The sequence below is a fragment of the Melospiza georgiana genome, chromosome 7 (assembly GCF_028018845.1).
Source record: "Melospiza georgiana isolate bMelGeo1 chromosome 7, bMelGeo1.pri, whole genome shotgun sequence".
In the NCBI taxonomy this organism is placed as follows: Eukaryota; Metazoa; Chordata; class Aves; order Passeriformes; family Passerellidae; genus Melospiza; species Melospiza georgiana.
The window spans coordinates 17,451,230-17,573,125 of record NC_080436.1 but is presented as its reverse complement, the minus strand read 5'-3'; the positions used below and the strand labels follow the sequence as shown (position 1 = coordinate 17,573,125).

Genomic DNA, 121,896 nt, shown 5'->3' with positions numbered 1-121,896 from the left:
AAGTGCCTCACGTAGAGAAAAGTCTTGTGATGAAATTGAAACATGTCAACACCGTAGCACACTGCATGACTCAAATGGAAATCAGGTGGTAAAAACATCGTTTAAAGCTGCAAATACACTATTTTTATTTACTTATATTTATTGTGGCAAAACAGAGGCCTCGTCAGAAATCAGGCTCACTCTGTGTAAGAAACACATTTTCTTGGCTCCAAAGGAGAGGGAGAGCTTGATAGCTTATATTGCATATTCTATAGACAGTTATGTGGACCCTATTGGCTTCTATAATATTTTGAAAATGCATTCACAATAATATTCTATTTCCATGCTAGTAATGTCAGTGGGAGTCCTGGTAGTATGCTATTTAGGCACACTGAGAAAATAATAGGATTTACAATAGCTGGCAATTTGTTTTCTACTGCCACAATGTCTGCTTTTGTTACAGTCTTTGTAGCTCTTAGAAATTTCTTTCTGGCTATTCTGTTCATCTTTCCCACAGAAACATTTCTTCAGTGTGAATTGCTTCAGTATGAATTGCAGTGGTTTTGCTGCCATGAGTTTTTATTACTAGAACTAATACAAATAGTGCAAATGTTTTTTCCAGAAATAGTCATTCACATTTTTAATGTTTGTGGGGCTGATGGATGGTCTCACCAGCAGTACTAGCCTGCAATTTCAGAAGACAGAGAATATTGCCAAATCCTGGTAGAATGCTTGCTGGTTGTTCTTTTGTCCTTAATCACTTCCAATTATTGGAGGGAGCTGTACCTCCAGGTCTTTATTTACCCATTGCCAGGCCATTTTGAGGATTTTTTCATATGTGATAAATTAAGAAGGGAGGTAAAGGAAAAATAGTATTTGTCTATTATATTTTATATAATGAACTGTAGTCCTAAATTTCTTTTTGAAAGTCCTTTCCAATCCCATAGCAAACTGACTGTTGCTCTGGTCACCTGCCACACGAGGATAAGAGTAATTAATTTTTTAATTGCTTACCATTTTCTTCAGGTTAATCAGTCAGAGCTGTCTTTCTACATAAATGGCCAGCAGAACTGAATCCAACACTAGGACCCACAGACCTAGCTAGTCTCAAACCCAGACCTACCCAACTCCATCTACTGACCAAAGATGCTTGCAGCCAGTGCCTGAATCCTAAAGGAGTGTTTCATTCTGTGGCCTCATCCCCTGACTCAGCAGCCAATTTTTCCTGCTGAGCAGGGATGAGTCCAGAAGAACCTCAGTAAGTGAGTGTGAGGCTGGACTCAGGGCCAGCCTAGTCAGATGGCATTTGGGACACTCCTAGCTGAGCCAGCACCATGGGACACAGACTTTGGTCCCGAGGCTCCAGACAGGGACCCAGTGGCACAGTCTCACAAGTGCCCACTGTGCACTGGGGAAAATGCATTTAAATATTCTGTCTTTCCATACTCAAGAAGATAGAAACTCATTTAGTAAAAGATGATTATTAGAAGTTAATTTGCTGTATTTTTTTCTGCCAAATTACCAATTAATGTAGCTGGAAAGAAGTATTTTACAGATGTATAATCAAGCCCTGAAAGGAGAGCCTCAATTGAAGCCTCTAACTATTAATGTATTAAATTATCATGATGTATCTTCAGCTGATTATATCAAGCACTCTTCTAGAATTTGAGGAAGTAGTAATAAATTAAATGATAAATTACTATTGATTATTTTTTAACTTATTATCCTCTAGATTTTGATATGAATATTGCCAGCTGATGCTGAGATATAGTGAACATAGGCAATGGTTTCAAACAGATACTTCTGCATAATAATTGTGTATTAGGGCTGCATTTTTATCTATGCTCCATTGCTAGGTCATGATGATTTATGGCAATCCTTTTCAGGCATGAATGTATGCACATGTACACAATAGCAAGTTCTCTTCAGACAGAGGAAGAGAGCTAACTACAAGGTTTTAGTTTAATTTTGTTTATCCAAAACTGCTATCAACACTAGGTTTTATTTAATGCATAAAATTACTAAGATAGCTAACAGGTTCTATGATACCTAAAAAGTCATATTTGTATTACTACAGTAATTCTAATAAATATACAACTTATTAATTTTTAGCATAAAAAATGCAATCATTTTACAGTACATAAGGGTGTTTTATTGGTCATTACAAAACTCCATTTCCTTTCAGATAGCTCCCTGAAGTTTTGTCTCTCAATTACAGAAATATTTCTGAATGCATTTTTAGAGTCACAGGTCAAACTATCTGAAAAAGACCATTTTAAAACTGACTTTTGAAAGTGGCCAGCTACATGATTCTGTTTTCCTTAGCAAATTCAGCCTGGAAATGTAATCACAAATCTAGGTTTTATAGCTTGGTGGAAAAATACCTTTGCATCCTACTTGTCCTAGGCTGTCCATATAATCAGCTTTTAATAGGGAGGGAAAAGCAGATGCAGAAGATTATTGTGTCTTGAGAACGTCCATATAAAACAGAGATGAAATAATAAAGAAAAATACACTTTTCATATGTATGTCTAGATTAATATTTCTATCTTAAATTTTAGTAAATATTCAGAAACTGCATATACAAAGACTAGACAAAAAGGTGAAAGTAAATGCACTGTAGTGTTTGTTGCTTAAGTCAATAATAAAGGCCTGTTTTTAGCTATAACCATGAGAATTTCACAGAGAAAAGGTCATGTAGAAGTATTAAAATTTCACAAAAGTAAGGCAAAAATGGCATTGAATAATATTAGTAACCTTTGGATTTTAAAAAAGAAACATCTGAAATATTACTTAATTTTACATAGAAAGCAGCATAATAAAAAAAATCTTCATTGAAAAATGAAGGCACCAGAATACAACTCTGGAAAAACGTTATTGAATTATTAAATTATCCAGGAATGGTTAACTTGTAGAAAGCTCCTAAAGTAAATCGGGAGAGTAAGCATCAAAAACCACCAGCAGTCCTTCCTTGGTCTCCCTGTCAGCCCTTGCTTACAAAGATACATCACCTTAATAACCTCTGTCATCATCAGTAAACCTTAACCAGCACCTATAATGATTATTTTGAATTTTAGGTGGGAAGCCATGAATATAAAATCAAGTATTGTAGATAATATGCACTGCTTTTTTCTTGCAATGTGTGATTATCACCTTCAGAAGCCATGTGAAAATGTTCTGGCCAGAAAGAGAAAAAGTAAAGCTAAATGACAATTCCTTTAAAAAAGGTTTGAGAAAAGCAGAGGAGTGATTCTAGGGAAAAATTAAAAGTATGGCAATTTTTAAGAAGTCTGATGAGTCAGAAGAACATTCCTGAAAAGGTGTCCTATTCTACAGAAGAGATTTAAATATCTTCTGGTTAATGTGTAAAATCTTGCAAGGCAAAATTGAAGATATTCATCTTATTCAGTTCTTATTAACTTTTAAAATAATAAGTGGATTCAATGACTATCATCAACACTATAATCTGATGCCCTGTTTTCAGTACAGAAAGTGAAAAATTTATTTCCCTTTACCAAAGAGCTTTATGAATTAGGGTAAATCAGTGAATCATGACATCAACAGTTCTTGTCATTTCCCTACTTTTTCTTGTTTGCTATACTGTCTTACACCTTTCACTAAGTATGAAAGAGCGGAAGAAATGAAAATCTTGAAAAAGTAGCCTTTTAAAAATATTATAATCTAATGTCCACGTCAATAAAAATCAAGATTGCAATAGTTCCTGTGAATAAACACCTTGTGGATTATGGAGTTAACTCTTTCTAAGGGATTGGGACAGGCTGTTTTCCTGGTCCCAGTGACCTTATTTCCTTCCTGAAGGAAATTACCTCAAAGCAGTGGTAGACATTCCAAAGGTTTTTGCAAAGAGCATGAAAAATGTATCAACTGCTCATGCAGTGATTCAACGGGGCTAATGTCTTCAGAATTATTAGCTTGTTTCCAGCACTGGCATTAAAAAATATTGCACAAATTTTTACAGAGCTTTAAAGGCATATTTAGGTAGTTTTCTATTAATAAGACATTATTACAACATTGCTATAGCAACCTGAAAGTTATAGTTGAAAGAAATTTTTTAAGCCTTTCTACCCAGGTACTTCTAATTTTCAAAGCTTTTTGAAAATCCTTTAAATTGCTCACTGGTTTCATTTAAATACTTCAAGTCTGTTGTTAATAGCAAACATTTTAGAAAAGTTTTTTTGAGAGGATTGTCTTGCTTGAAAAATCAGAGTGTATGAATATCACACCTTGCATTAAGATGTATATTCAGAAGATGAGGGAATATTCAATGAAATGAGTATAAAGGCAGATATTGAAATGATAAATAAGGCTGTAACTTTATACAAAAAGTAAGTCAGTAAATTAAAACTGTTAAATTCTTAACACCTGCAATACTGTCCTAAGCAGAGAGGTTAACATAGGACAGAGGGCAGTATTAAATGACTAAGGAGGCAGCATACACAGCAATATAAAACACTATGTAAGCACAGGGTTATTTTGGGAAACAATTTCTCCACTTGTGTGTACAAACCCTTATGCTGACATAGGGCCAGATTTACTGTGGCAGAAATGCAGCAGAGATGACAAGAAAGCCCACAAGCCTGTCAATGGGAAGTTTTCCCTTCAACAAGTAGTTTTCACTCAAAAGTAACAACAGTTTTCACCTACAGACCTGTATGCAGGGCCAAGAGCTCAGCTTTGTGGCACACCTTGGCTACCAGGTGAAACTGCTGTGCCTTGTCTGAAGGCACACCTGTGTGGAGATTTCTTCTCCTCCTCATGAAAGAATCCACAGGCAAGGTGGAATAATCTAGAAAACTCATTATTTTTGTTATCTGCAAGTGTTACCTTGAGGACAAATTGGTCATTCTGACAACTGACATTATCCTTTCTGGCTAAAAGAGAAAAATTTTCTTGTGGATGTAAAAGAGAAAAAGAATCCACAGGCAAGGTGGAATAATCTAGAAAACTCATTATTTTTGTTATCTGCAAGTGTTACCTTGAGGACAAATTGGTCATTCTGACAGCTGACATTATCCTTTCTGGCTAAAAGAGAAAAATTTAATTTTCTTGTGGATGTAAAATGCTTTAATTTTTCCAGTCTTTGAGCCAATGTTGAATTGTGCTCTTCTGGCCACAGTGAGACAATCATGGAGTGTATCTCCCTACTCCAGAGCAGAACTAACCTATTTCTAGTAGATGTTTTTCTCTAGCACCTTCTCAGAAACACTCCATGACATCACAATCTCACTGACAACCCGCTTTATTGTTGCATTGCACTTAGGAAGGTGTAGTAATCTTAGGGCTAGGAAGGTTTTCCTGATGTCAAACATAAATCTCTCTTCCTGTAATTATGCTGAATTTATCTCTTGAAGATAAACTACTGTGTTCAGCAGGAGATGATGTGTGGATGATGATGTGGTGACTTGTGAAAAGACATCATCACTCCTCAATGTGCTACTCTTACAAGACAGGTGGCTTATATTTTCACTAGAGATCATTCAGTTGAAAAGACATATTCATCATAAGGGAATAGTCCAGATTTCAAAGAAATATAATTTGCTACTGCTGATTTTTTTTTCAGTTATACACAGGATATATTATACAGTATTGTATACAGTACAATACAAATAAACAACCTTACAGAGGATTTTGTAGGGAATGTTTTCTGTTTGTACAGAATAAAAATTAGGTCTTGAAGGAAAAAATGCAAATTTTTCTTTACACATTTAAAAACTTTTTTTCATAGGTACTGAACAGCCTACAGAAAAAGTCCCTTATAAGTAGACACATACTAATAGATAATAAAGACTGAGTGTTCTCAAACATCTGAAATTTTTTCAGGGTGTAAGTTCCTTGATTCCTTCAGAATACACCTAGAAAAAAATACTCCATTATAACATTTGTTGACAAAAAACGATGATTTCCTATTTTAGGTAAATAAAAATTTTACATTTCCTAAGGTTAAAGGTTTCTAAACACAGCTGTTTCTGGCATATTCAGGGAAGAAATACATATGGAAGAGGCACCAACTAACATATTCTGTTTCTTTCTGCTGAGTAGTTTATCAAAACATCTGACTTCTTTTCTTCAGGAAAAGATGACCACATTTAATTAGTTAAATGCTTTCTGCACAGCTTGTACTTGCTGGATTTTACACCTCTGGATATTGATTTATACCTCTGGCAAACAATGAATGAGAAATGTAGAGAAGAATATACAGGCTAGCACTGTTCATCTGTGGACTGGAAAAGACTTCAAACTTTAGGGACAGAAGGGGACTCAAGTAAGCTTTTACACCAGAAACAGTGAGTTCAATTTGCACATCAGTCCCCAAAGAAAACAGTAACATAGGTTTGGCTGGGATAGAGAGGATGTGATCAAAGACATCAATATGTGATGGATATAGACTGCAGCAATGACAATCTCATTTTTAACAAGGGTACTGAAGCTGCTGTTGTTGAAGGTTTAAATTCAGCCATTGTCTCAGCAGCCCAAAGGGATGATAGCAGCATGCAACACTGTGAATATAGTTAAGAAAAATAAAGGAGCTATTAAATCTCAGAATCACAGCTACATTTCTGCATTGAGGCAATTTGGCAATTTAGGGACACCAAAAGCTGACAAAGCAGGAGAGGCAACTGACACACACTGACACAGAGAACCATTGGCAGTACAACTGCTCTTGGCAGGGAATGTGTATCCAGATCCAGACCTGCTGCAGTGTAATTGCAACTCCATGGAAATCAAACATTTAAACTGTGCAAACTGGGTCTGAATTCTATCTTTCAGGTTTTATACCAATTTTAAATGAGCCTCCTCTTTTTTTTCCCCCAGGACAACAGCATTTGGTCTACGTGCTTCCAACAGCATGGAAAGATGACAATAACAGCAACTTTGGGATTTTTCATGGTTCTGTGCTGCTCAAGGAAGTGCTGAATTCATAGAATCACAGAAATTTTTTTGTGTTGGAAGAGACCTTAAAGTTCATGTATGTCCAAAGCCATTTAGGAGGTCCATTAGACCAGGCAGCTCAGGGCCCCCTCCAACCTAGCCTTGAACACTTTCCAGAATGGGGCATCCACAGCTTCTTTGGGAAAGATGTTCTAGTGCCTCACCACCCTCATAGTGAAAAATTTCTTCCTTACAGCTAACCAAAATCTCCCCTCCATCAGGCTGAAGCCATCACCCCATCTTCTGTCCCTTTATGCCTCGGAACAAAGTGCCACCCTAGCTTTCTTGTAGGCTCCTTTAGGAACTGGAAGGTGCTCTAGGGCCTCCTTGGAGCCTTCTCTTCTCCAGGGTCAACAAGCCCAACTCCCTCAGTCTTTAAGGGCAGGACCTCCAGCCCCCAGATCATCAACTAGTGACTCAACTGGTATCATTGCATTTTTTTTCTAGCTAAAATAAATATTCCTAGGGATTCAGCTTTCACAGCTCCATAAAACAGGAATATGTTGTGGGTTAATTTTCCACATGGAGTATTTCACACAGCTTTTTACCTAGAGAAAGAATCTTCAAGGGAAAGTCAAACTAATGACTGAAGATGTTGGCTGACAAGGGCAGGTTTGTAAAAACAAACTGGTTTTAATTGAAAAGATTTATATTAACCATTTAGTTAACACTGACTCAAAATACAATACATGGGTGCCCCCTCTTACAATCTAGTCATGCCTTTTTCTGTGCAATCCTGTCCATGAAATTCTATGGTGTTCAAGAATTTTAGTAGAATCAGAGGCCAGAGAGCAATTAAAATTAATAACTAGTCACTTTCTGTGAAGAAGGTTATATAGAAATATGCTTGCTGTCAGAAGTGTTAATTTATTACTTACATGACACCTAGGGTATGCTGAAGCATGGAAACTGCACTGGAGTTAAAACATGTTTTTTCTTCCTTTTCTTCATTCCAACGAAGATATATGATGTTGCTACTGAAAACCTATTCAGATCAGGTCTGAAATACATTTTATATATTCTGAGGAAAAAAATAACTAAATAAGAAAAGTCATTTATTTACCAAATCCATGCAGCCATGGTATAACTTAAACCAAGGCAAAATTTTATGAAATAAGAAGTGTGACATTCCACACAGGTGTAAATGCATAATTACACAAGAACATAGAGTGTACAACAGACTGCAGAGGATGCAAAAAATGTCACCATTTTTACTCAGATTAACATTTAACTGTCACTAAATCCACCTAAGTACAATTTCAATTTTTTCTATATCTTTGGTTTTAGTTTAGAGTATGTGTATCTATGAAAATATCTCACATGTACTTACTGTTCCTATAAACATGAAACAAAATAGGGAGACTTACACAGGTGCATCAAGAGTCCTGAAGGAATGTTTGTGAAAAATTATCTTTATGAAACCGCAGCTTTTTATTTTTAACACGTTTTCTGGTGGTTTCCAGCACATATTCCTGGCCAGGAGTGATTCCCTGCCATGTTGGTAGGACCTGGGCTCATTCACTGTAAGAGAAGTCCATTCTACTGCAGACCACAGTGATTTCTCATCATTATGCACTGCACAGCTACTTTACTGCACTTCATGTCTTTTCAAATGATTTAGGTATTTTCTACTTTGATTTCAACTGGTATATTACTTATTTTTGCTCATTATTTCTTACAACATGTTTCACACTTGTAAGTTCTATATTCCTGGGAAACACCTTTATGAAGGACTTCATAGTACCAAGTTAAGACTGAAATATTCCAATAATATGTTAAGGAATCTTGAACTTGCTACTGTCAAAAAGCAGTGCAACTGAAAGCATGTGTTTTCTTTCATCTTCCTAAAATATAGGTAACATATAGAAATGTTAAAAAACTATGGGAACCATTTTTATAACTATAACCATTGCTTAATGTTCCACTGCAATATGGTGATCAAGAAACCCCAAAGATGATGCCTTATCCAAAATAATTTTTATCTAAACAAAACAGTAGATAAGGAAATAATTCCTCAGCAATTCTCTGAGTCCATTAATTCTTCTTTCTATTAGAGTTGCACATTATGGCAGACTGGTTTTGATACTCAATAATATTAACGATATACCATAAGCTCATTTTTCATTGGACACCAAAGAACAGGAGAAAAAAAATTTCAAGGCTGCACCTGTGAAAAACCCCAAATGAAAAATTTTATGAAGAGTCCACAGAGGAGAGAAACACATACTAAGACTATAATCTCTGTAATACCTAATACATTGAGTCCCTCAGTTCTCTGCAGGGATTTTCTACTATCTAGTAAAAGTAAGATCAAACTGCATTCTTTCTTTTCAGATTAACACAAAATAAATTCTTTTTTTTTCTGTGTGGTCATCTTCTTTGATAAAACTTAAAGATGCTTTAAATCCTTTATTCCTCTTCCAAATTTTGCCAAAGGCTTAAAATACATTTGTACAGTATAATCACAGACATTTTGTTTCCTCAAGAACCCAGTCCTCAGAGCAGATGACAGAAGAGCTAACAAGGAGCAGTTGGTTTATTATGTTGAGAGGTGACAAGGCTGGACAAGCAGGCACTTAAATGGAAAGAGCGGGAATGAAAGGTCAAATGAGGCAGTGAGGTGGGTGGCCAACCTGACACATGAGCACTTAAGAATATGAAAGCAGGCAAACACAAAGAGAAAGTAAGAAAGATGAAAAAAATCAGAGAATAGAAAAAGAAATAAATATATAATGGAGGAGAATATGAAGATTAAAAATTAGCTTTTTGGGGAGTAAAGATTGACACTACTTAACAACTAGATCCTCTGGAAGATACAATCTCAAATTATCTGCAAAAACGTTCATTTATCTTCACACAAATTATGTGAGGAAAAAGAGGAGGGCATCTCAGAGGAGATGTTATCCACTCAGACCTTCCACTTCTCTGAGGAAACAGCATCTGCTCAGCACTTCCAAAGCAAAGAAGTGAAAACTAGATTTATATAACAGCTGCACATGTAGACTGCCAGGAAGTCAAAGTAGTTCATTGCTTCTTCAAGATGTGAGTCTAAAAATTCACAGCTCCTGTGATCCACTGGGAGCTTGTTGGGGGCTGTAACAGTTTGAAGAACTCTCCTGTGGAGAATAGCAATTGTGGGAGCACAGAGGAATGATGCAAGCAATGGAACCTACAAAAGGAAAAAATCTATCTATTTCACGTGGCACAAGAGACGGCAGTTTTCAGAGGCTCTGGATGTCATTGATATTCTCCAAGATGGAGCAGAGAGGGTAAAAAGAAATAATGTTGCACACTGAAACTGCAAGAATGAGAAGCTGTTCAGAATAGGTATTTGAACAATGCTGGAAAATAATCTTCAATTAAAGAAGCCTCATGCTCCAGAATTCCCTTGGGAAAGACATCATGGTGAGAGAAGTTATGGAGCTCTGTGAAAGCTGATGAGTAACTATTATTCAGTAAATATAAATAGTCACTGGCACTATAACTAGTTTGGAAATGTTATAAAAATGTGAATAATTGTAAAGATTACAATTAACCTGCTCTGACAATGAAAAGGTCTTGGTTTTATTTAGTAATTTATTGTGAGTTTAATGCTAATTTAAAAGCTAAAAATGCAACTGAATTATTTTAATCCATTCCTGACATTGGTTTGATGAGGGCCAGAACATCTCATCAGCTCTTGCAGTCTCCTTGCTATTTAAGAACATTGTGGTGGGTAGTGCTGAACACGATGTAAAAGCAATGCTCTCCATAACTGCCCATACCCATCGTGCTCTTCACAGCCACGTCACTGGAGCAAGTCCCACCCTGCACAACTGTGGAAAGGCAGACATCAAGAGAGGAGCACAAGGGCTGCAGCTCTATTTGCATCACCTACCCCTACAGAGCTGAGATCTCTCAGTTTCTCTACTGCACTTTTCCAGAAAAAATGGCATAGTTTGACCTTCCCTATAACAGCAACTATTGAACAGTTCTCTCTTTTGGTGACAGGATAAGTACGTGATCCAGAGGGAAGAGCTAAGGTAGCATCTCATTTTCAACTCTTGAAAAGAAATGAACTCCTTCTTCAAAAGAAAATGTAAATTTTATTTCCAGAAAATAGTCCCACAGGGAGCTTGGGCAGTCAAGTCTGAGGCTTGGTTGTGCTTCAGGGAAATGGGGAGGGAGGGTATTAGTAGCACACCCCTGACTTAAAATTAGATGCATTTCACAACAACGCTTTCTTCTCCTAATTTTAAAACTGATTATTTTCCAACAAACTTTGAATTTTTAAATTCTGTACCTGTTTCTAAAATTACTTTGGCTAGATTACATAGCCATGCAAAAGACAGCCCAGAAGACACAGGTTTTCCTGTATTTCCAACTGGTGGTCTCAATAAGCCTTAACAATATGCACTGATTAATGGTTCCAAGCACCCTGAAACATAAATAAGAACTATTCTTGTTTTACAGATGAGGGAACTCAGACACAAAACAGCTCTGGGACTCTGGGGTCAGAGTGCAGCAATGCTATCTATCTCATCTGTCAATCTCTGCTGCCCTTGCCACAGTATATGATCTTCTCTCACAAATTAATAACCAATATTACAACAGGCCACAATTCTAAATTTGCTCTTTCCTTTCCCCAGACAGGGTTTACCTGACTTATTTCCTCTTCTCACTCTCCATTCTGACCTTTTCTGCTTTCCTCTTTTCTTCATTGATGCTTTAAGCTGAGTACATTGTGGGGCTAGCAGAGCTAAAAGAATGTTATCCTCTAGGGTAAAGGCTTTGAATGTTGTGATCATTCCTCTCTGTTTCTGCAAGGGCCTCAGAAGTCTCGATGTCTCCTGCTGTCATGAGACTTACCCTTGAGTTTAGGAGAAACACTGTTCTCAATGTAAAGTAGATGGCAGGAGAGAACATTGAAAATAAGCTGTTCCAGGAAGTGACTAGAAAACAAAGCTTCTAAACTGAATAATGATATTCTGAAACTGACCCAAATTCTGTGGAGGGCCAGACTACAGAGGGAAGCAAACCACTTAGATTCCAGGCAGCAGGGTAACTATTAGTGAGCAGGTACACCCAAAGACAGAACAGAAACCTCCCCTTTCTAAAGCTTGGCAGAAAAGAGCTATTTATTTTTTAGTTGGAAGCTCTGTTGTATGAGGAAATGTTTATAACTTGAGCACACTTCTGAACAAAATACAAATTTGCTTCTTCAGATATGATCCTGGGAATCTCTCAGCTCTTTTGCCAGGTGCTGAAGCATTCTGTAACAAAGGTGGACAGGCATCACCCCAAATCAGAAGTAGGCATTTTTTACATTTCCATGGAGTGCCTTTTCCCAGAAATCTCTCAATTTCTTTGAAATATATTAAGTCCTGTGACTGCTGCATGGTTACTGCCAACCAAAGAAGTTGACCTATTCTGCTAAGAATGCTCAGGTCTCCCTACAGTACAGTCCTTCCACTGTCACTGCAAGTGCTCCAACTCATTTCTTATTTTTGTTTCTTTACAGGGGGCAGAATCAGAGATTATCACTTGCCAGCCCGGGGCGACAGGCACAAAAGCACTTCCTATTCTGCTGGATATTGCTTGTATGAACCGTGCCTTTCAATGGTTCAGGATGACCCCAGGAATAGCACAGTAACTGCTAAGAAAGAATGCAAAGAAAAGAAGTTGTGTTGCACTTTTAAAACTCTTTATCCATTTACATGTTTACTTGCTGTGTAGAATTCTGTGAAAGACAAATTTGTGAAAGTAAAGGCTTGGGACAAGAAGCCAATGAAAAATAAAACATAATTTAAAAGAGTTTTGTTTGTTTCAGAATTTCTTTATTGAAGGAGATATCAAACAAGTGTTTCAGCCAGGGCTATATTAGCACCACAATACTTCAACGTGAAGATTGAGAAAGGTAAGCAAATAGAAAAACATCTATTTTTTCCAGAGACTTAAAATGCACATTGCAAAATTATTAAATGGATATGCTGACACTTCTGATTAGCTGAATCATTTTGGTTCTATATCTTCCTCATCCTTGATTTTATACTGATACAATAAAGTACCACACCAATGTACCAGATAAATATATATTGAATATTAGGAGATATCATAGGTAAAGCATTGAGCGGAGTTACTGGCTGTTCTCAAAACAATCTGGCCATCTATTTATATGTTGGCATTTAAACACTTAACTTTAACCTGTGTTCCAGTTCAATAGTAAATTACATTAATTTGATTGACCAAGATGTTCTCTCTTAAAAATTCCACCAGTAGGATTAATACAGTTGACTAGGAAGAACATTACTATTGAAAATCATGATCAGCCTGACAGCAAAGGCCAGAAGTTCATTCTCACACATGGCTGAAAGAGAGACAAAAATAAGCAGACCTCAGGAACAATGATCTCCATTTAGCTAATTAATTAAACAACGTAAGGTAACTTAGGAATAAGAACACCCCGAGAGATTTTTGGTGGCTTTCAAGATCATGGATACAGTACAAAGTAAAGTCATCTTTTGATGTTAGATGAGTGGAAGCAGCTTCATTGGCATATTTTTTCCTGCTGTTTTGAAGTTAGCACCATGTTCTTATTTGTTCTGTCATAGCACAGTCCTCTCTATTTTTATTTAACCCAAAAGCACTCATAAAACTACAGTATGTTAATATTCATGTTAAATATGAGTGAAAACATAACAAATGGTAGTAAAAGATAACTGTTAGAAATTCCAGTACAAATAGGCAATACTACAGGTAGTCTGATCCAAGCAGAGCTGGCATGAATTAAGCTTGCATTTCCTACACTTTCTCACCAGTGTTGCACAGAACACAGGGGCATCATTTCAGCTCACCTCCAGTTGGAGACATTAAATTTAGGCTTTAACTGACACTTTCATTGGGCTAATTATATTTTAAACTTCCACCTCAAGTTCCTGCCCCACTGTGCCATCTTCATGAATAGTGTATTCTGTGATACACAAGTGCAGACATACAAGTCTCCTACCTGAAGAGATGGAGTAGGTTAATTTACATATTTAAACATTGTAAGTAAAGCACAAACTGCAGTGCCACACTGCATTGTGAATGAGGACTCCAGAAGCAGGTGGGATTACTGCACTGGAAAACACACAGCAGTCAGTCTGCTAACAGACATGTGAATAAAGGTAGGGAAATGACACAATGGCTATTTAAGACCAAAAGAATTTGAGAAATACCTTCATTCAGCAGTGCAGCTATGCCCCACAGGGGCACAGAAAACATCCTTGGTGTCTCATTCTCTGCTGGGAGTGCAGGAGAAACAGCAAAGTGGCTGGCCAGGAAGGACACTCAGCCACCAGCTGGCACCCAGCCAGATGAGCAGTAGTGAAGGACTCCAGAGAGTGCCTGGTTCAGCTCTCACTCAGAAAGAGGGTGCTGCTCCAAATTCTAAAACAAATTCTCATCACAAAAAGGAACAATAGCTCGAAGAAGAGTTTGTTGTTGAAACCATGGGACAAGACTAAAATCAGACTGGTCTCACACCTGCTAATCATAACTTCTTTCCTGTGCAAAGATTTCTGGCTGGTGATACTAAATGAGCTACTTGAAGACAGTCACATCTTGACATCACACAGACGGGGTGATAAAAATGACTAACATTAAAGCAGCTCAATTCTAAGTTTTCACCACTTCACCACTCAAATACTTCAGAGAAACATTTCAACATACTGAATGACAAAGAGAAGGCCTCCACTTGCCCTGAGGATCCAATCCTCTCTTGCTCTTGAGTTTTGTTAGTATATTTCCAGAGCCTGACTTTCCATCTTAGATGGTTTAGCTGCAATTATTGGACACCTCACCACTCAGGCTCCCTGCCTGTATGCCACTGCTCCAGCACAGGAGGTAGCAGACCAAATACGTGGGAACACTTCAACTGAGGCTGCCCTCCCCTCTCAGCACCACCGTGGGTGGAGATCCATTCTCCTGCTGCCACTGGCAACACGGGACACAAGTCCTCACTATAGGAACAAGTCCCACTGACCAGGGCACAAAAGAAACTGCTGGGAGTGCAGCGCCTGCTGCTATTGCAGAGACTGCCCAGCATGCTCAAGTCAGGGCTGTGGAAGACCAGCCCTGCCCAGTTATTTGCAGGGGTGATTTATCATGATAGGGCCCTGATTTGACTTTCCTGTCCCTTTGTGGGAGATTGGGGCTCCTGTACTTCTGAAACACACGAAGGGAGTGCACAAATGCAGATAGTTTTTTTGTTCCTAGTCAAAAAGCAAGATGCCACAAAGCTACTCCACAGGAGTCTTTGGTAATCCTGATCTCCATAAGCTAAAAAAGGTATTGCTTTTCTTTATTGCAAAACAGCATCAGTCAAGCCAGTCTTTACACAGTGCAGACAGGATAATGGGAAATATGTAGAGGCCTTACCCTATAATTAGGGTGCTTTCAGAAGTGTCCCTGGCTTTCCAAGCAGACAAATGTAAAGCACTGTGACTCATCAGTAGAAGGTGTGATGGCTCTCAGGAAATTTGTAAGATCTTCTTTAAATGCTGACAGGTCCCTTCCTCAATGGGATGTTAGAATTTGAAGAGCCTGATGGGGACTGAAGTGCCACAATGCTGATAAGCCAGATAAAGCTGTTTGTGCAATTGTCACCAGCCCTAAAGGCTATGAAGGAAATCTTTTACTCAGCTAACCCCAGGGAAATAAATAGGTTAGTCAGGCTGAGACAGTAACGAGCTGTCCAGGATCCTTTCTCTTAATAACACACTCAGGATGGGCCAATTTAGTCACATACTTTTTAATTATTACTTTTCTATAAAAACATCCATCAGCTTATGAATAATGTCTGCCTCATGTGTACATTTCTTTCTGACCTCAACTTGGTCAGGTGAATTTGACTTTATAATTATCTTGCCTTCCCTTGGCTGGCATCAACGAGGATATCAGCTCAATTACTACCAGCCTATTCACTTTCTGCTTTCACTCAAACTTTGGTCTTCTGGAGCCAGAGCTTTTATGGAGCCAAAGGCTTCCATCCTAAGCAGTCTGTAGATAGCACTAAGACATATGCTTGTGTGTAGACTTACACATAATTCAATTTGAGATAGTTTAGGAGGGGAATGTCTCTATTTGTAACAGGCAAATGCAATTTTCACTAGGCCTTCAACATTATTCACTATTACAGCTTTCAAAGCAGATTATCACACGCCAAGAATGACAACACAATTTTACTACACCCTGTGAGCAGAAAAGGGGCAGATTTCATACTGAAAGTTTTCCAGAAGTGCTGGTCTGCCAGGGTTGTATCTGTAGAGATACAACATGCTCTCCCTAGCTTATGATTTACACACTGTACTGATGAATATACACCACAAAATAATTTTATGAAATTTATAATGTTACTTATAGACCTATTGGTCTCACACTTTGGTACAGGTAAAGTCTGTATTTACATTTTACTCTACTGTAGTCAAGACACTGCACTAAAAATGAAATGCATTAAAGCAACTGTAACTACACATATCTATAGATCAAGGAGAAATTTAAAATTTAAATTTCAAGGGAAAAAGTCCTCTTGCTTACAGATGGAATAATGCTTATTTATTGAGGGAAATATCCTTATGAAAGTCAAATTACTTTTGTCCAGTAGCCAAGAACAATTCCAATTTAATTTTTCTTGTTTTTCCTAAAGCTTTCCAAGTAAAATGAAAACTACAGCAATTAAAAGTTGTGAATACAAGCTGCTTTCCACAAAATATAAAGTATGGATTTTTTAAAGCACTGATACTCATTTGACACACACAGCACCGAATTCATATGAATGACTACAGGAACTCCAAAGGGGCCACTGTGTCTTTTCCCTGCATCAATAATCCACACACAAGGAAAGAATTTACAAAACAGAACACAAGAACTGCATGTGAAGACTGTAATACAAACATATCCACATAACTTTGTGCTTTGAAAACACCCATTTATCTGTCATGTTTTTGAGCACCTAGTGATAATTTGTCCATTAAAATCCAGCAGCCAACTGACCGTTTAGTCTTCCAGTGTGTAAAATGCAACTGTTGAATACAATGTATGCTGAACAGAGGGACTTATGGTCTACTTCTTATTATGGTGAATATTAATTAATATACGTAGTGCTTTAGTTCATGCTACGTATTTTTCCATGGATTTAGATACAGCAGTATTCAAAGTTAGAAAGAATCCTAGCTAAACAGCTAACTCTTGTGTTAAACATGTCATCAAAATTCTCCTCCTGATTCCCTTCAAGCATGCAAGGATTCAGAGAAAGAAAGATATCCTGAAAAGTCCTGTAAGAATCCCAAGTTCCAGGCCTCAGGACAGGCTGCATTACAGCAGTCCCAAGATTACTGCTGAGCTACAGCAGCCACCAAAAAGTCATTCTTCAAACAATAACAACTGAAGCACAGCAGTGCTCTGGCTCTTGCCTTCATCTCTTCCACCCAGCCCTTTCCCATCCTTCCCCCACCATATTCCCATGCCAAACTTTGTAAGGTCACAACATAAAACCAACAGATAGGCAAAACAGCAGCTGACAAAGGCACCAGGAGGTGGCTTTCTAACATCTGTTATCATCTTATTGCAAGGGTTCCATACTGTTGTCTGCTTATCACAAAAGTTCCATACCTTCTTGGTGTTTCTCATGGGCATCTCCTCAGAGCACTGGCTCTTTCTTCTTCACAAAGCAGCCACCGGACTCCAGCTCCCTTCTCACCCAGCCACCCCACTCTTTTATAGCACTCTGCTTCTCATTGGCTACAGCTGTGGCCTGTTAAAGTCAGGCCTGTTCCTAATCTTTGATAATTGGCCCAGCTGCAACTCCTTAGGGGTAAGATTACTTTCTACACTATCTTCTTATATTCTATCCCCCTATACCTGTCCACTGCCACATTGACTTTATTTCTCAAAAAACTTTCCTCAGCTGTTCTGGAAATTCTTGAGAACACAAATGAAGTAGGGGGCTTTAGTTCTTTAGGGGTTTACTTTTCCTTCATAAACCCCAAAGAATCCACAGCATCACAATGTAAGAATAATCAAAATTATGGTGAAGGCAAACAGGATGAGCTGCAGTTACTGTACTCCTGTTCTCCCTTCTGTAAGTCACTATACCCCTTTTTTGGCCCAAGATCTTTGCATCATCTGCTTTCCTACAACGCCCTGTTAAAACTGCTAATTATCTTGGGACAAGACACACTAAATATTTGAGAAAGAGCTACCTTACAAAGAGCACTAGTTGCTACTGTGACATTACCCACAAACAAAAACACAACTAAAATTTTACCCTGTCCATTTAAAAAAAAAAAAATTATTCATTTCCTGGTTCTGCAGCTTGTCCCCATTTATCTGTGGTGCTGTAGCAGGGGTCCAACAGGGGCTTTAACACAACCTGGAATGGAAATACACTTAGGACAGAAAGATGCATTTCCAGGTGTCAGGAAACTATGACTTTGTAATAAAAAAAATAAAGTACACAACTGTAAACATTAAGTAGAATTTTCAGTTGAGCTGCTCTTAATCATGAAAAATGTATGCTCGCCTTTTTACCACCTGTCTGCCCTTAAAATGATTTGGGCCAGGAGATCAAAATGCTTTTCACCTGGTTTTGGTCCTATCATTTGCCATCTAAGAACGTCACGTCAGATGGAGGAGACTCAACTCTAAATTCCTAAACCTAGAAAAATATGTTCAGGTGTCTGTGCAGTCCAAGGCAGCTGTTCAACCTCTGTGTGCTAACAGAAATTTCCTATCTGTGCTCTGACAGAACAGGGAGGGAGACAGACCCAAAAAGACACTGGGCTTCTGAAATAAACACCTACTTCTGAAACAAACATCTAACCATCTACAATCGTTTGCAAACAGGGCTTCTTAAAAACATAAGCCAAAGAACACAAAAGCAACAAAACAGAAACAACAAAGGCAACTGATTGGGAAAAAAAAGTATACCTGAGCCCGAGTGCCCAGGACTTCTTAGCAAAGCTCTGCAATGCCAGCTGCACTTCCACAATTTGAGCACACAATAAACTGACAGAGAAAACACATTCATTATTCTGTACATCAGTTAAAATTGCACTGAAGTCAGATTACGAGGGATATGAAAAGTCACAGAGATGTAGATTTGTAACAATGGCCACTAAAATTGGCATTTTTCCCTCTCCTTCAAACTGTACCTTTCAGTGCAGCCTTCTTTCTGTGGATGACAGCACAGAAAGAAAGAACTCTTTCTTTCTGTGAATAACAAACATACCCAAGGAACATAGAACCTCATAAGAACAAAGTGTCATCCTCTGAGGCCTGATGTCAAATGAATGAATATTCAATCAAATAAATATATGTCCACACATTGCTGTAGTAAATTCATGTTAATATTGTAAAAAATGCTGGGAAAAAATTAAAATCTAGAATAGTTTTTCTGTTAGTCTCCATTAAATGGGCTTTCTTAATTTTCACTTTGTATCCTGAAAGCCACAAAAGCCAAACATGTAGTAGCTGATGTGGTGTACAACTCTTGGCCAGTCTACTTTCATTCTGTAGATGTACTTTCTTCTACTACTTTTTTTGGGATGACTGCAAATTTTCACTTGAAATAATTTAAAAAACTTAATCCTGACTTTTAAAGTTCCAGCAAGCTTTATCTTGAGCATCATCAACAGCATGGGAGGAGGGGAAAGGGAAAAGGCTCTCAGTGCTGACTGATAGATTTTTGATATTGCTGTGCTTCCCTTTTACTAATTATGCCCAGATTGCTCATCATGCCAGATACTGTTTATGCTAGGAATTTTCTACAGCATACCTCAGGGGCAAATTGCCTGTAGTGGTGAGCTGGGAATTCTCTATAGCCTACTTTAACAAACAAACCTCCAGTATTCCTCCATGTCATATCATTCAACTTTCCTGCCAAATCTTCAGCATACTTTTCAACTGAGTTAACTTTAACTAACTCCAGTGAAGGATATTCCTTGACATTCCAATTGTTTATTCCCTCTAGAGCATGGTATATGCTCTCTGAGCCCTTGATCTTGCACAAGCTAAGAAAACACAGTAGTTTTAAGTCATTAGGCTGTTGATGATGAAAGCTATCCAGGCAAAAGCCCTTGTGCTGGACAGCAACTGTTAGTCTTGAGATTTCATGTAAATTTCACAAACATTTAGAGTAATTGTTAATTTCTTCTCTGCAGAAGCCAGTTATCCACCACGTCAACCTCGTCTACTTTTCACGGATAGATAAGATTTTTTATAAAGAAATGGTTTTTCAATGCCAGCGTGATCAAGCTCTAAGACTGGAGTATTTACATTCTCTAAATTGGTGGATTGCTTTGGGCAGTGTGAGAAGCTGTTCCAGAGCACACAACCACCGTGCATTTGGAACGGGCCAGAAAACAAACTACATCTCCACATCACACCACCTTTCTGTGACACCGCAATTGCTATCAATTGTCCCCTTTCCTCTTTAAAACATTTGTTATTTGGTGCGCTGGCTGCTCGCAGAACAGCTAACTCTGGTTTTGATGCCGAATACTTCTATTCGGAGTGGTGAGGCTGCAGGGTGGCTGGTGTTTATCCAGTTCCCATGTGTGACAGAGTGCCAAGGGCAGGCGTTTGTGGCGGCGGGGTAAGAAACACCACGGTCCCGCACCTGCGTGTCCGTGCCCCGACACGAGGCCCGAGCCGAGCCGAGCCGTGTGAGGTGTGAGCCCGGCGAGGCCGAGGGTTCTGCAGACCGCACGTCCCCCCGGCATCGCCGTTGCTGGGCACCGGCCCGGGGATTCCCGCGGCGGCCCGGAGGCTGGAGCCCCTCGGGAGCGGCCATCGAGGGGCGATCCCATCCCCCGTTCCCGGGCCGCCGCTTTGTCCTTGCCCGGCCCGGAGCACACGCGCCCCCGGCCGCGGCGGGAGCGCGCCTGCGCGCACCCCAGCGGCCGGCAGGCGGGAGCGAGCGCCCCCTCTCCCCTCCCCCGCTCGCCGGGAGCTCCGCCGGCGGCCGCGGGCAGGCGGGGGAGCCCGGGCGGGGCGGGGAGAGCCCGGGGGCGGCCGGGCCCCCTCCCCGCCTCCGCTCCGCGGCGCGCTCCCGCCGCCCCCCCCGCCCCGGCCCCCCGGCCCGCCGCGGGAGCCCGCGCCGCAGAGCGGGGCCCGCCAGCGCCACCCGCCGGCCGCGGGGCCGCACCGCGCCTCCCCCCGTCCCCCCCTGCTCCGGCTCTCAATGTTCCACACTGCCCGGCCACAGAGCCGCCGCCGCCGCCGTAGAGCCCCCCGGCCGCCTCCGTCCCCTCCTCGGGCGCCGCGGGCCCGGCCCGGCCCCCCGCCATCCCGTCCCTCCGACCCAGCAGCGGGACAGGACGCCGGCGAAGGTAAGGGAGCGGCGGGCGAGGCGGCCGCCGCGGCGGCTGGGCGAGCGCGGTGGGGGGAGGCGGGGAGGAGGCGGGGGGGCTGGTAGAGGAGCTTTGTTCTTGTTTTCGGCGCTCGCTGCCTGGCGGCGGCCGGGAACGCGGGGCCGGCCCGAGTTCACGCCTCACTTGGTGCACACGCACGGTGCGGAGCGGGGCCGGGCGAGCCGCCGCCGCCGCCCGCCGAGCCGAGGCGAGCCGAGGCGGGCTGGCGCTCCCCACAAAGCGCGGCCGGGCGGCCGCCTGGATCCAGCCCTGCCGCAGCTCCCGCCGCTCCTCCTCGGGCCCCCCCGGCCGCCGGGGCAGCCCCCTCCTTCTTCCCCCCCCCCCCCCCCCCCTCCCGCCTTTCACGATCGGCGGAAAAATGTCGGTCTGCCTGGCGGAGCTGCGCGGGGAGCGGCGGCGGGGAGAGCTGTGCAGAAGGTGCAGTTTGAATTATGCTTCTTCCCCCTCCGGCAGCTCTGTGGTGGCCAAATGCAGTTCTCGCTGCTGGCCATGTAAATAACCGGGGCTGCTGCTACCCCAGTGGCTTTAAATGCGTCGCGGGGCTTTTCCCCTTACTAAAAAAAGCCCTACCACCAATAAAAAACCAAACCTCGTTCCCCCCGTGCCAGCCCTTTAAATGCTTAGAGCAAGTGTACATTTCCATCTGAAATCAACCCAAGTGTTACTGGCAGTGTATTTTCTCGGAGAGAGGGGAAGAGGGGGGATCTGGCGTTTGGACCCAATAAAATGCTCTGCTCCAGTGTAAATATTTACAGGTTATTAGTGACTTTTTAAAAAACATTTTCAGTGAGGTTTGTTATTTACAGTGTGTCATAAGTTATTAATGTTCATTGCCTAAGTACCCTGCTAAATCTGTCTCGTGCCTTAGAACAAAGTCGACAATTGGCATATTGTTTAAAGTATGAAAAAAATGTGAGTGGGTTTAAAAATTGGAAATATCTGTATTTTCAGAAATGTAAATATTGCTTTGTAGCTGTCAAACTCCAGTCCTCGGGCATGAGACAAGGAAGTATATTTTGATTAATTTCTCACTGAAACTGACTTGTCACCGATTCAAAGTTTTCTGGAACTTGGGGAACGCCAAGAGAGAGTCCTGCCTTGTATGAACTCTCCCTCTTTTCTTCCCCAAAAAAGTTCTGCATGATGTCCAGTGGTAGGCAGAGGTCAGTGGAGCTTGGGGAATGACAAGAGAGAGTCCTTCCTTGTGTATTAACTCTGCCTCTTTTCTTTCCCCAAAAAGTTCCCCACGATGTCCAGTGATAGACAGAGGTCAGACGATGAAAGTCCAAGTACCAGCAGTGGTAGTTCAGATGCTGATCAGAGGGATCCGCCTGCACCTGAACCTGAAGAGCAAGAAGAACGAAAACCCTCTGCCACCCAGCAGAAGAAGAACACCAAACTATCCAGCAAAACTACTGCTAAGCTATCTACTAGTGCAAAAAGGTAAAGGAAGGAGTGAAACATCTGCAGTATTTTTGCACGGTATTTGGAGTCACAGTACTTGTGCTGCACTTGTCAGGGCAGAGGCGTTCTTCTTGTAAAGCTATGTGGAAGGGAGTGAACTATCAGCTTGGGTAGTTGACAGGAGCCTGCTAAGCAGTGTTTTAATTAATCCAAGTCTTGGTGGGGTAACAGTTACACAGAATGGTCCTATGTCTTTTGAAGAGTTGGTACAGAACCTGGTAACTTACAGGCTGACTGGGAGGGGGGCACCTTGGTACCTTTTGTATTGGCAAAAATGTGTGAGAGAGCTTTGGTGCTTTTTTCCTGAGTTAGGTTTCCATGCCTGATTGGTATAGGGTGGAGTCCTCCTGGAATATTTTATTATGGTTGGTAGACTGATGACAGGCAATGCTGTCTAATTAAAGAAGTCATAAAACCCCAGTGGCTTCTCTGGGTCTTATGAGGGCTTTTCATGATGATGCACAGGAGAGCCTTACACACCTTGAAGGAATGGGTTCATTCTGCCATTCTCCTGGGAGAAGCTTAGGTGGGTTTTCTCCCTTAGGATCTGTGGATTTAAACTGGGATGTTCTACAGGTAGCCTCTACCTTTAAGTATGAGAATCTTCAGAAACCTTGTTTAGTTGTATTGGTTGCACTTTCATTTGCATGTAAATTTATTGGCAGTCTGGCTCTCAAGACATATACTCTGGTAATTTTCTCAAAGATCAACTTTATGAAATGCTCAAACTTTAAATTCTTTAATTCCAGCTGGTTTTGGAGATGAAACATAACTTTCCAGTCCTTTCCCTGGAGTTGCTTTTCTTTGGAAACGTTTACAAGTATCCTGTAGCAAGAAAAGTTGTAAAATAGCTGTAGTAGCTTCAAATTTTGCTTATTCAGTGTGACTGTTGTAGTTCTGACTTTTACACACACTTTGGTAATTTTGTATTGGACTTAAACTTAGTAAATTCTTATTGAAATATGTTAAAATTGCTGCAGAGAATGGCTGCATGGCTTTGAAGACTTTTGAGCTTGTTAAAGAAACCCTTCTGAAGCAGGACTGGCTAAAGAGGAAAGAGTTTTGCAACTACTATGTAGCACTTGTAATTTGTGGCTGCTTGTCTTTATCTGACAAGCCTAAGATACAGGTTTTTGACACAGAGTTTTCCCATATTGTCTTTTTTTCATTTAACTGTTGCAAGTCTAATTCCATGCATCTCAGATAGTTCAGTAGGCTGAACTTATTGGTATTAATGCAAGGACATCCAGAGCAGTTTCTGTTAGCTCACCTTTTAACATCTGCTATTTGCATGAAATTCACAGTATTGCTCTTATGGGTCCTTTGGTGAAGTCTTGGTCTTTTTAAGAGGAGTTAACCATGTGTATTTTGAAATTGCACGTCTTATGTACTTGGAGAAACTTAAATTGACAGGAAGTTTTCAGTACTCATTTTGCAGATCTTAACTCCTTGGGAATGTTTGTAATAGAGTAAAGTTATGCATAGATTATGTCAAGTTATTGTATCAATTTTTATCACATAAATACAGCTACTGTATAAGGTTGCAGGAGGAAAGGCAGCAGAAGGTATGGAGAGAAGCAAAGTTGATCCAGAGAGATTATTCCAGTAACAGAGACAGCCTGGCAGATCTGCAAATCCACTTTTTAAACACACTGCAAAGTAATAGGTAAAATATTGTGAAAAGAGTGTGTCTGCTGCCAGCACGGTTCATTTGAGCCTCAGTCACAGGTCTGTAGCTCTGGTTTAAAGTCATTGTCAAATCTGCTTGTGCAGGCTCCCCCCCAACCCCCGCCTCATTTGCATATTAGCTTGAAAAGAAAATCTCCCTGGCAAAAAGTGCTCGGATGTGAAAAAGAGTTACTTTCCTGAATAGTTGTGGGAAATTTCTACCCAGCTCAGCTGTAAGCGTTCTGTTTACATGCAGCGTGGAGCAGGAAAAAAGCTGCAAAGTTTCTCAGCTGTGGGATTTGGGTTATGCCTCTGAGAACAAAGAGGAAGCAGCCATGTTAGCATTACTGAAGGCAAAGCCAATCTTGCATTTAACTGCATGGTGGTAGAGGGCAGTGTAATTCCCTGATTTATTCTATAGACTATCTCAAATGCTTTGTGTCTGTTCTCATTTCACCAACAGAATCCAGAAGGAGCTAGCTGAAATAACCCTTGATCCTCCTCCTAACTGCAGGTATGTAATGGCTTCTTAAATTGTGGTCGGTGGTAGGAAATTAATGTGCTCAGGTTAACAGAAGGCAAACTTCGTGTTTATGACGGGTGACTGTTAGAGATTGCATACAGAGGATTGAACAAGCACACACAATGTTTGAAACTGAAGTTTGATATTTTGTTTGCATGTTGGAGGTGTAGTTATTAGTGATTGATGTACACAGTGAGATCTGTTCGGTTTGTTGTTCATAGCTGGTCACTGCCTTTGTGAAACATTAATTATATGAATGTCAAAATATGTTGAAGCTTTCAACTAAATGTCTGCATGTAGTTTGAACTGGGTTTTTGAGTGCTGAGTTTCTAGAGTGATCTTTTCATTCTGAAGTAAAGAACTGTATGTGATTTTTATATGCTTTCTCTTAGTATGTTGTTTAACAGATAAACTGAGCTATTGCCTCTAAATTTATGTATCTGTTGGTCAAAGTTGTAGTCTTTTGATAAAAAGAATATTTCCAAGGAAGTTCCCAACTTGGGAGGCACTTCTGTTTGGTTTTAGAAAATAAAATTTTAAGCATGGAAGGCTGAGTGATTTAGTTTTAAAGTGATGGTTTGGAATTGAAGCACTTGATCTGTAGGAAAGTTAGATAGTAGCACAGTTAGACAATTTCTTTAAATCTTTTTAATGTTTTACTTTTATTTAAAGGATATATAAAAATTCTCATTAGCTGGGAGTATCCCATGTTCAGATTTGCAGTAAAGCTAGCTTTAAATAATGTTGCTTTCATTTGAGACATCTCCGTAAGATTTCTGACTGGAAGGTATCTTAATAACTCGTGTAACAGTGAGCCATGGATGTGTTTGTAAAATTTGCTGGAAATGCTTTCTGATTCTGTGTTGGAATTGTTTGGCTTTTGAATAGTTGGTGGGTGTTTTTGGAATTTGATAAAATATGAGCTGTTCCTCTGTCTCACTAATCCATGAGTGCAGGGGCTAAACCAAAGCAGTGTTTTATTGAATTTGTGGTGAAGGCATCTTGTCCTGAGGACTATGCTGTAGATTGCCTGTGGCCATCTGATGTATTTGCATGTAGGGTGAGTGGCTCTGTTTGTTTAGGGTGTGGGGTTTGTGTTTTTGTTTTGTTGGTGGTTTTTTTTGTTTGTTTGTTTTGTGGGGAGATAGGTTTGGTTTGGTTTTAAATAACTGCTTTAGATAACTTTAAATAAATTACTGGGATCTAGTTCTGTGTTGGTCCTGCACTTTATATTTGGACCATCAAAGGGGCATGGCAGAAGAGAAAGTATTTAAATGAAATAGAATCCCGACGCTTTGCTTACAGTTGCCAAAAAGATAATTGTAGCAGTTTTGGGTACAGCAAGTTACAGCTTTTAGAAAGAGAAGCTTTCTCACTCTGCAGCACTATCTGATACTTGGCTCCCTGGCAGAGTGTGTTCCTCTCCTATTAGCACAAGGAGTATTGCAGAGCATTTTGCTTATGAGCTGGTACAGCCAGATGCCCAGGAATGATGTTGAGAATGATGAAACCCCCCCAATGTGTTTTTTCAAGTTTCTTTGCTACAGAGAGTAGGAAAAAAATGTTATTTTTTTGCCATTGTGGAAGTCAATGCTTCTATTCCCATAGGTATTTTTATGAGGAATTTGGTGGATTTACTCAGTAAAAACTTTATGATGACTGCATTTTTACCTTTTGCAAAAACAAAAACAAAAAAATCTACAAGAAAAACAAGCTTCTGTAACAGGAGATCTGGGTTTTCATGGTAAACAGTTTGAACAGAGTTTCAGTGCCCTAAGTATTTACTGTTCCACTGAAACTGACTTGTTAGAAGGACCTTTTCTGGTACCAAGAAGTAAATGCAGCTGTGTGTTATGTGCAGAAACAGTTGGCACTTTTACTTTCTTATGGGGTGTAGTAGCACAGATTAGGCTACAGACGACACAGCAGGCTGATGAGTCCTCTGCACTGCTCATCATGCAACAAGCAGCAGAATACTACTTACTGCATTTCTTGTGAAAGGAAAAGAATTTGTAAAAAAAAAACAACCCAAACCATTTAAAAGCCTGTATAATTTGGGCATATTCACATGTGCTTTAAAAATAAAAACCAGGTGTCTAAGTTCTCCCAGAACTAGTTTTTCATGCACAGTTGTTTCTCTTCCAGTTCTAGAGCACAATCTTATCATTTGCAGTCCACATATTGCAAACTTCACAAGAATGCAACTGGCAACTAATGCTCTTGGATGCTGATAGTCCTTCTGCTTACTCAGTTACATAAGTAATGAAAAATTAGCAATTTTTAAATTGCAGTAATGGCACATATAAAATGTTAAATGTTACTTTAACAGGATCCAGTACAAATACTAAAGTACAAATATGCTGAGCTCTCACATATCATGTTAAATACTGATATCTGCTGCCACTTCTCACCTGGCAATGCAACTGCCCAGAGTCACCCCATGGGAGTGACCCGAGGCTGATTTATCTACTTTAAAATGACACCACTGGCTGCACTGTGATTCTCATGCAAAAGAGGTGTAGATTTCCCCAGCAGTTGCTTTTCCTGCAGTCACACCTATTGCTGTAACATCTGCTTTATAAAAATGTCAGAGCCCCAAGAAAGCCCCGCTCCTGGGTGTGCTGAGCAGGCCTGGGCTGCACACTGATTTCTATTTTAGGCACTGGAATAGCAGAATGACAGGCACAGTAAAACTGACTAAACTGTAGTTTTTCGCTTGCCTGTCTCAACAAAAAGGATTGATTTCTGATTCTGTTAATTGGACAATGAACTGTTGAAAAAATCATGTTGTCATGTATCATGCTGTCATGTTTGTGAGCAGTGAATATGAGCTGCATCTCGATACCAACTGTAAAACTTAGTATCTTCATGCTGATAGCTTTACTCCTTAACATGGGTAGTACTAAATTCCTGTGATTTTGGTGTGATTTTCAAGAAAGATAAAGCATCAAAAGCTATAAAATTAAGTTCAGTCTTAGGCCACTAAAGATATTGGAGAAAAATTAAGTGCTGCTTTCCACTCATGTTTTCTCCTGTTCAACATAAAAGCCTGAAACATTACTGTCCAACATACACCATAGCACTAGGACACATAGGTGTAAACTGAGGACAGGTATCTGCTTCCATTTTTTCTTGGTTTTGCAATCTTAACTCAAAGCTGTGCTACTTGATGTAGTGTGCTGTATTTAATTTCTTTGTGCTTTTAATAGCATAAAGCAAAGCTAAAAAGACCTTGGCCCTATTGCTCCTAGGCAGCTCAGTTTCAAACCATGGCCAAGCACTTATACACACTTCAAGGTGTGGAAGTGTGCCAAACCCCACTGTTACAGACTCTCAGGTAAATGCTGCAAAGATTTTGCACGTAGTGCATGGTAAATCTGGGCTGCAGAGATGCTCTTAAATAAGTTTGACATATCTGGAATAACTATTTTCAGCTCATAGCATAAAACTGTTTGGATCAGAGGTCACTGCTCTGTAGTTAAGGTTTTGTCTGAGGCTGCTGTTGAGACCTGCAGCTCAGGTGGAGCAGGGCGCTGCTGTCTCCAGCTCTCATTGTATTTCCTGGATTTTAGGGCTGGCACAAGTGGGGCTGTTCCCAGGGGTGCTGTGATTTATAGCAGCTTCCTTTAGCTGTTCCTGGCTGCCCTGCTGATCTACAATAACAAAAATGTGTATTCCCGGTTTTCTTTGCTTGCTCTTCCTCATTTCCATTCCTAAATTAAATATTGTTCTTCTCTGTGGAAAAGTTTTTGAAGTTCTATTTAATAACACTCATGTCAGCTTAGTTTATAGTTTACAGCCCATTTGCAACAAATCCACTTTAATGTAAACTTTGCAGGAAATGAATGCAAACACCAAATTCAGTGTATCCACTCAGAGCTTAATTCATGTGGTTTAAAAAGTGGTGAGTTGAAATAGTGCATCTTTCCCAGGTAAGCGGGAGAATGTAAGTCTTTTATATCCTGTGCTGTAAATTTGCTTTAATCTCTTCTCTTTACTAAAGCGAAAATCAGATATTTGAAAGCAGATGGTTAAAAAGAAAAAGGTAAAGTGGAAAGGCCAGGCATAACACATGCCTTGGACCACTGGTCAGAGAAACAACTTGTTTTCTTTGTAGCTGCTGGGAAATGGGACTTAGTGCTAAGGGAGAGCTGCTTGGATCACCCCAAAAGCTCCCTGCTCTGTCTCATCTTCTAGCCAGTGAGTGCCTGACCTTACCGGTCTGTTGGAAAGATTTTCCTTAATAGGGATTACAATATTGATTCCTATTTATTTTCAGGCCTTGTATGCTAATATATACTAATGAGATTTCTTGAACAGTACTACAAAAGGTGGCAGTTGATGATTTTGCTGTTTGTAGCCTCTCCTAGACTTGCAAATAGGTTGTTGGTTTATGGGTAGTTAGTTTTGAAATTATGTATATTAAAATAACACTCCAAAGTATGTGGACTAAGAATGAATGGAAGGAAGATGTGTAAGGGGTTTGTTTTAATACAAGATTTTTCTGCTTCGTAAGAACTGCATTTGTCCCTTTCATTACTGCCACATCTTGGGCTAATTCCACCCTGCAGAGTGTTGCCAACACCAGGGTCTGGAGTTTGACACAAAGAAGAATGCCTGCAAAACCCTGGCAGGCGAACGCTATTACTGCTTTGGTTATGGACCCATGAATCCAGATGCGTGTAACTGTCGGACTGTGCTTGTTATTCCATCAGTGTGGAGCACTGCAGTGTGTGTTTAAAGCAATATTGTGGAGGTATTCCTCAGACCAGCAATTTAAGCTCTTTCAGTTGAGCTGTCTGAAACAACGAGGAGCAATGAAAAATTGTGCTGGTGGTGCAGACTCGTCCACGTGCAGAGGTAGCGCTGGATTTGAGCTAATGCAGCCTTGTGTTTGTGAGGAAGGTGCTGCAGCTAAGATTGCAGAAGCATTCCTTTTGTTAGCATACTCTGTCTGCAGTAAGGTTATAGGCAAATGTTTACTCTGCAAACAGTTGTGCCTGTTGAAGATGTTACTGCACAGCTGTGGTTTGCTCCAGTTCTGCCACGGAGGTGACTACTTCAGTCAGAAAGTGAAGCAGATTCATGTGATTACTCTGTAATGCTCCCCAGGGAGGGAAAAAAAAAGGAAAAAAATAATCCAAGTTTGCTTAAATGGTTTAAATAGGTGATTCAAATGAACTCTGCTGGGTTTTTCCTCTCTCCTCTCAGAGTAGGCATTGTTCACACAAAGCTTTTTGCCACACACACCAGGATATGAATAAGCCAATCCATTCCTTTGTCTCTCAAATATAGTAAGTTTCCATCTCCCCTTTGTCAAAACCAGGCATTCTGTTGCTTTTATGAAATCAGGAGGAGAAAGAATATATTGCATGCAGTCAAATAGCAGGCCTTTATACAGTAGCACAAGTGTGTGCCCTCTTCACATGTATGTTTTTTTCTTCCACTCAAGCTGTTGACTTTTCAGATCGGTATAAGTCTCCCAGTTTTGTGTTTATTCTGTTGATTTCTTGTTGGGCAAATGTCTTCATAGTACTAAATACTGAATCCCAGTGAAAAAAAAAAGTCAGTTTTTCGGGTTTCCACCTCTGCAGTGAATACCCAGTTGTGAGCACTAAATGGTTCCCTATAGAAGAGCAGTTGATTAAGGTGTGTAAAAGACAGTTATGTTTAAAGTATGTCCCCAAATGCTTGTGCTGAAGCTGAATGGGCAAAATTTTAAAAAATCACCCAGACTCTACTTGATAATGTATCTTGTGACACATTATGCTCTTTATTGTCTCTCCCTGCCCAGCACTGTCACCACTGAGTGCAGTAAATGCATTCTATGTGAAAAGACAGCTGAAATTTGCAGAATGGTTTCGAGAATACAACCCACAAGATTAGTTCTAACACTTCCTTCCCTATACAGAAGTTTACAGTTAAAAAAATACAGTGAAGAGGGTTCATGGCTCCTCTCCAAACATATTTGAAGTGACTCTCAAATGAATATTGAAATTTTACTTGTTAGTATTGCTCATATCTGGTTTATCTAGAATTATTTCTCCTAAGCATTTTCTTCCCTTCTTCTTCTTCCTTCCTTCCTTCCTTTTTTCTAACCAGAAGACTATAGTCCAGGTCAGAGTAGGAAAGAGTAGTGTAATTTAGCACAGCATTCAGAAGTCTGGTGTTTTTGTATTACCGTCCAGTTGGAGAAGAAACCTTTATGTTACAGAGTGGCTTTTACCTTATTTGCTAGTAGTGAGTGAAACTGCTTAAGTAAGAGGGGTGATGCAAATTTAGAAAGGCATTTTAGTAAAATATTTAAGTGTTAAGTAGAGCCAGACTGCACTGATATTTATACTTTCATTTAAAAACTGCACCAGTGAAAGATTGTGTAACTCCTGAACGTTTTGAATTGTGAGAATATTTAAATTACTTTCTTTTCAGTTGAGACTAGCTGACAGATCTACTAACTCAAAATGCCTCAAGTTATGGGAATTTTTTTTCCCTCTGCTAGTATTGACCTCCTGCAAGCTGTAAACCAAGGTTTTTTTATCAGCCCCCACACAGTAAATTTCTCATGCAAGTATTATTCTCAGTGGCATAATTAAGAGAGGGTTATGCAACACAAATCAACATATTTACTCATGGGAGTAAGTTTTCATGCCTGCAGATTTGCAGGTTTGACACTTGTGTGAGCAGTGTCCACAGTACTGTCCTACCTGCTCTGAAACCTGTGTGTTAGTCCAAAGATTGTATAGATACTTGGCTAGTTTATAATAGCACTACTGTCAAAATGAAAAGAAAATAAAATTTATGTTTTTCTACGTACTTTAAAGTTGCAGAAATGGTTCAAACACGTTTTCATTCAGCTACTGGTGTTAAAGAACTGATGCTCATTTTGTCTTATCTGGAAACAGTAGAAAAGCCTGACCAGTTTTTTTAACAATTCTTTAGGTACTAGTGCAAAAATTTGTGAAAATGCCAATTAATGGGTCTTAGAGTTAAGGACAAATCTGCTTTTTGGATTTGTATAACTGTACAAAGGCCCTGCAGGCTCTGTGACAAAACTGACTAAAGTATGCCAAGTATATGTATAGTTCTTTCTTTTTACACTCAAGCTGTGCATTGCTCACCCCTGCCAGCCTGTCATACTTAGTTTGTGATCAATAGTATGTGTGGCAGGGTCCTAGCACTGAATGCTTCCCCCTCTCACTGACTTGTCTCTGTGTATCAGTTTCTCTACTATTATAGACTTGGGAGACCTACTTCAAATTCAATTTAACAAAGTGCAAGTACAAGAGAATCAGCTAAACAGCATCAAACTCTTTATGTAAAATTACCTAATCCCTATAAAACTGATGTGTGGAGGTTTCTTGGAGCTGGTGTAACGTGGGTTTGCATAGATGAGGAACATTTTGAGACAGGTAATACACAGATCATTAAAAAAACATTGAGCATATTTTCTGAGTTCAGGGCTGGGTAGGCAGGAGCAGGAATATCCAGCTGCTGTCTCAGACAGAGGCATGTGTACCATTAAGCTCTCCAGAAGCTCTGCAGTTCCTTTACATTGATGCCTTACTTTGAGCCAGTAACTGCTGGTGATAAATGAGTCCTAGCCTGCTTGCATTAATTTGGATTAATTTTCCCTCTGCAGAGAGTGCACTATACTGTTACCTAGTTCAGAACTGTGGCTGGAGTAGTTGTTAATGTTATAGCACTTACAGTAAAACAGGCTGGCCAGACCTTTTGGGAACTAAGATGCAAATTCAGTTGACAATGATTAAGTTACCATTGTAAGCATCACTTTCAGAAACAAAGGAGGGATAAGATTTTTTTGATGAAACAGCAAAGTGACCCGTAGTTAGCAGTGAGTCACTTTCATGTTGGAAGAATCTGTAGAGGACCATCTGACAGTCCCTAGTAATTGATGTTTCCCTTATTGATGAGGATACTGCCCTAGAGCATATAAATACTGCCTTTGGAGTTAACAGTGGGGACCAAAGAGTTGTAGCACATTGGAGGACAGGACTAGAATGCTGAGTGATGGGGGCCAATGTAGGAAGTGACCTTAAAAATATTGTGTAATTTGATAATGAGAACTGCAAGGTACAGCGCTTTAGTAGGCTTAATTAGCTGCACAAATCTATGGGGAAAAAAGATTGGATGAGGAGTTCTTCACAATAGGTGTAGCCTCTTTGAGGATCATGTGCTTTGAAGGAAGAAGGAAAGGAAAAGATCGTCAGATATAGAAGAAAGTTGCTGCAAAGGAAATAAGGCAGTTGTTGCTAGTCCAGGGTTGGTAATTATGACAAGCAACTTCAGTTGCTATAATGAAGACCTAATATCAATGTGGGAGTACCTGGACATAAAGACAGCATGCAAAAGGTCTGCATTGCCAGAGGTTTTTAAGAAACAAAGGACTGACAGGAGCAGTTTAGATATAGTTTTTTCTATTTCAAGCAGGAAATAGACTAAGTGACCTCTTAAAGACCAGTTTGACCAAACTAGCATTAACACTGGATTTAAATTATAATGCTAAAGGAAAGCTTGTAGGGAAGTGATTCTCATTTCATTTAAAAACTGTAATTTAGTCAGGGTTTTGTAGTATAATCATCCTGGAAGATATACAGGTGCTATGATTCCAAGCAGTAGCAAAAATTATTTAAAAAGTCATTGGAAGTGCACAAATTTTGTGCTGTTGTCAGTCAAAAAAAGCAAATGTCCTGTGATTTTTCTGCTGATTTATTGTTCCCCTCTGTCTGTCTCCTCCCCCCCAATTTTGGCATTGTTTTAATTTTTACCTCATCTTACTTTAATTGCACAAATTTGTTACCTTCTGCTAACTAGAAATTAACTAGGCACATGTTCTCAGTTCTCCAGAAGTGTGTCACCTTTGTGAGAAGCAAATAGCACAGTAGATCTGCAGTAGATCTTGAATTTTGATGCCGCATACGCTCTGTGCTTGGGTGCTCTGTGTTTGTTTCCCAGGCCCATGAATATCTCTAACATTGAGCTAAACAAAATCAAGAGGCATTTTTGTCCTTATACAGAGGCAGTTTGCAGTAGCTATGCAAGCACTAATGCATGTTGCCCAGCACCCCAAATGGATCAAGCACATCAGAAAGCAGTTGTGTAGTGCTGTCTGTGCCCATGGATCCTGGCTTGAGGCACCCTCTGGAATCAGAGCTCAGACGATTGTAGTGAAAATGTAAGCAGCCTGGCAGGTTTCCAGCTGATGAGTTAATGCTGCTATAAACTTGAGTAGTTCCTCTCTGAGGCATGCAGAAGCGTGCAGGAGCTGGGAAGGTAGCCAGCAAAGTCAGAGAACAGACAGCAAAGCTAAAGGCCAGCCTCAGGGATTCACAATGAATTGTCTTGGAGGTGAGTTCCTCCCTTGCCAGAAACCCTTCATGTAGCTTCAGTGGCAGGGCTGGAAATCAGTAAGAAAATTAAGGCTCTCATTCAGTGCAAAGCCAGCCTGCCTTTTGGGAGCTTGTTTAACATAACTTGAGCAAAGGTAGTTGTGCCCAACACTCAGGCCCCCCTGTGACTGACTTAGCAGTACAGGTGCTGCAGAAAGTGAAAGGGTTCTCAATCAATGCTGGCTCCGTTTGTTGAGCTTGAAGCTGCAGTGAGGTGGTTTAGGTTTGAACTCAGGTTATCACTTCACTCTGAAGCCTAGACATGGAAGCCACCAAAATGTGATAGAGTGAATCAGTAGAGCATCAGCTGGTCAGATTTCATCGGACAAATGAAACATGGGTGCTCTCCTTTCTGTAAGGGAAGATTAGCAGCAGAAAGCCGGTTTTGTTTACAATTTCAGTAAAGCATTTATGCTGTGAATGCTTTGAGCAGAGTAGATTTTAGAGGGTGTGGAAAGTGTTTCAATAGATCAGTAGCTGTGCAATAGGACAGCTGATAGTGGTTCTTGCTGTGAAGGCTGCTATTGTGGCAGACTGGGCAGGTTCCTCCCCAAATAAACTTTTTCTGACCAAGGACCTGTCTGCTGTGTCCCCACTGCCTGGGGTTTGTCCTTCTCCCTGGTATCCCAGTATCAAAGGCTCCATCCAGGCTGGAGGATCCAAGGGATGAGTGAGTCATGCAGGGATGGATAGCTGACACAGAGCTCTGTGCAGTTCCTGTGCATCAGTGCCTGTCCTAACTTGTTCATAGATACCTAGGCCATATCTCTACTACTTCATTAATAGCAATGGCAAAAGCTGTAGTTGGACATTACAGATTTAGCAACATCTTCCTCTAAAGATACCCTGAGGGCCCGAAGAACTAACATTCTTATGCAAATACCTGTTTTTCTGTTCAGAGCTTTGGACTTAGAAGGAAAATAATGAGTTTTGGTTTGATTTCTATAAAGCTAGTGCAAAGAGAGGTCTTAAGAGACTAAAATCAACTTGCATTGAATACTCTAAATCTATATTCACATGGAAGCAAATCTAAGTGATCTGTTACACAGCACAGCCTGCTGCACATTAACCATTGCTCTAATGATATATATTCTTATGCAAAAGGTAGAAATATTGTAGAACCTAAAATTCTACAAGCGTGATTAAAAACATTAATCTGAGAGGGTGGTCTTCACTTGATAAACTGTTTGAAGCACAGTCTGTGGCTGAAAAAATGTTTCTTGTCTGGAGTAGAAATTTTGTATGATACCCATACAAGTTTTATACAGCCAGGTAGTGCTAGCTCCTGGCTAGCTTCCCTTCTTTCACAGAGTCTTGGATAGCTGGAGTAGTATGAAGAGTTGCAGTAGCATCCTGGCTGCTGTGTATTTTGAGTGTGATTTGCTTCTTCCTTTTTTTTATAAGCCAGAATTCCAGGTGGTGTACTTACTTAGTTATACCAGAGCAAACACACCACAACTTGTTTTTTTCAAAAAGAAGCAAGTTTCTGAAAGTGAAAGGGACATCATCAAAACAAAGCAGTGATTTGTTTGATAATAGAGAGTAGCAAGCCTTAAATAGATCCATATGTGGAGAAGTTGGTTACTTTCAAGGTTCTCTGAAAACAAGTGCAGTGAAAGCATTTTACTTTCAAGTGTTTTGTTTGGTTTATTTTTCATGGTAATACTGCAGACTAGCATTATCTAAAGTCTTTGTTTTCTGTTAGACCTTTTTGGGTTTTGTTGTTGTAGGAATAGAAGAAGCAAATTAATTTCTTATCAGTTACAAAGCAAGCTAACAGTAGCAGCTCTCTATACTAAAACAGCTGTTGTAGGCTGAGCACCATGTGGTTCTCCCAGATGTAAAGGGCATTCTGGCAAAATTACTGTTCAGGGACCGGTGTGCCTTACTAGGAATTAGAGAAGGTAGGGTAAGAGATGGAGAAAATAGAGATGTGAGCTGTACTACTCTGAGAAATGACTTTTCATCCTTCTGGACACTGTTTATGCCGTTTGCATTGCCTCTGAATTTCTCTGCAGGCTGTGCTTGATATCTTTGCTGTAGATGGCTACTGTCTACTTGCAGGACCATAAGAGAGATTTTGATAACTCTGGGGTTTTTTTCTTACAAATGCAAGTTGATGTGCTTAATTTTTCTTAACTCCCAGATTCTGACCTTGGAAAAATAAGTATAAATAAAATCTCTTATCTGGATTGTCAGACTCAGCTGTGCTTGTACTCTTTTTGTTTTCAAACATGCAAGTAAGGAGACAGGAATGACTGTGAACACAACTCTCTCTGCACCTGAGATAAGCTGGATACCTCCCTGCTAAAATCATCCATCCAGGCTGGGCAGCTTTCCAGTAAAGATGACACGTGCCCACCAGTGTGATAGCAGCTGGTTCCAGGAGGTGGAAAGATAAGAGTGCTGTTTGAAAAAAATGCACCAATAGAAATATAATTTGGGTTTTCTGCTTCTTGGAACTGTGTGAAGAACAGGTAATTATGAGAGACTGTATTGCCCAAGGTCTTAGTCCAAATCTATTTATGCCCAGAAGAGTTCATGTTTGTTAACTTTGAAAGATCCATTGGCTTTTGAAGCCTGAATGAAAAAAAAAAGGTAACTCTAAATGGTTCAGTGAGCAGTCCATGGAGTGCACTGAATGTTATTTCTGAAAGTAATTCTGTTGGTGTTTTTCTGCAGTTGGTTGCTGATCACAGACCAAGGGGTCAGTTCTGGTTAGGTTTGCAATAGATGCCATAAACAATGAATGCTTGACGGGTGTCTGAGAGATGCTGTGCTGCATCTGCTTGTGCTTTCCATATGCAACTCTGTTCCCTTCAAAGTCATCTGGCAGAGTGCAAAGCACCATGAGTCATCCTGGCACTGCTGGAGTGTGTAACTACAGTCTCTTAGCAAGGTGCAAGCCAGAGCCTGGCTTTTAGCCAGTTTGGATGCAGAGCAGGACACAGGAACACCCATTGTGCTGTTCTGTCTTAGGTGGGTAGATAAACTGCAGTATGAAATTGCACCAGCTGCATGTGTTCCTAAGAGGCTGAAACCTCTGTTAGGAGTGAGCATGTTCCTGGGACACCCCAGCTCTGCTCCAGCACCAGACTGAGCCAGGGCACCTCTTTCCCCTGCCGAGGAGCAGTGCCGGGCTCAGTGTGCTGGTGGTGCAGCCATGCTCTGCTTGCAGTGTGGCTCCAGTGCCTGTGCTAACAGGCACTGTGCCTCTCAGTCTGTCAGCAGTTTCTCTGAATTTTTTTCTAGCCTCTAAAGTTTTAATAGTGGAGTCTGGATCACCACTGGAATAGAAATTTGGGGAAAAAGGTTTTCCTGAGGGAAGTTTGAAAGACAGAAGCTTTACTATAAAACCTTTCTATTCTTATTTTTGCAATCTGCAGTAAGTTGTTCCTGATAGCATTAATTCTTCTGGCAAGAGTTAATTTAGAGTTAATTAATTTAGAGTTAATTTAGGTGTTAGTCTTCATGCTGCTGTATGAATTATAGATTTAATTATGGTCCAGGTGCTCAGAACTTTGCCATTCTTCTATATGTTAAATATAAAGAAAAAATAAGTCTGAGTAATTTTTTGGCTTACTGGATAAATGTAAACACTTGGAAACTGTGCCAAAGTATAAATAAATAGAGGATTTACTTCACAGAGAATGTTATTATCTACTCCAGGGTATCCTGCTTTATGGGGAGGATTAGTGTTTTGCATTATACTGGGACACGCCTTTTTACAGCTATGACTCTGCAGCAGAAGATTAAAAAGTTTTCCCTTAATTCCTTGTGTTTCCAAATTTTCTTTTGCAATTACAGCTCATTACTAGGGGCCAAAGGTTGATTTGAGTTAACATAGCCGTAACGAGAAACGCTCTCTGATTCCCTGGTAGGTGTAAATAAACAGCCTACTTGTAGTATTCCTCTTCTTCTGAGTTACTCAGTCTTTTCTGCCTGACAGTTTTGTCAGTCCTTGAAGGTTTTCATACTGCAAAGATACTTAAGCATGTTTGTTTCTTGTCCTAAACCAGATTTCCATCCTCTTTTCTCCTAAAGTATAAGAAAATTTAAGTTTTGATTGCAATTTAATTCCATGAAACTCTTTCCATAAATGTCTGTTCATAATCAGGCTGGATATGAGAGCTTTGAAAAACCCCTTTTTACTGAGATTTCATTGGATATTTGGGCAAGGGGCAAGTATATGAAGTATGTTAAATAACTGGGACTTATTTCTCTTCATTCCTCTTCTGTGTCTACAGTTTTAATTCCTGCCTTTCTGCTTTGTGGCCCTGAGTCAGAGGAAGCCCACCTTTCTCACCTTTTCCAGGAAACTCTGTGTGTGTTTAAATGCTTTTCTGAAGGGAATGTGAATTGGCCTTGTTTCAGCTGCTACTAAACACCACTGGACAAAGCCTGTGGGATAATATGCCTGGGTATAAGATGCCTGCTGCAGTATTGGGCACAAAAAAGAATTAAGACTATACTTCTTTAATTTATTTCACTATTAGCATGCATGCCATTTATGGATGCAATAATATGAAATTTTCAGATGAGGGTCAACTAATTTATTCTTGTAATTGTCCCCTTATACTCCTTCTAATTTGTGAGTCAGAAAAATGTGTGTCATGATTTCATTTTTCTTTTGGGCACTGCAGCTACCCTCAAGAGTCTGCTCTTCCTTAGACATGAATAACATATTTGATGCATCTCCTGAGGAAGCAGCCAAAAGTGCATGTTCTGACCTCATCTTTAAGCCTTTCCATTTCCTTTATTCACACTTAATGAAGTTACTATCATAACCATTAAAGATAATTGTGTAAAAGTAGATTATGTAATTATTGTAGTTGTACTGGTTTAGTATAAAGTCAAGTATTGATTCTGATTCTTTATTTTGGCCCAGCATGGAAATGCTAGTTTGCTCTAATTGTTGGATTTGGAAGTCTGTGTTGGTTATTTGAGGTAGCTAGGGAGTTTCTTTCTGAGGAAATCTGAATGGTTTAGAGCACTTTGATACTTTTGTTTGAGAAAAGAAATTAATTTCCATTGAAGAGACCCTGTTTTAATGTCTCAAAGGTTTTTCCTCTGTTTGTTTGATTCTTAGTACTGGGAATCATTTACAAAGGTTTTGCCAGTATCCCTCAGGTCAGTTGTGAGTCACTGGTATCAAAGCTATGGAGAGCTGTGCAGTGTCTTCTAGATATCACTGGTGTGAATGGATCTACAAGTGGGTTCTTTCTTAAGCTTTCTTGATGCACTGCACTTTTTGGTTGGGGACGCTACATATGCAATTTCTTTATTTGAATAAACCTCTAATGTGGTTAAGTTTAGACTAAGACCTGGAAGTAAACTCTTCATAGGGATTTTCCTGTAACAGAGCCTAAATTTTGCCTTCTTTTATGTGAGCATAATTTTAGATCTTGAAGAACCTACACTTTGTGGGAGGTTGGTGAATGAATGGGCTGGAGGCTGACCATGTAGAGGCTTTCAAGTCCTTTACTCAAGAAGGAAATGTAATTGATGTCAGCATGTTAATTTGATGGAGTACATTTATAGGAAGCTTTATACAGCTGCTGAGTGTTAACTTAAAACCATGTCTTCATTTGCTACCTTTGTTTGTTTGCTGTGTTCTTAGGTTATTTAATAAAACATGCAGTAAATCACTGGAAAAATTCCTGGACTTTGTCTTCCAAACAGCTATTGTTGTCAATGTTAAGGGTCTTCATGTCTTAAACAAAACAGTCATTTTTCCTTATAGTAAAAGCATGATTTTGAAGAGTTACTTACTATTCATGTGTTGCTGTGTATTTTTATTTTAAAAGTGAATTATATCAACTGGGTCTTTTCTGGATTTTGAAGTCAAATCAGTCACTGTGACTTCTGGAAATAGAACTGCTACTGTACAAAATCCTAATTAGTATAAAAAACATTCAGAAAAACATTCCAAGTCCGTGTCCACATTCTTCAGATTCCCTTTGTTTCTGAAGGCCACTGTGGGTTTGAGTGCTGTATTTCTGTGTCTGTGGTCAATCAGTGCATACAGTGGTGCAGTGCATGAGACAAGGTTGGCTTGGCACCGCTGAATTGTCATCAGTCCGCTCTTGTTATTACTCATAAACTGTGCTTGGCTGTAAGCACACTATAGATGCTCCCTGTTTAGTGCTCAGGAACTCTTTCCTTGGAAATTGTGTGTCTTTTTAATGTGTCATGGCTCAATTATCACATTCATTTTGGCTGCCAAAATAGCCATATATATTGTCTAGCAAGTGACAGCCTGGGCCTTTATCTCTTTCTGGCTGTTTGCCAGCTGTTTAATTGCAGCCCTGTGTTTGCTGTGTGTCACATCTTATGGTGGTCTATTATACCCAGCTAAAACAATATTTTGAAAATGTTTCAAATGTAAACTAATTCTGTGAGACTTTACATCCTGTTATTTACATGATCTGCTAGGAATGTAATGTAGGTCATTTTCCCCCCTACAAATACGAACATTTGTACCTCGGATCATCTTACGAATTTCCAGGGCAGAGAGAAGACAAGATGGGGATGCAGAAACTCTCTCTCGTCCCCTTGAGAGATGTAATTAAAGCTGTACACTTGTCATGCAATTTTTCATTTGTAGTTTCTAAGACGTTTTTAAAGCCAAATATTCGCTTTGTTCTGCCTTTAGAGAAGAGCAAGCATACAGAAACTCAAAGCATGTGAGCCATATTTTGGCCCAAATGGACACTTTAGGTGAAGGTGATGTTGGAGTTTGTGTGAATGGTGTCTCGCTGAGGCGGAGAATGGCGCAGGTGCTGTTTGCACACAGCACATTTGGTTTGGCAGCCACCTGCTCTCCATTGGGAAACACCTAAGGCAGGGCTGGCTCTGTGTCCTGCCACCTCACCCCAGCTGGGGGACAGAGCCACTCAGTGTGAAACCAGGATATGGGAGGGCCAAGCATTCCACAGCACTTAGTGTGCAGGGAATCCTTGGGCTAACTATGAGTCCAGTTTTAGCTACCTCTCTTTGTACAGATATTAGTGTCTTGCTCATTTTTTGCCTGAAGAGCTGTTATCTTGAGAGTTTCAGCTCCTGGATGGATTCCTTTGTGGTGCAAAATGATTTAGCCTTAAGAGCAATGGAAGTACATTAGCTAACAATCTTGGCTATGTAGATTTTTTGGCAGAAACTTTGCTTTTCCACTGCTTTAAGAGGAAATAAGGATTTGTTCTATTGCTTGTTTAGAATAACTGTTTAACAAGAAAGACGTGATAAAAGTCTTGGTAAACAGCTTTGCAGTCCAGAGGAAGACAGAACAGAAGAGCACTTAAGAAAGATCCCATTTTTGTACAAAACACTAGATTTATAATTAAGTAGTAAGGATTAACCTTAAAAACAGGAGAAAGAACAAGTTACCCTGTGGGCAGAATTAGACCTACAGGATTTTTTTCTTCTTAATTGGAGGGGAAAGGCTCCCATCTAGCTAAAGGCATCTAGTGTAATAGGAAGATATTAAAATGTGCTTTTTTAAAGGAAATAAAATTATTAAGAATGCTCCTAAACCTTCTGAAAAATCCAATATTGTGTGAGGATAATGTATTCAAGCATGTGCATGTATGTTTTTTCTGGTTCATCTGCTAGAAAAATTGTGATAAATAACCCCCTTTTAGCATATCTTTTTGAGAAGCTGACCTGTTACAAAGTGAGCATTCAAAGGTATTTGGGAAAGAGTTGTACATATATGGGGCAGCTGGAGTGAGAATGGTTGTGGCAGTTCTGCTGTGCTGTCACTGCATGTCTCCTCAGGAAATGCATCAAAACAGTCACTAGTATATTTTTTTGTCGCATGTTCTGCATAATTCCAGTAGTTTACAATGTGACCAGTCTATCCAGTGTCAAAAAAGGCCACTTTGCTTGAGTTTCTGCTTGACAAAACTCCTCACTGTTCCATTAAGCTTTTGTGTAAGGGTCGTATTTAGCATGTTTTGCATGTGAGTTTCTTACATATCCTAAATCACTTTACTTTCGGGTGAGTCTGAAGACATCATCAGCTACGTTTTGTCGTATGCAGATGAAGTGGGTACTGAAAGGCAGCCTGCAGAAACCCTTCCTCGCTTCATGCTGCCTGGTTCGATAAGGCAGGTGTGCCTGTGTGCCATCAACACAGAGGTGTAGGTTTTTACTTGATTTGTTAAGAAGTTTTAGTTTCTGAAGAGAAGTTCCAACGCTCAGTGAATAGATACCCTCTCATTGAAAAACACTTATGTGTTAGATGTGGTCATTGCAAACTAATGGTGGCTTTGGGGAAGTGAAGTTTCTTTACTATTTGAGATCTTCAGATATCCCTGGGATTTAGATACTAGGAAGTTAAATGCCAGCAAAGCTTGCACAAAGCCCAGCTGGCAAAGCAATGATGTCAATTACTTGTCATGGCAGAACATTCACTATCTACTTGACAGCAGATATGAAGGACATGATCATGACAGGTCACAAGATGCATAACCCATACACCGCTACAGGCTGGTCAAGCCTGAATGTTGAAATCATGAAATATTAATCAAATGCAGGAAACTGGTGGGAAGCAGGGTGAGAGCAAATACCCATGCTGCATTTGCTGTGGAACTGTTGAAAGGTGCAGTGTGGTGCGGCCAGAGTGCAGAACTGTCACAGACCAATGGTTCAGACTGGGTGTGGACCAGCTGCAGTACTGGTGCTTCAGGGTTTTGCTTGGCTTTTCATGTCCCTAAGCTTGCTGTGCTTCCCGTTTCAAGTCCTGTTTCACATGCTGCCTTCGTTCACCATTGGTGACTTCTTGCATTCTCTTCCTCTCCCAATTTCCACAGCTGTGATTTCAGTAATTGGGACTAAACACTGGCCTTTCTTCAGTGGAATTTCTTGTATAATCATAGCTACTTTCTTTGAGGATTAAAAAAAAATAAAACCAGCAAAAGAATGGAAAACATGATACATCCTTGGCAGAAACATGCAGTGTGTTCAGGGTTAAAACAGACCAGGAAAAGGGACACTTCCCTTTCTTGTAAAATTAGCTTTGGTTTCTAAGATCCATCATGCTGGAATGCAGCCCTGAAATGCCAATTTTCTTCCAAGGAGGAAGCAGAGCCAATTGACTTAAACTTTTAGTTGCATCTGCTGGCAATTTCCACCAGAAGCTAATTACAGCTCACAGCTATCACCAGCAGATGACTGACTAGTTCCACCTCACAAAAAAAAGAAAGTTTAAACCCACACAGAGGTTTCTTTTTCCTTGAAATTGTAAGACTGGGGTAGCATTTTTCAAGCAGGTATTTTACACATACAAAGAGAAATCTTCAAAATTTAGGTAAATTATTTTATCATACAAATAATATTTCTACATCTTTCCAAAGCTGGAGGTCATTTATTGGGCTTTGCACTGTACCCCAATATCATATCAACACTACACATTGTCTGCATTTTTAAATTGTGATGTGATTAACCCAGCTCACTTTCTGTGTTGTCAGTTCTGGAAATTACTTCAAGATAAAATAGCTCAGACCTTTTTGCTTTGTTAATGCTGCAGGTTTGAAAATGCTCATGGGTACTGAAATATTTGCACCTCTTGATACTGTGGTTCCACAAAAACGAATTTTGCAAGAGTGAACCTTTTCAAGAGAGATTCTTTTCAACAAAGAATGGAGCATGACTTTTCTTGGCTAGCATCACTAGGTGGCGTTGCCTGGTAGTCTAACAGCTGAGAGTCTGAAAATATATTAAATTAATGTAAATCTGTAATTTAAACATTTAAATCTTTCACTGTGTATGTCTTAGGTGGTTTTTTTCCCCTTTTCAATCATGCTTCCAATTGTTGAAGAGAGGGTGTTGTGCTGAAGTGTTACTTCTGCCTGTTGCAGCTCTGAAGCAAATAGTGAGTGTGCTGTAGTTTCTGCAGGTTCTGCTCTTCCTTGGCTTGCTTGAGCACTCCTTGAAGTCATGTGCTGAGGGATTGAGGCTCAGCCAGAGCTTGTGCTGCTGTTTCATGCCTAGTGCTCTATACACAATTAGCCTCTTTTAATGGCATGCTGAAATATTAGCAGAAGGACTGTTTGGAGGGTGCCAGGGCAGATGGGCAGCAAAAACTCTGCCAGTATGACTTTATAGAAAGCTCCTGGTGCAACATGTGTTTCTAAAGTAGGATGTCCACTGTTATTACAGACAACATGAAAAAGCCCCAGAAGTGTTGTTTGGGGCTTTCATTCTGTTGTTTATTTTGTGGTTTAGACACCATGCCACATTTTTTCTTCCTGGCTGGTTTCCTCTGTTTAGTCAGTGGTCAGTCATGCTCTGGCAGCAGCAGTGAGGTGACACTGCTGTGCCTGCACGTGGGGCATGACCATGCCTGCACACTGTTCTCTGGTGTGTTTTTCCCAGGCAAGGCTGGAGGATACCTGCCTTTCATATAAGTAGTGTATTTAGCTGAAAGCAAAAAGATGTCAGGTAGGTGGATTTATTCAGAGAGGATGGTAAGGAGAAATGATGAACCAAGCAGCTTTTGTTCAGCTCCATCACCTGCCTCTTTTAAACGGTAAGTGAGAATTTGGCATAACCTACTCCCTTTTCTTAGTTCACTAGCACTTTTAATTTAAATCATCTCCTGCTTGACATTACAGTTATTTTAAAATTCTTTCTCAACGCATTGCAGATGTCTTTATCAGTCTACTAAAAATCAAAGAATTATTGTTGACAAGAATTGGTATAACTCACTTGTTTAGTTTCTTAGTTTAAATAGTATTTCTAGATAATGTCAATCAGTTTGCCTGTAATTATACACTTAAGTGTAGGGAGTGTGCACACCTCTGGTCGTTTTAACACTTGTATTTACAAAACATTTGTAATATATTTTTAGAATACAATATTTTTAAAGACTTAATGGTAGAATCTTAGTTGTAGGATAATGTTGAGGGTTTACAGTTTCGACATCTATAAAGCAGTATCACATTTCCCAAAAGAATGAGGAATAAAAAAGCCAAGTTAAAGCAACCAACAAACAGTAACCATGTACCAGACACTTTTGATGAAAGTTGCTAACCAAAGCTTCTGTTTATAAAAGAGATTTAGAATTTGGTGCTAGACCTTATTTGAACAACTTTCTGGAAACCTGTGCAGTGTATTTCTGTATGTGAAGGTAGCTCTTTGCAAAGCCTCACTACAGAGAAATGTCAAATACGATCTGGGGGGAGAGCAAGGTTGTTTGAGAAGTGCAGCACAATGCTTAACAGCTCCTCGTGTGCTGGGGAAGCGGTGTAAGAATACCAGGACAGGAAAACCCTTAATCTTCTTTTACATATCCATGTTTTTAAATCAGAATAATGTGAGTAGCTATAAATTGATCAAGTCACTTATGAGCTTATTTTTCATTGCTTTGTACCAGGGAATTAATAATAAAGGTACAAAATTGGGTACAGGAGAGCCCTGGTAGGAAAGGTATGTATTTGAACACCCCAGCCAGTAAGGTACTGAAGCACATGCTTGTATCCCATTGAAGGCACTGGGTTTTGAGCACGTGCAGAAACACTTCCTGAGCTGGGTCTCAGGGAGGGGAGTCAGTTAAGCAGAGCCAAACGCAGAAAGAGGAGGGGAAACCAGCATGGTGACTGCCAGTGGGAAATAGCTATTCTGTTCATTATTTTACAGGGAAAAGCTCTACCTGTAGCCGTGCAATGCACTGCTAAAATCTGTACCAGACCTCAAAACCTCATCTTCAAATACGTCTGATCCCCAGTGCCTCCACAGGGGGTGTGGCCCAGTGCCAGGTCAATGCATTTAGAAAGCATAGGCTTTGGTGCCTGAGCAGGGAAAGGAAAGAGAAAGCAGGGGAATGAGGGCCTGCGTGCTGTCCCCTTGCTTTGCCAGCTTTCTTGTTGCCGTTTCAGAAACACGCCATTCAGAGGGATAATATTTCTGCCACACCTCCGTCCCACTGTGCTGTCTGCAAGCAGGAGAGGCAGAAATGTGGAGCCAGTAGTTTTGAGGAACTGCTCAGAACATTGCTGTTTGGAAGGACGCTGTTTCATGAGCATAAAATCAAAGGACACATTCAGTGCCAGTCTTTTCACCCTAATTTTACATGAAGGCTGAATGCTCATTTAATCCTGTTTATTTGGGGGCATTCAGCACATAATACTAAATGTGCTTGATTTTTTTTTTATTTGCAGGTCACCTTTTAATGGAGCTGTAAAAGTAAGTGTAAACTGCACCTTCTTTTGTCATCAGTAAGTGCTGAAGGGTGTAATGCTCAGGGCAGGAGTGGCTCTGGGCTCCCATGTGGGACAAGGATGGGCAAACCCTAGCACTACCCAGTAAGTAAGAGGGTTGAAAGGCATCATGGGCTCTTGTTCATTTGCACTGTCTGTTTGTACAGGCCTTTTCAACACTACAAGTACTTCCTTTTGGTTTCTTACTTGGGATACTTCTCAGAGGCCCTGTTGTGCTAATCCTAACAAAGACACGTCCAGAAGGACAGTTTTTGCACTGAAGAGTTAATCTGCAATAGCTAAGAGTTCTCCGGCTTGGTTGAAAAAGAGATCTGGATAGCTTATCTTGATGTCCTCCAGGTCAGACATAATTAGGAAACAGAGCTCAGGCTGCTGCCCTGCTCAGGGAGGTAGCACATACCCCTTTCAGAGTGTCTTACAGAGGAACTTTGTCCTTGGTAGAAGTCAGTTAAGTACACTTTCCACATGATGGATGCAGGCAATTCCTGTGTTCCCTACCTACAGTGAAGAGAGTATGATCTGGATGCACTTTGCATGTATGCCAGAAATGCAGGTGTGGGCCAGATGAAGCACTCATAGATCTCAAGCTCCCTTTTCTCCTCTCTGATTTGCAGCTATTGAATTCATTAGCAGTGCACATAAACAGGAAATGACCCAAAGGAGGCTCAAATTCACAGTACACTGTGAATGCTTTGGGCTGTAATCTGGATGAGTGGTGGAATAAAAAGTCAGGAGTCAGTTTCTTTCTGAGCTGCCCTCTTCTGTCACAGGAGCAGATTATAACCCTGCTGCTGCAGATCCTCGTCATTCACTCCCTTCCTTGGCAGCTCCTGTGGTTGAATAGGAAATGTCTGCATATCTGTGGTGGTGGGAGGAGGTGAGAATTAGGATGTCTCATCCCAGAAGATCATCAGTCCCTTTCAGGCTCCAGGCAGGAATGGGCAGTGACTGCCCAGCTGCCTCTGTTCTGTGTATCTGGTGGGCCTGGGTGCTGAGTGCTGTTCCTCTAGCAGTTGTGTGATTGCTGAAATCAGGATTGAGTTCTCATTTCTTAAAGAAACTGTGTGTGTTTATTTTAAATCACAACTTTTTGGAAGAAAACCCCACTGTTTCACCACGGCATTTCCAGGAAGGTGGGAATATGTCAAATGGAAGCAAATGCACTTTTTACTGGTTGTGAGAAGCAGACTTGAAGATCTGTGTTACACGTGGCTGCCATCACTGCAGAAGTTGTCTTCCTCAGCACAGAGCTGAGCTTCCCTGTGTAAAGTCAGCATTGTAGGAAATCATATAAAACAGATCTGATGTCTTACCTCATCACCAGACATGGGAATTTCTCTGTTGGCTTTTAATCAGTTGCAATAATAAAAAAAAAAACACTTTGGCTTGTTCTCAGCACCTGAAACACACCTTTATGATTGTCAGTGATTTCATCCCAGCTGTCTTTTCAGATCCAAACAGTTTGGGTGACTTTTGTGGAGTCTGTTCTGTGAACATGGAAGAAAGTCATGTTAGATGCCAGAAGCAGGGAGCTGAGAAAAGCCTCAGCCCTTGTGCAGGCAGGCAGGGCTGTGCTGAGGGTCAGTGTGGTGTCAGTGAGCTCTTACATGGAGTCATGTGCATATTTGAAAAGCATTGACCAGACTTGCAGGCAGAATCTACCAGGGGATGTGTCTTGATTTCCCGCTGGCTCTGGGAGCTGCTCTCCCTGAGAATGGGGGTGTGGCTGGCAGCATGAGGAGCAGGGCTGGGGCAGTGCTGCCGTGAGCTCCCCTTCCTGTGCTGCTGGCAGGAAGGCAAGGAGCACGAGGCACAGGTGAGCTGCCAGGCCTGACAGAGAGGGCCAAAAGGCAGATCTCCACAGAGGCATGAGTACTGTAAGGGAACACCAGCTGGCCTAACTTCATCTTAAGGCTGCCCTTCAGTACAGAACTGTCACTGCATCCTGTGAGCTGTGTTAATGCAGCAGAGTCTAGCACAGCAAGGGCAGGATGGCCAGTGCCCTTGAGAGGGACTCCCTCCACACCCTGCACTTGTGTAGAGAAGACAACAGGAGCATCCTGGAGCAGGAAGACTGGGATAGTGTTTTCTCAGAAGGAGCTCTTCCCTTGCCTTGTATCTTCCTGTGCTCCAGGAAAACATCAATACTCGAGTAAAGGGTTTTTTTTTTCTTTTTTTTTTTTTTTTTAATTTAAAGAAAAACCCATTACTTAAAACAGAAGGTTCAACTGGAGCTTATCAGGAGGAAATACTCATGTCTCATGCAGGTACAGAGAGGTTGGTGCAGGACATTTTGTGTGCAGAATGGTGTAATGACACTTGCATAAGATGCTCTGCCTGTCTCCCAGCTCAGACCCACGGTGTTGTGGCTTTATTTTTTTTCACACTGTGTGAATCAACTCAGGAGCAGGAGGTTGAAGCAGCAAGACAGCTGCTATCCTCTTGGAGACAGGGAAGTATCAGCATGCCACCAGACCTGCTTATATTACATGGGCAAAACATCTTCAGTTCCCTTCTTCTGTGTGTTTTTCATCTAAAGGTTAGAGCACAGGCTGAAAGAAGAGGGACTTTGAAGGGCAGGGCCCTCTGCCTAATTATGCATTAGGCCCCTTACAGTAAACAAACAAGGAGGCTGTCTCCTAAGTGGTCTAACTGCTATTGTACAAACCCACAAAGGAGTTAATAGTGCTCAGTTCCTGATTTCCCTTGATGTTCACAGAGCTCCCAAGCACCATCTTTGCCTGGAAGCCTTCTCTGTGGCCAGGGAGACACTTGCCCTGTTAGGTGTGAGACAAGGAGGGGGAGGATCATTGTTTCCAGGGAAAGTACTTTTGGCAGATGTGAGGTAGCAGGAGGGAGAGTGCCCAACAAAAGTGGAGAAGCACACCTAAAAGATCAGTTTGTCCAGCCGTGTCCTCTGTGACCGTGGGTGGCTGAGGGCCTAGCACTTCTTTTCATGTGCTGACCATGCTGCAAGGAGCAGCAGCCTGCTGCAGAGGGGAAAAGCAGATTGGCAGCCTTCTCCCTGTTTGGCTCTTGGCAAGATGTGTGCCCTCAGGAGTGAGCTTGGAGAAACGCTTCCCTAGCAGAAGGCTTGACAGCAATTTAAATGGCTGATCAGGACCAAAGGAACCTGCTTTTGCTTCCAGCACTGTGTGTTGGAAGGCAGCCCACCTCTCCAACAGTCTCATCCTTTTCATGTTCTCTGAGGCAGCTTCCACCGTGGTAACTCTGCCTTGAAACACATCTCGAGATCCTGCTTTAGAGCAGAAAGTGGCAAAAGGCTGGTGTGGGTGGCATGGCTCTGCTTTGCAGTTACTGGCCACATGTGAGAATGGCGCCTGTTTCAGCTCTATCCTGACCCATTCTCCAGACAACTTGCTTTTCATCACCATCCCAGAGTTTCTAGAATCTCTCTTATAACCCCTGGCTTTTAGTTGGAGGCTTCAGGATTATTTTATTTTTTACAGCTTTTCAAATTGTCCAGAAGTCCTGCTGGAATTCTTGGTTGGCTTCCAGGTCTGGCATAAAAATGAGCTGAAATATCCATATTCTCCACTGTCTTCTTTTTGTTGCTGGACAGGCAAATTGTTACTTGCCTGAGCTCTTACTTCCCTGCAGAGACCCTGGAGATGCAGGAAAAGAGCTCAGCAAGGACCTCTGTGTAGGTAGAACAGGGGACAGAAGCGTCCTCCTGGCTGCTAACAGTGACAAATGTTGTGGGGAGAAGCACTGTCTGTATTTGTTTGCATTAGGAGGACAAGGAGACATTTACAGCGAGAGGAAGGAAAGCACAGTTTAAGTATATTTAATATTCATTTGAGTTTAAAACCCCATAAATGTTTATAATCAAATAGATAATTCAAATTTACTGAAGTATACCTTCAACAAGGAAATATTGCAAGCTAAGGGCTTTGTGATTGCTTTGTTGATGGAGGATGGACTTGGCTGAGGTTATTACAGTATCGACTTGAGGAGGATGGATTCGCTAGCAGGGCGGGTGATCTTGTCTGGCCTCAGCCAAGGGAAAAAAATGAGGGGAGTTAAGAAACTAGTGCCAGCTTGTGGCATTGGCTGAGTATCTCAAATAGCCATAAATATATTGTAGCTTTAAAGTTATAGAAATATATGGTAAGGAAAAGGAAGGTTTCATTCAGTAGACAGGATAGTGGCAGTCAAGAGAATTAGTTTACATTTTTATTAGGCATTCTTATTAAGGGAATGGGAGAGCAGGATTTATTCGCTTCCTGACTCATAAGGCTTATTGGGGATGTTTCAGTACTGAGATCCTTAAGCATCGCGGACTAATGAAAAGATCATTTCAGGGCTCTTGAACTGCTTTATGGCTTGTGAGAACAGAAAAGATGTGTTTATTTTGGGAGAGATTGTTTAACTGGTAAAGAAATGTTCTTAAGCACTGTCAGAGCAATATGCCAGCAGTTGTCACATGCATATGTAACACCATAGCTGAATATGGATCTAATCTGTTTACCAAGAGAGTAAATAATAAGATTGTGGGATTTGCCCTTGCTCAGAACAGTGAAATAACCTGAAGAGATTTTGTTTCTTATGCCAAGAGATTGTATCTTATTTGGAGAGATTGTAGAGGTTCTTACAGATTTTTCTGTAAAACAAATATTAAATCTGAAGAAATTATAAATAGATTTTTATCTAAAGCACTGGAGGTCTGATTCATTTTTAGTTTTATTGCCTCTTTTTACATTGTGTATCAATTCATTGACTAAACTAATTCATTAGTTATACGTTATGAATATTAATAATTTAGTTGTTAGTTGTTAAATGTTAATTATTGTTCATTTATTAGATATACATTAAAGTATACTTTATGCCTTAGATAAAAGCACAAATTTCCATCTTTTAATTAATTTTGAACCAAGTAAATTAATTCTTACTAGCATTTCCTAGTGTCCAAAGTGTGCATTTGTTTAAAGCAACTCCACTGACATCAGTGACATTACTTGAGCCTCAGACAACACTGAGAACAGAATTTGGTCAAAAGGACTGAAATCACTTGTTCATTTTAATAATTCTCTGCATAGCCTATGCCAGCAAAATATTTCCATACCAACTAAATATACCATTATAAACCCTGTATGCATCCTGTGATATGCTAGAGATTAAAATAGCTCTGCTGAAAACTTTTCAACCTCCTCCTTTAAACTTGGGAGGAGTATCTACCCAGAAACCTTTTAAATAGGAAAATGTCCTCAGTTTTGGATCTTCATTGGCCTTTATTGCCTTCTCTCTTCTGCCCTGTTGCATGTTTCTTGGATTTGCCACTAAAAGCCATTAACAGCTCAAGAGCTAAACCTGCTCATCACATTGACATAGGTAGTGAGTAGTCCAGCTTCAGGCTGAGAAATCAGCTCCTCTGCCTAGATGTCCCTGGCTTCCTGAGGCTAGTCAAGGTCTCTGGTAAATCTTCAGAAATGGGGACAATAGGGTCTCCTCCTGTAGTGTGTTCTGCATGGAATGTTTCTAAAATTGTTCCAGACAATGTAAACTCTTACCCCTCTAGGAACAGAAGGTAATACTGTGTATTTTGCTGATCTGATTTATCATTTTAAGGCTCTATTTAGTCAACGTCCTGCTGCTGGCATTTGTTACATTTCCCAGATAGTAAAGCTGAGCCTGTCTGATTTTCATAGACAGTGGGAAAAGGGTTCTCTCTGCTCCACTCCTCTCCACAAGTTCCCACTGACCCTCTGCTGACAGCTCCTCAGCACTCATGTGAATTCTTCCCATAAGTCTGGACCTGAGCACACAGCTTTTGTTTCATTTTTGGACATGCCTTTGTATGCTGCTCTTCTAAGTAAGAATCAAGATTGCATCCAGCTGCTCCAGACTATTTAAATTTTTCTGAAAGCATGTTTGTCCTGGAACAGCCCCACTGAAAGGAACAGAGGAGTGGGACATGCCAAGCGTCTCCTTGGCAGCTCTGAACAAACCCTGCCTGATAACATGTTTCTGTTTGTTGTTCAGCAGTGGAGTAAGTTTATTGAAATCTCAATGATCATAATTAGGCTTCAAAAGTTAACGTTGTGTCAGCATACAGAAAAGACATTGGATGTTGCCTTGGAGTCAAATTTCAGGCTTGGTGTTGCTAGTTTCTGCGTGAGGGTACATCTGCCAGGGCAATGACATCTTTAATCTCTTCTTCAGCAGGTGTTCCCATCTAAGACTGGTAACAGCTCTAGTATAGATCGTCTTGTCCATCCTTTTGGTGCAGAACATAGAGAGGCAGGCCCTCAGGTGCTGAGGGAGCAGTACTGACCCCTTTCCAGCCAGACTTTACTTTCTATAAAATCCTGTGTGAGTAGCTTCATTTGATGTACAGCTCCTTGGAATGCAGTGAGTCAAGTGGTAGAGTCCAGTTTACTTCATCAAATACCAAATCAGTCTCTACCTCAGCAGAGTTTGTTTTTGGTGTTTCTCTGATTAAAAAAAACCCAAAAAAACAAAAAAACAAAAAAAAACCAACAACAACAACCCAAAATAAAACCAACTAACCACAGAGTTTGAGGGTTTAGTTTTCAGTTGTTGGGTCTTTTTGGCTTATTGTTGTTACAACACCTGTGGGACCTGTTGAAGTCTGGAGACGGCATCTGACCTGGAAAATGCCTCACAGTTACAGAGTAGGGCACAGCCCAAAGGCCAGTGAACACTGTACAGAGAGCTTGAACTTCTCAGCGTCACCTGTCTTATGCCAGGCAGGATTGATGTAGCACTCAGCTGGCTTGTTTCCAGACTTCGTTCATGGAGTCACCATGAGGAAGGCCTGCTTCTCCCTCCTTCAGCACTGATGTGTCATATATTCCCAGAGCAGAGTGTGGCACTGAGGTGAGTTTTGGGAAAAGCAACTTTAATATTTTTCCATATTATTTGTGTGCACCGCATGCTGGTGGACTTTTCTTGCTGCTCTTTGCTTCTTACTCTGGTTGCTTGTTTCTGGAGAAGGCTGCTGGAGCCTGATCATTCTTGAAGGTCATAATTCAGTAGCTGTGCAGAAATCCCTGAGAATGTTTCTGTAGGTTGTGTGTGTTGAGTTGTGCTTTTGCCAATGTATCTTCTGTGGGTGTGTCTGAGCTGCAAGGCTGGATACCCAGCCTCAGGTACATGAAGAACTTTCTTTGTCCTTCAGGGAGAGTTGGTTTAGTTCCGATGCGCTGCTGCTGGGATAATTTTTTGTCTTCTTCAGTAATGCAGCTATGTTTTGAATCTAAGTCCTCAGCTAAATTAAAAGTACAGAATTTGAGAAAACTAAATCAAAAGAAATCAAATGTTTCTGTTATGTGTTTAAAAAGAAGCGTTTACAGTTTTATTTATTGAGATAGAGGGTGGATGAGATAATGTCTTAACAGATGAAAACCATTCTTACAGATGGGGGTCTGCAGAGCAAATTATTCAATCCTTAGTCTTTTTGTAAATATTTGAGTATTGCCATGTATCATCTCAAGCTCTGATTTAGATACAAGTTGCAGAAAAGTAACATCAGTGTCAGGTATCTGAAAGAAAGCAGGAGGCAGGGAAGCAGCACTGTGCGGGGCAAGGGATGTGGTCAGGGAACTGAGAGCAAGCAAGGAAACTCTCTGTGTATTTGGCTGAGAACTGACTGTGAAGAAATCAGAGGATTTTTTATGTCTTACCATTTTTAGGCTTTCTTACAAAAAATGAGGATTTGGAGTACTAAGCTCAGAAGGAATGCAGCTGCTGTTGCTGCTTGGACACCTTTACAAATACTCAAGTGTAAAACAATTGCAAATCTGAATGTGCAAACAGGCTAATTGCAGTATCTCTAAAACTGTACATACTACTGTCCCATACTGTACAGTGGCTTTTTCTGTTTGTTTTTCAAATTGAGGATGCTGGTTTTGCCTGTTTTTACATGCATTTAATACATCCTGTTATATTTTATTACTTGTATATTTGCCTCATTCTCCTGTTGTGACAGTGGCATTAATTTGATACCTTTCCTAGCAAAAAGGCCTTGTTATTCTCCAAAACTTTTTCTTCCTTATCAAAGTTAATGATTGTATAATATGTAATTCCTTTTAGCAGTGGAGCTGTTGCCCTCGTAACTCTCTCAAGGGATATTAGTGGTGAACTCAGCTTGGCCTGTGAGCCATAGCTATTCTCTGGTATTTTGGTATTTTGACTGGCAGGAAGCTGGGTATAGACACTTTGCTGTATAGGTTATGGGTACAAAATATTTGTCTTACTAATAGGTGGTGTCTCTGAAATTGTGGAACATTAAGACAGAGTGTACAGTCAGGTAGTTAAAGGGAATGTCAGGAACTTATAGGAGAGTTTAGACTTAAAATTGTCATGTCTAACTTTGAATTTAGCATTACCTAGTTTATGAATATTTAATCATCTCCTCTAATATTTCCTTGTCATTTTCCTTTTCATTTTTTATTCCTTACTATTGAAATATTTCTGGATTTAAAAGAAAGACTTTTGAGGAGAAATAAATGTAGACAGGAGGAATATAAGCACTGTTAACAGATCAAAGTATTTCAGGTAACTGCAGCAGATTTGCATTGATATAGTTTTGAGATTAAGATGCAAACAGCTAGAGGCTGTTTAGACTCATCATCCTCTTTAGACTTAATTTATAGTAAAAACATTATTAATTTTATATTACGCAACAGACGTAAACCAGCTAGGAAGTATTTTGCTGGTGTGGGGAGGGAAGGGTTGAAAGTGGAAGAATGGCAAGGAGGATGGTAGATTCCATCAAGTGACCTTGCAGCTGGGAATGCCAAGGCCTGGAGAATAACAGTGTGGGAAACCATATATTATGCCTACTGCTGTTTATCCTTTGTTTGTTTGAGAAGAGGAATTTCTGTGTAGAGATAACGCAGGTGTTTACAGAAACTTGGAGGCCCTCTCCCAGACATGCTTGAGCTCCCTGTCTTGGGAGAGAGATCAAAACAGAGATCATAAAAAGCAGAGAGGAAAATCACAGCATGGTGTTAACCCATGTGTGGCCTTTTGATAAATGGGTGCAAACAGCAGCCCTGGTGCCCTGCCAGGGACTGGGCTGAGCCTGACAGTGCCTGCACCCTCAATTTGGGTATCTACAGCCCAATTTGGTTTTGGGATCCTCTAGCCAGTGACATAGTAAAATAAATTTACTCTTTGCATTTCAGCTGTACTTTTTTGGTTGTCTTCAATCAGCTGTGTGTGTTGATTCACACAGCCAACTAAAAAGAGGGTCATTTGACTAGAAATTCAGGAAGAAAAAACACTCTAGTTCTCAGTAGTTGCTTTTAGTTGTATGGCATGCCCAGAAGTAAAGCTTTGTAAATAAAACTCCTCCAGTTTGAATATGAGTCTAAGGTGAGTAATTCTAAATGTAAGCAAGTTGGAATCAGTGATGGTGAATGACACTTTGGTACTGCTGTGTGTCTGATATGTATTTTCAACAGATAGGGAGCATGTAACTATGTCATTTATAATTAATGTTTCTTCCTTGAATCTGAGGGATTGTCTAGGAAAAGGAATTTTGTCCCCATGGGAAAAGGATTGCCTTCATTGTAAGAAGAGTAACAGAAGGATTACTAGGGGCATATTCAAGGAAAGGGCAGAAGATCTATTTGGAAGAGATGGGAGGCATTCAGCTGAGCCAGATGGAGGAAGAGAGGTAGAGAAAACGTATGCACATTCTGGGAGAACTGCAGTCAGTCTCTGCTGGCTGAGTTTTTAGTGAAGACATACTTTTTTTCTTGCATTCCTGAAGGGAGGTTGAGAAGGCTGTGAATAGAGTGGGAAGGTGTAAAGAGCTTGAAAATTTGAACTATAAGGAGGCTGGAAACATACAGTCTGCAGAAGTGGTACATTAGCTTTGTGGACCAAACTTGTCAATATTAGTCAAACAGCAAATAGATAAAGCTGGAGGCAAGTCAGTGTTTAAAAGCTGGGATTTATTTTTCTGTTGGCTGCTTTCTGATGCCAGATAGACAGCTATGTTTAGATTATTTATGCTTGGCATATCATATGTACCATGTTGTTTAGATACAACCCTTAGACATTCCTGCTTCACCTTTTTCCTTGACTCTATGATCTGCTGCTTGGAGCTGTGCCCAGAGACCATTCAGAAGCTAAAATCCAGCCTGTGCCTGTTTGTTAGGCAGCACTTTATTGGAAGTGCCAGCAAAATTGCATCCTGGCTCTTATTTGGGTCTGAGGATGGAGGCTGACCTTCAGAGCATTAGGGATTTTTAAGGCTGGGATGTTTGCAAGGTAAGTCCTTGCCACACCATTCCTGCTGCCTGGGGAGGGTCTGCAAGAGGCATCCCAATGGCACTCTCCAGAGCCTGGCAGGCTCACCCTTTTCAGTGCTCCACAAAGTTCTCCCCACACGACACTGCAGGTCTGGTCAGGATCTGTAGCTCCAATATAATTGAGCTCAGTGGATTAGTTTATGACTGTGTAGGCAGTAGATTTTTAAGTGACTAATGTAATTCTTGTTCGTAGGAAGGCTTGGCAGAACCGCTTAGTTGATCCAAGAAGCACAGAAATGCCAGTCTACAGAGTATATATAAAGGTTTCAAAAGGGAAAGAAGAACACAAAGAAGCATCATCAAAAATATATCACCATGACATGTTCCACTTCATAGGGCTAATTGCTGTCTTTATACCTTGAGTGGTTTAGCACCTTGTGTAAGGCATGGATTGCTGCATCTTCCATGGCTCAGATGAGTCAGTGGTTATTGGGGTCATGCCAGGTGCTGGAGGTCTCTCCAGGGCAGATCTTGAAAAGGATCTGCGAGTTCTGAAGTGTTTGAGAGGCATGTGAAAGTGTTATAGATTGACTGCTTCAGAGCATGCTAGGTGATCTATCTTTTCAAAAAGCCACACTCATAAAATTGCTGTTATAACCACTGAAATTTGTTAACATAAAAAAAATAAGAAGACTCATGAAAGTGTTTAAGGCATTCAGGACAGCTTGGGGAGCCAAGTGCCCTGGAGGAAAATGGTGTAAATCTTTTTTGTTTTTAAATATGCAAAAACTTAGGATAGGCTCCTGAGAGCTGCCAAGGATTGCTAAGATTGACAAGGAAAGCTTATGGAAAAAGTCAGAAATGACTGATAGATCAGCTCAGCATTGACTGTCAGCAGGAGAATAATACCACATTTTGCAGTACTTCTCTTCATAGAATATATTGTAAACAGTTTTTTACTTTTAGTCTGATTGAAAAAAAGCAGTGTTGCTGCTTTAGCATTTCATTTTTGACACCCATGTGGAAGCCCACGTGGGCCTCGAGTTCGTCACAGCCACGGAGCTCAGGAGCAGCACTGCCTTGAATGAATGGGGCTTCTTACTTCCTTTCTCCCAAAGGCACAGAGGATGTAACATGTAGTAGAAGGGGCCAGTCATTTCCAAGTTTTGCTGCTTGGGCCATGCCACCAACAGAAGGATTATTTCATTTTCTACCTGCTAAAAGGGTGGCTTCATGTCACCACAGTCTTCCTGGATAGTCATCCACATGTGACCACAGCTAATTCTATGTTTGCCACTTCCTTTTAGCCACAGAGGTGTTTTAGTGAATACTAGTGTTTGCTTTAAAATGTAGTCAAATTGAGATCATGATTTATGTGTCACGTGGTTTGGGACGTTACTCCAGTTGAGTGTCAGTTCTTATAAACTTGATGTTTCTGAATGTTTTTGAATATCATCTACTAAGAACCATATTTTAGGTTCTTAAGGTAGTATTTTGGAGAAGGGAGGTGAGATGATGCTTGCAACAGATGACCTTCAGCCCTCAAGAAATACAGAGTATTGTAGGCTTGCTTATTACCTAAAAAGCATGCATCTAAATACATTTAAAACTGAGTGCTGATAAAGGTTACTTATTTTTATAGTATGTAATTGACAACATCCACAGGGTAGAATTTGTACAAAATAAAAGTGAAGGTATCGCTTCCAGTTTTAGTCATGGCAGTCTTTCTGCAGGTGGCATTCAGCAGTCCTGGTATTTTGCCCAAGGTGAAAACTCTTTTGTCCAAAGAAGTTTAAATAAAGCAATGCTGATGTTGAACAGGACATTGCCACTGTCCAGCTACCAAAAATCTGTATGTCACCCATTCCTCTTAGCTCTGGGCAAAGGCTACATTTCCTACTACATCTCCTTCCACAGCACAGCGAGAGCATGGTCAGACATTTGCTTTGCAACCAGCTGCACATACAGAGATGCTGCCAGCTGCTTTCTATGGTGTTTCAAAGCCCTCCCAATCATTCCAGCTGGAGGATTCATGTGCATGGGGTCTATATTCCCACTTTGTACTGAGTCCATCCAGTTACTTCATAAGTATCCCTGTGAAATAGGTTGTATCAAAGTGTCAGTCTCCTGTGTCAGCAGTACCGCAGGAACTCATACTCAACCAACTCTTCATCTTTTTCACTGTATACCCCAAGAGAAGACATTTAAAAATAATTTTCATCCTTGTAAATTGTAGACTTGTATGCTCAGTGCTCTGCAGAGTATATATCTTTCATTGCCACTAGCATTTACTTGGAGTAAAATGTTGTGGACAAAGCTGTTGCATCTAAGTAAATGTCTGACTTGGTCCTTGGTTCTCTTTTCATCCTCCTATAAGATTTTATTTTAGGTTATTCTCAAGAAGCGCAGCACTTGAGTGGCCATATGCTTGGCAAAACACAGATAATTTACGACTGTTGTTTGTATTAATTTTTGTAGTTCTGAAGTTATTTTAAAAACACAGCCTAGAGGACTTATTCCAGAATTAATGTTTTCACATAAGTTTGGAAATGCCCATACATCTGCTCAGATCTCCAGAAAAGTGCATTTAGTTCATTAGTTTCATGCTGAAGTGTTAACATTTTAGGTTGTTTTATTAGGAGAGAACAAAGAACTCCTGCCTTGTTGAAAATTTGTTACACAAAATAAGGATGAGGAGGTTCCAAAAGGGCTAATGCTAAGCATTGGAAACTGGATGAAGCTGTGCAGATTGGAAAGATTTCCAAGACATCTGGTAATTAGCTTCCAGTTTTTATGGAGTCCTGCCCTGTGAAAGCTGCTGCTTGGTGAAGGGAGAACAGGAGTGAGATGAAGCCTAACTCTGAAAAGCTGGATCTTTGTGAACACAAATTATCAGCGGGCTATGGAAAACTCTATGACTATCCCTTTGGAAAAGTAACTCCTACCAATAAAAAAGTCCAGTATTTCTCCCATTGCAGTATTGTCTTGTGTTCTGGCATTTGCTTGGCACAATGGGGAAAGGGAGCAAGCTATCAAGCTGTCCCTGCCTGAGCCAATGTGCCAGCCTGCCCCACAGCAGCTTGCCGTGCTCCCCAGCAGCTGCACCACCTCTGGGAGTTGCTGGGGCATGACTGGCTGGTTCCTCCCCTGCCCAGCCCAAAATGCCAGAGAGGCTTGGCACTGCTGTCAGAGCTGGCACCTGGCAACCTGCTCCAGGGAAGTGAGGTAGCATGCTCACGTGCAAGGGACCTAGAGCCAGGCCAGAGCTTGAGCCTTTTGATATTATTATCATTATTGCTGTTATTAATACTACTGCTGTTGTTACTATTTGATTTTTTGTTTGTTTGTTTCATTAAGGAAAATTTAAACAAGAAAGAAAATTTGCCATTTAAGTTAGTTTTGTAAGTTGTCTCTTGGGAGCACTTATCTACACCTGGTTAAAGGATAAGGAGTGTTTGTGGCATTTCTAAAGTTCAGATGTATAAACCTTCAAGCACTGAATGGGAATTGCTGAGACCTAGTGCTTTGGTTACTTGTCAGAGACTTGGGAGACTACTTGTGTACCCTGTTCTGCCCCTTATCTGTGCAGGTACTTTCATCAAGTCATTGCCCTGTCATGTTTATTTTTCTTTGTGTAAAACAGAATATTTATCTTGTCTGCAGTAAAACCAAAATGATGTATTTACTACTTCCTTTTTTTTTACAAATATTTTACCATCTAAACATCAGCAGGCAGTCCCAGCACACTCACTGCTAGTAAAAATGTTTGTCTTTTCAGCTCTGAGTCTATTAAGTGCAATAAGCAGACAGCCTCTCTTAAGCTAATTTTATAGCAGTGCACTACTTAAAAATTAGGCATTTGCAGCAGAGAAAAAGTTCTATTGAGATTTGTTATCAGAAAGAAAATTATTTTTCCTAGATTGCAAATGTAAGCCAATATGTAGTTAATGGCGTTCACTAAATTATACTGACTGAAAATATGAAGGAAGTAGAGTTATGTATGAATATATAATATTGGGACATGTTGGAAGAGATTATACTTAATTTGTATATAACCTGATGAATTTTGCTGCAGTAGACATTATCTCCACTGATAAATCATGCTTATAGCTTCAAATAAAAACCATACACAGTGTGAGCCTTTTCTTCTTAAGATCACAGCCATTCCATGTCTGTGTTGTAGCAGGATCTAATTGCTGAATGTGATGCAACTAGTGCAGCTGCCTGAGCTATTGGAAAGAAGGATTTAGCACCCAGTGTCTGTGCTGTCCATGTGCTTTTGATTTGCCCAGGGTTGAGCTTCTGTATCCTGCTGCAGGCAGTAAAATGACACTTCCCAACAGCTGCCTCGAGTCTGGGCTGTGAGAGAAGGTGGCTTTTCTTACAATGGAGTTCCAGCATATCTTAGTCCAGGGGTACCAGTGGTCCAAGCTCAACAGCAGAATTCCATGAGGGTTGCAAATTCCCTAGCTTGTCCTAAGCAGTGGCAGCTCCCTTAGAGAGGAGTACAAAGCCCTGCTCCCAGGGCTAACCCAAACACTACAGCTATATCCACAGAGAACATTTGCTTTGAATATTAAATTATTACTGGTAGAGGAAGCAATAGTTGGGCTGGATCTGGCTTTTCAAAAAACAGATTTTAGTAGGTGAGACTGGTTTCACTCAGATGTTTATTGACCTTTCTTTCCCCTGAAATGATTATTATTTTCACATTTTTCTTTTTTGGAGTAAAAGAAACTCATATCAGACATTGATTTATGTGTATTTGCATGCATGATGCTTTTTCTATTCCTTTGAATTGCTCTGCTTTTGGAGCTAAAGTTGGTATTCCCAGAGTGTTTTAATGCTTTATATCCACACATTACATTTATATAGTCTCTGAACCAAGTGTTGCTTCATCTGTCTCCAGTTCTGCATTACACAAAGCAGATTCGTATCCTCAGTTGATTCGTTTTGAGACTCTCTAAGCACTCTTATTTAACTAGTGAAGTGGACGTTGTTGGGCTAAAGTTTCAGAACCCAAATGGAGCCTGCCCTGTCCTGGTACATATGCCCATAATGTTGGATCACTCTCCAGCTCCCATGCTAAATGAACATTGTGGAACAGTGTCAGAGAGAGGATCCTGAGCCCTGACTTTATCCCTGCAGTAGCTCTGGAGCTACACATGCAGAATATAATTCTAGCATGTGTTAAGCCAGTTTGGGTTGAGCTGCTGCAGCCCCTCTTTTCCCTCTTTTGCCCTCCTCCCCACTGCAGCAGTTCTTGTGCTGGTGCTGGCATCTGAGCCAGTCTGCAGCCAGCTGCTGCTTCCAGGAGTCTTGGCAGCAGGCACTGGTTACTTTTCAACTTGCTCAGCACCCCAAAGCAATTCATATCAAATAATAAGTTAGATATGTAAAAATTTTCAGCAATGATAAACTTGTGCCCTGCACGGAATGTGAAGCTTGTCATCATTTTGCTCTAAGCAGAGTTTAAAGCTCATAGCCAGAGTTCTGGTGTTCATTTCAGTGGAAAAAGAAAAAAAAGTGAAAAGGTCATTTAATCAATCCTCTGTGTGGGAAATTTTGTTGGCCAGTGTGGAGATATAACTAAAGACAAACCTTCTGAACATATAACTGTTGTGCTGAACAAGGTTCTCGAGTTTTGCCTAATCAGATTCATGCCCCTTCAAAACAGGTAACTACTTTCAATTCAGCTAGTCCACATGGTGACCCCAAGCACGTTTGGAAATGGGCTGGACTGGAGAAGGTGTTCATATTGCATGCAAAGTGGAGAAAGTCTTGGTGTATGAACTGGGAAAGAACAATTCTTTTTTGAGAAATACAGCCTTTTTCTAGTTACAGAGATTTGCATCAGACTTTTATGGCTTCAAGGTAGGCATGTGACACAGGGAGCTGTGGCATAGCATTTTCTGGTTTGTTGTGCTGTACAGTCTGATGTGGAAATTGATAGAGACAAGAGGAAGAAAGTATTTAAAGGTAATAATGGAATTACATTTGGGAGAAAGCCTGTGCTAGAAGGTTAGGGAGACTGGACCAAGAACTGACTTAGACACTGAAAATACAGACTTCTTTTGAATGAAAATATTCAGTGCTCACTACAGGTTAACTTTCAGGAAGTTAGTATGAAACAGCTCTGTACAGAAGTGATATGCATGTATTAGAGCTCCTAAATGGCCAAGTAGGTGCTCCTTATTCAGTGTGGAAATGGAGGCAAGGTTATCTGACTGACTGGTTTTGTCTTTACTTCTATGAGGCAAGCTGGAACTTCTTTGCTGAAGTTGAATGCTGATTTTTTTTAGAGGAGGGGGAAATGCAACTTCTAGCTCTGGTATTGTGAAGTGGTAGAGAAACCCAATCCTGGACATCCTGGAGGTGGAGGAGGAGGTTCCACTGTTGGAGCACCAGGCATGTTGGGTGTTCACTGTCTTAACAGGTGGATACACACACATTTCAGTGCAGGTGATTTCTCAGCAATTCTCTCTTTCTTGGTCCTTCATGAAGTACCTGAATAAATCATGTTCTATAAATTGCACTTTATCCTTTTATGATATTAGAATCAAATTTTTCCACACCATTAATGCTGTTCACAAGTTTAATCACAGAGTCTGCCTTTGGGCTTGAATTATCAGATGATGGTGATTCTGTATTCACCAGTGTGCTTTCTGTCTTGAAAAATTGTTTGTAGATGTTCCTTTCAATTTTTGGAATGAAGGTACCTTCCTTAGAAAACAAAACATAATCTGCAGAGAGGTAGAAGATTTTTTAAATACCTTGGTCACATTTAATACATTTGGAACTGCCTAATAATTAGGTTTTTGGTGTATCTGGATAGCTGGAGATTTTATTTGAATGGCTTCGTTTACTTGCAGATTTAGTCTGTTGAAAATTGCCCATTTCTTGTTCTTGGGCATGAGTATCTGTAAGTTTACTACATTTTTAAAGCCAGTTGTATTTTTAGTCTTACTTAGGTCTTTTAGTGAAATTGTTTTAACTTCTTTCTTCCACCATCTGAAGGGTGTGCATAAGAAATGTTGGGAACAATATGTTTTTCTCTTTGTTGACATTAAAAGTGTTATTGAAAATATTGGGAGGAAGTCCTAAGCTGGATTTCTCAGTGTCACTTAGCTTTGTGACATGAAGGTTTTGCAATGAAGGATGGAGGCGGCTGATATCTGGAATATGAGGGTGCCCCAGAATGAGTTACTAATAATGTAATCTCCTGAGGGTGAGGTGGTGGTCTGGGATCTGGGAGTTGTACATTGCAGTCATACTCCACAGCACACATCTTCTGGTTGTCTTTGTGGGTGAACACCTTTTACTAAGGCTTCACAATTTCTCAGGTACCATGTGACTCTTTCAGTGTGAATGGCTAGAATCAGTGTGGAGGCTAAACATACTGAAAAACAAAATACGTGTTTATCCCAAATGAGTTTTGTTTGTGTTAGGAAGTTGAGAGGGATCCTCTCTCACAGAAGAAAAGCAAAATATTCCATGTTTGCTAAACCCAGGTTCATCAGTAATTTTGAATGAAAGAAAAATGGGAACTGTGTATCACTAGATAAATTTCTTCAACGAAAGTTCTTCAACGATTTGGCCCTATTACAAATTGAGTTTTATATCAACAGCAAGAAAATAGTGTTTTGACACTAGTACTACAGGTCTTTCAACACTGATGAAAGGGATCTGTTCTTTTAGTTTATGCTAAATTAAAGCTTTGGTATTATGAACACATGGCAGAGTAGCAGGAAATGTTTCCCTTTACTGACTGTCCTGCTCTGGTTTTTATTAGGTAGTATGGATAATTTCTCCAGTGTAGATGAGATAATTTCTCCAGTGAGATGTACTTCTGTGCATATTGCAAGTTAGTTCATGCTGAACATTTGGTTTATTTTAAATTTCTCCATGCCTATGAGATTTCTGTGTTCAGAAACAACTCACATTTGGTAAACTCTTTTGTGTATTGCCTGGGTGCAACTCCTCTGTCAAGAGCATAGACATAGAAAATCTGATGTGTTTTGTTATGTGTTTAATTTAAGTATTTCTGTTGTAATTTAGCAAACTGTGTTCTGGTATTTAGTTGCCTTTTTGAAAGAAAAATTACAGGAATTCTGCCTCCATAATTGGCTTGGTTTGTTCTGGAAGATGGAAAGGACCTGCACAGACTTCTAATTACAGCAAGATAAGTCCTAGGAACTAGCAGGAATACAAGGAGGAAAGTAATCTAAAGCTGTTGTTGCAATGAACCAATTTAATGGGGCTTTAGGCAGTGGGAATACTGTCAGCTTTCCAAAATACATTGCTTTCGTTTTCTACATATTACAGCTTTGATGAAATTAGAAAATTATTTGTTACTTAGCTTCCTTTGGTAAGATGAGTGTATATTCTTCTAGTAATGGCAAGTTTAGCACTGGAACTTCTAGTGGTGTAAAACACGTCTTTCCCTTCAGGGTGATTAATAGCAGATCTCCACTGGCTGAGGTTCCCTGGTGGTTCAGTGTGACCTGAACCAAACACAGCCCCGTGGTTGCATTTCTAAGCCAGAGCAAGCAGCTAAAGTTCATGCCCTACTCTGGCTGCAGGAGGGCAAATGACACCTGATTAAGCATAAAGCTAATAATCCATGGATGGTTTGTGAACGTGTATGATTTGGCCAAGTTAGTTTAGGCTGGACCAGCATTGTGCTTGGAGTAGCCATGCTGCTTCTGAGAAGCTCTCAAGTTGCACTTGTTTTGCATTGAACCATGTCCTTGGGCACAAGTCCTGCACTGCTTTACAACCAGCTGAATTATCAGGGGATCCATGAGGTAAAAATAGGTTCTTGTTTTTTTTTTTTTTTAATGCTGATTTCTAGATTTCAATCATAAGGACATTATAGACTTTAGGGAAGTGACACAAGGAGAGATTTGTACACTGAACTAGATCCTTAAATCCTCAATTCCACAGAGCCTCTGTGGATATGCTAGAAGCAGTAAATAACCTTTTCTAGCAAACAAATGTAGCAGGTAGTTCAGTGGCAGGTAAAATAAAAACATTTGTAGCTATATAAAGAACACAATAGACTGGAACTTTTTCTTTGTAAAAAATTGCACATAACCTATAAACCTTAATAATAGTGAGCACCTTATCAAAATATGTTTTCTGCACAGTTTTGATACATTGCCATAGACAGCCCTCATGTGTCCAACCTTAGAAAAATGCTGTAATCCTTAAATTAGGGCTATACTTGTAGCTCCTGCCAGTGAAAACAGAATGTTTTCTGTGTCTACAGGATGTAGTACCCAGATTCTTTAAGTAGAAGTGCTTAGGCACTGGTACTGATAATATGAATGCTGAGAATAAGCACTGCAGAGAGCCTTGTAAACAAGGCATTGAAAAATAAAGAAAACATAAATTGTTATCTATGCTTGTCACAGGTCGTAGAACTGAAAGCCACACACAAACATATGCCTTTTAATTAATGTTCATTTTCTTTCTTGCACTCTATAACCAAATCCACAAGATTGCCTCCACAATTGGAAAGGAGAATTAAGAAAAAGAAGGATAATGGACAAATTTTCTTCAAAATGTTGAAAATATCAAAGCAAGAAAGTATTTTGAGCATTTTCTATTCCCATGCTCAACATTAAAACGTAACTACTGGTAAGTGTTTGCGCTCTCTCTAGGCCTCACTGAGCAGGTCAGACAGCTTGCAGCAGATAAAGATCCTTTGGTTGCTTGTGAGATTGTTTTTTGGTCTTAAATTACCAACAGTATGACAGTGTGTATCTGTAGCTGGATAAAAAGGTAGTGTGCTACTAGATAGGGTTGTCTAGCTCTGTTTTCACTCACTTTCTCACTACATGGAGGGGTGAGGAGGATTTTCTCAAGTGCTGAGCTTAGCGGCTTGATTGAGGAGCCAGGCACCCCATGCTGTTGGAGAAAGGTCACCAGAGGGAGATGGAGTATGTTGGTGTTAGGGAGTATTTAGATTTTCTGGGGGCTGTAATCACTCTTCTCTCTGGCCTGATTGTCTGGGTAGCCTGAGGGGCAAACATTAGCATCCACACTAGATATCCTGCATGGTAAATATGGATCTCCACCTCTGTGATAAGTTGAAGTTACTTGAGCCTGGGGCATTTTTCTTCTGCTGGAAATGAGTTCATCAAGCTCAGAAGCTGAGACAGTAAAGCAGGCAGAGTCCCTACAGATGGGGTCTGTACATTTACCTGAATTGTATATGCTGGTGGGATCTATCACAGCCCCTTTTGTATCTCGTGGTGTCACACTGAACTAGATAATTCAACAGCTTTAGCTGTGTGTGTGTCCAAAACACAGTCTTTTGTGCTGGTAACATCCTGAGTGCCTTTCTTCCAGAAGGATTTGTAAAAGTCAATTTCCAAAGCTGGTTGAAGATTTTGCAGAGCTTTACTATACTGTACCATTATGAAGTGGATTTTTCAAGCACAAGGTTGTGAAACATGCCTGAGGGCATTTTTCTTTCTTTACTTAGTACTTCTATTTGAAATAAGAAAAATCAAAAGAGATATCTTATCCCTCTCTTAAAGAACTGACTTCACTTACACTGCTGTAAAAATTATATAGTGACAGAATTGTGGCTGAGCAGTCTATGAAGAACTTCCCAGAGTTTTACTCTGGCTGAATCTCATTTTGAAGTAAATGTTTGGGAAGGAGGGAGGGAGGTCTTTCCTTACGTAATTCTCACCCCAGGTGCCCCATTTGGTTTGTTAGCTGCTGCCTTGGTAATAATGAGTAGAGATCTTTTCCAGCCTTTACACTTCTATAATTCTGCTGGCCTGGGTATCACACCTGAGGGTGGAGCCTTTGAGAGGAGAACATGAGAAAATATTCCACCACTTAAACTTGTGCCATGTAGACACCCCCAGTGTTTTTTTGTTTTTTTTTTTTTTGAGGTGTAGACCAGTACCTTTAGTTCTGTGATACCAATGACATTTCTCATAAGGCTTTTGGAGTCAGTCACACTTCACTGTTGGAAGCTTTCAAAAACAAGCACACCCACCCCCCAGTTTGCTATATGCTGTTGCAGACTCATATTCAATATCATAATAAAGCATAACACAACATTAACATCAAATTTAGCCAAATTACATTTTCCTTCATCCTTTTTCTTCTCAGTTAGCACAGTCTCAGGACTATGAAGTTGCATTCTGTCACCAAACTTAGTCTTGTGTTTTAGAGGAGGGCTGTTGACAGCAGTGCATTTAGTGAGTGCAGAAAGCAAAATGCTACCAGCATCATTGTAGATTGGAAGTTTCTTGTCCTAGTTTCTTGTCCTGCATTTCGTTCCATATGGGCAGCTTCAATGCATTTTGATTTAATAGATTGTAACAAAAGCTGAACTTGGATTTCTGTAACCACTGCATTGGGAGTCTAACAGGCTTCTTGGTGGTGTGAATGCTGCTGCATCCACATGAATGCTCTTAACACTCTTCTGGAAAAGCTGTGCTTCGTCTTTGGAAAACTTGAGAGCCAGGGTTCAGCAGAGTTAGGTTTGACAGACCTGCTGTGAACCCATGGGCCCCTCAAGTTTAACCTCCTGTCTTTTCAAATTTACCATCTGAAGTCACACTTGTAAATTTAATCTGTTCTGTGGACTAGATTGGCTACAGTATGGTCATAAATCCTTTGTCTTGTCTGAATCAGGTATATATCCCTCAGTGAAGTGGCATAATGAATATTTGTTTAGGAAGCAGATGCAGCCAGTTAACTCTAATTTATTTTTAAAAAGCAATCCATCTTTAATGTATGAAGTAAACCTCTCTAATTCTGCAAATAATATTTTGTCATTTCAATTAAATTGCTTTGTTATTTTGTCTGAGATTTTTTAGCCCATATTGTGAAAAAATTAATCAAGTGGATTTTTTATTGAGAAGGAAGTATTGATGCCTTTACTGAATTTGTAATGTTCTGAAGCTAATTTAGGAGGATAGCAGGCTGTTAGCAATGGCCTGCACTTGTATGCTCTGTAGCCAAAACACTGAAGTTGTCATTCAGACCTGTTGCTCCATCAAGATTTTGTGTTTTGTGGCTACCAGCTTATGAATGCCCTAGCTCTGATTTGGTAAGTGATTACCAGAGAGTTTGACCCTGGACTGGTGCTGCACTTAATCATGACTGATTCATTGGGCTGGAACATGTCACAGATTTGATCCATCCATTTCATTAATTTGAGTGAAATGCATCCAGCTGTTGGGGGTGTATGAAAGAAAGGTACCTGACATGCAGGGCAAGAGCACTAACCTCTGCTTTCAACTATAAAGCAGTCATTAGGACATCTTATGCTGAAATTGATTTGCCCCACAGAAATTTGGTTTTCAAGCACAATACTAATTAGCTGTAAGCTTGATGAATGTCCAGAATTAATTGAAACATTTCAGTGGCCTGTGTGGGTTTTAAATGCTGTCGTTACTGCCCCAATATTTTCAGTTCTTACACTAATTGGTTTTTAGGGAGCATGAATAAAATTATCTTCTGGAGTGACTGAAGGTACAAATGGTTCATTGCATTACCAAAAATGGACCTGTTTGCTTCTAGATTTCCCTTTTTTTTCCCTTAAAATGTATCTAGTATTTTCCTTCTGCTTTTATGTATGCATTGCAAACAGAAACAAAGATTTTAGACCCAAACTTTATTTTTGACAGCACCTGTAGGGTTTTTTTTCCCTAGCTGTGCTCTGGAGGCCAGCATTCTATTGTTATCTACTTTCATTTTGGCAACAGGAAAATAGCTACAGCTTCATAAAATATTTTTTTGTTTTTAATAAATAGGATGTCATCCAAATTCGATTATTATTTTGTCCTGTTTATGAAAGAACTGCAACATTTGGTACATGAAATGTCTACAAGATAAAAAGCATCTTGGAAAATTATGAATTGAAAGTGAATTCATAATCAAAATTAGCATTTTTTTCTCAAAAATGATCTTAATGTAAAAATAGCTAAATTTTGGTGGTGGGGGTGGGGAATTGCAGATCTGTAGTGCAGACTGCTCATATTCCTTGTCTCTGATGAGTGTCTCCATGTTTGACTACATAGTAAGGATGGATGTCCAACATGTTGTGTTACAGACTGCAAACATATGTATGACAAATTTGTGGGGTGACATGGCATAGGAAGAGCCTTTTATTTGTTGGGAGTTTCCCCTGTGTGTTGAGCAGTTCCAGAAACCACAAATTCCCAGGCTGCGGTGTGGTGCCGTGCCCTGTCCCTCGCTTCATGTGCAATTCATGTGTGACAGTCCTCAGGGCCTGATCCTGGGCACCACAGAGGGAGAAGGATGGGGCTGCTTCAGTATGGCTGGGAAATGGAGGTGGTGCCTGGGAAACTGCCCAGGTGGGGAAAACTGAAAGGATCTTTCACAGTGCTGTGTTACTGGCTTATCTGCATTGATGTGATCAAGCCATTGTGTTGCATGAGTTCAGTGCTGTTGTTCTCCAGAGCAGTCAGTTCAGTAAGTTTGGCTCTCAGCAGGGTGGGTTCAGGACCCTTTGTGGAAGGTTAGATTAATTTTTATCCAGGCTTGCTAAAGATTTGATTTTTTTGGTGGTTGTTCCTTTGGGGGACAAGGAGGAGGAGTTTTTCGTTTGGTTAGGGTTTTTTGTGAGGAGGTTAGATGGTTACTGTGTGATAATAGCATTAGTGACAGCTCAGAAGTTGAGAAAATGCTGGGTCATTATCCATTCTTCCAAACTTTTACTTTAATAATAATTATGCGGTAACCCTTTCCCTAGTGAGAAATGCATTCTGAAAAGAAAGTATTTTTGGCTCGTTGTCTCATTGCCGATTGCCCAGAGGCATAACACAGATATATCCTGAAGAAACAGTGCTTTGGAATGACTGCTGCAAGAAGCTCAATTCCTTGTTACTTGATTCTCTAGCCCTTCCCTAGTTTTGCTGCCCAGAGGTGTAACACATTTCACTCTAGCCTATGAAACAAGTAGCAATAAATGTGTATCAATATACTTGAAAGCCACATTTTTTATGAAGGTGTGATCTGCTAAAACCTTGGAGAAGATGAATATGGTCAAGATGTGAAACTTCTTTTGTGTACAGATATGATGGCATGGAAAGGGTGGTGTGGAAAAGGTGATGAAAGGGTGACGTAGAAGTTCAGAGCAATGACTCAAGACAATAGATCTGGGGATATGTTTTGGACAGTGAAAAACCAGTATTGCATGATCATTCTATTTCATTGCTGTCTCTCCAGAGGGACAGCAGAGTACCTAGCTTTTGTGCCAGTTTAAAACACCTAGCCCACTGAAATCAGCTGGAAATTGGGCAGGTGTTAAAAATAATCAAATGGTTTCTATTCAATAAAATGAATGCTGAAGGAATCCATAAAATGCCTCTCTCAAGGGTACATCTGACTCTTTCTTTTCCTCTCTCCTTTTTTCTTTACACAGTGCCGGTCCTAAAGGAGATAACATTTATGAATGGAGATCTACTATACTTGGACCTCCAGGTTCTGTATATGAAGGAGGTGTTTTCTTCCTGGATATCACATTTTCATCTGACTATCCATTCAAGCCACCAAAGGTAAGGGTAAGGTTTTTATTGTGCTTATAATTTTTTCATGTGAGAAGAATACAGCTTGCAGCCAAGTGACTGCACATCACTTTCTGAATATCAGATCTGTTTATGGTCTCTTGAAAACTACAAGGTCCAAAATCTTGGCTTGCAGTCTCAGAAAAATTCCATCTAATTTACTTCTTGATTACCACAGTCAGTACTGATTTCCAAACTTCACCAAGTGATAAATGAGATGATAATTCTGATCAACAGGTAAGATTCAAGAAATTTTAGTTCTAGTAGAAGACAACACAAGACTTTCTTATGTTTCCTTCTTCTCATTCTAGCTACTAAAATATATGTATAATAGTCTTTCATGTTATGAGCCAGATTCCATATTAAATATTATCAGTAACTTTTTAAGAAATAAGAAAAAGCTATAAAAAGTTCACATAGAAAACTGGAGCATTATGTTGTGTCTTAAAATTGGGTAATTTGGTGTGATGAATTTCCATTATTTTAAAATGTCTATTTACGACTGCTAAAATAAGCAATCTTGTTTGGTAATGTTTTTGAGCAAAAGCTCTTCTTATTACATTAAACTAATCTTAAATTAAAATGTCAGTTCCTTGCTCAGAAATAGTATGGACATCTAATAAATTGTAATTTACTAATGGATATGAAAAAATGTAAAGATCATTCCCTTTTCCCCTCCCTTGCTGCCAAATTACAACTCTTGACCAAGTCACCAGAAAAGACACTGCAAAACTCTCATAACTAAATACATTTTACCACACAACATTCTACAACTTACATCTTTGGGGGCTATAACTATGTTACTATAAATCTAATACCTTTTTACATTCCTAGAATGATTGCAACATAAAGAATATACACTCTGTATTTCACACTTCTCTTTAACCCCCAGCATTTAGTATGTTCTGAATTAAGAATGTTATACTGGAGTGATGCACAGTTTTAGACAAATTCCTCATTCAAATCTTGTAGATTTTTTTAGAGCATGATAGTTTTTAAATTTTCAGGATACATTGTGGATTCTACTCCCCCCCATCAGTATGAAAAAGAAAAATTTCCATATGTTTTTGTGCTTTGTGTAATTAAAGCAGTTACATTTTCTCACTTCGTATTTGTGCAGAATGTTCACATGTTCTATCAATATTAGTCTGAAATAATTTAAGGATGGATTTAGTTAGTATAATAGCATTGTTTTGGCTGTATATTATATTCTGCCTAATGAAGGGTAAGGACAAAGATTTCATTGTTAATTTAACAAGACTAATTTTCATGGTCTGTATTTAGTCTTTTGAAAGAAAGAAAAAGATCAACTAATACTGCACATGCATACAAATTCTGTGTACTTCCTTACCTTCAGAAATGACAGTGAAGTTACATTTGTGATTAGAATGTTCCTGACATATGGTATGTTCATTAAATGGCTACCTATAAAGTAGGTCCTTGTTTTTGTGGGTACCATCCTAAGAGCCTGTGTGAAAGCAGTTTATGCCCCTAATCTCATCATGGTAGATTTGTTAAAGGCAGGCCTGGCTACAGAAAATAGTCACTCTTCTGTTAAACAATTGTGGTTTGGAAGCCAAGCAGAGAGGAGCTGTGTCTGCAGAAGCTCTGCAGAACTGGGAGTCCCCCAGGCTGCTCAGAGCCAAGGGGCACCATCCCTGGGCAGCACTGAATGACTCTATGTGTCTCTTATGCTGTGATTTCAGGTTACTTTCCGCACCAGAATTTATCACTGCAACATCAACAGTCAGGGAGTCATCTGTCTGGATATCCTGAAAGACAACTGGAGCCCTGCTTTGACTATTTCAAAGGTTCTGCTGTCTATTTGTTCACTTCTGACAGACTGCAACCCAGGTAAGGAGCTGATAGTTCACTGAGAGACTCTCAGTCGTTTGACTTAGTTGCCACGGAACGTAATTTGTATATTTGATTGCATGCAGATTAAATAAAATTTAATATTTTTTTAATTTGTGGTGAAGCACTCCATATTGGATATGATCCCTCTTTTAATGGTGTTTTTACTACTGTGACACAGCAGAAAGTAAGTACCACTAAGTCCTTTTTTTCCAAGATGTGATGGAGAAAATAAGCTGATGTCATTGAAGGTCTGTATTGAAGGAGGTCCAGCAAAGGAGTGTTCAGTCCAGGAAAGGAGCAACATTCTTCTGAGTTATAAATCCTGCATGTTGGAAGAAGCTGCAGGAAGTCTCTTAAGACAGCAGTTGAAAGGCTTAATCTTGCAAATGTGAGGGATGTGATGTTCAGAGAGAACTCTCCCTGTTTCAAAGAGGCTTCCTTGATCCTGTGGGGAGGGGAGGAGCTCCATGGAAGCAGTACAGATTCTCAGCAGCAATGTGTGACCAGTGTCATTAGGCCATGGATGCTAACTGCCTGCGGTCAGGGCAGGAACTGAGCAATAGTGCTAAGGGACCGTTCATTTACACAACATGGTCACAGTGAGGGAGAAATGGATCAGCCTCTTAGGTACAAAGGCTTGGTGGCTCCTGAAGGGCTCCCCTCGGTGTGTCCTGCAGCCCGAACGCTCTAACTGCCACTAGTCCTGTGCACCGTCCTGACAGGAGGGTGCCTGTTAGGGGCAGCATTGCTGAATGGGTCCTGCAGGCAAAGGGCTGAAAGCAGAGCACCTGCCTGAGGCAAGATTCATTCATATGCAGATAACCACAAGAGATTTTTCCTGTTTGTTGTGCTTTGTTCATGTGTGCTTTCTTGGTAATGTCTTATATGATGAGAGCTCCACTATATTTCTGGTCTAAATTATATTTTGGAATGGATGCTGTGTTTTAAAATATGTTTTATCTTGGGGACTGTTACTTGTGGGATGGATTCTGATGCATTTTCTCCTGCCTTTTGCAGCTGACCCTCTGGTTGGAAGCATAGCCACTCAGTACCTGACCAACAGAGCAGAACATGACAGGATAGCCAGACAGTGGACCAAGAGATATGCAACATAAATGACAAACTACTTGTGCAGTGTGAAGGTGCAGAAGGCAACTTTGCAGTGTGCAACAAATCTTTATAGCCTTTACAATACGGACTTCTGTGTATATGTTATACTGATTCTACTCTGCTTTTATCCTTTTGAAGACTGGGATACTGCTCCCCAAAAAGGTAAATGCTATCAAGAGTAGAAGTTTGTAGCTGTAGATTAGTTATGTTTAAAATGCCTACTTGCAAGTCTTGCTTCTTTGGGATATCAAAATGTATTTTGTGATGTACTAAGGATACTGTTCCTGAAGTCAACCAAATATTATAGTGCATTTTAGCCTAATTCATTATCTGTATGAAGTTATTAAAGTTAGCTGTAGATTACTAGGAATTATGTCATTTGTATTAAACCCAGATCTATTTCCAATATGTGGTACATGCTGTTGTGAAAACTGTTTTAACTTTTACCTTTGTCAGTTTGTAATGAAAGGATTTCCTTTTTCCCTTTGTAGCTCAGAGAGCACCCAGTGTATCATCTCAAACACAATAAACATGTTCCCCAAGGAGTAGTTTCTTTGTTTTCCTATTTTAAATTAATATTTTAATAAATTTAGTTATAGTAACAAGGCAAGGCCAATGTATCACAGATCCCTGTGGATAATTTTTAAATTAATATGCATAAGCAAAGGCTTGCTATTAAATATTTAATGCACACCTGTGGATTAAGTTTTCCCTGTTTTGTTTTTAACAGAACAAGTGAAATTTCTAAAATTTTATGAAATTTAATACTTTTCAGCTCTTTCTCAAGTTGAAATTATCACATTTCATATGCTTACTCCAGAAGTTAATGTAGCTGGTTGCTTCAGGGCCAGTCCTGCTCTCAGAACAGGCTGCCTCAGTCTTGCTACAAAGGTTTTTTGCAGGAGGATGGCCAAGTTAGAGATAGTCTGGTGCTTTTTTTTTCTGAGTAAAGCAAGTTGGACTTGCTGACCTAGAGAACTGAGTTATCTATTGAAAAAGGTCTTCCAAAGCATGATTGAACACTGTATCATCTACCCAGAAAAGAGAGGAGTACAATGAATTTAATCAGATTTATATGACATAAAACTGTTGTGGAGGAAATAACCTTTCTTAGTAAAAATGAAATCTGTGAAAGTGTTTTAGACTACCTTTACCCCGCTTCACTCCTGCCTTGGAAATTTTGTAACATCTGTAAGTACAAAAATACAGCTTTATAGTACATACAGTTTAAAAGGTAGAGTCACTAATAGTTTTATAATTTAAGCTTTTATAGCTTGCCAGTCACAGTATCGATTATAAAAAAATACACTTGATTCCTTTAAATGATTTTAAAATTACACTTAATTTTAAATTTTATAGTCTCCCTTACTCCCTGGTGTTTTTGGAGATAACGTAGCACTTCCATCCATGAGATGCTCTGCTCATTTAATATCTGAAAGCTGAATGTTAAGTTTAAGTATTAAATCAATACAAAAAATACTAAAGATTTAGATCTAAAATTAGCCATTACTATACAGGTCCCTGTTTTTGTATCACATAACCTTTGACCATGAATTGTTCACCCTACTTTAAATATTTCTACAGATGGCTTGAAGAACTGTGTATCCCAAATATTTCAACCTAGAAGCCAATCTCTCTTGGTAGCTACAAGATAGCTTTAGAGTTCAGGTTAAAAAGTGCAAAAGGGAATGAGAAACAGGATCTGGCAGGTGAATATGCCTAAGTCAGGTAACAGACTAATGCCAGGAGATGAAGTGCTGGAAGTCACTGCTGAAGGTGACCAGAATTTCTTGTCATGTCATTGGATGTGTGAGAAATAGCACAGATTGGCAAAGAAACAAGGGGCTATCACATCCAGGCTGCACATCTAAAGTCTGCTCCCTGCTGACCATTAGTGCACTCGTGGGCCACAGGGTGCTCCTACACCACTCCAGTGACCTTCCAGTGGAGAGCAAACTATGGAGTTCTTGCACTAACTGTGTTGCCTACAGAATTTACAGATATTTATATCATAAAATATTCTGCTATAAAAATTCAGGTTTTAATTATAATTTTAATGTATTTTGGGTTTGTATCGTACCTCCAGCTTCAGATACCTAGGTGTACAAATGGGATGCCTTGTTAGTGTTGCCCCATCTTGCCTTCCTTGCAATTGGATCCTTTACACTGAATTCCCATCCTCTTTTTTTTTTTTTTTCTGTTGGTTTGTCATGATTCTGTTCTTTTTTAATGTAGATTTTTTTTTGTGTGTAAATTTTATATTTACTGAAGTAAAGGTTGTTTTTGTGTAAACATTTAAACTTTAAAAGAAAAAGAAAAGAAGCTAATTTTGTTTCTCAAGTTCTCTCTGCTAAACCATGCAGTAGAAAGAAATTTGTATTGTTAAATAAATCAATTAGTTGTTAAATGAGAATGTGTGTCTGTTTTCATGGGGAGGGAAGAAACGCCTGCTGGAAATAGATCCAAAGCGCTGGTTGTGAACAGCATCTGTTGTTTCAAACTATTTCCTTTCTGGCTGTGCTGGGGTGAATACTGTATGCTACCAAAGAATGGCACTGATCCTCTTTTACATTTTTAAGAAGCTAGAACAGAAAATTATCACCAATCACTGGGTTCTGTATTTGGGAAACAGTGAACTGAAATTACATTTTTGTGTAAAGCTGAAGATACTGCACATGCCCTCTTCTCCATTTTGGATGGGCTTTTCTTTTTCTGTTGTCTTTGGGATTTGAATGGGGAATGCATGCATCTGGCTGGGAAGCTGCCCAAACTGGGTTCCATGATGATCTGGTGTGGAAACCAGCAGTCCCAGCCTCTGACACACCTGAGGAACAGAGAGGGGCAAACCCCTCTTCAGCTGAGCTGGTGGCTACATTCAGAGCAAATGAGAAGGGATGGGTAAATGTAAGTGTTTAAAAAATAAAAATACTGTGCATAACGGAGAGGCTGATAAATATCAGCCTTGTTGTTCCTGCAGTAACATGTTCTTGGTGTCTCAGTGATGTGTGGTGTGCCTGATGTGGAGACAGTCTCACTGATCAATGCTGACTAGTGATTGCTCCAAGTCTATAGCCTGGAATGGGGAGAGAGTCATAGAAAGCAAGACCACAGAGGAGCCCAAGCCAAGGGCCAGGCTAGTGCAGCCTTGTAAGGAAATCAACTGCGCCAGATCTGGTTCATGCTCTGCTCCCTCCCTACCCTTTGGGGGAAAAGGAAACTCTTTCAGGCTTTGTGGTACACCAGTTCCTGTTCTGTACCAGCTTATTTTTGGTCATTGGTATTGCTAAAAATGAGACCAAGCTTCTTCCTTTCTTCACCTTCATGTGTGAGAACCAGATTTGTGGCCTCTCATGGGTGTTCTCACCTGCCTGCACCATGACAGGAAAGCTGCAGTGCTGAAGAAGAGCTTTGCAGTGGCTGGGTGCAGTTCTGAGCCACAGGGCAGCCCTGGCTGCATGGCTTCCCCAGGGCCTTGCCTGAGTGCCCTCAGTGCTGGAGGGAAGAAAGCTGCAGACCACAGCAGCTTCTACAAAGAGCTCATGGCCTTCTGCCTCTGAGGTTTTGTCTGTGTGGGCAGAAGCACCAAAGGAAGAACTCCTGACTCCAGGCTGAAGAGTGAATTCCACCTTGCCTGCATTTTCTTCAGCAAAAATCATCAATGTACATTTATGTGAAAGCAGGAAGGCTTCTGCAGGAATTCTGGACTAAAGCAGTTGCAGAGGACAGGGACAGTAGTGTGACTGGAGTGCAATTTGATTCAGCCATAAAGCAGCATTGTATTTTGGCAGCCTGTGCTATAGCCAGGGAAACAGATGCATTGGAGAACTTGGCACTGCTTTACGCACAGCTTCTCCTTGGTGGCACCACTGGCATTTGTGTTGCACAGTAACTTCCAAGGCTGAACCCCACTCCCTTTCCTTCACTAACCACCGACTCAAGGTGGCTGCAGACAGCTTCCAGGGCAACAGGAGGGATTATGTAATAGAGCACTGGTTCCAAAGGGAGGAGAGGACACAGCTGCCTGTACTGCTGCCTGACCTTGCAGTGAGAGTTGGACACATTCAAGTGTTCAACTTAGATGAGAGAGCAGATCATGTACTTGGAAAATAGTGGCTGGAACATTTGCAGCACACCAGGGCTTTTCTTTTTTTAATCCTTTTAAAGGGAAGCCTGCTTTAGCTTGTCTCTCCCCATCTCTCTGCATGCATGTCTCTGGAGGGCAGCTATGACTTCCTCTGTTGCTGGGTAGAATAGATGGCATCCAACATACTAGCAACAATTTGGGGATCCTTAAAAATAAAAACTGTCAGGAATAGATAGAAGAGGCACAGTATGAAAAAAACATATATATATCATATATATATCTTCTCCTTTCATGGGGACCACAGGCTCTGCATCTAAAGGGATCTAAGATGTGGTGGGACCACATGTATGAGTATAAATGCATAGAGTCTTCTCCTGGCTATTGCTCTTCCACAGCTGAGGTGTGGATGGCCTTATCTATTTATATGGTGTTTCCAAGTCTGTTCTCCTGGATCCCACTGATGATTTTATGTGTCATCATTATTGTCAGCTCCTAGTAACCTTTTTCTCCAGCCTGGAAAGTCCTCATTTATTTAATCTTGGCTTATATAGAAGATGCTCTAAAGATCCTGGTCACCCTTGTCTGTACATTTTGTAATTCTGCTCTAGCTAATTTAAAGGAATGAGCACTCCACACTGCATGCAAAATATGAACTCAAAGTTCATCTGGAACAATGTTTTCCGGTTTGATCTGTTTGCCTGCACGTTAAGAATGTTTTGCCTCTTTGACCTTTATTGCTTAGCTGATGCCTTCATTAAACTGTTGGGAGAGGCTGGGATCTCTTTTCTGAGCAATAGCTAATTTAACCTTTTATGTAGATCTAACAAATGTCTTTCCCAATATCTACTGCTTTATATTTATCAACACCAAATTAATACGTGATCTTATCTCCCACTTCTCAGAAACATGAAATCCTTCATGACTCTTGGCAGTAAATTTTAGCTTAGTCTGCTTTGAATATTGACTCTGTGTGCACTGCATGCACCAGGACTAGTAGGTAACAGCAAAAGTAATAGCAAAGTGTAGTGGACAGGTCTGACTGCCAAGAAGTGATGGGTCCCTGAGGACAAATTATCATCTGGCTTCTGAATGGCACAAATGAAAGCAGCTGCCAACCGTTTTCATCAGTCTGGGCTTTGTCTCCCTCTACAGAACAAATGTCAGGTCATTATTTAAAGAGGAGCTCAGCGTGGGTAAATTTCCAGAGCGCTGAATGAGCTGTCATCCTGGAGATTAGTTTTCTGGATATCATATAGGTAGACAGGGTGAATCACAAATCTTGTGGGAGACCATTCCTCTGAACACAGCCATTGGATCTATATCTGAAGGATACAGTTGGGTAGGAAATCTGAAGCCTAACATGCGTTCACAGTGCCAGGCAGCAGTAGTGGGGCTGCAAATGTAGAAGTGATAAATGGGAAGGGAATGAAGCTACTGCTGAAGTACAGCAGAGTGTGATGGCATTTCTTACACTCAGGAAGGCAGCTTTGTGCCAGTGCAGAAGTCAAGGGTTGTGTTTATGTATGCCAGCATTTTAAATGTGTGTATTTTTGTGAAAATTTGCACCAAGCTGAGACTGTTGACCACATGCTAAATAAAAGTTACCAGTACTTACCGTTCCTAATTTATAGGCAGTGGACTTAAAGTGACAGACAACTTTAAAATTGTAGTCTGAGGAGAAATATTAATACACCCTATGCTATTCTGTTCCTTCCTAGGTTTCCCTGATAAGTGGGAAGCAAATGTACTGCCTTTCACTGAAATGATCAGTTACCACAGAAAAGTGACATTTTTATTCTATTCACTATTATATGTTGCTGTTTTCAAATAGCACTTTTTTTCATCAGTATGGATTTGATGAAGAACTAAAAACATTAAGGTATCAATTAAGCTTCATTCATTGATTACTGTAAAAATAACCTGAATTACCTCTCTTAGATAAAAAACATTAGTGTCTGGATCCGACCATAAATAAAAACTAAAGTTAGGACAAAACAAGTCCAATGCTGGCCTTGTTTAGTCCAGCTAATTTCCTACCTTTCCATGTGGGAAACAAAAAAAAGTAAAGACCGAGCCAGCGAAACAGTCAAACCCCGTGAGAAGTTTTCCCTCGAGTCGCCCTTCCCAGACGCAGTTGTAGGGGCGGGCCGGGCGCCGCGAGGTGGCGCTGCCGCACCGGCCACGGCCGCGCCGGGGCCTTTGGCCGCGGGGTGACGGAGCCGCGGGGGCGCTCCCGGGACGGCGCCGCGAGCCCCGCAGGCCCGGCCCGTGCGGGAGCTGCGACCCGGGCTCCCCTCGCCTGGCAGAGCAGTGGGAGAGGCTGCGAGCCCGCACCGGCACCCTGGGTGCAGGAGGGCGAGACCCCGCGGATTCCCGTTCCCCTTGGGGATGGATGCCTGCGGGAGCGATTGCTGCCCGTTCTGCTCGACAGCCACCGCATGTTGCACTCTAAGGACGGGCATTTCGCTCAAAAATGTATTTTACCCCAAAATTGTTAAAAATTAGAAGCTGCAATAGATTAAGTGAAGTAGATGCTCCCAGCCCCATACTCCATCTCTCTCAAGTTCATTAAGCTGCTTAGCTCCACAAAGTTAAATAGCACTTACATAAATCCAACAGATCTAGGGAACACGAGGCGTTGGTGCACTGGCCGGTGCCTGTCAACTTGCTCATTCTCTCGGAGTGTCTCTTTCTCCTCAGACCGACAGACCATATATTTAGAATAGTGGTGCTGCTGCACTTAGATGCCACTGCTTCCAAAGAGCAGGCTGTAAAAGAAAATAAATTCACAAGTTAAGAAGAGATATTTTCTATCTCTATTAGCTATCTTTCAAAGTTAAATCTTTGCAGATGGATAGATTTAGTCTAGATGGAGTAAAATATCATGTTTGGTTTCTATTTTGTTTAGGAAATTAAATATTAGACTCCTGGCATCAGTAAGTTATTTTCACTTTTTTTACAGGCCATATTCATTCCTATGTCCCACAGTAAAACCAGGCCTTGCTGTCCAGTGGTTTTCTCTCAGTAACAAAGGACTCTGACAGTGCTGCTTCCTTTCCTCCTTTGCAGCCCATTCTGCTGCTGGGGCTCAGAGTTCATCCAAACCTGTGGCATTTGTAGGGGGACTACTGCTCTGTAGGCCAGCAGCTTTTCCAAGATTTTGACATGTATTTGGCCACTTGAAGGGTAACCTCAGCTAAACATGGTAAATCAGGTAAAGCTCACAGAGGTGACTTGTGTCTCTCTCAGCTTTCAGCTCCAGTGATACACTTGCTTACTCAGCCATAGTGCCTAACGCTGTTCCTGTTTACCCCTCCGGCAGCAGTTCCCCAGTGTAACAAATGGAGCGGTGCTGGTCTGGCACTCTCTGTTTAAAAATGAGGTATGGTGAAGTATTTTAAATTTACCAAATTGCTAATGATTTTCAAAGGCTTTAATTGAGTGATTATAGCAGCCATTGATTTTTCAGGCTTCAACCTACGCTATAATTCAGACACTGCGCAAAGGAAGTCATGCACAATCGGATTTAGCCATCATTCACAGTGAGGCTGTGCAATTACCATTGCAAACGTCAGGTATTGTGTTTGCCTTATTAACTTACATTAGGAACCTGTAGTGAAGCTGTGAAATAGCAGTTGTCTTAAGACATTTCCTGTGGTAGGGTTTTTATTAAAGACATTTACATAGCCATAAACTGCAAAGGAGGATGTTTGATGCAAATTGATGAGATTTATGTTTGAATGTGTTGTACTGTCTGCAAATGTGCTGGAAATCCTACAAAAGTACTGCTACATTCACAGACTGCATTGGGAGGAACCAGCACTGCCTGGCTGTGGGCCTTTTAAGCATTTAGCAATTTTGACAGTCAGCAGCAGTGCCTGATAAGCTGGTTAAAAATGACTGGGTTTTTGCAATCAGGCCAGGATTCAGGTCGGAAGTTGGGCACAGAGCAGTACTGTGGGAGATCTTATGACACTATATCTAGGCACTGCATGGCCCATCTGCCCCACTGATGAGACAATTGCTACTACATGAGAAACCTTCTTGCCCACTTAGGTATTGGACTTTCTTAGGGTATTGGGTATTGGACTTTCTACCTACTGTCAAGTCTGGCTAGACTTTGGGAACCATCAAATTTCAAGTTAGAGGAGGAGTTACAAAGAATGGACGAGCATTTCACAACCCAACTCAGCTTTTTGTATAATGGCAGTCATTCAGAGCTAAGGAACATTTGCCACACAATAATATAAAAATACTCACAAAATGATGTCCCAGCATATACCACAGTTGAGATGGCCACAACACACAGAGTACCACCACACAATTTCAGGCAGCTTCAAGCATCTGCCCATACAGAGTAACACTATAACGCTCCAGAAGGCTTCATGCATCTGCTCTTTCATATTCTTCAGCAGAACCTTTCATACCCTCATATTAATGCATTGCACCTGTGTGCCCCTCATGGCTCACGCCCTGCACCTGTGTGCCCCTCATGGCTCATGCCCTGCACCTGTGTGCCCCTCATGGCTCACGCCCTGCACCTGTGTGCCCCTCATGGCTCATGCCCTGCACCTGTGTGCCCCTCATGGCTCATGCCCTGCACCTGTGTGCCCCTCATGGCTCATGCCCTGCACCTGTGTGCCCCTCATGGTTAATGCCCTGCACCTGTGTGCCCCTCATGGCTCACACCCTGCACCTGTGTGCCCCTCATGGCTAATGCCCTGCACCTGTGTGCCCCTCATGGCTCATGCACTGCACCTGTGTGCCCCTCATGGTTAATGCCCTGCACCTGTGTGCCCCTCATGGCTCATGCCCTGCACCTGTGTGACCCTCATGGTTAATGCCCTGCACCTGTGTGCCCCTCATGGCTCATGCCCTGCACCTGTGTGCCCTCTGTTCCCTTTGGTGATTGGTCAGTGCCCCTGGGCACTCCCTGGCTCGTTACGTCCAATGCTGCTCCCCTGTCCTGCACAGCTGCACCCATTGGGGATGAGGCTCAGCCACAGCCCCACTCCCAATCACCACAAACTGTGCACCTACAAAATGAGAATCAAATGAAAAAGGTATTTGAGAGCAATTTGACAAGCTATTCCTTGTTATTAAAGCCCCAACTCTTCAGAGGGAGTGGATGAGGTCCTGGCAGTGTCCTGGGATGCACACATTTGTGAAACATGAAGCCCTGGAGACAGGAAAGTTTAAAATTCCTTAAGGTTACCTGCTCTCACCTGCTAGAACTGACTTTTACTGTGAGGATCTGACTATCCCTTGGAATCTAAGACTAATGATTTTTTTCATTGTAGTGAACTGAGGGAACTGAATTAGCTCTTTTCAGGTCTTGTCCCCCTGTTATTTTCACCCTTAAATTTACAGTAGCTCCTGCTTTCATTCTGTCGTTCCCAGCCATTTTTAGTGCTGCACTGGGAAAGACTTTGGGAGCTGCTTCTGCTGGTTTAAGACCAACTAATTTACTGTAGCAAGTGCCAAGCAGGCTGCAAGCACCAGATGAGTACACCTTCCTCGTGGTATATGCACAGTACAAAAGATTTTTCTTCCAAGTCTCACTGTTTTCTTTACCACCCACTTTAAGCATTTTGAAAGAAGAGTTAATTTCCTTCAATTTGTTATTATGAAATACTAATGTGAAGGCAGCGCTGAGGTTAACAGTCACAGTGGCTGAGGGATGGGGAAGCAGAAGTGGCTCTGGCTGGCATGCAGAAGGTCCCTGGAGGCCATCACACTGGCAAGAATTATTGCCTGAAGGGCAATTACATTGGCAAGCATCAGCTGGAGCACAGTGCACCCTACTTTCTCACCTCATCATGCCAATTCATGCCGCCAGCTTTGTTCTGACACCCATCCTCTATCACAGGAGCAGGTGGCAAGGAGCCAGCTCTGCTCAGCATGGGAGTCTGTGCTCCTCAGAGAGCCCAGAACTGAGGGCCAGCTCAGCCTCCACTGTGGCTACAAAAATCCAACACAATGCAAAGGGCAGAAATAAAGCCCAACTGAATAGAACACAAAAGCTTGGACTAGTCCAAAGAACTTTTCTGTGAACAAGAGGAGCAAGACAGTGGGAGCAAAGAAAATAAAACACATTCTGGAGCTAGACCTGACTGGTGACAAATTGACAGATGGACAGCTCTTCTCCTCTTCCTAGGGAAAGGGGTGGTCATTCAACTGTGAGACAAAAGATGTGGACAGGAAGGTGCAGATTTCCCCATCCTGGCTTCCACCCTGCCGCCTTCTGAGACAGCTGTGGTCCCACTGGGCTTTTATTGCTCTCATGCCATGAGGGTTAGGGATGGGGTTGGGAGGAGACAAAGCCTGGCCCTGGGTTGGAGATGGAGGCCACAAAAGGAGAGGCTGTGCTGCCCAAAGACTGGTCTCTGCATGAGCTTATCATCTGGTCCCTGGCCAGGTGTCTCAGGCTCAGTCAGAGACCAGGGTTAGGGATAAAGCTGTTTCTGAAACTGTTGGATTATTGCAATTTTTGTTTAATAAATTAAGAAATTATGGGAAGACTGGAGGTCTAAGATTGAGTGGCCACAGAAAGTACCTGTAAATGAAAAAGAGAAGTACAACAGCTCTACTTGTTGCAGACTAAATGTTATTTTTGCAGAGCTACCCTGTAGTAGTACCCAAAATATGCTTTCATTTTGCTCCAGAAAGCAAGACATATTTTGATAAATAAAATAAATAAAAATCAATAGCACAGTTTAGTCATCAGCCCTAAATGTTTACATGCCACTTACTGGCATTTTGCCTGCCCTATGCATCTTTTTTAAATGCCTTCAGCATTAAGAAATGAATGTTCTTTTTCTGGAAGAACTCCACCTTAGCTGAAAATAAGGAGAAAAAAAAGTGGTAAGAACAGAAAAAATTAGTATTTGACTTTACACATATGTGCAGTGAATAGCCCAGATGTCTTCCATGAAAGATTTGAACATCACCATCTAAATTTTTCTTTTGGCCCTACACCAGCTGTGCCAAACCCAACAGATACTGCACTGCTGCAGATGTGGGGGATTTGAGCCTGCACTGAATGAAAAAGCAATCATTCAACACATATCAGGCATCACATTGTTGAATAATGCCAGGAAGCCCTGCTAGCTCCACTCTGCCCCACACATTCAGAGACTACTACTGCACTGAGGACTAAGGACTGTCCCCACTGAGAGCTGCAATTTCCAGCCCTCTAGCAGCTGACAAATGAATGACAGGCCAACCCAACTCGTTAAACCAGCAAACAGGGAACATAGGGAAAAAAAGATGTAGCTTTTTGCAGCTGCCTTACATTACATCAGCTCAGTGTGGGGTCAGATATGCACAGAGCTGGGTGAGACTGCATAGCTGTGGGCAGGGACAGAGACACAGAGACAGGGAGGGTGGGAAGGTGTCTGCTCTTCTCAGCAAAGTGAGCTGCCCTCTTCCTGCAGAGTGCTTAACTGCTTGCTTAAATATAAACAGTCCTAAACTGGGGCCTGTAAGCTTTTCAAGATGAGGACCCTATCTTCAGATTTGAAGGTGCTCTGCTCCTGTCAGACAACTGCAGATCTTCCTTTCCTTTCACATCGCTTTCTAGTGATATCCAGTTGCATTCAATTACAAATAACCTTGGAAATCTGGCACAGGTAGATCTCCCTGATTGGTTATCAGGAATGTCATATTAAACATTACATTATCTCCACTCCTTTAACAGATAAATCCATTATCTCCTGTTGGTGTCTGGTCAATTTTCCTCTCTACTGAATGCTTCCGTTTCATGATGGAGAGGCACATGCTAGAGCAGGCATTTCTAAGGCCTTATTTATTACCTGTCTGTGGTACTTTAGCTCTCTCATTCAGACTTCATGACTTACAAATGGACTCAAGATACATGGTGAAATAAGTTGTCTTTCTCTTCAAATACAAGTCCTGTTTTATTTCATTATTTCTATATTAATGATATTTATTTCTTCTTATTCAGACAGAGTAATGTCAGCAGGGCTTACTAATAGCTCCAGAAATGTGCATTTTTCTTTCCAGTCTTTAGTAGACTTGTATAAAAACACAGCTGTGTTCTTTTTCTAGGCTGTGAGTTGCATGTTTTTTCACAGCATCAAATATTGCCTTTTTTTGAATACCTGTAGCCTAGAAAAAAAACCTAGCAGCATGATCTCTCTACCTATTTTAACATCATATATGCCTCTATTACCTAAAAGTGGATTTGAATGTGTACCTGCAGCACATGTAGAGGCATGATTTCTCATTCTTGTTCACTGTGGGTTGGAAAGTGTATTCAGTGTCCATTCCCCTCACTCATCACTTCTAGGTATTGGAGAGTGAGTTCCAGTGGACAGTGATCAGTAATATACACTGCAGCCACCCTTGGTTCACATTTCACTATTTCTCTTTCCTATTTGCCAGGGGACCACAGTGCCAGGCACTCCAGCCCCCAGCACACAGTGTCAGCCACTGTAGTGACATACACAGAGATGCTCAGCACCGGGATATGCGGGAGAAGCTTTCCTCTGAATGCATAATTACAAATTAGTTAGGCTTCTCACAAAAAAAATCATGCTCAAGACCTGTGTGTTCATTTTGGGAAAAATAGTGCTGCAGGAGCTGAGGAGGTGGGAAGGGAAGCATGCAGAAATTAGCACATTAAGGGCTGTGCAAATAGAAGTCAGTGCAGTTTCAGATTCTGAGAGGACTTGAAGGTTAAGTCATTTGGGTAAGAAACATCAAATAATAAGTAGCACCTGGGCCCTTGCCTAGAATTTTGAGTACAGTCTTTCCCAATGTTCACATTAATATGTATTTTTTTCTCAATTCTGAATAATCTAGCTCCAAATGATCAAATTTTATGTGAGGTCCTGTTCCAGCCTATTTTTTCAGATGCATTCACACCAGCTAATTTGGGAAATGATCTGGTCAGTTTGGGCTTTTGAACTCAAACCTCCATGCTCCTGAGCATGTCATCTACTCCAGAGTCAATTCATTGCTAATTAGCACAAATCACAGGGACATAACCTTTGGAAAATAGTGCTGATGCACAGTGCATTTCAGCACAGTATCCAGCACTGAGATGTGATTTGTTGGGAACACTGTTATAAATATTCTTTTGCACAAAAGAAGCATGGCTAAGGAGAAAACCTTATCTAATCCTGTTTTATGCCACATGCCAGATTAAATGTATCAATTGCTATCATACAGGATCCAGATGTAAACATGCTGTCAGCTTTAAACAGTATTTTAATTTTATAAAAATATAAACCCTGTGGCTGAAATGTTTTTTCTGGTTTCTCTTTCCCATGTTGAATTAAAACATCAACAGCTGTGAAAGAATGTTTCCAACTATGCTACAGGATCTTATTATTAAAATAATGTCCATAAATAATGTCCAACAAAAGAAAGTTTTATGTCTTGAGCTCTGCTTCTGCTGCACACACATGAACAAATACCAGGCTTAACAGTTCAGAATTCCCTTTCATCCAAAAACAGAATTATTGTTGACATTTCAAAAGTCATGGAATAGAAAAAAACCCACAAACTTTACAAATACCAAAGGGAATTTTATTGGGCAGTGGGCTGAGAGAAGATCAGGATTTTTCATTCTGGTGTCTCCATTTGCATGTGTGCCTTCCAGGGCACCACCATCAGCATCTGAGCAGCCAGAACAAAGTGGCTTCATCTGATCAAAAGCACAGAAGGGATTTTCAATAATTTCCATGAAAGATAATATTGATTAACATCATGTGTTCTTGCAAAAATTTGGTTACATCAAACCTATTTTTCTTCAATGAGGAAAAAAAAGATCTTTTCTGAAAGATAAAGCAGGGAACAGTTCATAGTGCAGGGATGGTTAGAGACAAAAGGTTTTGCAAATTTTGTGAACAATGCAAAATTAGACCCATAAACCTCATAGCTCTGTGAAATTTTTCAGTAAATACATATGTACACTTTGTAGGGCGTTTCCCTTCACCCCTGTTTTGTTCTCATCCACACCTATGTGAAACTAGAATCACTTCCCTCAAGCTGTTCTGCTTTAGACATTTTCATTTTTCTATGCGTGAGTTTCTGATTTCCTCTCTTTATGTTTTGCATTTATCTATTTCTTTGGTCCCATTTATAGAGTCCTCCTTTCAGTCCTCTTTCAATTACACTGGAGATTTATACACCCTGCTATTTCAGTGGGGAAAAGAAATATCCTTCTCTCTATTCTATTCTATTCTATTCTATTCTATTCTATTCTATTCTATTCTATTCTATTCTATTCTATTCTATTCTATTCTATTCTAGTCTAGTCTAGTCTAGTCTAGTCTAGTCTATTCTATTCTAGTTGAATTTATAGCTACTTTGTAGTAGGATGCTTTTCATGCTTCTTTTTAGCCCAAAAGGAAAATATAATTAAACCAAGAAGAAGTGTCAGGCCCTGATCTGCTGTGCATTTGAGGGAACATTAAACTTTGCTGAGGAAAAAGACCCTCCTCATCTCTACCAAATCAAACATGCAAGAGTTTTCTTCCCTTATAGGCTTTCCATATCCCTCCCACATCTGCACTCATCAGATGAGGGCTTGTGTTGCAGGCATAGCCTGTGATCTGTTCCCTACTTGGCGGAGCAGAGCCCCAGCAAACTGCCTCAGGACATCTGAGCTCTCTCTGTGCATGAAGTCCCCTGGGGAAATCCACCAGCACACCTCCTATTTCCATTGAGCATTTACCAACTTGCTGCTGCCTACAAGGCAGTTAATAGCAGTCACTTGGTGCTCTTTTGTAGGATCCCCTTTTCATGATTCAGCTCCCACTTCCAATAGAAGTTATTTCAGCTTTTGGGTGCAGCTGTTTGGGAAGGGTGCATTTTTTTTTTTAAACTATATGTATGAATAAAATCTGGGACTGTTGCATTCTGGACCCTAGAGAAGACAAATACTATAATTATAAGAAAATCTTCTAGCTCATCTTTGCTATGTTTGGCTCTCTGAACAAATGTTATTCCAAAGTGAAAATGCTCTCACATTTCCCTTCAGATTCAGGATTTCAGTATCTCTAGCTATGCCACTGATGGCAAATCTCAAAGTATCCTGTTCTCACCGGAAGAATCTGTTGCAGATAAGGCCTTCAGTGATAAGGCCTTAAGTGCCATTCAGTGACCAGCTTCCCTGACTTCTCTCATTCCATGATGGCAGCCCTGAGGCTGCCATGGCTGTTTGTACCTGTGTGAAAGTCCTGTCCTAACTTAGAGGAAAAGGGATGCAGCGTGCAAAGAGAAACTACTGATAGTAACATCTGTGAAAATGAGGCCATTTTTGACTCTGTGCATATGCATATATTCTTCTTCATTTTAATAAGCAGAGTATTTCTTACCTACAAAATATTTGGGGCTGGGTCACAGTGGCAATTATGACATTGGTGTACTGTCAAGAGAATCCATGTACTAACATAGCTAGCATGCAAATACAGACTTCAGAGGAAAAAAAGAACATCTTAAAGCCAGAAGTCGCTGACTTTGAATTGGCTATTTGGACTAAATTGAAAAGTAAGCACAGAAATGCCCCTTCTGAAGATCTGTCTGGAGATTTGCTTCTGGATAACACAACCCAGAAGATTGTGTAAATCTCCAAGTCCTGTTCCCTTGGCATCCCTGTTTACAACTCATCCCGCAAAGGGAAAATTGTAGCTCCCCTTCGTGATGTGTAGGGTCTCCTTCTGACCTCCCCCCATTCTGCCCCCCTCACACAGCTTCACTGTCCCTTGCCTTTTTAAAGACAGAAAGAGGAAAAAGCCCTCTCTCAGCTTTCCCCTCCCCTTCCCTGGCCGTGTCCCAGTGAGACACAGAATTTCAGCTGTCCCAGACCCCTCTGGGGGCGGCAGCACTCTGGTGTGCAGGGCTGCCCTCACCCCTCGGGCACTGGGCAGCACACAAAGCCCCCAGGCCAGGGGCAAGATGGAAGAGCAAAGCCAGGCTGGGTTAGGCTCTGGATACCCACAAAGTGCTCAGCTCTCTGGGAGGCTGCCAGTGCCCAAAGTGATGCAGGGCTGCTCTCGTGCTGCCTTTGTCCTGGCAGCAAACCCCCTGCTTCGTGTGCTGGTGGGGCTGCTTGAGCAATTTCATCTTAGAAACCAGGGAATCAAAATTAATCCTGCTGCTTCATGGTGTTATATTATTTGCCTGCATTTGCATGTTTTCCTATGTGTACCTCCCTATAAGCAGACAGAGTGTGACTTTCTTTTAAATTGGTTTGTTGTAGATAATAATTTTTAGTAGACAATAATTTGAATAGACTCATAGGTACTCAGATCAGCTGGGGCTGGAAGAGGTCTCCAGGGCTGGTCCAATCCTACCACTGGCTCAATCTGGGTCAGCCAGAGCCAGTTGACTGTCCACCCAGCTGGGCTTCAAGTATTTCTAGAGATAGGGATGCTTCAACTTCTCTGGGTAACCTGTTTCTGTGTTCGACCATCCTCACTAGGTGAAGATTTTCTGTTGTGCTTAAGGGGAATTAATGTGTTCCAGTATTTCAAATAGTGTTCCTGAAACATGCTGCTTTCAGTTGTCAGCAGAGTGTCGGGTGGAAAGGGACACACACCCTGAAAAGCACAGCTGTGATTCACTCAATAATAGTGAGTGAAATATAAAAGCTTTACTACTGAGAGCTTTCCAAATTGAATGTGGTACATTCGTTCAAAAGTTCTTTGTGTACATAGGTCAAGAGGAGGATATTTTCTTTACTCTGTCTTCTATCCTTTGTGCAATTCCCAATGCTCCCAGCAGCTCAAAATGATCTTAAGGTTAGATGCTGCTTCTGCTTGTTATCAGGCCATTACCTTGTCATTCTGTCACAGTGGCAGCTGAATAACTTCAACATGACTGGTACAGTGCTATAAATATGAAGATGTTTCAAAACATTCCATACCACTTGCATGATATTCTGTTTCTTTTTTCTACAGATTTGATAATAATTTGAGAAAAAACACACATTATTTCCCTCAACCAAACTGGCAGAAATTACCTGGTCTATGATAAAGTACAAGTACATGTCTCAGCTAGTTCAAAAGTCCTTAATTTTCCTTTTAGATCCATCTTACACCATTTTATCTCTTTCCTAATCATCATAAACAGCCCTGCAGATGGATCAGACCCACTAATTCCACCAGAGAGGTTGTGCCACGGCTGTGTCCAGCCACAGCTGTCCTAACGCACAGAGTCAAGAGCATCTGATTACTTTGTTTTACTAGGCAGGATAATAAAGCTTTCCTGAGCAGCAGTGTTTACAGCAAGTGAACTATGCGAAATCTCTCCCCTCAACTGCTATTACACAGCTTGCAACCTTTCGTTCAGGAGATTAAGTTTGTATCTCTTCAAATTATCTCTTTGTAATTGGAAAACTTTCGTTTTGACAGAGACAATGTGGCAGCCTCCCTGCGAGCCTCGCTACAAGCCAGTGCTGAGTGCCATCTGGAGAGCTGATGCCGAAGTCAAGCAACAACATCCTGTCATATTTTATCTGGAACTTTGGAACAGAACAACTAATAGCATCTTAAGCTTCATTTGTCTGGCTCTCTCATGCACTTGGCAGAGGTCATAAGCAATGGTGGCTTTGCTGAGTTGCTGCATCAAAACTAATTAGGTTACAGTGCTCACTGACAGAGCCTCTCATAATGGCATAAAAACATCGGGCTTTAACTTTACTCATTATGTCAAGGTAAAGTTTCACACTCATAAAACTTGCACCTGTATCATCTTCTCAGTCATAATTTTAACGTCCATTAAAGTCATAATTTTAATATCCATTAACAGTGCTTATTCAGCTTGACAGACTCCTATATTTCACTTATCGACTCCTAGATTTCACTTTTCTCTTCCCTCTTTAAAAAGGCTGCTAGTGAGAAGTGGGGCTCATGGCATGAGGCACGTGCCTGACGTGGCTGATGCAGAATTCCAAGCACAGCCTCCTTGCTTTTTACATCCTTTAGAGCAGCAAGAATGCCTCAGTCTGACTGGATGGGGTTTGTATGTCGGTGCACTGAGAATGACTCCTACTCCCTCTGAAGAAAGCCTGGTAAGGTGACCTTTTTACCGAGCTTATAGGAAATCTATTCTTTTACCAGACACTTTCAGTTTGTCTTATTGAATGAGTCAGTTCCAAAAATCTGAGTAAAATTAAGATAACCGTTGCACAAGGTTAAAATTAGGGCAATGCTCAGGGTAAAAGTCAGGGCACATCTTAACGGCTCTTAGTTCAAGAGAGAAACCAGCAGGAAAGAAGATTTCTGTCTGCACTGAGGGAAAAGAGAGAAGTAAGGTTTAACAGTTTCCTTCTTAAATGTTGTAAAACATGTCAGCAGGGGGCTGTGGCAGTAAGAGGAATTGTGCTTTCTCACAGCAGGGAAGTGGCACTTCACTAGACTGGCTACATTGATTATCAAGATGAGGCCGTCTTAAAGAGCAAGCACAGCACTTAAACGTATTATAATGTGCAGAAAAAATCATTATTAAAAAAGACAGCACTGAGTAGTTGCTCTAAGACTTTCCACCTGCTACTGCTTGAAGGGGCTATGGTAGTGGGAAGAGCCCGTGCAACTCTCTTTTTTACTTGTGTAATAAAAATATCAGCTGAACACTAGGGAGAGCTGACCATTTTGCACAGCCTGGATTTTGCTGGACAATAATGCCAGATTTGAGAAAGACATTAGAAGTGTGTAAGAATGAAGGTTAAATAAGAATTTATTTATATATTTCTCTGTTCAAAGTGATTACCATGCTGTTACTTAATATTTTTGCGCTTCCTATTTATTGATTTATTTACTTTTTCCTTATGCCTTTTTTTCTGCATTCGGGAATACCATAAAACCATTGCACTTATAGTACTCTTAATTTTCTTTTAATTGAGGAAAAGGTTCTGAATTACATTAAATTGATCATTGCAGTTCAGAGCATTTTAGATAGCACTGCACCTTTAAACCTGTCTGATTTGTCTTAGTAGACAATGCTCTGGGTCAATGAAATCTTCATACTCTTTCTGTCCTATTTATTATATTTTATTATTTTAAAAATATATTAAAAAAAATATGGAACATTTTTGAGCAACACACATTCCAGTGTCATAAAATGGAACATATGCTGTTCATCCCCAGGAGCATTTCCAGTTGGGAGCTGTGTCTTTCTGTACATGGATGTACATCAGTGGTTGTGACCAACCGTGTGAATGAGTGCTATATGATAATGAACAGATGCAAAGAAATCAGACGTGGAATACTGTGTACATAGCAGGATACCTGATTACCTGAAGAGACAGGATATTTAACAGGAAAAAAATCAGCATATGATTAATGATGTGGATGGACTGCTTTCAGACAGGAGACTAACATAGGCAAAATGTGTTGGTTGACAATACAGCATTTAAGGAGATTGTAGCCATCTGAGTGAAGAGATATTTGAGGATATTTAGATCCCCAACACCCTATGCACATAGACACACTCATTGCTTTACCGCCTTTATCTCATATGCCTTGTGATAAAAAATTAATTGTATGCATAAATATGTGCAGGACTACAGCCACATAATGGAAAGAAAGTAGTCAGCATGACATACACAACTCCAATTAAGAAGTAGAAATAAAAGGAATGAAAATTAAGACTGAAAATCAAGAGAGCTCTTGTCATGGAAATGTTTTGCATGGTTGATGAATAAAGTTTCATTGTTTGGCTTTTAAAACCAAAACAAAGCAACCAATTTCTTGATAAAAACAAAACAGCAACCCACACACCCTAAATGGGTCAGGTGTTCACCGATTGTAACCTCTACTTCCATGTGTTTGTCTCCAGACTGGTGTTTTGCACCATCAGAACAAAAGCAATACCTTTGCATATATGCTTGGTAAGATCTACAAGTACAAATCATTTAGTCCTTTGGGAACATACGAAGTGCTATGTTGTCACAAGACAGTACAGCAGCTAGCACTTGTGAATAGGGAACTTAGCATGAACTGGTAATACTCCCTGTCTCTAGTCGGAAGTTTTTTATTTACTATTATTTGATGTAGGAAACTTAAAATTCCAAGACTGCTCTCTTGGGACAGAAAAAATGAGCTGGGACACTGCATTGTGGACTAATAAATATGGCCTGATTTGCATACATGCAGTAATATCACTGAGGACTTGGGGGAAGAAAAAAACCCAAGTGGCTGTTTTATATTTATTTTGTGGATTTTTTAAAATGGAGTTTTAAACCTGAACGATATAATGTGAACCAAAATATATACAGTTTAGATTTCAAAAATATGCTTTCAGAAGAGAGGCGTACTTCATTTCCTTTTTTTTCTTAAACCGCTCAGCTGAAATACAAGCTTTCAATCTGCTTACCTCAGGGAAAAGGGTGTTGTCTAAATTTTCTTACCACATTAGAGGGGTTTGTTGTGACAACACATGAACAGAGGCTGAGTGAGGCTACTGCCCAATACTCAAGCCTGCTTCCAGTGCAGGAGTGCTGTGAGGACCATGTGTGTTACAGCTGCTTTGTCCTATGAGGTAACTTAAAGAGGGACATAATCCAGCCATAAATTCACAACATGAATTCCCTGCTGTAGAGTATAAATGTGCCACAGCCAATCTGTGCAAAGGCATAAAAACGTGTTGGAAAAGATGGAGCAGGACTGAGGCACAGTGAGGTCATGCTGAGGCTCATCTCGCTGCTGTGTGGGCACCAGGGTTTTCCCTCTGCCTGTGTGCCCGGGAGCACACCATAGCACATCCTACCCAGAGCTGCCCTCTGCCCTCCAGTGGGCAGAAATGACCATGTGAGGGAATGGCCCTCTGAAAGACTGAAGGTCTGGAAACTGAGAGGCTCCTACTCCAAGTGTCTTTTCCCTTGAGTTCTCATGTTACACAGGAACAACTCTTCCCATCATTAACGTAGTACGTGCTGATGATGTGTGCCACAACTTGCCTCTTTCAGTAATGTCTTTGTATCTCCCAGGTGCTGCAAATCTGTAGGAAAGCTAAGTTCTTCAGATCATTGTCCTTCATGGTGGCAGGATTCATTTCTAACATGCATCTTCAAATTAAAAACCCCCAAACATTAAGAAGCTGATAGTGGTTACAATTTTGACACCACTAATCAAATCCAGAGAGTAGTTGCTGTCACTGACAGAAAGGCACAGGGCAATAAAAATGGAACTGAGAAAAGGAGATGTGACTTAGACCTCAGCCTTTGGGGATGGAGATCATCAGGTTCCCTGCATGACAGCTGCAGTCACCTTCTGTTTCTTATTTTGCTAAGTTGTTTTTCTGCAGTTGGAGATGGGTGCTGAAGAGACATTGCCAGTATCCAGCCTTTCTGCCAAAAGTGGAACTGTCACCAGCGTTGTGCAAACTTGATTTGGCCTCTGAGCATGCTAAATCATGTTTGTTCTACATTGATAACATTCAGTTTATTTAACTGCCTTCAAAAGTCTGTCTAGATTGCATTCTGTTGAGGGATATCTCTGTGTGTGAGCATGATAGGAAATCAGCCAACAATCCAGGGTTCAGTGCTGGAGAAAGAGAGGCCCTTGTTCCCCCAGAATTCATGACATGCTCAGACAGCCTAGGTTAATATTGGATTTTCATGCTTCTTATAAGGATTTAGTTGAGTGAGTTTTCTAAACCCACTCAGCTGGCACCACTACAAAATGAAGAACATTATAACCTAGAGAACATACTAATAATCTCCTTAAATAAAATACATTTTGTTTTCAAATGTGTTACTTCTATAGTCTGTTAACCTGGCTTAGCATCTTGTAGACTGTGTTCAGAGTTTGGTATTTTCCCATGCTCAGCAAGAACAAGTTTTTTTTCAGCTAGTATGTTAGTGTGTTTGAGAGATATGTTCTGTTAAAACAAAGGACCGTGCTCCCACACCCTGGTAAGGAGAGGCAGCTCAGATTGCTAACAGTGCCAGAAATGTAGAAATATTTCTGCTGAATATCTTCTAAAGAGATCTGAAATAAGCATCATCTAAGCCAGCCCAACTCTGTTGCTTGGAGGGAATGTGATGTCTCCATCTGTTTTTATGTTCCAAACACAGAGTGCTGAAGCCTGTAAGATTATTTCGCTAAGTAAGATCCTGTGGCTGCAGTAAGAGACCCAGTCATTTTGTGAACGGAGGTTTTATTTAGCTCCTGGCATTTCCAATAAAGACCAAATTGTTTCAAAGCCTCCATCTTTGGAGGAGATTTCTTCTTTACTTCTGTAGCTCAGCTGCCAGCAAGCTCCTAGGCCTGTGAAGAGGCAGAGTTCAGTCAGTGTGTTCACAATATGGAAAGTCACTGGCAAGGCAGCGAGGATTCTGTTGAGCACAGCACCCTCTCTGCCCTTAGAACCAACCGTCGCTCTTATCAGAGGCAAGCATTAGTTCCTATATTTTTGCAGTGCAATGTGCATTTTCAAAGGCCTTGTTCTGAGAAACTAGAGGGTAAACCAGAGGGCTTATTCTTTTTGCCTCTGTCTTCTGATTTAAAAAGTAACTCTCATCCTTTTTGAATCTCTGATTGCTTTTAGCTGCTCTCCATCTCTATAAATAGTTGACAAGGTGTAGAAACAAAGGCCATTGTGAATGTTGCTGTTCTTTCTGCCTGCATGAGAGGAAGCAGGAGAGAGGCAGCTCTGAAGTCATTATGGTTTCTCCTTTAATTTTTTGTTGCACTGAAGAAGATTCAGGAGACTAAACAAATAAATTTGTTTTAGGGGAACACATAGGTAAATCCATACTAGACCCTCTTAAATGCCCTTTATGTTGATAAATGAAGTTGCAGTCTGCTGCTAAAGCTTTATCTGCAATTGCCTTCACTCCCCTGTGTGTCCCTCTAACACAAGAGCTGACAAAAATATGCTAGAAAGCCACATATTTTGCCTTCAAAAGGCAAGTGTAAATGTCACCATAGCAACACAGAAAAGGAGAATGCTACTTTTTAAAAGTGGTAGTGGGGAAATGAGGAAGAAATAAACAGAGGGAGAATTAGGGGTTTACAGAACACACAAAAAGAGAGATTTCTAGAATGACTAAATGAACAGAAATTTGCCATGAGACACCTGAAGCTACTTGCAGGAAAGTTTGTCTGAAACACAAGTACAGTGAACTAGGTAGCGTATCTAAAACAGTCAGAATTGTTTCATCTCCTGCACATTATATGACAGAAAATCTGATTAACCAGGGGTCAGACAGACCGTGGGCTTACCCAGGTCTGTTACTGGAAAAAGAAACTTCTAACTAACAAGATCTTTCATTTTTATAAGCAGCTTGGGACATCCCACAGAGCTGTCAAGATTTGAAAGTTTCCACTGAAACTGCTAGACATTAAATATTTTAAATAAATCCAGGAGAGCAGATGCTAGCATATCTGTCTCTGACTAGACCCTTTGGCTGAGAAGTTTTTCCTTCTGCTTGTGTCTTCTCTGGTGATGTAAAAGATGTCCTATTATGCTGTCTCAAGCATAGGTTTTCAGTGGTTTTATCAGTGTTCTGAATAAAAATGGTTTCAGTAAGAAAAAGGAAAATTGAGAAGGAGCCATTAAAGAAACATACTTGTAACTGTGCTAAAAATGTTCCATGACAATTTTGTTCTCATCTCATAAGAAAAAGCTGTGCTTATTTCCAAACAACTGTTGAAGATATTTTACTTAAAATGTTTTGTGTGCATCTGTTTGTGTAGGTGGTGAATCTGAGCGCTGCAAACTTGAGAAGCTGCTGTCAACAAACCCAAGGAGAGAAGAAAGAGCCCAGGGCCCTTTGGTGATTGGCAGATTCAGTCACTTAAATGCTGAGCCCAAAGCTGAAGCCAGAGCAGAGTCTGTTTCACAGAACCATGTGAATGCCATCGGAAACTTTTTTCATTACAACTTGTTTAAAAATATCAGCCATCTGAGGACAATTCATTTCCAGGACTTTATATAACATGCAAAGTACTGTGAGGGGATATTTTTAATGTATTTGCAGTTTGCTCTAGTATCATAGAGCAGGGAGAATGTCTTAGCTTGTTTTTTTCCATTCCTGTAGCCTGTACTGTAGATACAGATAATACCATTCAAGAGGAAACAGAAGGTTGCATTTTCATTTGGAGTTGACAAGTGGCACATTATTTCCCAATATATGAATGTAAAAAGCTGTACAGAAATAGAAAAATTTCTGGCTGCCATATTTACAAAACTAAAATGTTATTGCTAAATGCCTTAAAAAAAGGTGAAAGAAATATCTATATAAAGAAATCCTTCAGGCAGAGCTTGCTTCTGCCTGTATTTCTGCCTTTTTGGGGGATTTCTGCAGGTCATCTGAATGACCCACAAGAATATTTCTAGACCTTCCTCTTGTCCTCTACAAAGGCTTGCCTGCCCCTATGTAACAGATATCCATTAATGCAGGGAAAGGAAGTTGCTAGCAGCCTCAGTACTGCAGGTATTTTGGCTAGAACAATTCACCATTTCTTCCCTTACTCTGCAGCTATTGGCTTATGGTGAGGGTGGTTGTGAATCACAAAACTAAGATTGAAACAAAGGTAACAGAATGAAAGTTAAGCACAAAAAGTCATAGCACAGTCTTCTTAGTCCCTTTCATAAACATGCCGGTGGTTGTAGCACTAACGTTAGGAAAGAAGTCAGGAGTTCTGTTCACCTAGCAGGAAAGAACTGTTACCCAGTTCTCTATAAAGTCAAGAATTTACTGACCCATCCTATTTTCCTTATATAAACAAATTGATTTTTCACCAGCAGCAAATAGCTTGAGGCAATCAATTTTTACTTAATTATTTTCTAGTGTGGAGAGATGCAAATTTGCAAACCTGTCCTGTATTCTAATCACAAAATAGGCATTAGTATCACATCTACTTGCTGTGTTTCTAACCACAGAACCCGCCAGAGTGCCTTATTTGCCATGTTCAATGGTACTGGATGCAAACAAGCTGTGGTTTTCTGGGGAACAGGCAGACTTAGTGACAGCCACTGCAGCTCTAAGCCAGTTTTTAGAGCAGAACACAGTCCTGGAAAGCCTTTTTCATGTAAGTCACCCTATCCCAACAATGTTGCTGGGTTCCCAAGTCAATCATAAGTTATTTCCTGTACACATAAATAAGCTGCAACCAGTGTTTCCTTTCTCATCAGAAAGTTCCCCGTCCTGAAATGTACTTGCAGTTATTTCCAGTGAGAAACCTTGCTCACACTTTTAACACTTGCCAAGCCCTTTGGGTAAGTGCAGATCTGGAGCATCTGGGGATTGGTGCCTGCTCAGGAAAGTCAGTCATGATGCCTCACAGCCTCAGGGGACACTTTCTGACTACTTTCACAGGTAGAAAACACAAAAAAAAAAAAAAAAAAAAAAAAAAAAAACGAGGAGAAGTGAAAAACAAAACAACCCTCTGCTGCTTCCTCTGCTCTAGCCCCAGATTCTGCCACTTGACTTCCATTTTAATATTGGGAAGGCTGTGGATACATTTTTTACTATGAACTACTTAGTTCCCCAGACTTTACAGTATTGTATTTGCAGCCATAAATTTCAACAGGAGTTTGTATAATTTTATTCTTAATTCTGAGTCCAGTGAGGGGAAGTAGATTCTTTTAGAAGACCTGTATGAAAAATAAAGGGTTTCTTTTAAGAGCGCTGGAAATGGAATCACAGGAGTCTAAGGACATTTTTGGGAATGTCACCTTGGTTTCACAATATACAGCTATGTGCTGAGGGCAGGTGTCTGTGGCAGGTAGCTAAACACAGAAAACAAACTCTACATGAACATTGCTGTATTCATGTTTTTTAAGGCTTTGGAAATATGAGCATGTCAAGAGAATGTGTCCCCTCAACAAGTTAAAAAATGTCTCTAAAATTGCTAAGAAAATAGATCTTTGAACCAAAATTGTAAGGCTGAAGCAGAGAAAGGAAAGCAAGACTATATTGTACGGCGCCCTATGGAGGGAGATATTGCCAGGCAATGTAAAGCAAACTCATTTTAATGCTGCTCATTGCTTTGGGGCACATGAGTGCTCTGGCCACTCCGGCAGACTGTGCTGCCATGCAGTCCTGTACTCCTCACTACAGCTTGGTCCCAGGGTCCATCTGGAGTACCAGCACAGCACTGGGTGACACAAAACCATTGGGAGTCCGGTACAAAGCAGAGAGACAGAGCACTGAAAGAACCGCAGCAGTGTTTGCAGCAGCTCCTGCAGCCCCCAGACAGCCTCACTGGGCAGAATGAGTGAGAGAAAATCCACTCCTGCCCCATTAGCTACATGAATCTTAATTGCTTTCTCTTGTAGAGATACCAAATATCTTTGTAAGCAGCGTGTTCAGACTGTTACAGGCAGACGTACATGTGATACCTTTATGAAATATGCAAATATGATGTGCTGGGCTATGATCTGATCTGCATGCGTATTTGAAAGCCTTTCCCATGCTTTGGTTCATGTACTGAACATTTCTGACAGTTTGTTTAGGGTAAACAGAGCCAATCTGTCAGCATGATTCATTACCAGCACATCTGATAAGTATGACTTAACTTGCAGTAGCCTTGTATGTTTTTGAAGCACTTGCCTACTTTGCAGTTAGCAAATTACCACGAGGCAAAGCACACACAAAAGGAGATAACAAAAGGAACGATGGATTCGATCACATTACAGAGGAAGTGAGATGATGAAGAGATTGCTTTACTGAGCTCAGACACCTGGAAAGTAGAGTGTGTGTCTCAGCTGCTCAGAAGTAGTGTGATGCAGAAGCCTCATGCTGCACAGGCATGGCAACAAGAGGTTGTCATCACATGCTGTCCCACATTCCCTTTTATATGTATTTCCCTGATTAAGTTTCTGTTGTGACAGCTTTTGAACAGTAGCACCTTTCTCTTTTTTGCCTCTGAATTTTCTCCCTTGAAAGGTGCAAATTATGGTTTTACTGTGGCCTGCTAGAGGTGCAAATAAGCAAAACATAGCCAAACTGAGACAATCGTGAGGTAGTAAAATATCAGGGCTGAGTCCTGGTGAAAGCTAATATGTATGTATTGATACACTGGGGCTAAATGGTGGCAAATATGTGTGTGAACTTCTTCATGTAGTGTGAAGCTCTGTATTTGCACAACTTGGGATAGGGGTAAAACCTATCAAGGGAGACAAAAGCAATGTAAGGATGGTTAAATCCTGGGAGCAAAGCAACTTTTGGAAGCAATTGCTACAAGAAAGTTATATTTGTGTCCTTTCTTCACTTGGCTAGGGCCAAGTGTGCTTTGCAGAGTAAAAGGTATAACTCTCATTACTTGCTTCTGAACTTATTATGACTTCTCATTCTTACTAGTACAGAAATTCTGTTCTTGACTCAAGCAGCCACTCAAGTACCACTTGTACCTGCTGTTGTACAGAACAGAAACCACTTCCTCGACCACAGCTTATCAGTAGCTGTTCGTCACAAGCACGCATGAAGCTCTCATTATTGTATTGCGACTTCTTGGTGCTGAATGCAGAAAAAGAGAAACAGAACCACATTTGCTTCTGTATTTTCTTTTCTTTCTATTCATGGAAATAGGCTAAAAGAAATTAATGAGTTTGTATGGCTTTGTTTCTATACATATATTCACATTACCAAAACTAAATCAATGCTAGTTAGAATTCAATAAGAACACGTTTTCTGATCTGCACTGTATGTCCTATTTTCACTTGCATGAAGACAGAAAAAAATCATCCTTCAGGATAAAACTCTTGATGTTTAACTGCAAGTGAGAAGGATTTTTTTGGACTGAAAGGAACACCTCTTTCAATTCCACACCAAGAACAGCAAAAGTCTCTTCTGCTACAGAATTAAAAAGGCTTATTTCACCCACAACTTGAAAAAGTAGAGCCTTTTTCTAGTGTGCCTGCTGGCAGAGATGAAGAGAGCCTGGTTGAGAAGGGAACTTAATCAGCTCATTAATGCTTTCAGATCATTGAAATACATATTTTACCTTGATTTTTTAAAAGTTTATCATCTTATTAGAATACCTGAAAGAGGTGTTCAAACTGTATGAAAATAGACAAAATTGCAGGATGTAAATCCGTCTTTGGGTTTGGTTAACCTCATGTTTGTGTGCTTGAGCACAGATGTGTTCCTGCTTTCTTTTTTTAGTTGGTCTGACAAAACATACCGCCTCTGCCTGCAAACAATCCCTGCTTCTCCTAAATTACCAACTGACCTGGCTGCTCCCATTACCACTTCAGGAGTTTTAATACAGAGCTATAAAGTTCTTTCTGTGGCATCAGGCTGCCTTTTATTCTTACACCAAGTGAGAAGACCACAGGGCTTCAGCTGAGCTAGTTGTATGCAGGAGATTGCTAAGCTTCCAGTGTAACCTCTCTGGAGAGTCTTTGCAGGTATAAACTGCTTGAAGCTTAGCAAAATAAAGATGTGAGTGAAAGATGAAAAATCCACAGTGTATTTTAAGAGTTCCTTCCCATTTTTAATGTATACATGGTATAGAAGATATATTTGGCATAAGAAGGATGTGTTTTTGCCACTTAACAGTCACAAATATAACTCAGCCATAATATATTGCTCTTTACTTCCACCATTTAATTCAGCCATTTGCAGCAGTTCTGCATATTCCTGTACCCAGTCAGTGAGATATGAGCTTTTGTGGTTAACTGGATCTTGTAGATATTTCTAAAATTCTTTTTCTTTCACAAAAATGCTGAATGGAAAAACAAACATCATTCTTGTTTAAATTCAAGTTTTAAAATCTAAAAAATATAAATTAAATTAAATTAAATTAAATTAAATTAAATTAAAAGTTAGCACGTTAATACTATATATTCAATGGTATAAATTTAACATTATTTTAGCAGTCATGAAGTATGAAAGAATAACTCCCTCTGCAGAAACATGCATTTATACACGTGTGAGGCAGCCAAATGAACAATTTGAAGTTGAAGGTCTCAAACATCACAAATCTTTTGAATTAACAGAGTATTAGTTCTGACTGATTTTCTTTTCCCTTGCTTAATAAAGTTCAGCTCATCACTTCATAGAGATTAGATACATCTGAGGCAAAATGGTTGGTGGTTTTGCTCAGGATGCATTTCTGTGAGCAGAAAAGTCCCAGCTGGCATGATTTCATAGACTAAAGTGCAAATTCTGATGGGTCCCCTGCCTTGGAAATTCTTATTGAATTTTTCTCTCTTGTTCATCTTAAGTCTATCTTGAGTATGCTACTTCTGCAGCCTCATATACACTTTTAGTGCCACCAGGTTGATATTTTGATATTTTTATCAAAAATATAAATCACTTGATCTTGTTGCCCTTTGACCATTTGACAAAATAAGTTCACATATATACATGTGTAAGTGCAAGCAAACACTGTGCCTGTGTGTTTGCTGTTCCTGAACAAAGGGCATTGTCCTCAAGTAAATGGAGCCTCAGTCCTTCCCTCAGATTTTATCAGCTCCACCAGAGCTATTTGAGTTGCAGGATGCTCCTCTCTTGAGAGCTCAGATAACCAAGCCTCTGGCTCACCTCTCCTGTGGTTGGTGCCCAGCTTATCCACACACATAAGCTCATCTGTCTGGGCTCAGTGAGACTATTGAACAGCCACTTCTGAACTGCTCAGTGTTGGCAGGTTTTCATACACATATTTGTATGCACTTGTGAAATAAGCTCCAGCATGGTTAGGATAAACTTTAGTCTCTAGTCTGCTGTTGATTTGAGCTAGGTAAAAAGTTTTAGTATACATGATTTATCATTTCAAAGAGATTGCACGTGGACAAAGAAAAAATTCACAGAATCATTAGGGCTGGAAAAGACCTCTAAGATAATCGAGTCCAGCCATTATACATTTTGAAGATAACTTTTGTAAGAAATGCAAACCAGGCAAACAATTTCACTGAAGAAAGAGAATTAGCTAACAGAAATGCTATAATCAGTATGAAAACCAAACCTAGAATCAGTAGACACTGAAAAATTTACTCAGCCATTTATAAAACCATGGGAACAAATTTTGGAAATACACAGGATAAAATCAATTCCTGTAGAAAGAATTTTCTTTTCCCACAGGAAGTAACACCAGCCTGCAAATCACTTCTCTGCTCTCAGAGATGCTTCCCATATGGATCTGAAGACATATTCATTTCCATATGTCCTGAGATAATTTCTCAGCCTCTCATCCTGTAGTAATCCAGGATATCAGATACAATACAGCCAAATGTTAGATGGGATGTTTGTACATTTCTGTCTTGTGAAATTCAAGGGAGCTTTTATCTAAACATAAAAATGTATTCCTTTGCTCCAAAGCAGTTCTGTTTAATTTAGCATACCAACGTCTTTCTGGATTGAAATATTTTCCATGTTACTCAAGGGACCATTTCAATGATTTTTTTTTTTAAATATGTACCTTCAAAAGTGTATGAACCTCTGGAATTTTGGAGGGAAATTAATTATCTTAAATAATCTTAGAATATTCTTCTACATAAATATGGTTTGAGTGATGAAAAATGAACACCAATGCTACAAATTTCAATAATATGGAAGATAACATTCATTAGATGTTAAAAGAAATCAATGCCAGTCAAATTTTAAATTAAGCACCCAATTCACTGTGCTTGATCTACAGAGCTAATATAAATTGACAAATAATTTTGAACAAACCTGAAAAAAATCTAATGAATGAAGCATAAACTTGAAAAGATGTGCAGGTCCAGTTCATAAAGTCTAAATTTTAATTTTTTTTTTCTAAAAGAGGTTCTGGGTGGATATTAGAATTTTTAACTTGTAACAGAATTGAGCTATTCCTGGGAGTCTGTTTCAGGAAAAGAATCTTATATTTTTATGGACAATGTCACATCTATTGAGATAAAACAATAAAAATCTCACACATCCAGCTCTAGAAGTTTGTTCAATAGAAACTGCAAAGATGGGATGAAGGTCAAACATTCTTAGGACATGGGCCTTCCTCATAATCTGAGACCTCTTGATAGACATATGAGAGCATGAGTTATCAGAGGATAGTGGGGGAAAGTGACATTTAAACAAATGGAGATGAATGATTGTTTTGATCTCAGTTTCCCACAAGGCAGCTGTAGAAATCTATTGACCGGCATATGGTGGAAAAAGATTAACTTGAATTTTTAACACCCAAATTTAAAGCAAACTCAAAGACAAGAATTAACATTATACACATTCAAAGTATAGGTGATTTTCCATTCTGAAATCTGGAGAAAACTCTTACTTTAACCAGAGCTCTTCTCAAGAATCTAAGAATCATCATTGTCTTGTGAGACATTCACAGCCATAAAGAAATCATCACAAAACCTAATAATTAAATGGAAATTAAAACCAAACCATGATAAAATTCTCCCCTAATCAAGGAGTGATCTTCTCACCAGTCTGTGCTCTTTTAGAAGGAATCAGAGCATGATCAAATATTTCCTAGAACCTTTGCATGCTCTATATGCTGTTTTGTAGTTTGAGATGAGTCTGTCATATCCAGTGCCTTTTATTTAGCTAGTCATTGAGAAAATGAGAGAAGCTACTCCAAAACTAATTTCATTTTTCAGTCACTGATACATTTGCTCATTTATTTTCTGTTTCTGAACTTTTAATAGCGTAAGAGTATCTTTTAACAATGTAAGTTTTTTAAAAGAGGGATGCTACAAGTGTACTCACACCAGAGCAGATTCCTCTCTGAGCATAGAAAAGCCTCAGGGGCAAAAATGGCAAAGATTTCTCCTGTATATAGATGCACCTGGTTTCCCCTCAGGTTCTGAGGCAGTTCTGCTGGGGGCCCTGAAGCTGCCATTGTGCCTCCTGTCTGATTGAGCTAGAGATGGTTGTTGGGGCTCCCTTGGCCTCCTAGTTGAAATTGCTGTTAGTGTATCCCAGATTCACTAAAACTTAAACACTTTGGAAAAGAAGATATGGTTCATTTTTCCTTCAAGAAACCAATCTTGTTCAAGGAAATTCATAAACTAAACGCTCTAGGTGTATTAGCAGGATTTCAGGAGGTGGTCCACAGAAGCCACGGGTGATGCAGTTATATTTTGCACCCAGAAGGGACCACATCAACAGGGGAAGTTAGCCAGGTTCATGTTCAAAGTCTCTGTGATTCTCTTTGGGTCAGGTATGTGATATGTGATATATCCTGTCAAAACTGTGCTGTGCAGAAGAGTTAGGGTGCTTGGGGCTCACCCACAGTGAGTACTAGTGGTACTCTGCAATTGCAAGGTCTCAGTCTTCATCAAGAGTGTGGTAAAGGCTAAAGGAAAGGAGCAGTTCAACTTTGGAAAAGATAGCTGGACTTTTCTAAATGTTTGCTCGAGTTTTCTTTATTAGGCTTTGAGTTGCAACACCAGAGTTGCTGCTCAAAAAGAAGCTCAACACATTCATTATGCCATTGTACACTGTGCTGATAAATATGCAGAAAAATGCTATGTGTTTAATCTGTGTGAGCATTCAAATCTTCTGTAATACTTGTGAGAAATACTGGACTGAATAATAATTTGCAGGGAAGGAAAATAAAGCAATTCTCACAGCAGCTGTTGCAATCTTCATAGTAAAAGCAGGAGAGCTTGTGCAGATGCTCCAGTCTTAGGAGCCATAGAGGCAGATGTATCAGAGGAAATACCAATACATGGTTTTGCATATTTTCTTCTCTCTTAATCACAGCTACAGTAGCATCAGTTTTCTGTCCAACACCCTTTTCTTCTCTACTGCTTCCTGTAGTGCACCAACACCACCCAGCTTCTCCCTTTCATTAGCTGACAACACCGTACAGAAAAATAGCTGCATTTAAATACATCCACATCTTTCCAAAAAAAGTGAATTTTGCTAATGAATCTTTATTTCCATAAATAGGACCCCAGCAGTTCCTTTATCTTCTGCACTGGGTTCATATCTCAGCTAAAGAAATATGTTGCATATACTACTTCTTGTTTGCCAGAGCAAGGAGGACAGAAGCAGCTTGCTCTTGCTGAAAGAGAAAAGAAAAAAAAAAACTCTTCAAAAGTGCATAGGTGGCATCTGTTTCACATTCCATAGGCCTGGGCTGAGGTGTCAATATCAAGAACCTCCAAATGGTGAGTTGGTTGGATATGTGCATATGAATGAATATTAATTTCTTCAGCATAGGAAGTTAATAGGTGTATTATCTTCCTGTAAGCAGACAGTGGGCAACTAAATAATCAGAAAAATACCATGCCCTAGTGGAGCAAGACTCAATAGATTCTTTTTTTCTTATCTATAGTAAATGATAAGTTCTGAAAATTATCTGTTGTCAGATATATTCTGCTCTCTTATGCTGATCCAGATTCTCATGATTTCCCATTTGAAAGCATCTCACAAAAAATTTATTCGAAGAGAAGATACTTGAGGATGGTTATCTAAGTTAACTCAAATCTCCAGGAGAGGGAGGAATTGTTAAACGAGATGTGTATGCTGGAATTCAAAACGAGAACAGTAGGAGAGTAGGAAGTGGGGTAGGAAGAGCAGAACAAGAAAGATCAGGAGGAGGGAGGACAGCTGATCCTTGCCAGTGGATAGAAATGATTGCCATGCTCTCCTCTTGGTCCAAGTTCCCACTGCCCTCCAGTGATGACTTCTCTCACACTGTGTCTCACTCACACATTTTGTAAAGAGAAAGAGCGTTTAACACACTTATGGAAAATGTTATCAGAAAAATATTTCTGTGTCCATTTTCTGTTATGAGGTGAATTTGCAAAACAGATGACACAAGCTTTAACACAATGGTGTATTAACCACTTAGTCATACAAGTGTACCATTAAAAGGGCTGCAGCATATCTGCAAAAAAAATCATTGAGTATTTCCTTCACAGTTCAGCATGACCTCTCTTCATGAGGTTTGTTTTCAAGAAGCCTTTATTTTCTTCATTATCTGATCTTCCAAGGACTAAGACTGACTGTAATTATTGGTATATGATATCTTCTTGTCAAATTGTGTTTACAGGAATATTGCCAGTGCCTGCTGTCATGGCACCTCATGAGCTGTCTTAGAGGCCGCTTGAAGATGTTGATATGGACTGGAGAGCTCACTGATCATTGTAAAACTTTGTAAAAATACTCATGCCACTAGAGTTCCTTGTGGTGGTGAGAAGTATATTGAAAGAAGAAACACCTAGGTCACCTGCAGTCACATGAAATTGGTTTGCTTATTCACTAGATTGAATTAAAGGATTATTGAAACTGAAATGCAGCATAGAGTATGGGCCTTGGAAAGCCATTAACTGTGAAGTAGTCACAGAGAAAATAATGTCATTGTCCCCGATCCCACTCCTGGCTCATACTCTTTTCACTTGGGAGATTCCCAGATCTCCCAGACAGGGAAGCATAATGCAGCAGAGGTTGACGGGTTTTAAAGCACTCTTTCCATGTGTGTTTCCACTTGCCCAGTAGCACTATTTCTTCATAAGAATGCCTAAACTTCTTCTATTTCCTGTGTTGAAATTAGGTCTCAAATAAAATTGCTCATAATAAGTATTTTTGGATTTTTTTTATATGTTATTGTACTGCTTAGCACCAAATATAGAGGAGAGAGCAAAGGCCACACCTAACTGTTACACCATTACATGAAATGACTGCCAGAAATCAGGGCTTCCTGTAGAAAGATTAAGAAGCATGCCAGTTTTTCAACTGTTTGGATCCATATGTTTTGTCTGTGATATGTTGGCCTGTCAATGATTGAAGAGTCAAAAATTAGTTTTCTTTGGAAGATGGTCCATTAAAAAGGGGTTTAGTAAATAAAAAAAAAGTGCTTTTCTTGTATCCTTTTAAAACATTTTTTAAAATAATAATCCTGTAATTATGTAAGTTAACATAATAAAATGTAGTGGAATGAAATGCCTTAAAGGCTCATAGCAAAAATCTGAAGTCCTAGATTGTATCTATTTTTATTTCAGAAATGACTAACATCTCAGTTCATGTCTTTACCAGCTGTAGTTGTGCAGCTGAATGGGGAAAAAAACCAGATGTTCACAATATGAAAACTTCCTCTCATAGTTCATGAACTCATAAATGTGTATGGTAGGAAAGTTGTCTGTTTCTATCACAAATGGGAAACATAACCATCAAATACAGCTTGAGATCCAGGCCAGAATATTTTTACAGCAGAATTGTTCTAGGGGCACTTCCCAGGACACAGGCAAATCCCAAGATATAGGATAGTATATTTTCATAGACATTGAAGCTGGTATGATTTTCATTTACAAAAATGTATGTGTAAATGCCAGTTTCTCATAAACACATCATTAAAATGTCCGTGAAAGAGTTTTTAAAAATAATTGGATTATACAATTGTCATCTTTGCTATTATGGTTCAGGAGCAAAAAAATTGGAATTGGAATTGAAATAACTGCCCCTCCAAATGTTTACATACACTGCCTTTCAGATACTGTGGTCACTTGTATGTAACAGTGACCTGAGAATTCACAAAAGTGAGCTGCTAACATTATCTAAATAACATCAGCTCAGATGGTTACTCTTCCTCCACATGCTGCTTACTCTTCTAATTTGGAAGTGAAGTAACCCCAAAATGTAGAGATTGTCTCTGTTCTCATGTACTTGCACAGAAACTTTTCCAACAATAACATTTTGCTGATTCCACCACAGTGTTATCAGGGACTTTCCTGGGCAGGAGCTGTGCATCTCCTGCCCCAGCTGCCCTTGGCCAGACACTTTCTTCTCTGTTTCTTTCAGCGCCATCAAAATAAGGCTCTGTCATCATGGGGATGCCACAGGTGCACCATCACTTCTGGTGGGGTGCAGATGTTCCCCAGGGCCCTGCGCCCTCTTCACAGCCGGCTGATCTCTGTTCTCCTGCCAGACTCTCCAGAAAAGCCTGTGCTAGGTTTTTCATGCCACAGATACTGGACCATAATGAAATATCCTACACTTGAGTTACCCCTTTCCACTTTAGATGGGTATGGGCCTGCCTTTGTGTTTCCTTTAACACATTTACCTCAGTGCCAATTCTGGGTCACTTCTTTCTTCAGTTTCCCTGGTTCCCCTGTTATTACAGACCAATTGAACATTTTCCACAAATATGAAGCTTATAATGCTTTACTTAAATATTTCCCCACACTATGAGGGTCTGATTTTATTTCCAACTTCCAATTTTCTAACTTTCCTGCCCTGGAGACTTTGCTGCAGGCTACAATCACATGATAGAAATGATTGCATGTCCTACAAATCCTTGACTGAAGACTGAAGAATGTAGAGACAGTTAAGCTCCCACTGGACCTGGAAGGTGATTCAAGTTCTTTCCATACTTCTGAGAATTTTGTTTCTTGGGGAAGTTCTCACACTGCAATAAGCCATCTATTCCTCTATAGACTGGACATATTTCCATCCCTCTAAATGAGTTAGATTAAAAATGGAATTCACAATGTATCACCTGGTATGGCATATTTACATTAGCAGGAAACTTGAATAAACCTAAAAGTAAATGCATAAAACAAGGAAGCGATTTTCATCCCAAACTAACATCTGCTATGGTTTTATCTTATGAAAGGAAAATGAGAAACCCAGGTTCTAAACGTGTTTTGCACATGCACAAAACACTGCCTTCAGATACATTTTGGTTTGGAACTACAGAAGTACTATGCCATTATTGCCTATCTGACCTGACTTGTCTATTGTACACTTAATATTTGTCTCCAAAATTTTTCTAATCAGGTAATTGCCAGCTTATCATGCAGAAAATATATCTTTGAAAGAACAGTAATTACATAATTATTATCCACAGTGGGCTATAAAAAAGCTTTAAAAAATGAATAGGCAATGTTTCAACCAAAGTTTCTATGAAAGTTCCTTTATTTACACAGAAAAATACCCAGAAGTTTTAATGTTTGTTTGCTCTCTGGCAGCCTAAGGAAATTTTAAGTGGGTGTCAGTTTATAAGAGCTACAGGAGACAGGACATTGGTTTCCCTACACAGATGTCCCTTAATCCCTGCAGTTTTTCTGTGGGAACTGGAGAAACGGGGTCTTGCTCTCCACCCACATTATATTAGTAATTTTCTGAATAAGAAATTTTAATAAAATAAAGAAACAAATGCCTAAACCAAACCAAAACTCCAACAAAAGTGAAGCACACAATGAAACCTTCCAAGTTAAGAGGCATGGACTTGTGTTCACTTATAAAATCATTCCCTGTCTAATCTCAAAATGAATGCTGCTTCATCTCCTTCTTAAACTGAACTTCCAAAGCTGAAACTTTAATGCAGAGGAGAAAAACCTTTTGAAATTTCTAGCTGGAGAGAGTAGTAATACTTGACTTGACTTCATAAAGAGCTATTTGAGTTTACCTTATTTGTACACTGCACACAGAGTAAAAACCCTTGTACTGACTGACTTAATTTTTATACATTATAAAGTAGGTGATACGGCTTGATTTCTGTTAAACAAATATTCTCTTTAAAAGGTTTTCTTATTTAAACAGCTTAGGAATTTATTATATTGTCATTCAAATTTTATTGTTTGTGAGGTTTTTCTGTTTATTTTAAAAGATATTTTTAACATCAGTCTTTTACTATTTGTGGCTAGTACTGAAATTTTCAGAGGAATATGTGAGTAAATAATCATATTGTGAGTTGAGATACACTTGTCTAGATGCACATGAGTATTTACAATTTCTCATCCAAGGAAAGTAAAAGAAAAAGAAATATTTATTCAAAGAAAATGAAAATAGAGCATTTGCTTTACTGTGGGAATTAAAAATTAAAAATATATTTTAAAAGCGGCAATTAAAAATAATATTTATGGAGTATGAAAACATAATAGCAGAAGCAAAAAAGCTAGCAAGCTGGAAAATGTTAAAAGGGGCAGAAACAAGAATAATCTCTCTTGCTAGGTTGCTCACAGTAGGCAGGAAAACTTCAAAATTATTCAGGAAAGGCAGAGCTTAACAAATCTTTCCGCACCAATGTAGATGTAACAAGATTTGCTCAGACAGTTGATGTACTTTTCCAATTGGCAAGTATTTGTTTAGACTTGCCTAATAAAAGCATCTGAGATTTATTGATACAGTGTAGTGTTAACTCTTTATTTGGGACTAAAGCAGGAGGTTTTCATGCAGTCATTTCAGGGAGTTGCAGCCATCCTGCCCAGTACTTAATATTTACATCAATGAACTGAAAAATTACAGTAAATAAAATTTGCAGACAACAATGGGCAGAGGGTGAATCCCAGCAAAGTCAGGCTGGGAAAGTTAAAGCAAAGTGTATTCGGATAGAGTTAAATGCGAAATATGTCTAGGGACTAGGAATGCAAACCCCAGCCCAGAATAATAAACTAAATCTTGGAAAGCGGTAACATCAAAAAGAATGTATAATTTTTAAAAGTTTTTGAATTAGAGAGGCAATGAATTCAGTTTGTTCACTGCAAAGAATACCATGCACAAATATCTGCCACAAAAAAGGAAGAAATATGTTGCTGATTCTTTAACCTAGTAGAAAATCCATGAGAAGGAAGTGCCTGGAAGCTGAAGCCAGGGAAATTTAAATGAGGTGTGCTAAAGAAACCTTAGATGAACATTAAATGTTATTAAATAAACAACTAGAATGAGCTGCTTTTAAAGGTCATATACTTATGGTCACACTTTTCCTTCAAATAAACAATTGATGATCTGCAGCAGGATAGACTACTTAAATTCAAGACAGACATGAATAATTGTCAGAACACTGGGTTAACAGGCATTTAGCAGGTCATGAAACAGCAGTTGGTCCTTTCTGCTTTAAACTCCACGAATACATGCACAAAGTTGAATACAGTGATACAGTAGTATGCAGATACTACCTGAATTTATAATTAACCTGTAGGTGCCAAAAAAATTCTTGCATGTTTCAAGATCCAGACATCATTAAAAGATGTTTAGAGAAGGAATAGTACCAGAAATGTGATGTGTAATCATTAATTCTGAATTTCTCTGGTTTGTCACACATATAGAAACACCTTTGGAAGGTAAGGAACTCTCATGGATCCATTCTAGATTCATGTTGGAGCTCTTATCTGCATTGATAAATTAGTTATGAAAGGAAAAAAAGTATTTGTGAATTTGAATAAAATATTTACTGCATTCAACCTCTCAGATGCTGCAATACATGTTCTTACAAAATGACATGGCTTATGTGTGCACTTCCTTGTGGGTGATAGAAATGGGACAAGGGAGGTGCTGCAGCCCCTCCCCAGCACCAGAAAAATATCTGCTTCCTTCCCTCTGGGTAATGCTGCTATCGGACCCATGGTGACAACTTCACCTGTTCTCACTTTGGCTGAAATACCCACGAGCATTCACAGGGCTCCCTTTTACATGAGTTTTGAATTCCTGATCAGAGGTTCAGTGTTCTTTGCTAATCTGTTCTGTCTGCATTTCTGTACAGGTTGACTCATGCTTTCCTATTTGAAATCAGTGTTCTGCCATGACCATCTGCTCCATTACTTTTTCTGCTTCAAAAATATGAAACAGACAAAATAACTCAAAAAATAATGTTAAATGCAAAATGAGAGACTGCCCTAAGATTATTCTGTAAGACTCATAATGACATAAAGTAGAAATTTAGGGCCACTATGATTTATTATATCCAACCAACCATTTTCAGGACAATTCCTTAACATAACTGTTAACTAGCAATAGAATATGAGCTGATATATTATTTGATAGCAATTGATTCAAACGTATTTTAAAGTGCAGCTTACTGCCTTGCCATGCCAGCCTGTGTATGCCTTGTCTGTACTGGGGCTTTGTCTGCTCTGAGGCTTTCTGTTCCTCAGCTGCACATCAGTGCTAACACGTTCAGCAGCATCCTTGTGTTGGAGGGAAGTCTCAGGGGACTGAGCCTGTCTAGGGTCATCGATTTCCTCAGGGCCAGGATCTCACTCAGTGTTAACAAGAGCTTCACATCTGGCATTATTGTTGAACATGGTTGCTGATGTGCAGGTTTCCTTGTCTCATTTCTTGACAGAGTGGGGCAGGCTTTGATGCCAGCAGCCAGGGTTTTCACAGCAAGTTCTCAGTAAGAAACTCTGCTTGAGTAAGAACAAATCTGGCTATGGAGTTGGGATGCACGTGCAATTTGTGAACCAAAAATGCAATTTAATGGACTGCCTTTCCTTTTCTCTTCAAAATTAGAACAGAAAAGTAATAAATAAAACAGCTAGTTAATAAATTAAATAGGTCATAGTATCATTCATAAGTCACATATATATGTATGTCAGAATTTACCTGCATGATTCTCAGATAACTTGAATTCAATTCTATTACTCCCAAACTTATTTGCAAAACTAAACTGTTTTGAAAAAGCAGTTTTGTTGTTGACAAAAGGAAATAGAAGAGGTTTTGCTTAATTTTAACTTATTCCTTACATTTGATTCTGTTCTTCACTGAGATATCTTGCACATTGTTTTTCAGCACCATTAGTGAAATTCTGTATTTATTGAGAATAGTCCTTTCATTTCAGTGGCTGTTTAGATATGCTGACATGAAAAAAATAATGGAGAATAAGATAGTTCTGGTTCCCAATGAAGCAAAAGATCTCACTTAGTAGAATCTGTCTCCAACCCATGTCTTTGAATAGAAGGTTTTGGGCTGTTCTTCATCAGAAAGAATGACAGACTTCTTGGGTTAGGATACTGTGTGTGCAGCTCTAATGGATGGATGGGTTATCTCTCAGCTCATGGTTTCATAAATTGATATATGTGTATATATATACATATGTATGCATGCACATGTATGTGTATATATAATGATATGCAAGTCTACACTTACTGTTAGAAAAAAAATGGGTGGTCAGCCTCACAATTGTACCAAAAGTTCCTGCTACAAAATCTCAGTCTCAATCATTGTCCCTCTTTTGGAGAAATTTTTGAGAGATGTATTTGTTTGGCTTTTCTGTTTTCTGGAACTGTGCAAACTTAAAATTGCATACAGGATAGAACAGTCGGGGTTCTGAGCTCAGGAGCTGAGCTCTATTGGTTTCACACTGCATTTATATGCAGTCCTCTTCCTACAACTGACATTCATTTTATTCATCCTACATATCCTCTAAAAAAAATCTGGTCTCTTCATGAACACTGGGAAAATTGTCACTAGGGAATTCCTAATCATGTAACAAAATCAGATATCCAAATTATAAAAAAGGAATGCATTTGAGGATGGTCATACCACTGATTTCCAGAAGGCCCAACAAGTATTTCTGTTCAGGATGGAAAAAATCAAAATGCCATTTACATGACTAATGTTAAACCATCTATCTTGTAGTCTTGTAAATGAAGTGCTGCCTCACAGGCAGTTCATGTCATAACAACATTTTACATTCAACTGGAAGAATTTCACATTTAACTTCAAAGTAACAACCTGCCTCAGGTATTAATTTGTCAGGTCCACACTGGAACTGTAGAAATGTCAGAAGAATTCACTTAGGATAGAGCTGTCATGCCCCACAAATTATTCCATCTTGTCTATAGTCTGTACTGCAAATATTGAATCAAAATTTCCCATGATTCAGGTAAAGCCAGACACCTGAAAATCACTGAAGAATGTTTAGCTTGCTTGAGTGAGACTTCTGGGTAGTATTACAAAATGAGGAGCTATTAGGTTGTACTACTGCCAGCTTGCTCTATTGCTTTTAAATTGGTTTTGTATGCACAAATAGCTACAGAGCTAGGGCATGTTCCTCAAACAGATAGTTATTTAATCTCTTTTAAATTAAAAAGAAGGCTGTGAAGTTGGTTTTATTTTTGAATCACTGTGGTAATGAATGCTTGCAAAGAGATAAAGGCTCCAGTAATACAAGCCTAAGTAATGCCCAAGTGATTTAATTCACTGACTTTACAATGTTCCTGCTGGTTACAGAGCCATTTGGCATTAACACTGCCATTGCTGGTAGGGTCTGCTGAGAAGTGCAATAAAACACCTTACATTTTATGCCAGTTTCAGGTGTTTGTGATTCAAAATCGGTGACAAGGATTTCCCCATTTTCCGCCTCTATTTTTAAAATACAAACGATCAGATAATGTGTGGGGCAGGTTCAACAAAGCAACCCGAGGAAAACCTGATGGATACCTGGCAAATGGGGGAAATCTGCTGGCAATTGCTGGATTCACCCTTCAGGAGCTTAAGGTAGCATTGTCTTTATTTGCCAAGAACTATTTCACAAAGACTAAACATTTACAAACAAAACTCATTGACTCCAGCAACGTATGGGTGATCTTTTGATCACAAGAGAAACTTGATTTTGTTTACTATATTTTGCAACTGAAATAATATTCCTGATTAAAATGCATGCAGAGAACTGATATTAAACAAAAAAAAAGTGAAGTAGTGCTTTATTCTCAATATATACTGAAAAGTTTTCTTGGAATTTGGTGACTAATCACTTCAAATATGTCTTTACCTTAAAAATTATGATGGCGTAGGAGCTGCAGCTGACTTTAAATCCTATATAATCTCTTAGAGCTTTGATTAAGTTTGTTATGTTTGTTTACAGCAGCACTGCTTCAAATTATTTAATTTGATCTATCTTTGCATTTTACAATTTATGTTTAACATTTAATAAGATGAACCCTTTTTTCTACAAATTTTCCCAACCTAAATCGAAAAGGGAAAAAGATGTATTAGTAATTCAGATGTTGTATTTTTGATTATCGCTATAGGTTCTCCATAACAACTTGATACTATGTGGGAGATAATTCTGAAATATCTATGGGCTAAATATCTCTGAAAACATACATTAAATAGGAACCTGGTGCTATCACCATTATTAGAGTAAAATATTCTTGTTAAATGTTTTCAATAAATCAGTCAATGAGGTGGTTATTTAATTTCTATGATCTAATGTCTTCTGCTACTTTTAATTAAAAATGTACCTAATCATGTAAACATTATTACAAGCAAAACATTTTCTACTTATGAGTTTTTAAGTGTCAGCAAACACATCTAGAACTTTGCTTTATAGATGATAGGAGTGTCTAAATTTTCCAGGAACAAAAATATAGACAGCAAATTTCAGAAGGATAGGGTCTTGTGCTTACTTGAAGCAGTTTGTAGAGGTGATAGTAGCATCTTGAAATTGTCATTTAACCACCAGCAGTAGACCATTAATTTAGCAAGGTAACTGTTTTCAGAGAATGCCAGATATTCTGGAATTCCAAGTAACCTGCTTTCTATATTTTTGGCATTTTTTATAAAAAAGTGCATAACAAAACCTGCTATACAAGAGAGCATTTAATGACCGTGTCTGCAGAGAATTGAGCAGCCATTACTCAGTGCTGAGAGACTTTTACTGGTGACCACAAGTCAGAAGACAGTGCTGACTTCCTACAAGGTTGACTAGCCACTGCAGCTTCTGTTCAGGGACATAGACATACTGAAATGTATTAGTTTGGAAGTGCGCTCCAGTGGCACATTAAATACCCAAACTCAGGGAAAGAACTGGTTTTTTGCCACATCTGTTGTGCACCAGAGCCCCAGCTCCCTGCTGTATCCTGGAACCAGGGCAGCAGCTGGGTACATGTTGGGGCTGGCTCAAGGTGGCTCTGAAGCAAGATGTAGAATCCACACCAAGCAATTCACCGGGGTACAGAGATACCTCCATACCAGCAGGAGAACTGGGCTGAAGAGGTGGATGAAATTGTGGCTTGGAGAAGCCAACAGGGAACTGCATTTATTTTTCTATGTTGCAGCCTTTGAGGGATTAAAAAAGTTGTATTTGCTGCTAAAAGCAAAACTGGATCTTTGTTGGATGCTGCCCTTAACCTGGCTGCCAGTGAGGACCCTGCCATGGTTTCTTTTTCTTTGCTGTAGGGATGAGCTCTGTGAAGCTGAGAGGGGAAACAGAGGCTGCCTGTTGTCAAGAATCAGCAGCAAAGTTAGATCAAAGTGATTATTTGGCTGGGCTTTGCCTGGAAAGACCATCCCACCATAAAAGAAGGCACAGATCAATCACACTCAGCATCTGTATTTGAGAGAAATGCCTGAATTAAGCTTTGCATTTCTCTAAGGCTTCTGTACAACTAATACATGAGAGAGACATGTCCGGAGTGTGATTAAGCTATTTCAATAAATTGGCTAATCCAGATCTAACAACTCTAACATTCAGCCAAATTGCATTCATGTAGGTTATGAAGAAGTCAGGATTAAAAAAAAATACATGAAAATTTTTCAACATTTTTCCTGTTCTTTTTACAAATTCTCATTTAAGTAATTGTTTATATGTGATGCCCTTTATCAGCTAAGGATAACAGCTTTGATACCACTGAAAATTTGCCAGAAGAAGACTCAGTTAAGGTCTATTAATAATTTGAGAAGTCGTTTGAAGCGACTATTCAACAGATGATTACTCCATTGCTGTATTCATTGTCAGTCTTTCTTTCACTCTCCTGAACAGAAGACCTTATGTTGTTAGCTAATAGTCATTTTGTAAATCTTCCTTGAAGCTTGCTGAATTCTTGCTCCTCAGATTGGAGGGGTGTAGTAAGAATAACAATTGATTACACCTAGCAATAATAATAGAGTTTTAATTTAGATATTGTTTAGATTGCATTGTGACTGACTGCACAACAGGGTCTCTGTGCAAATGATGTTTAATATTTAACTAGAAACTGTTAAGAAATTTCAAATTTGGGTTGTAAAACTCAGTGTTTTGGGAGCAACTTCTAAAATACTGTTTGATAACCTACAATTTTATTCCTGGATTAATAATGCATCAGCACTCTTTTCAAGTGAAAAAATAGAGCTTTGTTCAAAGCACTGATAGGCAGCACGGTATGGGGAATGTTGTCAGACTTAAGGCACGCAACTTTATCAAACAGAGTAAACCCATGTTGTTACTGCTCTGCACAGGAATGTCACAATGGGAACCTCTGTTTAGAGAAAGGCATCTTAAGGGCATCAAAAATGCTTTGTACACCAACTTCAAAGTGAAGCTGCATTTAATTTAAAGGCCTGTTTGGTTTTCTAGAACAGCTCTTAATCTGTTTCTATGGGACACTCTCCTGATACACTGCAAAGTGTTTTCTGCCTACACTTAGTTCATTTGTGTTCAGTATAAGGATTGCAGTGAGAAGATTAGAAAGTATTGTGTTCTGCAGGCAAACAGCGAAACAAATTCATGGGTTCATATAGATAGCTGGAGAATGACATCCCTTCTTCAATGCGCAATTTCTGCTCCTCTGCAGTTCCTGAGGAGTGATCTTGTGACTGGGTGATGACAGTTCTGGTCCTCATGCCTGTCTGTAATAAGAGCCACCAAGGTGCTCTGGCCAAAAAATCCCTATTGTGCCATGGAGGGAAGTGAACAGCTCAGCCCCCACCTGGCATTGATTTGTGATTTAGATAATGGTTTCTGCTTTTGGGTCTATGTTTGAGTTGTGGACCTCCCTGCTGTCACCATTGGCTTTCAAATCTCTCTAGTTCAAATGCACTGGCTTTAAAGTTAACATCATTCGCCCTAGACACTCATGGGGATACACTCCAGTGTATCTCCATGAGCAATATGTAAATAATTTTAATATTTTTTTAGTATTGAGGGTATTTTTCCCCAGGGCACAATGCTTATTGCCATATACCAGAATGCAGTCTTACACCTAGTGTGATAAGTTTTCAGTGAAAAGGTTCAGAAACCATGGACATACTATTTGCTGAAATGAAGTTTCATTTCAGCAGGCAGTTAAAGAAGGCTGTGAACTATCTACTTTGAAATTACCCTGTAGAGAGACAGTTTTATACATAACAAAACTGTTTTACTAGAGAAACATGAACTTTATTCCAAATTTACGGACCAAGTATCACATTTTCATTGTGAATGGTGGTTACTGAGGCAACAGGGGACCTAAGGAAACAAAACTCTCATTAAGTTACTTCTATTGTTGACCTATTGCAAAATTAAATGATGATGCTAAATTGAATCTGCTTCAACAACATGAAATCAGAAATACAGACAGCACTGCATTGCCTATGAATTTAATAAGTACTACAGTATTTATAAGTTTACACTGGTGCAAATATATACTCAACTGCTGACTACTAATTATATTTGCAAGTATATTTAGCTATCAGCTTCATAGAAATAAAGGACAATTTTGTATGAACAAGAAAACCAACATCATAGGGGTGTTTTGTATCACTCCACAAGTGCTCTCCTGGAAATTAGGTTATGAGCATCTGACTGTATGTATTCTTAATTAGTAATTGTGCTTTCAGCTGATAATATATGGATTTTCTAGAAAATTTACTTGAGTAAATGGCCACATTTAGCAGTCTTATCCTCTCAAATTCTTTTTCAAGCCATGGGAATTATTTCTTGCTGTGCTAAGGCAGCAGGGTTTTCTCTCTTAATTCTTATCATTCCATTAAGTAATCCTGCTGTGCAAATAGCTGTTATTATAATAGTGTAGATTTTCTGCTGCTCCATTGGAGTGAAAATAAAGTTGATAATTGACCAATATGTTACAGTATTTATCCCGCGTCTTGAGGTTATCCAACCTCTATTCAGGTAGTTTGTGTTTTGCCTATAAATACCAAAAAAAAAAAAAAGGAAAAAAAATGTCCATACCAGCAAGAAATTCTTGTTAGACAGGAATTACAAGTGACTTACTAGTCAGCACAACTGTCCTCCAAAGGAGAGTTTCATTCCTACTCTCAGAGTTGGATAGTTCTCTACTTTTTAAAATTTCTTTTATATATTCTAACATTGCTGATCACTCAATGATTTTTAGGCAAGGTTTTCAAAGGAATCAGATAAATGTATATACTCAAATCACACTGATTTTTGTACTATAAGAGTGAGGCTTTTCCTCACTGGAATTTTCATGTTTCTCCTTAAATTATCAATAAATGCTGACTTCTTGGAGTAAGAGTTAGCCAGAATCAACCTGGTTATTTTCAACTCAATATGCAGACACTACAGAAGAAAGAGGAGGAAATACAGTGGAATAGACACTATGGTTTTCCACTGCAGAGTCACTGAAGTGCAGAATAAAATTCCCTGTCAGATTCCTCACTGAGGACTAAGCTCTGTAAGAGATCCTGCTACCACAGGGGCTGTTTCCCTATATAATTTCAGCTGCTAAGAAGGATTAACTTTTTTAATGACAGCATTTGCACCAGCTTTTCAATACTAGGCCATGGATATCAATTCCTTTTGTGTCTTCATTCAGATAATGTCCTATAAAAAGGAGAAGACTGCTGTCCTTTGATTCAGAATTTCCTTTGTGATGGGCCCTTTAGGAATTCAAAGATGATCAGTATGGTGCACTTTAGAGGACAAGCAAAAGTTAAAACAAAAAGCAAGGCCTTGGGATTATTTAAATCCTCATTAACTTTAATAAAGGCTTTGGGTTTAGATGTCTGATGTATAAAGTTTTGGATTTATATCTTAAGGGACAAGAGAGGAAGAGAAAAAAGCAGAACAGTAAGAATTCAACATTAATAAATGGACAATATTTCAAAACAAGGTTAAAAAAATGTTAATTTCA

General features: G+C 40.0%; 1 protein-coding gene across 1 annotated transcript; it reads left to right on the top strand.

Annotated features, from left to right (window-relative positions):
- The first annotated feature begins 21,145 nt into the window (after positions 1 to 21,145).
- On the top strand, positions 21,146 to 76,788 carry UBE2E3 (ubiquitin conjugating enzyme E2 E3). The gene is made up of 6 exons (XM_058027617.1): positions 21,146 to 21,278; positions 22,561 to 22,763; positions 24,916 to 24,966; positions 71,273 to 71,405; positions 73,121 to 73,268; positions 74,289 to 76,788. Exons 2-6 carry the CDS (start codon positions 22,570 to 22,572, stop codon positions 74,384 to 74,386), a joined length of 624 nt encoding a protein of 207 aa, XP_057883600.1. The 5' UTR covers positions 21,146 to 21,278; positions 22,561 to 22,569; the 3' UTR covers positions 74,387 to 76,788.
- The last annotated feature ends 45,108 nt before the right edge of the window (positions 76,789 to 121,896 follow it).

Coding starts and splice junctions, on each gene's coding strand:
- UBE2E3 (XM_058027617.1), top strand. CDS start 22,570: ATGTCCAGTGATAGACAGAGGTCAGACGATGAAAGTCCAAGTACCAGC. Junction 22,764..24,915: donor CTATCTACTAGTGCAAAAAG/GTAAAGGAAGGA, acceptor TTTCACCAACAG/AATCCAGAAGGAGCTAGCTG. Junction 24,967..71,272: donor GATCCTCCTCCTAACTGCAG/GTATGTAATGGC, acceptor TTCTTTACACAG/TGCCGGTCCTAAAGGAGATA.